The following is a 143671-nucleotide window of genomic DNA, read 5'->3' as shown; positions in this document are numbered from 1 at the left end:
AGGACTTCAGACACAGTCACAATTACAAAAACATGAACATACAAATACTAATAGAAAACTCATCTGTCTGTTTCTCATCCAAGTTTTACATAACAGGACGTTTCATGGAGCCAATAATGTGATGTGATTTTCAAAGGATACAAACGCTTAAACAAAACGTCAAAGAGTTATTGCTGACCATTTAAGTCACCATGTTTATCAGAGTTGGCAGTTGCATTTTCTGTGAGGTGGTTTTCTTGTGGACATTATAGTCCCTTTCATACACCACACCTTGGATTACTTTTGAGAAAGGATGCCATCTCATGGATGTCAATGGCAGTGGAGGCACACCAGTTGCCAATCATCTGCCTGAGAACCTGAAGCCTTGTCATCTAAGAGTAGTCTCTAAGTACTTCTAGAGTAAGCACAGTCCTGTGGCTGGGAAACTGCCGTTACATAGTCATTGAGCAATCAAAGTAATTTAAATTCCAGACAAATTTACAAGAAGAACCACCTGACCCCACAGAAGAAAATAATGTTGAGAAAATATGGATGATCCTTTAGTGGGAATAATTCTAATTTGTCAGTGTCGCATAAAGTAATTGTTGGATAATGTGAAGATTATGTAATGTGAATAACATGCTGAATCCACTTTTTTGTTTGATCATGTTAGCTTTCTCTCCTTGTCACGTTGACAAACTGATATGTTTTTCTTATATAAATGTTACTCAATATAGTATGAAAAGTAAGGTGGATTATCTTCTCCTGAGAGCCTTTAGAGTTGTGATAGACTTCAAATTGTTGTTCTATAGCATGCAAATATGTTATCACTTTACCTAATCCCACGCATCCATGCAATGTTAGTGTTCATCCAGAAGATGTCAGTAGTGTCTAAACGTGTAGCAGTCTATGTACTTAGAATTCATCTCAGATGTGCTTGTTATATAACGAAAATGTGTGTTGTTCATTATACCATTATCTTGTCAGTATTTGTTCAATTAACCATAAGATTTATGTGGTGGCATTTTTGCATGCTGTTGTGCACTTTACATGCATGTGATAAAGACAATACTTCAAAATGTTGTATCACTTCAAAATTCAACAATTCAACAAAGTAATGCCACTGAAAAGGTAGATGTAACATGTCCTTTTAAGTTATAGTAAATGTTTCTCCCCACACAGGGATCAGTCAGGGCTTTGGGAAGCTTGAAGGGATCGATCAGCAAGGCTTTGTGGTGCTTGGCATTTATCTACCATTCATCAAAGTCCAAAGGCAACTCTCAAGGACACAGAAACTGGCTGTCAATACTGTATGCATGAATCAGCATTTTGGCTCCAGACATTGTGTATCGCTGTCATCTGGGTCCTATCATGACCACTAGTAAGGTGACATCCATTACTGTATTTGACTAGCCACAGAATGTCAAGATTGAATATTTACTGAGGCATTATAACTGATCTCATAGATGTGATAGTCTGCATTTGTATCATAGGTTATTCATAAACCAGTGACTCAAATTCTTATGGAAATCAATAAAACACACACATGGTCAATCTTCAGCTAGTATGGTACATGGCACAAGTTCCTGTCAGTGAACACATCTGGGCCACTGGTAGAGGAGAATGTAAACCAGTAGGAGGCCGTGCAGCTGGGCAGCACACAGAGTATGTCTCTGTGGATGCTGAGAGGGACTGCAGCTGGCAGCTTCCGAGCACCACTAACTACACAACTGTGCATCATTCACATGGGACTGTTTTCTGCATGTGAGTGTCAACAAAGAAACAAAGCAATTGCTCCTAGAACTGAATACTCATGATACACTCAGCTGAAGCTGAGTAGGTATATATCAGAAGGTATATTAGACATTGACAATGATAAATCAAAGCCTCCACTGCAAAATATCCCTTACGTCTCATGTGATAACTCAGCTGTTAAATCAACACGACTTTGCACATCTGTGTTGATACCATCAGTTACCTAGTTTTGATATTTGATACTGGATATTTGTATTTATAGTTCTGACAGCATGCAGTGTCCAATAATTTCACAGAGGGATGCATTTGTTTGTATTTGTGGTAGATAGTAGTTCTGGTGGCAGCACCCTGCATGGAGCTGATAAGATGCACAGTGTCGCCAAGTCAGTAACTATGGAATACAGATTAGTCTTTACTATCACAAGAGGAAGAGAGAGGGGGAGAAAAACAGAGAGTACTGAGTGGGTGTTTCTTTGTGCGCAGTTACGGTCTGTGAAGGTACTTTATGTACAAACTGTATACCTGTGGTGTCCCATTGGGCTGTGGGGGCTGTACTGTGGCAAGGAGAGGGGTTAACCTTTAGCGAATCCACCACGTTCTCTTTAAACTGGTTTGCTGGAATGAACCGGTTCTGGTCATCAATGACAGGATTTGGGAGCTCATCAAACAGAGCACATGTTTGTCAGTCCTACCTCACTCCGAGAATTACGTTGCTGTGATGCTGTACAAACGGCTTGTCAAGTGGCTGGGTGAAAAATGCACATTCCACATTATACTTGCTAATTTTCACAATTCCTCTGTTCTGTTTACAGTAAAGCAGACCCATTAATATTTATATGTATATTTGCATTCTTCTTACCCAGGAGGCTTGCCATGTTTAACTAGGTAGTAGAAACCAATGCTTTCACTCTTTAAATATTGATGGGCCAGTAATTATTACTGTATAGACAGTCAATAAAGTCCACCTCATGACATTTCTGCGAGTTACTTACAGACATTCGTTGAAATATCCTAGAATAATATAGGGTCATTAATTTAATGCAGTACCGCCTGATGTTAAAAACACAAGCTGGTGAAAAGCTTTAAAAGCAAAGTGTCACCAACTACCATATTAACTATTCACTGGATACTACCAAGCAAGTATTCACTAGATGAGCTGGGGGTATATTCAGTTATGAGTTGTTGACTCAGACTCCCATTAACACAATTGTACCTTTATTGCCCTCGGCCTCTTCTTGATATTTCTGACAAATATTCATCTTCTTTGTAGTTCTCACACCTAATTTCTGCCTTGTCATGTAGGAGGGAATTGGGAAGAATAGCAATCTCACACCATGTTCAATTTGGACCTGAGAGTGTTTTTGGCATGGCCATTGGGGATACAAGCAAAATGACAAGACTGCTTGTCCTGAAGGCAGAACTTGTAAATAATAAATGTGCGTGTGTGTATGCATGTGTGTGTGACCACACTAGACCTCAAGGTGCTATTACAGCACATTACACCTCATGCAGCTACTGTGCCAAGAATCAATTGAGATTTTCCACTTCAGTGGCTTTTTCCAAGAATTTTGTAGTTCGACAGGGAACTACAAGACATAGTAAAATACATGGTTTTAGTTTAAATTAAATCTTCATCAATTGGGCCTTTTGACAATTTTCAGTGTTCTTATTGTTCTATTGGTGACTGACCAGGGCTTTCTTATAGCTTCCCTGGGTATTTGCCATGTCACTAGTAATGTCCAGAAAGGTTGTCCACAAATGAGTTTCTTGATGATAACGTTTATGTGGATTCATTCCAGTTAATATGTGGAATATACCGTACGTCTTCCTTTACTGGCCACACTGCCCCTTCCATGTGCTGCACAATTATAGAGATTCAAACACAATCTCTATTTCAATCTCGCTTTTGTAATGCAGTCGTTGTTTGAGACCTGTTTTGTTTAGCTTGAGTCGATCTGTCAGGCACCGGACGTTCAGTTAAAAAGGCATCATAACACTTTAAAGGTCCACAAAGACATAACTGACTCTTGAAGGAAGAAGAAATCACTGTTCACTAAGGGATGCTGAGGCCCACTGATGCTGACAGGTTTGGGTCAACAGCGTTTGTCTAATCTCAATAAACAAAACAAAACAAAACCAAACAACAAAACAAAAAGACAATTCTGACTGCTATTGGGGAATTTCAGAATGGTTGTGGATGCATTCTGAATGGTTGTTAGGTTTGGTTTGTTGTGTGACAGAGCAGTAAGTGTGGATCAGGTTTAGTGCACTTTCCAGGACCAGCGAAAATATTTCCTATGTAAATATCCTGTCTGAATGCATAATGAAGATCGTCATTCATGCACTGTAAAAAGAACATAGACCTTTGAGATTCAATAGATGTCTCTTGTTAAGTAAAGTACTTCTGGTAAGTAGAACAAGACAAACTGAAGTGAACATACATATACCTACTTATTCTTTAGAAAATTATGTGTGTTATATTCTTACTCAGAATGCATTCATTTAAATGTTGATTCTCCTAAGGTTGTCATAAAAGAAAGAAAACTGTATTTGTTGCTTTATCCTAGAATGCAGCGTCCAACACAGTAAATAGAGATGTCATGGGGTATGGCAATGTAATGAGTTATATCTGCCTTGTATGCATACTAACTGGCTAACCTATTGTGTGTGATGCTGTTTGTCCTCATCTGGTTTGAGTCATGCTGCCCACCCATTAGGCCACTGAAATGTAGAAGGCCAAAGCACCAGACCTGACACGTCATTTGTCTAAGTAAAAAACATAGACAAGAATCAATCTCCAACATGAAACAAGAAATTCAAACCATCACTCTCTCACTCTTCCCATCACTGTTTGCCACTTCTTCATGTCTCTCTCTGCCCCTCTCTCTTTCTTATACACACACTCATGCTTTGACACACACACACACACACACACACACACACACACACACACACACACACACACACACACACACACACACACACACACACACACACCTCCTGTAGACATTCCAGGTATTCCCACCTTGTCTGCATCACGGTATCACCTAAAGGTATTCTTGTTCCCCTGCTGACAGCTTATCCAATTACTACTTCAGCAACAAAGACTGCAATGAAGTCAACTCTGAAATTGCCTTGTGTGATTTCAGATTGTGTTCCCAAGAAATGTCCTCCCAAAGGACATTGCTGTTTATCTACATGAAGTTGCCTGAATGTGATGTGTACTATATACATGGTTTTCACTCACATACAGCATGCTGTAGGTATCAAGCAAGATTAGTAATAGTCTGCAGCAATTTTTAAGTATGATATAATTGTTTACTAATGTTGCTAATGTCAGTGGCATTTGTTTTCCCATCATACAAGTGATGAATGACTTGCATGTGACAGAGTGTGCAAGAGAGGACAGCACTGTTCCATCTTTGCCTTGGAGATATAGACTTCCTTCATCATTTGAATATCATGTTGTCAGTTTGAAGACAGAAGACATCCAGTGATGAGTGTTACCTGTAAGGACATGGAGGATCACTCTGAAGATAGATTCTCCCTCTGAGTCGCTCCCACATACTGTTGTATGATTTGCTGTTCTACAGGGCTCACATCCCTGTCTTTTATGGTAATAGCGGAGGTGCTTACCTGTGAAGTCGTTGACATGCAGCGGGGAACAGCTTACTTGAAAAGGCACAATTTCAGCTTTGTCAAAGTTTGAGTTGCCACATGGAATACTCATCACAGGGCGGCAGAGCGGAGGCTGACGCCCCTTTTGATGCGCTTGAAGCTTACACTGATTCACCGTGAACAAGTTCTGCTCATTAGAATTTTGAAACGTACTGCCACAAATCGCATTAACAGAGCATAACAGGATCCCTGGTGATGCAGGCCACACGGTTACTTTAGCTGACGTATAGAAGAGGTATGGAGCAGAGTATCTGTCAAATAATACCCTGGAGGATCCACATGGTGAAGTGGCTTTCATCTATTTATAGAAAGTTGTTTTGGTGATGCCCTTTCACAGTCAAGAGACACATGAGTTGGACACACATGCATATTGATGTGGGGACGATAACCAATTCCATGTCTCTGAATTGCCCTCAAGCCAGTGGGAATCAACACTGTTGTGAAAAGCAAATTAGCTTGACAAAATGTTAACTTGTTCAACACAATGGCTAACGTTTTGTTTAACTTAGACACTCAGCATTACTGAAACTAGCAAGCAAGAACTTCCCAAGGCCCGACCGCAGACTGCCAGTCCCCAAGCACAAACATTGTAAGAAATGCAAGCCTAATATCTGCAGGCACTTGACATTACTGCTTCCTTTTGTTGCACCGACAACAACAACAACAACAACTTCAGTGTTGTTCCATCTTGCTCAAGTCAATAATGCATGGGAGACAATTAATAATTGATCGTTCATTTTATATAATTGCTGTTATTGTGTGGTGAATTATTGAGAGTGAGGGGAGGTCTAACCCTTCTTCGTGCCTAAGGTGTTTCTCCTGCAGATGACAATAACTACAGGCTTAACTCTCTGAGAGGTGTTTGCTGTGTAAAGGTGACCTCCAAAGTATGGGTATCTGCTGAGGCAGCAGTCATGAAACTCCCGAAATAATGATTCACAATTTTGAAGTATACAAAAGGTTAACCATGATGAAAACCTTCCATCCACTTAATCTAACGATGATGAGGACCTTTTGGACATACATGCTGATTATAGAATGAACTGGTGGTGGATTATTGTTGTTTATTCAATAATTTATGAAACCACAAGGAAACAAATATCCTGCTGCTTAAACCATAAAGTAACTCTTTCAATTATCTGTTCCTTTCTTATATGAAACATGGGCAATCTAACCTTCCACTAGTCATTTATTGGACTCTCTCCAACATTGATGTGCAGGCCAGTGGATTTATAAGACTCCCAAGGAGTGAATTCATTTTTCCAAACAAATGAAACAGACTGTCACACTCTGAATTATTAAGTGTGTGATATCTCAGCAGAGACATAACAACGCACATTCTGGAAGACTGACTCAATGACATCATATTCATATGGATGGGAATCTCACAGGCCCAAATGACCTCAAGACAATTGGCACACCAGAGAAAAGGGCTCATCAAAGCAATTAACAAGATGATGCTGCTTCAGTATTTAAGGGATGATTGGAGTGTTGAGGGTGAAATAGCAGTGGTAATAGTGAAGGAACTTCACAAGAAAACTACACAGATTAAGGTTGTTTCAGAGAGAAACAAGTGGTAAAGTGGCTGTGGATGGCATTGAGACACTGTAGGGATGTTTCCAGATCTTCATATTCAACCTCACTGATCCATATATGCTTATGCAGTAGATTTTTGAACAGTGGCTTTATAGAGCTCACCCTCATATCTATGGCATATCCAGTCTGAGCTGCAATTCCAACTCATAGTCCCCATCCTAACTTTGTTTCCTGGGTAATTTCTCAGTACAGCCAAACCAGGCGAGACCATTCCCACTCAATCCACTCTTTAATGTAAGCCTCTTATAATGCATGTCTTCAAGTACTGCTGTGCAGCAGTCTGGCAGAATTTAGGACCTCCTTCCTGTCATCTCCAAACACACAGAGGATGTCTCCTGTCTGACATTCTCTACAGAGCTTGCAGGGCACTGTGAAGATAAAACAATCCTGTACGAGAAATACTTCCAAAAGCACTGTACATGCAATGACATTTACTGATATTCCATACATTGACATTTATAATGTGTATTTGTTTACACTGTCATTGTATTCCTCTTTGCAGAGCGGTGAAACTGATTTAACAAGGTGTACTGTGGCCTTTTGGCTTGATCGAAATAGATTGATGAGGGGGTGAAGGTCAGATAAGTGCCAGATGTAGGAAAGAGCAAACACAGGATTGTTCTGTCAGAAATTTTAGCATTTCTTCTGTTGTGGTTACGAGAAGTCAGCTCTCCTCAGAAGGATAAAAAATAGAGTCGGAGACGGAATATCTTTCAAACTCAAGGTGGCTTGATGGTTTCTTCAGCACGGCAATACAGGATACACGAAAGATACAAAAAGCTATCACATTTCCTTGGACATCTCATTATATAGACAGATATGAGGCACAATCCTCCGCCCTGCCTGAGACTATTTCACAACCTTCTAGAAAGTTCTAGAAGGTTTTTAACCTGTTCATAACAACCCCAAACCTGCATGGCAGGTTTTTAAAGTGTTGATGAACCCTTTTCTCCTCAAAAGCCCCCACTCTATATGTCCTCGTTTCATCTCAACTCCAGTTCACCCCAGTTCTCAGTCTCCATCCTCTCCATGCTTAAACAGTTCCTCTTTCTTCCATCACTCCTTCTCCGGCTTCTGCTCTATAGGTTTTACCTTCTAAACTTTGGCAAGACCCCTATTGTTCTGCTATTGAGACACTCGCACACACCACAGTCTCCCCTAACGCTGACTCCCCCTGGCCCCCCTTTCTCCGATTCTCCATCTTAGGCCCATGACCTGTCCTCTGCGTACCCCACTGGTCACTACTTGCCCAATAATAAAGAATCCACCACACTTCTTTGCTTCTTAGACGGCTAGTGATGTGAATTGGACTGTAAAGTACAGAATAGGGCTAAAGAACAAAATTATGAACCTCTGTAGATGCCTTACCGAGGATGGCCTAATCATGTACAAGGTCAATTCTGAACAGTGCTTTGTATACATTATCTTGTTGACAGTTTACCATAGTGATAAAGTAATACGTTTAAACAGTTTCAGCTAAAGGTCAAATGTGGGCCATTCTTGGGTATGTGGACAATTTTGAGGAGGAATCTGCCATTACTACTTGCAGCTATAATTATTATTGTTCTGCTTGTATATACTGGCTTTGCAGGAATCCCTTTCAGGCAGCAGAAGGCTGCAAATGTTCTTAAGCTGCTTGAGTTCCAACTGTTCATAACAAATCTGTCATGAATACTTCCGAAGTATGAAACTCATACACAGAGAAATGCATCAAATATAGAGTATAACCAAGACTGTGTAAGACTGTGAATGTGTAATAGAACAGCTTCCACTGACAACTGCTGCCTGCAGAAACTGACATTGTTCTTAAAGTTTTTGCGCATTTCCAGTTTAGCACAGTCATCTATTTTTAGAGGAAGCCACTGTGCTTTTGGGTTCTTCTGATGCTGGTTCAGGTGTCACCTCTATCACAGTTGTTTTGCTATTTTGAAGCCTTTAATTCTGTTTTTTGGGACACCTAGTTGAAGATTACATTTTCAAAGGCCTGACAAAAGCCAACAGCCTATATTAACCGATGCTTTTCTGTCTGAAGTTTGCTTTTACAACTAATCACACCACCTTGTCCTTTACTCTGTTTTCTGAAGGAGAGGGAGTTGAGATGTGTATACTATCTAACATTTTACAAGTTTCTGTTTGCACAGTCCAGGCAGGACCTCATGTCCATGGTAAATTTCTTAAATGGGTAAAACAGTTTAAAATGAACCTGCACAACTGAGACAGGTCCTCATCTCTACACTTTCAGTGAGGTCAGCTCATATCACCTACCCCCTCAGTGCCATTATTCTTAGTCTGAAAAACATTGTATTGAAATGTGGATTACGGCATTCTCAGTGTATCCAGGGTAGGTGTAAAATTACAAACAACAAAAAGTAACTTGAAATGACACTTAAGTCACCCGCAGTTATGCATGTCTGAAATATTACACCATGTAGCAGTAGACGACAGCTTTCAGCCAGAGCCATTAGGAGCTAATTAGCCATCACTAATGTGAATCTGCTTCCATTTATACTTTCTTTGATTTACTGGTCTTCCAATGCCACATCTCCATGATGACAGTATTCTGTTTTATAGAGCATCTCAGTTTTCAGTGCAGTATATGGCGCCATAAAAAAAAGCTTTTATTGCTGCTTAGCACCACTCATGGGACAGCCTTCATATGCTGCTGCTCTCATTCCTGTCTAGTTGGCCATCACCATGTTTTCACTCTTCTGGTGACAGGAAGACAACTTATATGTGGTTTGTCACTAAGAACAATTCAGGGTTCACCTCCGCTCTATTACCATTCACAGTTTGAACATTCATTTCACTTCAAACATTTCCCTTAAATGAAAACTAAAATACACAATGTGGACCATACATTTTGTGTGCATTACATTAGCCAAGCCTGTTAGGTTTACTGTGATCTCGCCCTATAAAAGATGACATTTGCTTAGAGTGGGGACCTCTGTTAAATCTAGTATGCTAGGTGGATTAAGAGCTTCCTGACGAAGCACTCTCTGTGTCCATGACTGTCCTGACCCGTCCCCAATTGCATCTGCCATTCATTGGCAATGGCAAGGGCTAGTTTTTAAACAGTGATTCACTCTAATGCGTGCAAAGACCTCTGCTTCACACTGGCCCATGGATCTCTCTCCCTCCCTCTCTCTATCGGTCTCTTTCCCTCTCTTCCTTCCTCCATCCAGTTAGGGGAATCAATCTGCATGCCAGGGCCAACCGGGCCAGAGAGAAAGATGACACAGACCCCATGGCCCACACACTGCTCTGCACTGCTAAGCCTGTGAAGGATGGAGGGAGTGTGACAAGGGAAAGAGGAGGAATGATTGGGTCCCTTGATCACATGCAGGACTCTAATGCTCATCTCAAGCACTTTTCAGAAGATCATGTGGGTTAAGATAGCTTAAATACTCAATATGCCTTTGCCTTTATGAGGCTAAAACAATATATGGGTTATGGGTACTGAATGGGTTTATGGACACTAAAACACTTTTCCAGAGTGCAAATTAATATTTGAATTAGGCAAAAATAAATTTGAAAGAAAAATAGAAATCATATTTGATCTCCAGTTTGCCATTGCAGAGTTCTTGTTTAAATTAGGAAAAGTGTTGACAGTTGTCAGTTGACTCCAAAATCTCATTTGTTGTGTAAGGCTGGGTGTCAACCTGCCCCCACCTCTCATATACTAAAATCTGGAGTTACTCGACAGGGTCTCAACTTGATGGCTCTTACACCCCAGTAACGTACTGTAGCCTTGCTAGTCATATGTTGATAAGTAATGATCAAGATTTGGTCTGATTGATTGTTTTTGTCTATAAAAGGAATTGTGATGCATTGTTCTGTGGATTCTTGATCTCCTGAAACCTTCTCCTCAGCTCTGGCTTGTCCTTGTACTCGTTCTCCTTCCTCACATCTTGCTTTCTGTATCTCTGGTTTCCAATAATCATGGTTGTCTAGGTAAGACGTCACCTTCATTTTGTAACATGTTTGCCTTGTAATTGATTTCATTCATTGGCAATGTTATTAAACGTTTATTTCATTTTAACTTTACGTTGACCATTCTTGCTCTGATTTAACCCATAGAGTCAAATAACTATAATTGTATTTGTATTGGCATTATTTGGTTCATGTTAATACACTGTTCAATTTCCCATCTTCCTTTAAACCATAGGGGAATTAGTTTAGGTTGTTTGGCCAATATTAAACCCCCTACAGTTGTTTATTTCAAAACCAATTTTTATTGGATCAATGTGGACTGTCATCTGGTGAGCATAGCATTCTGGGTCCATCTGGGAAGCCTTAATAATCAAGTGTGAAGCATCTCTTTCCACGACAGTCAAAGAAAAGGCAAAATGAAACTTGCAGGAAAATTCTCAAAAGCTTATAATTTCCCTCAAAATAATTTATATTTGAAGTAGAAATTGACCTTAACTTCATGATACTAGGAGGATATGGTAAGGGGCCACCCCAGTAGCTCACTGGGTAGGGCGTGTACCATGTGGGCTGCGGCCCAAATGCAGCAGCCCAGGTTCTATTCCGGCTTGGGCTGTTTCTGCATGTCTTCCCCACTCTCTCTCCCATACATTTCCTGTCAGTCTCTAACTGTCGCAAACATATATATCTTTGAAAAGGATGACATGATAATAGTAAATTAGCCACTTCCATTGAACATTCAACATGCCCCCAGCCTGCATAAAAGTAAAAAAGATCTTAGTTCTCTCTCTCTCTCTCTCTCTCTCTCTCTCTCTCTCTCTCTCTCTCTCTCTCTCTCTCTCTCTCTCTCCCTCCTTTCCTCCCAAAGCACTTTGTACAGGCTATTCAGCAGGCCTTCTATTAAAGCCCACCTGCTGTTCGTACAGTACAAGTAATCAGGGAGCCGTATTAGAGCTTGTACCCTTCTAGATGTGTTGTTTGTGTGGGCTGCAGTGTAATACACCCCTGCTGAACGCTGTACGCTAATAAAGGCTCAGTTTAAGAGACAGACACAGGGAGCTGCAGGATGGACTATCCAGCCACAGTGTTCCAGCGACTCTCATAACACCCTAGCCTCGAGTAACTCCCTAATCATGGTCCAAAGTGATGAGTGCTCTTAACTCCTTTCCGACCTGCCATTACTCTTCATTGCATCCATGCAGAGACAGCAACGAGCATGTAACCATGTCAACCACACTCAGCCCACGGATCGGCCCCTGTGGTTTATTGGCCAGGACAGTGATCCATCTCTCCCAGAATCAAAGCCACATCAGAGGACCAGGGGGTTAGGCCACAGCATGTACCAGGGCTTAGAATAGAGCTGTGGAATGAATGCAGCCACACACACATAAACACACACAGACAAACATGCAGGGACATCTGTTTATCAAGGATGTTTGGAGGACCAGTGCCTGCCCACAGAATTGATTTCAATATTTATGCCTTTTTTGATTGGGAACATGTTTCATGCTCTAAGCAATGGGGAGTGAGTTTGCATAGATCCCAGAAAAATGCAAAGGTAGAATATGATGTGATATTTATGCTTTTATGATAAGCTACTTGCCTGATTTCAAACGTTTTATAATTTAGAGGGAAAACCTCTGGAAATGAAGCTAACTCCCTGGATTCAAGTCTCCAGGGAAAATATGAGCTCCAGGTCATATCTACCTGAATACCGGGCTCAATTATACCCAACATTCATCTAAAGGTTCCACAGTGGTGCTATCAAAGAAGAATATCTGATAAGGTAATATACCTGCATAATTATATGCAGGTGTTTTAAGCAGTTACCATCAGCTTACGTCAATGAGGTGGACATTCGAAGAGATTTGAGTGTGAAGGTTTGTGGAGCTGACACCCCTGACTGAGAGAGAGAGAGAGAGAGAGAGAGAGAGAGAGAGAGAGAGAGAGAGAGAGAGAGAGAGAGAGAGAGAGAGAGAGAGAGAGAGAGAGAGAGAGAGAGAGAGAGAGAGAGAGAGAGAGAGAGAGAGAGAGAGAGAGACGTGAAACAACAGCGAGACATGGACCTCCCACTGCTCACAGACACTGGAAATCCTATTTGTCACAGAACTCTGTGTGGAGCTTACTTGGTTTAATTAGTGAGGCTTGTTACACTTCAGAATTGAATTCAAAACATTTAAGTAAACAAAGACAGAATTCAATGGATCCATTTTACTTTACCAGCAAAAACATCATCATAAAGAAATCTACAGATTGACAGTTTTCTCAACCAGGGCCATTGTTGCACAGACAGAGTTTCTGTGAACATAATAAGAGTTGTTCTGTACAACATATAAAATATCAAATACACTCTTGACTGACAGGTACATCCTCATCCTGTTAGGGAAATATTTATCAACTTTAACAACTATCTCTAAATATTTTACCCAGTTATTCTCATTTACCTGCTAGATCAATATCATCAGATGTTATCTCCCCTCAAGATTATGTTGTGTCAGTATCTTTTCTTCTCCCTACATCAGCTCACATGTCCTTTCCTCGACCCAGCCTGTGTTGGCTCTGTTATTGTTCTGCTAGCTCAGCTCAAACACATTTTATAGCTCCATGGAGCCAACTCTCCTCTTTTATCCCAATAGCACCATGACCTTCTTTCTCGGCAAACATTCCCACTGCCACGTATTGCAGGGAACTACAGAAATATCTATCTGGATCTGGGAGAAGCATCCTTCTTCCTTTCTGAGATGACATGGCCCACAGGGGGACCCCACCATCACAGTGAGTAATGTGCTGCTGGTTTGTGGTTGGGGAAAACAGTGGCACAGCGCAGTCAGAAATGAGATGTTCTGCAACAAATTAATAAAGTTTATGCAGTGAGTTAGCTGCAGTATTTCTTCCTGAGATCTTCATCAACCACAGTTTCCTCCCTGCCAAACGGTCTGCCTATGTGGTGATGGTCCTCACTGCATGTCTGCTCTTACTATACCTTAGTTTACCGTGCTAACTTATCTTAATTTCTCATACATTGCCTTACTTCATCACCGTGCACCGTACCTTAGCTGACTTTATAATACAATAAATCATCACTTTACCATACCTTATCTTACATCACTTTGCCACATTATCGCATTGAAATGACTTTTGAGTGGCTTTAATGTTTTGTGCATTTATCACTACTGACTCATGGACGTTTTTATTGAATCAGTAACTCCATATTTATGACTATCATTATTGAGGCTCATCAGCACTAAATGTCATGTCACTGTGGCTCCTTTGTATGTAAAGGTTCTTTCAATTGGCATTCTGGAACACTGGGCTCTTTGAAGATTGGAAATTAAATTCCCATCACCATGAGAAGAATTGGTCCCACACAGACCACCATACAATGGGCAGACAGAGGCCCAAGATTGGTCATTTGAATTATGACCAGAAACAATTACTGGAAAAATTACATTTTTCACAGTAATTGTTTTCCTTTCCCTGGCATGGCAGGAAAGGTTAATTGCATTATGAGTGGTCCATGCCACTTTTGTTGTCTGATGAAGGTTACAACAGGCCCCAGATTATCATTACAGTATACTTTCCTTCATTCCGCAGTATAAAACTATTCTCAGGTCAGATTTGAGAATCCTTGCTGCTCTGTTCATTAAGTCAGTATAGGTTTGGGCTCTGTAAGATGGGAGTGATCAAGCTGACTTCCAGTGTCTCACTAGCCCAGACCTCCTGCTGGTGATTAGCATTGTTTGCTTTGCTGAGACTTCTGGTTCGCTTTGAGATGCCTCTTTGTCACCATCCTGCTCCTCCAGCATGGCCATCCATCATTCAGCGGCATGGAGTCATGAAGGGGACATGACGAGGCAGATGTTCTGGAACAGAACCACGTTCCTCCAAAGCCTCAATAAGAGCCTCACTGGAGGCTGGAAGCGCATGCTTTCTCAGCCCTGAAATAATACCATCACACAGAGCCATGGAGTAGCCCAGGCTGGTCCCATTCCCCATCCATACAGCTCAAGGTCAGAGCAAACACGGCAGGGTCAAGGTGGCAGGCAGACAGGCTCTGCCTCATGCATATGGATGCAGCTGCTCCATCTGCTCTGCTGCAGTCTGTGAGCAGGCAGCACTGGTCTCCCTGACTCAGTCTGTGAGCAGGCAGCACTGGTCTCCCTGACTCAGTCTGTGAGCAGGCAGCACTGGTCTCCCTGACTCGGCAGCATTCTCCCTGCAACATGGAAGTCTGCTGACAGTCTACAACAAGTCTGTCACACAGAGACATTTTTTTATCCCGTCATTTTCAACTTGCAGATTTTGAATTTGTACTTGTGATTATCAAGGCTAAACGCAGCAGTCATATCCCCACCGTGTTGCAGGGTGTGTTGTTGAAAGCGACAGAAAGTGTTATTATTATGATCATTGGAATGAAAGAAATAAGAGGGTGCAGTTAATCAAAGAGAGCAGGTTTTCAAGCTTAGTGTGTTAGGGAGCCAATCACTGCCGCCTCGTCTGGTGACCTTGATAAGATCTCAAGCTGTTTGGCATGGGGCTTTAATGCAGCTTTCTGGTTGGTCTCTCTATGTGTGATCCCCATGGGGTCGAGCCTTAAGCTCCTTCTGTCTGAAGTGCCAGTCAGAGGAGGGGGCTGAACATATACTGAATCCCCTTTGCAAATGTCACCCAATGTGTTTAAAAGAGCAGCATTGTGCTCTGCCTACAGAGGTCCAGCAGGTGTAATCATCTCCTTTATATGGCGTTTTCAAGCTGCTTAATGATGCCAGGTTTCTACTATTCATTTCCTACAAAGGCAATCCTCAGACTTCCCTACATGGTCCCCAATATCCTAAATGTCTCTAGGCATTTTTTACAAAGACATTTTGAAAGAGCAAAATGCAAGTCCTGTTGGTTTTCAGTTCTTGTTTGCTGTTTGTCATTTTTATAATTGACTACAAACAAGTTACCAATTGTTGAGAATTATGTTTATACATTTAATTTGGCTCAGTGTTTGGACTACTTTAACATGTTTTTCTACATTGAAGTTCATCCAGCATCATTTATTGTCTATCTGGATCAACTATTCTGACACAATCAGCGAAGCAGAAGAAATTGATAAATGACATGTACTGTGTATGTTTGCTCCAAATCTCTAAACTGGGGTAAAAGAGTCTGTATATTGTAACATTCACAATGCACTGTGCTCCTATTCCCATGTCCTCTGTTGTATTTGCAATGTAGGCTTACTATAGACAGAAAAACCCTGGGGCTGTGGGCAAATGAAGACAGATGACCCGTCCTCTCTGTTCAATTTAGCAGACTTTTTGTTTAGGAAACACTGCATGCAATGATCAGCTCTGTGAACAGAAAAGACAGCTTCACTTTTTTGTAATGTTTTGGAGGGGGATTACATCTGAACGCCATAATGATACTTGTTAAATATTGCCCAATCATGGAACAGCCCAGATTCATTTTTGATTGAAAGTATTTTCAAATATGGAAGAGCCATACTTTTGCTTTCCGTAAAGCAATAATAAAAAATAAGTTCCGGTAAATCCTTCCCCGGAGGCTTGATTTGATGTTCTTTGAACATGGTTGCCAGTCACCGTGACTCGCTACGTCTATCAGACTGGATATGCTCTGTCATAGCGATATACTCCAAATAACATCAAATGGCTAAGTAGACCATTGTTCTTTAAGCCTTTTAGGATACAGGGATTGTTAATTAGATTAATTATCAGATATTTGAGATGCGTAAACTATTCTAAGTATTGCTATCTTATTATTGTTATGAAATAATGAAAACAATAAATAAACTGCAAACATTTTCCTGCATGAGGTTTAAAGTATACAACTGTTATTTTACCATCAAATTATTAAATGACTTGGTGAATGTTTCATAACAGCTCAGAAGAAATGACAGGGAATGAAAAATGCACGTGCCCCAAACAACAACAAAAAACTAAATCCAGACTAACAAAAAGCACAATACAGCTGTACTCCAGACATAATCTTTCATTGATCAGATTACTCGGATTAAAAAGATGTTTACACAACAGTTAATTGCAAAAGAGGATTTCTCGTCGACGTATTTAAAACAATAGCAGTTCTTCCAAATCTCATAAAGATTTATTTAATTGAATAACAATATTGATACACTTTACAGGTTTGGCACGAGCTTGAAAAGGGTATGAGATGATGGTTTTATCTTTCCTCTAAAGCAACGAGTCAAATTCACTGAGCAGTATAAACTGCAATCATTTTGGATGGAAGAAAAGGGAGACAAACCCTTGTGTCATCACTCCTTCATCCTTATTTTGGCAAGACCCATGTCTTTGGGTATTTCTTCAGGGAACTGTTTCCGTGGTTCTATTCCACTGTAGTGTGCCTCTTTCCATGGTGCTGAAATCACCTTGACTAACATGCTGGGATGCACTATTGTGATGTGCAGCGATACCTAGAAGAATGTTCCAAAGAACTACCATCGGCACAGCTGCGGTCTCAACCTCAGCCTGAGGGCCTTGAGATAGCACACTGGAGGAAGGAGATTCGGTACTTATATGAAAAGATAGGGCTTGTAGGAAGAAGCTAGGCCAGAGACGGATTATCGGTTGGCGTTTGATCTCTCCTTCAGGTCCTGTTGGAGTGTTTAACTTTCATGTGCAGTCATCCTTGCACTATATATGCCCTCTTCTCATGCCTACCTACAGCACAACTTGAATTTTTCCTTACTTTTCCTTACCTCTCTTTCTTTCTTTTTTCTGTTTTGTCCTATCTATAGTTCCTATCGATCCTATCTATAGAAAAAAAAGAGTTTCCTGTATGGACAATGCTGGTCTAGCTGCACATAGACGTCTCATATGTGGTTACTAGGCAGAGGATATAAATATTTAAACAGCGCCTTCGTGTGCATGTGCTGAGTAAATCATGTTACCATCTCAACTGATGCAGAGGCGGGATATCTCTCCTGGGAGAGCATGGTGGGGATTCCTGTGAATGGTTCAAACATGCCTCCACTGGCCCCTCCTCACATGAATGACAGCCTACAACAAAAACCTCTTACTGTACATTTGTTTATTCATACACCTATCTTCCAAACCAATAATTCAGATGGGACCTGCCTTAATTGCATTGCATTCCTCATTCTAATTACAATATCTTTACGATTGTGATTACATTTTTCAATGTAATATACTGTGAACATTCAATGTTATTTGTGTGTGCAATACAGAGAGAGACTGAGAGAGAGAGAGAGAGAGAGAGAGAGAGAGAGAGAGAATGGGGGAGAGAAAGTAAGAGTGTGAGAAAGACAGAGAGAGAGAGAGAGAGAGAGAGAGAGAGAGAGAGAGAGAGAGAGAGAGAGAGAGAGAGAGAGAGAGAGGGGAGGGGGGGGGGTTCAAACACCTCTCTAAGCTGTTAAAGTGAGCTAGCTGGCAGGTGATATTCCCTGACTCGGAGACAGCGTAGGCAAAGTTATATCTGCCTGGCAACCACATCCATGTAGGCATTAGCAGTGTGCCTGTAAGATTCACTCTGCCCATGAGACTCCTCCCATATCACTGCCCTACCTCTGAACCTCTTAACCCATCAATGGTGTCCACTGCCTCCAGTGCTTTAAAGACCCACACACAGGACACTTTCTCAAAAACACACATTGGATCACACCGAAGATGGAAATTTATTCCTGTAGCTTAATAAGATGTTTAAGACGATGGACAAAATGACCAATAGCTGTGAAAAGTGAAAAGAGACAGTGTTTCAGTTAAGAAATGTCCAGTATATTGGCAGATTGTTTATGCACCTCGATATAATCCACTGTAAAACCCAATTCATTATACTGTAGATGAAAGGATCATGTAAATCTTTTATTGCCCTGTGGCTTTGAAGCCACAATGTCTGAACGGCCTTAATCCTCCTTTATTGCAGGCTCTGATGGACCACTGTCATGAGATGAAATAAGTCAGCAGCAGTAAAACTATGATGTGCACTCACTCTGCCTCTAGAAACACATTCTGAAGACAAATCAGGCTCAAATCCTTATGTGGCTCATTCTTCTGTCTTGTATACTCAAAAGAAGGGGAAAGAGAGAAAGAGACTAACAAAATGTAAAAGACAGCCATGTGAGCTACATAGAAGACTCAACAGTTGGCATTTAGAAGGATAATTCATGAGGGAAAATATGATAATAAAGACCCTGGGGATCATTCGTGAGGTGCAATGTGACCAACGAAGTGAGCTTTCAGGCAGCTGGAGGTCATTCAATGGGAGGGATGTTTAAATGGTTTAAAGGGGACTGTCTGAGTCTCCTCACAGAGTACACAGAGTATTGTGGTGGCCAAAAATGGATTGATAGTGTAGGGTAGTATTGAGGAGAATGAATGTCTTTAAGTACGTAAGGGGGGCCGTGTGTGACGCACCATTATCTTGAGGGCTGTTATATGTTTTTGCTTCTCAGGAGGAATCGTTAGGAATAAAGGAGTCAACAGTATCTTAGGCAACAGAGATTAGGGGGGGTTGCCAAGGGCTAGCAGCTGAAACCCTTAGGACTGAAGGCCAAGAGATCGGGTTTTCTCCTGTTCTGAGAATCTATGTTCTCCATGGGAGCAAAAGAGAGAATGGAGAGAGCAGGTCGAGCTGACCGTAGACAGATATTGAGTGAGTACACATGAGAAAGTATGGGAAATCATTGAGAAACAGTATTATGAAGGGCGGGGGATTTTCCTCATTTAGACTATATAATGTGTTGTATCCTTTGAATGATTATGCTTTTTGTGTCTTCCAGTACCAACTGAGCATTGCTGAAATAAACCATCAATAGATCTTGATGTTGAAAAAGATCTTCACATCTCCGACTCTCATTTTTGATCGAAATCCTGCTGAAAGAAAAAACCTTACAGTATAATATCTAGCAGAGCTGTCGGCAGCCAGTAGGTAGCCAAATCAGAGGGGGGGAAAGTTGATTCCTGGTCCTGGAGATTAGGTAGGGTGAGGCCCCAGTGATTGTCTCCTTCTGTTCTTGCATCCTCCCAGCAGTATCATCCTGACAGCCTGACCTCCTGGAGGCCTCACAGCCAAATGATGTGTTACTTTGGCCTGGAACGAACCTCACAGGCCACTCGAGTCACCACAGTCACAGCCTTGCCCTTCCACTTGCCACATTGACCTGGAAATGAGCACAGAGACAAACCTAGAAGCCTTTATCACTTCATAACATATAATCCTGCCCTCATCGTGTACAGGACAACAGAGTTGTCATTGCTACTACTTGTACATTCCACACACATTTTTTATGCAGAGCTGTTTTGTTTTCACCTTTCTCTCTGAAGTTTTTATCAAATCTATAGGAGTCATTCAATTGCAGCCGGCAGCTGCGAAGGGATAGCTTTTGGTTTACTTCAGAGTCCCTCCCTTTGTAAGAGATCAAGGGGACACTGAGACACCCAGCACAACTGCGTTGATGGTGCTCCCTTCAGCCTTCTTTGAAGCTGGTTGTGTGATCTGAAGTTTAGTATTCAGAGGGTTGTATCCAAGCTGCAGATGACAAGGCCTGATAAACCACAGTGTTTACTGCACAACTTAATAGGTGGAATCAATAGCAACACTCGATACTGTGAATACGAAATAGTTGTAAAGCAGGGCACGCTAGCTAGAGTATATCACCACCACAGCGACTGTGTGTGTGTCATGTGATATCCCACAGCCAGATAAACACTTTTTGAATGGAATTTCCCTTATGTGAATCAGGCCCAGCAGGCTACTACCGGTACATTAAGTAAAATGTACCAAGACAATGCATGGAGGGAAATCAATAAGATGTGTTCAAACTACTCGTCATTGTCAAGATTTCTGGCGTGACATATCTATCCGGGTTATTTGATAGATCTGAAAAGGTGGATTCAGCTCCCCGCAGCCCATTTCTAGAATCCTCTGTTTGGCAGGAGACAACCAGGTAGGCAGGAAATCTGTTTTCATCCCTGCCTGAATGAGGCGGGGCGGAGGCCCATTCTAGCAGAGAAGATAACAGATATTCTCTCCACCTGCTTCCTCTCCATCCTGGTCTTGCTTCACCTTACTATTGGGGTGTGTTCAGTTATATACAGAACGTCTGCTACCTTTGTGAAAAAGTTAAATATTGATGTTGCATAACTGATCATACTTAGAGAACATTTTCGAAAGCATACACTATGAAGTGTGTTGGTTCTGCTTTCTGAAACAGATGCACTGGGTTATATCTCAAATAAATGTGTCCATCTTCTGGTAACAACTGATTCCTTTGATCTGTCATCTGTCTAACGAGGTCTTTATATTCAAAAGGTTTCAGAAGGATGGTTATCAGTGCATTGAGACTGAGGTGCTTCAAAGACTTGAATCGCATATACTTAGTGAGAGAGAGAGCACAGGCCACTTTACATCTGATCACATCATAGAAAATACAGGATTTTGAGTTCGTATTTTCAGCTGTTTACATGCTTTAGAAGTACCATGCTTCGAAGGGCACTTAAAATGGAAGCAATTATTAAAGGAGGGCTTCCATTTCCAACCTTTTGCATCTTATTTGCCTCTTGTGTGGTTGCCATGCACTTTTAGGCATGGCAACAGAGCTGTGTTCCACAGCCTCTGTACAGGTATAAGTGGGTTCATGTTTTGTTTGACTAAACACAACCCTTGTAAAATAGATCATCATATTATGGGAAACCTGTTTCTCTGAAAAAAATATGCCACTAATGGAACCTCACAAATTTGGCATGATGTTTTAATGTTCTATTATACAAGAGTGATATGATGGGTGGGAGAATGTGAGAGAGTTGGTCGCTATTTTAGACAGGTTTAAAAACTACACAAAATGACAGGACCAACTGATGTCATCAACTTAATAACAAAATGTCTTCAATGTAGGCATTTAATAACAATAGGGAAGAAGTGTATGATCTGATAGATAATTGCTGCAGATAATAAATGAAGCACAGGTCAAAATGAGAGGACAACTTCAATTTGGAAAAACTTATCAACTGAAGAACAAAGTGATAATTTGTCCTATAGAACTACGTCAAGAATTGAGGAGGGGGTGCAGGAGGAAGACTTTCTCATAAGAACATTTTAGGTGCCCCCCCTTAGCGTCTTTCTCCACGCCCCGCGTTGTCCCACTGCGCAGCCTTTGCGCCTGCCTTTGTTCGCACCACAACAAGCCTAGAACAGATGGTGCTCTGCTTGGGTGAAAATGACAGGCACCAGCTATCAACCAATAGCATTTTCAGGAATCAGCTGACTAGTCTGGACAGCACCAGGTGTTATCATTTCTTTCCTTGAAAACGAGAAGTATCGGCGTAGGCTGCAGGTGCTGTGTGGATGTCTATGAATCGCACCATGCTCTTCACAAAGGCTACATGGAAGATCGCAGCATAGTGGATATAGGAACGACAAGTACATAAAAGATTGTTAGAATCGTATGGATTAAATGTATGATACTATCTTTCCTTTTACGCGACAAAAATTAATTCGTTTATTTTTGTGTGGTTATTCACTGATCATACAGACTATGGGTTTTCATTCGAACCCTTTCAGGTGTTAAAAAGGAACTGCGTCTGCCATCATCCTTGCATGCCGACGAGGTGAGAGCATACCTATACTTTTTTTTTTGTCATTTTCGAAATATTGTTTAAGATACAGAATAAGTTCATTTTAATTTAGGCTACTTAATTATTTGATTGAGAACTGAAAACCGCTGGACGGATATCCAAAGAACTCCTTGTAGTACCAACTATGCTAGCCTATGAATTTGGATTTATCTCATGTTTTAAAGGGAAAATAGGGTACAATCAGATTGTTGAAGTCATAATTATAGGCCTATTGATACTTTTAAGTTGTATGAGGTAGCCCTACAATTACCGAGTATTCTTTCAATTCCTACCCATATTTCTGCAAAGACAAGGATGCCAAATCGGACTTACTCTACTTGGGCAAATACATGCATGCATAATTGGTCAAATTAATTTTGAAAACCCGTAGCCAAATATTGATTACGTTGATAGCATTGATACGTGAATAAAACATTTCCATGCTTTTACTATTTTAAACATGCACAGTAGCCTAGGCGAAAGGCAATTAACAATGCGTCAAATATCAGTTCATGGTAACAAACTTTCATCCGTCTGCTGCGGCACCACTGCCGAGGTAGGCTAAAGCGTGGTGTGAGCATCCTTGCTAAAATGTGATTTGCATATCAATGTGAAAGCGTGTGGGCAGATGTCTCGATTTGCTCATAATACCCGACAGAAGTTGAGCAGGCGACGGATATTTGGGGCATTAGGCTACACAATAAGCTCACCACAAGAACTTTAAAGACAACGGAGTTTGGGGGGTTGAATGACAATTGTGATTAGCTGAAGGTCTTTCTTGTTGCAGCTGTTGCCTGTATAACAGCTGAGTAAGAGAATAGCTTTAACCATGCTCACTGCGGGTAGGTCTCGTTACTGGCTAACTGAAGTCAAGCAAGAAAAAAGTTTTTAATGCAGTGTGACAGTGCCTATCATTACTTCACTCTTTTTTCCGATGTCAAATTGATAATGCCGTCTCTCAAAACGGAAAGATCAAACATTCATAAAAACACACATAACTCTGATCTGTGCGAACAACTTGACAAAGGCCTGGTAATAGGGTGCGTGTGTCTCCACAAGGCAGAGTTGGGTGACAATGCTGCAGCGCACCGTTAAGCACCGTGAGGACTGAACCCCATTATGGGCTGGGGCTGGGCAACCGGACGGAGGGGGAGGGGGGTGTTTACTAGAAAGAGTTGCACATGGGTCTTTTGTCTGGGTCATTGAATTGGACATATTGGCTGTTCAACTAAGGAGCTCCAACTCCCTCACTTGGATGCTGAATTCTGAAGAGGTGACCAATGAGCAGTCATCAGTCCTCTGGAGAAAACCACTCGTTGGTGTTTATGTTGCTGAAGATGAAGTGGTGGATTAATCTCATGCATGGTTGATTGCCTTAAAGTTGTTTAAATGCTAGATTCTATTGGGACTATGCAGCTGGAATCAACTGTGACCTTTTGAGATTATATTAGCCCTCTTGAATTTTTAAATGAGAGGTTCCTGTCGACCTTGTTTGTGAAGAGCTTTATGTGGCTTCTCTGTTTCATCAACTGGCAACAATTACTTGAAGAGGCAATTAGACAAGCTCTTTTCTACCACAGATACAATTGCTTTGACTGTACAGGAAACCCTTATATCCCTGTCTCTGCATATGTAGCCTGGACATAAGTCTACCTAATCATGTTTGTACTGTAGAAATAAAAATAGACAGTAAGAGCTCTCCACCAGGGGACACTCATGGTATACTGCTTTTATCAACCAACTGACATTCATTGTTTTGAGGTAACTCGATTGCTGACATACCTAAGGAACTTCATTTCTGCATGAATTTGAAATAAAGCCCAACTCCTTTGCTTATCCCTGAGGGCAAATCTTATTTTGTTTATTTCATTCCGAAATATGTGATAGGATTTCAACTCTGGAAAGATTATTGACATTAACGCACGATTGGAAAAGTAAACACGTAATGGAAAAAGGATTTTCCTCCTTCGTGCATCTGAAAGACCTGATGTCTTTGACAGCAAATCCTAAACAATCAGCATTCCAACAGTTGCTGTTAGTTTGTATCCCGGCAATATTATCACAATATCATCCTACAACTAGAGCTATAGTTAGATTGCTCCACTTTTATTTTGAGGTGCATGGTGAAATTCCAGTAAATCTGTCATTTTAATTTGGACCTTTTGTAAAGTATTCTTCTGTAGATACAATTAAGAAACCTCAAGACTCCTCAACTTTGGTGAATGGGCTGGTTTCTTCTGTGTAATGTTGGTGGGGATGCCATTTTCAGTCAGGTATTCTGTTGTATTTAGTAAATGCAGTTGAATCCAGTGATACGTGCAGGATTAGCTCATTAACAATACGTTTAGTCTATGTCTACATTTAGGCTGGCTACAACATGAAAGTAAATATGAAATGGAAATTGATTTTATTAATTGGAATGTTTGTCTTCTTTTCCTGCTATTTTTTTTGAAAGAGATTGCTCTTATTTAAAAGCGCAGTGATTAGGACACATTTTGAAAACATTATATTTCCTCAGGTATATCTCTACCTGAGCATCTTCGTACACTAAATCCTGACGTGCAAAGTCAATTTGAACCAAACTAACTGCTTTTTCTTTGGGAGAAAATACTGCATTACCCCTGATTCACCTCTGCTTCATCCTGTCCCAGAAGAAATCCCTTGCACAGGACGAGTTCGAACTTATGCTCTGTTGCCAGGCAGTTTGTAGTCAGATTAATTAGTCAGCTCACTCTTTTTAAAGCTTCTTAAGTATAAGTACAGTATTAAGCAAATGTTGTTCACAATGCATTTTGGTTGAGACACCCTTGCAATGCAGTACCTAGGTCTCTCTCTAAAAACTATAATATAATAAATGTAGTGAATTGTGATAATAAGATGTGTAGCTCAGACATTGTTCATGATTTTGCCGATGTTTACTGCATTAGAGGTAAAATACCATGTCCTTTACTTTGTGGAGACAATGCTGCATTCATGAGGAGAATCAAAAATGACTTCATCCAGTGTTTGTACTAGTGGCATATGGGGTAGCAGATGCCCAAGTAACCCCTAATGAGAATCCTCTCCAATCTAGACAGTCAGACCAGGAAGGGGAATGGTGCAGTCAGGTCCTGTCCTTGAAACAATAATAAAAAAAAGATCTTCATAAAGCCCTCACCCTGATACACTTGAAACATAATCGAATAGATTCAATTTCACTTGATTATTGACATTGATGTTCCCTTGGTCACGTAACAATGGCTCAATTTCTCACAAATCTGATAATTTAACATATAATCGATCTACTACACTACATTTATGTTTTCATAACATTGCTGTTAAATTCAGAATGCAGTTTATGTTTTCTTGCTTGGGATACAGCATGCTAAAATATCTCAGTATATTTAACAATTTTCAAGGCACTAATGATCTGGTCCTACTGTGCCTGTTGTGTAGATGAAAGCTCTTAATGAAAGTTGATTTTTCTATTGTATGTGCATTATAATGAGCTGATTTAGGACGCTGATGTTTCAGAATCTCTAAGGGGCATTAAGCTCATGATTTTACAGTTTTATTAAGATTGTTCACATGCAGATTTGTATAATAATTACAGCGTGTTTCTTTTTCAGATTCCCTTTGTTATCTCAAGATCTAGAGAGGCTGCAAGGATCACAGAACATCTAGACATTCAGAAAAAATACACCTGTTATCAGAAGGACCTAAGCTATACTTATCTCAATCATTTAAGAGGAATAAAACCACCAATCAACTAAATCACTGGTTAATGACAATATCACAACTTCCTTCAAATTCATTTATCCCTTGTTCTATCCCACCTTTTGTGGGTAAGGGCAGGTGACCAAAAGCAAACAGAATGGCTGGAGAGAGCTTCAAATACTGTCTTCTAGGCCAGTTGTTTGCTTTCCTGATCCTGGCAACCGTTGGACTGTCCTCTGTCCAGAGCAATGAGTGTCCCCAGCTCTGTGTGTGTGAGATCCGACCCTGGTTCACCCCTCAGTCCACCTACAGAGAGGCCACGACCGTGGACTGCAACGACCTTCGTCTCACACGCATCCCTGGCAACCTCTCCAGCGACACACAGGTCCTCCTCCTGCAGAGTAACTACATTGCAAGGACCAGCGAGGAGTTGGAGCAGCTCTTCAACCTGACTGAGCTGGACCTCTCCCAGAACAACTTCAGCAGCATCCGTGACGTGGGCCTGAGCAACATGTCCCAGCTCACCACCTTGCACCTGGAGGAGAACCAGATCACTGAGATGCCTGACTACTGCCTGCAGGACCTCAGCAACCTGCAGGAGCTCTACATTAACCATAATCAGATCAACATAATTTTCCCCAATGCTTTTTCCGGGCTGCACAACCTGCTTAGGCTCCACCTTAACTCCAACAAGCTGAAGGCCATTGACAGCCGTTGGTTTGAGTCCACACCCAACCTAGAGATTCTCATGATTGGGGAAAACCCTGTGATTGGTGTCCTAGACTTTAACTTCAAGCCTTTAGTCAACTTAAGGAGCTTAGTATTAGCTGGAATGGATTTAACAGATGTACCTGGGAATGCCTTTGTGGGACTTGATAATCTTGAAAGTCTATCTTTCTATGACAATAAACTGGTCAGAATTCCTCAGAAAGCCCTTCAAAAACTGCCAAACCTGAAGTTCTTGGACTTGAACAAAAACCCTGTCATCAAAATCCAAGAGGGGGACTTCAAAAACATGTTGAGACTGAAAGAATTGGGTATTAATAACATGGTGGAGCTGGTGTCTATTGACCGTTACGCCCTTGACAATCTGCCTGAGCTCACCAAGCTGGAGGCTACCAATAACCCCAAGTTCTCCTATGTCCACCACTATGCCTTCCGTGATGTCCCAGCTCTGGAGAGCCTCATGCTGAACAACAATGCCCTAAATTCCCTTTACCAGGCCACAGTGGACTCTCTGCCCAATTTGCGGGAGGTCAGTATCCACAGCAATCCCCTACGCTGTGACTGTGTCATCAAATGGATGAGCTCCAACAAGACCAGCATCCGCTTCATGGAGCCCCTGAGCATGTTCTGTGCTATGCCAGCCGAGGTCAGAGGTCGACATGTGAGGGAGGTTCTACAGCAGGACTCCTCTGACCAGTGTCTACCCATGATCTCCCATGACACCTTCCCCAACCACCTCAACCTGGACATCGGCATGACGGTGGACTTGGACTGCAGAGCCATGTCCCAACCAGAGCCTGAAATCTACTGGGTAACTCCAATGGGAAACAAAGTGATGATGGATACCCTGTCTGATAAGTACTGCCTCAGTAGAGAAGGGACACTACGGATCTCTCACATCCAGGTAGAGGACTCTGGTACGTACACATGTGTGGCACAGAACAAAGAGGGCGCAGATACCAGGGTCATTGCCATGAGAGTGAATGGGACTCTCTTGGATAGTACCCAGCTTATGAAGATATATGTTAAACAAACAGAGTCCCACTCCATCCTGGTCTCCTGGAAGGACAATTCCAATGTCATGACCTCTAATATCAAGTGGTCATCTGCCACGGTGGAAATAGACAATCCCCACATCACATACACAGCCAGGGTGCCAGTAGATGTTCATGAGTATAATCTCACACATTTACAACCTGCAACTGAGTATGAGGTCTGTCTCACAGTCTCTAACATTCACCAGCAAACTCAGAAGTCATGTGTTAATGTCACAACAAAGCATGCTACCTTTGCTGTGGAGATATCTGATCAAGGGACCAATACTGCTCTAGCAGCTGTAATGGGAACAATGTTTGCAATCATCAGCCTGGCCTCTATGACCATATACATTGCCAAGAGGTGGAAAAGGAAAAACTACCATCACTCTCTGAAAAAGTACATGCAGAAAACCTCCTCCATCCCATTAAATGAGCTGTATCCTCCCCTCATCAACCTGTGGGAGGCGGACAGTGAGAAGGACAAAGAGGGCTCCTCAGAGACCAAACCCAGCCAGGTTGACACCACACGGAGCTACTACATGTGGTGAGAGATGCTACCAATGATGAATGCAGAGGCTTTTTTTGAGGAGCACAAACATACACCTTGGGCTTCTTTGTGTGACAGGCAGATCAAGGGCATTTTCTGGCATTGGAGGCTAAGGACAGATTGATATTTCAGACTTCTTAGAAGTGTACTGCCTTTTTTCTTGCCCACTTTTCTGACACTCAGTATGGCAGCTTTGCTTAGCTCCCAGGACTTAGTGGTCACTGTGCTTTATTTTTTAGTAACCATTTGATAGCACAGCATGGATATTGTCATGGATTCACTGAAATCATATACATTTTGATTTGTATGAATGGCAGTATTCTTTATAGATGCAATTTTCTTTAAAAAAACAAAACAGTTTCACTGTTAACTGTTGTGCACTGAAATATATAAACAAAATTGTCTATTGACTTGAATATAAGCTGACAGTAAGTTTAGACTTGATATATTGTCTATTGAATTAAGTTAGCAATTGTTCTGTAATGTTGTATCAACTATGATTTAAACTATACCTACTTTCTGATCATAACAAGCAGTTGATTTAGAACTTAGTTTGCAGATTGAATACTGTAAACCAGCAATAGAAATATGAATGTTTAATAAGTAGTTATTAGACTTAAGGCTTTTTCAATTATCTACTAATTCTTTTTTATTTTGCTAGTATCTATCACTGGTTTTGTTGTGATTTACACACATATTGGTATATTGAACCAAGCTCGAATAAACTAAATTTTTCTCCTATTTTTTACACTATGATCCTCAGAAGTCGTGTTATTATTTGCACAATACACATTTGAACACTAACAGTACATGTAAGGACTGAAATAAGTACTGTACATTGATAACCCTGAAAAAAAAAAAAAACTCTCAAAATAGTCATCAAACTGTATTTTTTAGACAACTTTAAACCCTACTTAAATGTGTAAAAAGAGGATTTGGGTTTTATTTTGACAACTGTGCAAGAAATAGCATGATTTACATGAAGCCATTATTGTATGCATACAGCAAAGCAGGTATAAGATCAGTACACCGTATTCTGAAAAAGGAAATAGATTACAACAAAGTTCTCAGTTCCTCTTTTGGGTAAATAAAATGTACCCATGTTAATAAAAGCATGCATGCCAATGCCCCCCTTTTTCCAGGCCTTGCTATGATATGGGTGTAGGGAGCAGATGAGAAGGAGATGGTGTGTAGATCAAAGAAGGGAGTGATTATGGATAATGGGCACCATTAACCAGCCCAGATTGCTGTATTATCTGACTGTCAGCAGCTCTGCTGTAATGAGCCATATGCTGTTCCACATTCTCCCCACTTCTTCTGTGAGACTTAGTTGTAGTTGGATTGATCTTTGTAATATGTTTTCCCATTAGCTTTTTCCATCAATATGACAGACAAAGGAATGGAAAGAAAGAACTTGGATTTAAATCTAGATTTCTTTTCATGTGACATCATTTCCAAAAAGAATTGTGGATCTTCAATAAAAAGATGCTTCACTGGTTGCTGATTGCTTTAAATGTGTTTGATGTTGACAAAATGCGACTATATCAGTAGGTTCCCCTGACAACGTATTCAATTCATGTACGATCATTGTCTTTCCCCTCTGGTTCAGTGAAGCTCATCTACTTCAAAATAAAGACAACAATGGAGTCATTCATTCTGCTGTCAGATAGCTGTCATTGTACTTGTTTGCTGTGGAAGGTAGCAGTTACCTAGAAGCTATTTTTTGTATTGTTGTACCACTCACCACTGGGGAGCAAGCTGAAAAAATAGCACTGTTGTAGCTGACTGCAGCAACAAACCACAGTATCAATGTTAAACCTTCTTACATTATGCATCTGAACCGAGAGTGGATCTTCCATACATGGCTGTGCCCTGCATTGTGAGATGTCATGGGAGGATCTTAGAAAATGGAATTGAATGTCACCAATCCTTTTGGGAGACGTGTCCTGTGTGCTGAAGTTATGGGCATACAGGGTAAGATAGGACCAAGTTTACAAAACATTGTATGCTGATATTGCACATCCCCATCACACCATCCTTCATGGCAGATCATTCACTTTATTGTATCTGTTGCTGCTTTGGAGACAGGATGGAACTTTTAATTTTGTTGGATGCTTATCAATAGAGTCTTTTTTTTAATGTGTTTGGGAAACAGCGCCATGTCCCAACCGTTGTTTCCATGACAACTCGGCATTGCTCCCACCTGCAGAAACTGGCAGCAGTCTGAAAAAGCCCCTGGGCGCAGAGCCTGAAATACCACTGACAAGGTCATCTCCCCATAGGCACAGAACCACAAAAACACCATGTACCTTTTCAAAGGTGTTGAGAGATGGCAGGGAAGACGGTATTCTGCCTTTGCAGTAAGCCTCTATAAAACCATAGCAACTTTTCATTGTAGACTTCCTGTCTAAATGTTTTATTGTGATTCAACATTTCATTGAACAGAAGTACTGTCTTCTAATATAAATACTGATAAATATTTTAGGGTTATAGTTGTGTTTTTGATTGTGTTTAGGGGTATGGTCAAGGTTAGAGTGGTTCTTTATTGTTAGGGTAGGCATAAACGCTAGGGTCTGGCATACAAAAGAGGAGTTTGGGCAAAAGTTAGTGGAGGAAAAAACCCTTACCTTGGGGGATGTAAAGTGTGGATAAGCAGGCATTCATCCAGGATGCATGGATAACAAATCATATGACAGAATCCCAGTACATTACAAATGTGACTTACTGTACAATAATTACATTTAATCTTGTGCTATTATAGTGGTCTCTGGAAAGCAATGCAAATATCAAATTACGGATAAGCCGCACATAAAGTTACTGTGCTTTCAACATTATTGTATCACCAAGACTTTATTTTAATTATCAGTGACACCTGGTCAATTAGGCCCACCCCAACAATATTGGGAAACATCATGAATACATACATTCTAATACATTAAACCCATAATGGAAGATTATCTATTATAACTAAAACCAGATGAAGAAATCATTGCATCAACTTGCTAATGTCTGTTGGCAGTGGTGTATGTGAACATATCTGTATGTTTGTCATATTCACTTTCCATCCCATAGGCAGGTTCCATTATCCTTGGCTTGTGCCTGAAGGCTGTGTCTCTGCAGCAGGCTGTCCTCTCTCTCCTGCTCTGTGTGTGGGGCTTCCAGAAGCCCAGAACCAGGGTGACCTTCTGTCTCCACCTCCTCCCTTAGGAGAACCCTCAGCCCACTTCCAACAGGTCTATGGCACACAGCACTAGCTGAAAGAAATTAATCAAAAATGTCATCTTTCTGCTCAGCGTGAATGGGGAAGCCTTGTGCCAGTACCTGTCTCTGTCCATTAGGTTGGCTCACCTAAGACTGAGAGTCTCTTCTTTAAAAGGGAGAGAATAATTTAAAGTTGGACTTTATATTCTTCAATAGAATAAGTGAGTCAGGAGCTGGAAGAGAGAAAGAGAGGAAATCACCCATAGCCCATGACACTGTATAAATGCTCTTCCAGCCTCTGCAAAATATTATGGAGATTCAGCAATATGTGACTGACATTATTGTTTTCATGAAACACATATTAATCTCATACATTAAAAAAGTTGTGTTGATAATAATTTAATAGATTATCCACACACACCATCATTTCCCCTCATACTTAAACGATGGAATCTTGAAAGACAGCCCAATTACTCATTCACATCTACTGTGGAGATCTAGCCCTTATTTTTCTCTGTTTGCCATACAAATTTAAATATATACCATAATATCAACCATTAAATAGAGGCTGGCACTTCATGAATCTTATTCATGTTCCATTTGAGGTGAAAGTGACAGGCCCTGTGTAATGAAAAAATGTCAGTCTTCAAACAGTGTCACATTTACCAGTAAAACTGGTGACATCACTTAATATACGTAGGTGGAAGCACATTTCACGAAAAGCTTTTTTTTGGGTCTTCTCCTCCTCCTTAACACAGTTTGTACATTGTTTTGCGCCATGCAGAAGTGTACACGTGTAAGTAAGATAACACTGAGTGACAATATTTTATGCAATATTTCTCATCTGTGATTGGTTTAAATTGACTTCTCACAGACAGGCCATTTCATGCCTGTGTGGTTTCTGATTTCAGTTGACAAGCCCTGAGAAATATGGAGCCATTGTGATTTTAAGATATGGGCATGACTCATCATCATTCCCTAGTTTTGGTCTGCATAGTAGCTGCAACTCAATGGAAAAAAACATGAAAGGTGGGGTTTTAAACCTCTTTCAGTGTTTGCAATCCCCTGTGTGTGTATTGATCCAGCTGACTGCCTCCTTGAGTACCCATAGGTATGTGTGTAAGAAGATGATTTGAGATGTGAAAGAGGTCAGATAGACATGTCATGACCATAAATTCTTCATGATATGTTCCTTTGTCAGCATTTTTAACTTAAACTGCTACAAATGACATTACATTTACATTTAGTCATTTAGCAGATGCTCTTATCCAGAGCGACTTACAGTAAGTACAGGGACATTCCCCCCGAGGCAAGTAGGGTGAAGTGCCTTGCCCAAGGACGCAACGTCATTTGGCACGGCTGGGAATCGAACTGGCAACCTTCAGATTACTAGCCCGACTCCCTCACCGCTCAGCCATCTGTCTCCCATCTCCATCTGACTCATCTGACATAGAATCTTTAGATTAAAATATATTTATATCTGGGAAAACCATTTTTTACTTCCTGACAAAAGACCTGAAAAATGTCACTGTCATTATGCTCCTGAATGACATTATTATTTTACTGTGCTTATAATATTTTTTTGTCTCAACTTTGACTCTCCCGCAGCGCATGTCTACTGTACATCTCACATTGAAGATTTTAAACATTGTCTATAGACTTTTGCACATCAAACCCCTACAAATGAGGCAAAAGCATATTTGGTCTCAACAGAACTCAACAAATGTTGCTTTGTTTAGGAAAGTGCCCTCTCAGAACCAGAGGTTTCGACCTATACCAGGTTAAGTGGAAGTAGACAAAAAGAATCAATTGGATCTACAGAGAGGAGCCTCTTAAGGGAGTTTAGAATGATGCCTGGCATGGCTGCATGCAACTTATTGATTGAATGAGGCCGATAAGAGTGAGGGAGTGATTCCTATTTAGTTTGGCACAAGAGGGTACAGTATGTCTGTTGTACTGCACTCTGAAAATGTAAAAAACAAGAAATAATTCTGACATTTTAGAATACGAGCCATTTTCAGATCTCTTACTTCCTGGTATATAGTAGCTCATAACCATTATATTTCCCTCAACAGATGTATTGGATATCGGCTCTGCTTGATCTGCTGTATCCGTACATCGGTCAGTGCTAACTAGCACACTAACTCTACACACTAAGACTGCTGAGCTATTAGATGACGAGTCCCTGTAGCTCTAGGCTGTGGTCACAGCAGTGTCATCAGAGTCTCCCAGACGTGCTCAGACCTGCAGGCCAAAGCAGGGTTACCATGGCTCTTTGGCCAAGATGACAAGGCAATCCTCTTTAGTGTTCTCTCCCTCACTATGGGATTTAAGTGTATGCCCAATCTGATAACTATAACCATTAGCTTCACACCCAATGTGAGAAAAAGTGAGGTTTATGCTCGCAATCTAACATGATGAGTTAAAAGCATTGCTTCCCTAGGGGGTTGGATGAACAAACCTGATTCCTTTTAATTGCTTCGTAAAATCTTGTCATGTGAGTAAATCATGCTGCCACTGCAGTTGCCTAGCAGCAGAGGAAGTCACCCTGCCAGTCTCATGGGAAGCCTGCTTCAGGGCGTGCAAACAAGCTGAAGTCATTCAAGCATGGCTCTCTCACTTCACCAGAGAGGGTGGGATAAGTTTGTGAATGTTGTATTTCTGTAGCTCTTGACAGTCTTGTGACTTGTTTTCTTTATAAAACATGTCTTTGTCTTGCTATTGTGCCAACTTCTATATATGTTTGTCCTGGCAACCATGTTACACTTGTTTCACATGCCCTTTGAAAAGCCCTTGGACTTAACACAGGACAAGTCACAGCAATTAAGCCCACCCACGCTAAAAAAAGAGACTAAGAGAATCATCTTTGTTCTCCAAAGTCAAACAAGACAGTCACTGTATCCTCACAAGTAGAGTCCATTAGCAGAGAAGCGGAAGTAATGCTGGAGTGTTGTCCATAACGTCTCCTTAGAGCATTTTCAATTGCACTTTCCGTGCCTTTGATTCATTGGCTCTTCAACTGATTAACACCATGCTCAAAGTTCAGTTATTTTGTGTTACTGTATGTTCTCATTAAATCCCAAATATTTGACAAGAACACACATTAAGAAACCTCCAATTACCTGTCTCATCAGAAAAGAAGAGGTTGGTGGGAAGACAAACTTCATCCTATTGTCAAACATTAAAAGAGAAACAAAGATTGTCAATTCATATCAGTCAAGGGATGGTTTACTGAAAGTGCAGCCACTTGAGCTTGTACTTGTTTTTTTGTTTTCCACATTAAATCTATTTTTACTAAAGTATGTGTCTCCAAATTTAAAGATGCCGTATTTTTCTTTTAGATTCACATTTAGGGGAATGCCAAACAATATGACATTTTTTGACAAAGTCGGAAGAAGATAATGGAGGATTGGGCACGTTTTTTTTCTAAAATACCAGCTGACAATGTGACCTTCTCGCATCTGCTTCACTTGGCCCCTAGGGAATCAACCTTTGGACATCAATTATACATCACAACAACATGGAAGTAACATCATTGCAAAGTTGAGCCCAAGACGGCTATTTAAAAATAACTTGCCAGAGAGTAAATGTAATTATTCTAACAGTTTTTACTATAATATAGTTTACAGTGTTGCAAAAAAAGAGAAAAGTCTTGTGCATTTTTTAAACAAGTGAAACTCAACCTTCAGTTACAAAACATGATTAGAAAAGTATCTTTTGATTCTTACACGACTTTCAACTTCTATTTGAAGGAACTTCACCAAATCTTCTACATTCCAAACATCATCCTCATTCCTTTCATAATTGATTGCTGAAGTGATTTCCTCAGGGATGATTTTCAGAAAGATTGGACATGCCGTGGGTGTTTTAAACTACTCCAAATTAATCTAGACTTCTACTCTGGATTTCACAAAATATCATAGAGTTGTGTAAGTTTGCATGACATTTTACGTTTTTCTCTAGCTTTTAAAAAAATGTGTGCTTTTGGATTTATTATGACAATGAGGAAACTCTGTTGTGTCATGTTATGCTGTGGAAACCAAGACATCACTACTAGCATTTTGTATTAAGACAGACAGACAGACAGACAGACGCACGCAGGCACACACACACACACACACACACACACACACACACACACACACACACACACACACACGCACACACACACTCTCTCTAAATTGCATTTATGGCTTCGATCTAGATTCTAGAAGGTCATGGATTAGAGAACTCCAACATTAGTATCATACCGCCACCTACTGCAAAAACTTTATAAATTCGCTTGAAAAATGTAGATTTACACCTAATAAATCTCTCAAGATTTTCAGAATTTGAACCTTCGTTTTTTTCTGGTTTATGATTAAGACCTACTTAACACGTAGTGTATTTCTGCTAATGTGACAATAATTCATGTCCACGTGTTTTTAGCATGTGCTACTTTTATTCTGAAGGATTGCCAATCAGGAAGTCCTTCGTGTTTAGTATTTTAAACGTGAGCAAGGAGGCTAATATGCCTTGTTTAGTATGAGTTTACAGGGACTCTATTATTGGGATATCTGCCAAGGTCTTGAAAACATTCCAGTTATCATAGAGGAAAACGTTACCAAAGGGGAATTTCCTACATTTCAGGTAAAATAGTCTCCTAAATTTCTTGAACGCCAGCTGGTTCTCTTGACACTCATGGTAGTTAAAAAAATAAACGACTCCGTTCCTAATACCTGTCGGTCCTAAATGTCTGCAATGTTCTTTGTGTGACGTTTTGTTGTAGCCATAGAACCAACCCTAATGTCTTAAATTAAACGGGTGGGATATCAAGTTGGGTGCATGTCTAAACTGCTTACTGCCACCTGATGGCAGCACATGATCACTTGGCTGCAAACTATAAGAAGAGGGAAACATTCCAAGATGCTTTACCCCTTTAATGCATTTTAATTGTGTCATGCGTTATTGGATGCTGTTAAAATGTTAATATTATTTCTAAATGTTTGTCCTTTGTTTCAGTATTCTCCAGATAATATTAAAGGGCCAGGATGTATCATAGAGCCCAGTGAGTGTCTTCTTCCTGGATGCTCCTGCCAATCTCACTCCTGCCTGATAGAGAGCTGCTCTTGCCTTCAGAGATATGGGCCGACATATGACAGCCATGGTCGACTCTCCCACCATGAGAGCCCAGACACCGGTTACTGCAGACCTGTGTTTGAATGCAATGCTCTGTGTGGCTGCGGTGAGGCCTGCTATAATCGGGTGGTTCAAAGAGGCCTGGGGATTAGACTGGGGGTCTACCTCACAGAGGACAGGGGCTGGGGGTTGAAAGCCCTGGAAACTATTCCATGTGGGACCTTTGTATGTGAATACGCAGGAGAGGTGATAGACTATGTTGAGGCCAGACACAGACAGCTAGCTCAAAGCCCTGAGGACAACAATTACATTATTACTGTGAGGGAGTATGCAGGACAAGGAACTGTCAGTGAGACGTTTGTGGACCCAGCCATGGTGGGAAATGTAGGCCGCTTTCTGAACCACTCCTGCCAGCCTAACCTGGTCATGGTGCCTGTCCGAGTCCACTCCCCGGTGCCCAGACTAGCCCTATTTGCTGGAAGGGACATTACCCTTCATGAGGAATTGACATTTGACTACTCAGGATGCTTTGGCAACAAGACAGCTGTGGAGAAGATGCTGGTGCAGACTGCCCCTGGCACAGAGGCCAGCTGCACAGCCACAATTGAGAGGAAACCATGCCACTGTGGTGCCTTTAACTGTGCCAGGTTCCTGCCATTGGACATTTCGGTATTCAACAATTAGGAGGCTTAGTTCTTAAACTTCCTTGTGTGTGGGCGTTTGTAACTAAATGATCAGTATTTGTTGGAAGATCAATGTACTAGGACTATGAACATGTATGTATACAAGACAATCAGTTTGTTCTTGCATGGAATTGTGTTTCCTGTGCATATAGTTGTTACTTTCAGAAACATCCCGTTATTATCAATAAAACAATATGAAGCATCTACAAGTCTAGTCATCCCTGCTCCAGTCACAGACGACCCATCTGGCTTACTGATGAACTAAACACATGCTCCATCTGTGTAGAAGACTACACTACAGTAGCTGAAAGTGTATATCTTTGGTGTCTGTCAATTACATTTATCAGAGAGAAAGCTTGTTATGTAGGGCATGTCCCTTCAGACATAGCTATCAACACACTTCAGTCCACAAGTGTCTTCTGACTCTGGCCTATATAAAACCTCTGCCCCACTTTGCATAGAGTACCAGGACCTGGATGGAGGATATCTTTTAACAAACAGACACTAACTTTGTGTACAAGAACATTCAGTTTCATAATGATGTTTATTCTGTACCTTGTTGTTCAAAACTCACATTGACACAGGCTTTACAGCTAATTTGTGTCTTATCAGTCAACTCTACAATTGTATTCTGCATTTCTCTAACATTGTGTCTCATCAAAGGTATCTTAAGATCTTCATGGGACTCAAATCTCTGGAGGTGAGAGCAATTAAAGAAGGCCGGAGGGTATTTTCAAATAGAAACGGGTCTCGTTCCCCTGTTACAGGAGGGGCGAAGGTGGCCCACTTACTGTGACCATTCTTAAATCAGGACCCTCTCCTTTCTAACTGCTCCATTTCCAGTCTAGACCTGTTTTCATCAGTGCTGTTATATTAATATCCACATCTGGGCTAATTAGAAGGGAGTGTTCTGTCCAAAAATGAGACTAGAGCTCCTGTCACGTTGAGCTCCACTGTATTGGAAGTCCTCTGCCAATCACAGTTCTGCATCAAGTTGATTTGTTCTTTCTGTGAGAGAAATAAACTATAAAGGACTGAGTACAGCACTGAGTACAGCATTAACCTACATTTACTTTGCTCTAGTTGTTTAATGATATTGGCAATGATTGATGTGAACATAATTTCTAAGTGCAATCTGCAACAACCTGTATGAACAATGACAGTACAACCTAACCCTAACCTACCAATAAGTTATGATAATGTCACAATCCATTGATCCAAAAAAAAGTACTAGCTAAAACTAGTTTTAGCAAAGGATCAATTACGTTGACATTACCGTTACATTATCCTTGGATCAGCCAGCATACCGTTTATATGATTTGATAATGAACTAGTAAAAACTGTTCTCCAAATTGTTCTTTGATGTTTCTTTTAACCCTTGTGTTATCTTCGGGTCATTCTGACCCATCAGTCATTGTGACCCACCGTCGTATTGCGACAACTTTACCGCATACAAAAACAAAGTGAAGCATTTTCTTTTAACCGTCGGGTTGTCTCAGACCCCCCACATTGCAAAGGTTAAAAGAAAATTATTTTTATTTGTTTTTGTATTGGGTAAAATTGGGTAAACACAACGATGGTTCGTTATGAACCTTTGGGTCATGTGACCCGAAGGCAGCACAAGGGTTAACTGCTGGTAAGGTTGATAGTTCCCCTCAGAAAATGCAACTGTGAGTTGTGAACTGGCAGCAAGTTGCCTGAAACTACATGAAGTGCACTCAAATCTCTATGGCAACAGGATGTGTGTACGGTCGGTAAATGAAGAGACATTGTTCTTAGGTGCAGGAGCCATGTTCTGCTGTTCAGGACTGGAGATGGATTGAATGCCTCATTCCCGGGACAGTCACCTAGCAACCAGCCGTTAATCACAGGAGGTGAACTTCCCCCTGTGATCATCACAATAGTCACAGTGAGACAGGGACAGGATGAACCAGTCACAAGTATACATACTGTTATTGTATTGCCAGATGCTGGACAATTTGCATTTGCTCAGCTTCTTGGCCAAACCCTGTGAAGATGAGCGACAGCTCTGCTCTAATACACTACTGTTTAGTATTCGTTATTCAGCTCCTGCAGAAGATAATTTTGTTTGGCCGAAGTGATTTGATTACAATTCTAAGGTTGATGGCCATTAAAACACAATCTCACTGTGACACCATGTTAACGTTCAGTTAACCAGGTTACTCTAGCTACTTTCCATCCCAATTCACACAGGGCTGTAAACACTATACACTGTAAACACTATCAATTGCATGATGGCAACACAGAGGAAAGGAAATAAGCAGTCTATTTTAGGGTGTGACCAGTGAAGAAATAAGGTTTGGCAGCATGTCATCTGAAGTAGAGCACCTCTCTAATGAGGAAGCAGATGTCACTGCTACCAAAGCAGTGTCCAAAAACAAGCACATATCTCATCAACTGGACTCATCAATCCATCAAAATCTCATTTGAAAATAAGTAATAGTTTTAAACTTGGTGGTGTTGCAGGCTGCTATATTTGTTTACATACTGGATACATATGGATTGACTCATAAGTAGTCTAAACCTTCACTATAGAATTAGTGCTTTAAAAATGTTAGTGGCATGTGGCCTAGTTGACTGATAGCCTAGCTTGTTCCAACCTGTACAAGACACAATACATGAGGTTGTATGTATGTAATAATAAACTGCCTAAATAACTGGACAATGTTGTGCATTATACTAAGCTGCATGAATGAACAAATGACTGAATAAATGCAATTTCAAAACATCAAGTGATGCTGCCCAAAATGATTAATTCATGACCACTGGATGCTCTCCTGCTCGGGGAGTTCTCTGAGCTCTGCTGTGCAGACATGTACACAACTTGTGGGCCATCACGTGATCGCACATCATCATGTCTGTCATGAGACTGAATCAAGGGGAGGGATTGGGAGACAGGATGAGGAGAAGCACTGTTGTCCTATTTAATAAAATGAATGTTTACTTTTATTTAGATTCGAAATGGTCTAGGGATGTACAGTACCTTGGAGAATAACATAATTCAAGATCCCTTACTCAATGAGAACGAGTTTTCACACGCTAACAGCAGCAGTAGAATTTGTACCACAAACCACCAGGCCTAATTAGAATATCTTGGTAGCTAGTTTAATAGGCACATCTCCATTGAGGATACTAAGGCCATTAAACCAGAGTAATTGTCTTTTATTTTAGGGAGGTAGAACTCTACCCTGTAGGGCACAGCACCAGTACATGTCCTCTTGTTTCTCTCCAGATCTCTCCTGGTCACTAAGCTCTGATGACAAACAGGGCAGGTCATCAATATGGTCATGACACAGCTGCTCCTCTGCATGCAGTTGGGAGACTGGATAATTTATAGAGATTAAATGCAAAAGAGAGCCAGAAAGATTGTTGATTTATACAGCATGCACAGACAGTTTTATGATGAAGCAATGGTTCAAAAGTTCAGCAAAGAAAAATACATTGGCTTAATCCAAAAGTCAATTTTGAAAATGTAATATTGGAAATGAATGAACAGGATCCATTTACTGGCACCAAATATTGTTTTTATTAGACATACAGAACCTAAGACGTGCTCATTAGACGTACAGAATCTACACCCACTAATTCCCCTTTACATTGTTAATGCTAATTATGTTTTCTTATTCAATGTAACTACATGTAATGTACTCATGTAAAATGGGGTGTTGTGTGTAGCCAGGTGAGACCACAGGTTTAGAAAAGGCTGTAAAGGAGACTTTCTTAAAGCATTGCATTTCCTCTAGGACATGGTGGAAGTGGCAGTGTATGTCCAGTCCCTCTACTAACAACACAAGAGCATGCTCCTATGCCTGCTGTGGTTTCTTGTCCCAGATTCACACAGCCACTTCCTCCACCCCCTGCTCTTCATCCTCATTTGAAGTATATACAGGGAACGTTTTTTAAATGTACAGAAAAAAACACCTAAATATAAGTAGAAGGATAAGGGATCTTCTGAATGTATCCTTGTTGGATTAAGGAACTTTGCCCAAATAATCATTTTTTTTACTGATGCTAGAATTATGTTAGAGACTGGGCATATAAGAGTTACCATCCTGAAACTGTAAACAATGCCACCGAGTCAGGACAACCATCAGCCATTGCACCCACACAGAACTGGCAGAGAAATGGCATCAGGCTGAGAATGCAGCTAGGGCACATGTACACGCATACACACTCATCCAAATCACACATACATACACCCACACAGATGGTCATTGCATTTTGTACTGATTTTCTGCTAAACAGTCTTAGTTGCTGTATTCTGGATGGAGTATGTGCTGGGCAAGGATCAGAAAACCATGTCAAAAACAAACCTATGTCACAAAGGTAATATTGGACCTTAGGAGAACCCTTTTATGTCCAGCATGTAACAACTTGTCATAGGGATTTTTACATTCAAAAAATCATAGTCTGGTTTCAACCTGTTATGAGCAGGAGGTTTCTTTCAACAGTAAAGCAATATGGTTCAATGAATGGCTTGCCAGTAATACTCTCCAAGGTATTATCAGAAGTAGAATTCATGTCAGTGATATATGATATGAATGATAATAAAACCACTTGAACCTCATTCTGTACACTTAACACTGCACACTGAGTCCATTATGGCCAATGGAGCAGTATTTCATAAACATGTCAATGACTGCTTGCAGTCAACGGTGTCTGCTTTTGAATGGATTTGATTATAAATTCCTTGTACTGTCTCTATGAAAACGGAGAATGAATTGCAAAATTCCAGACTTAAATTAGATAAGAGTGAAAAACATATACAAATACTCCACTACTCCACTGTGATTTAGGGTCAGACACATGAGCATGACTTAGTACAGCTACAGTATGTACCAAGCAGGGTCAGACACATGAGGATGACTTAGTACAGCTACAGTATGTACCAAGCAGGGTCAGACACATGAAGAGGACTTAGTACAGCTACAGTATGTACCAAGCAGGGTCAGACACATGAAGAGGACTTAGTACAGCTACAGTATGTACCAAGCAGGGTCAGACACATGAAGAGGACTTAGTACAGCTACAGTATGTACCAAGCAGGGTCAGACACATGAAGAGGACTTAGTACAGCTACAGTATGTACCAAGCAGGGTCAGACACATGAAGAGGACTTATTACAGCTACAGTATGTACCAAGCAGGGGATGGACCTGGATCTGGGAGACCTTGTCTGTTTTGGTTGTTGAATTAAACAACTTGATTATGTAGAGATCTAAGGGATGCTACGCTACATTACAGAACCACATAGCTTTTTCTGAAATGGGTTTCAAAGCATTAGCAGAAGTGAGTAAAACAGCGCTATTTGCAGATATTTACATATCAATTGGCCCCTGTATTGTGCTTGTAGAGAGAGTATTGCAGGGTGGATGTGAAATGTAGGAGGAGGCAGTACTCCACACACTCTGGCACTCCTACAGAGTCTAGGCCTTACTCATTATTCCTTATAAAACCTGCAACTCATTGTCGTTGTTTGTGTGTGCATGTGCGTTTGTGTGTCTACTCCTGTTGTGGAAATTTAGCCACAACCCCTCTATTGTAAAATATTCCAAAACTGTTAAAAACAATAAACAGGGTTATGACAGTTCTACAGCATTGACATTAAAGAGCCCTAGCTGATTGGGAGGACTGTTCAAATTGGACAAAACTGGTCTACAGCTTTGTTAAAAAATATGGTAAATCTCCAACAGATAATCTTAGATAATCTCATAATCCAATGGGAGATGAAACAGAATCAAATACATTTACTTAACCTGTTGAATAAACAGTATTATTGGGTGAGGTCTATTATCAAAATACAGTTTCCTGATCTTTATTATAATCCTCTGGGATATGTTTTAATGACTTCAAAAAAGTGAGTGGATGCTTTTTTATGTTTTTGAGAAAGGATGCTGATGAGTCTGGGTTCCAATTACAGCCCCAAAGGAAGAAAAAAAATCATTTTAATAGGCCATTATGCAAATGAACTAGATCACTCTTTGGGAGGGTCTTTGTTTCTTTTCTTAATTTCATTTCTTACTATGTAAAATATAGTTTGGATCATAAATAGAGAGTTTAAAGTCAAATTTCCTGAACAGGACTGATTAGGTTTGACATAAGAATGCACATATGTAAGTCATAGGCACTGTAGATGTATCACCAGGGTCAATCTGAGAGTGGGGAACTTCAACCATAGTGTTTCTGACAGCTGAAAGTCCTCTCAGTTACTTGCTTTCACTCATCACTTTTCATTCTGTGACATGCTCAGCATGAGACTGTTCTACAATGGAAGTGTGTTTCTGGTTTTGACATTGCACCCCTTCTCTCCCACCTAAAAAAATACCATGTACTGTAGTGTACATAAAGAAACAACTTGCACATTCTGGTCACATTTTATAGAAATAAGCATATTATAGACCTACAGCATCTGTTATTCTTGCTGTTTTGTGTTGTGTTATATTGTATCTTGTATTTTTCATTCTTGTGTGCGTGCTGTATCAGACATTTGACACACTGAGCATCAGCTTTATGCTTTAAAACTGCCTTTCCCAGAAACCACTGCTGCAGTATATATATATTGCCAAAGGGGCGTTCCTTTAAAGAGCATGTGGAGGATGTAAAAAGAAGCGGATTGCAAGTACCACTGAGGACAAAATCATCTGTCAGAAATACGCCGCTTCTTCTAGCTGGAGTTTCGGTATTATGGAATTAATCGAGGGAAGGCTGGTGGAAATTCACGTTTGCTGACCCATTCAATATAGATTCTGTTTTCGCTGCCTTTTTCATTCTGGAAAGGTAAAGTTGATCTCAGTCCGTAGTTTTTAGCGAAGCATCTTCTCTGTCATTGCATTTAACGATACGATAGCTATATCAAACAGAATATTGGTCAAGGAAGTAGCCCACGCGCTTACCGACACTGGCTTTATTAGTATAGAATTTGCTGCATAGTTTGTAATAGCGCTCATGTCAAAATGGGCCTCAAATCTTTACCCATAACCATAAACTTCCTCTTGACTGACATGTATTGGGGACACCAGCACAATTTTCTTTTCGTTACAAGGACAGGTGAGAGATTCCAGGTCTTTGGACAATGTAACAATGTTGTCATCATGCGCGCTTCCCGCTGCTGCACGGTACTTGATCAATTTTAACATTCTAAGCCTGTCCATTTTTAGTCATTTGTCATAATAGCCTTGATAAAATCCAAGAATAAAAGGTTTACAATTTACAAAACACTATTGACGATTTTGATAGTAGACCTGGAATTGCAGTATTAGGTTGATCACTAGATTAGTTAGCTAACTAGGTCACTGCGGTCATATCAATGTATCTGTTTAGTAAGATGGTTATCATTGACTTTCCAGATATTTTTAGGGATTCAATATCATTTTTTGAATATAGGAGCAGAACGTATTACATGTAGTGCTTTGTCTCAGATGTATTGACATCTGACTCGTTTTATTCACAATGAGCAGGTCTTTAGAGATGTTAAATAGGTTGTATGTCTTTAGGTCGGACTGTAGATCTTTTTCCATAAAGTGCACAGTAATTTGAATGTTAAACTAAGCATATATGCAAATACAGTTTAAATTGGTAGATAATAATATCAGTTAGTTGTGCTTTGCATGGTTTGGAACAGGGACCTTCTCTGTTGAGCATCAGAGGTGAGTTCTGAGGTATAGTTTCTCAGGAATTCAGTATCATCTCTTTTTCTCCAGTAAGGTCAAGAGCTCATTGTGTCTTGGTGTCTTATATTTTCTGCACTGCACTGTATTGAATGCTGTCATCTGTTGATACTTCTAAATGTGTGTAATACAGTACACCATGCACACCCAACGAGGAGATCTGTGTTGTAGAAATGTTCCTGCATGTCACATAGTTCCAACAGCCAACACTCTCTATTCTGATATACTCACTGTCAGAAAGAGCATTTCAGTCTACTTCAGTTGATCCAGTTAGCTGCCAAACACATCTTTATCTATGAATTCAGTGCTAACAAATTACAAATGTGTCATGTTATAATGTAATTGCTGAAGTGTAATGTTTGTGGTATAAATATGAAATCGATATGTTATGATTTAGTCTTCCACCAGTCCATCACCAATTTGCTACATATGTGAGTGAGATTTGTATTTGTTTACTGACAGTCAGCTACAGTATACAGCAAGGTTTTCAGTCAGGTTTCTGCATCAAATCTAAGTTAACTATTCAATATTCCACAGATACAGTCAAGCGTGAGGAATCATGTCGGACAAGATGTCCAGTTTCCTGCATCATGGGGATGTTTGTTCCCTTTATGCGGAGGGCTCCACTAGTGGATTTATCAGCACTTTAGGGTGAGTACTGTATGATTGCTTCTGATGAAATAACTCATTCTTAACTTTATTTAAACTTGGATATTAGCACACACTTAACCCTGTTCCACAGATCCAGATATAAAGTGCAGAATTCACTATACTGACTGTTGTATTGTGGGATCAGTACATCTGCTGGAACCATTGAAAAGATGATCAAGCATAATGATGGATGAATTTTGAGTTTTTAATTCAAAAGTCTAGATAGTGTGTGTTCTCTTATATTTTAAGATTTTTAAACCAGTTGCTCTTGCTATAGATACAGTTATAGTTTAAACACCAACACTGATATCAAACTAGTTTTAACTGAACTGGAGTAGTACAATGGGAGAGTCAAGAGATATACTTGACATGGGGGCAGAAGTTTGCATCATCCAAATCTCAGAAATACATTTTGAGAAACTGTCATTTCAGTCAGTGGTCAGAAGGAATAGGTGACATGGAAGGGTCACAAGCCATTTTTGAGAACAGCTTTGGACTGATAGCCAGATAGGGGAGCAGACGAGGAAACCAAAAACGTGATGGGTAGAGTGGAATGGATTTGGGGAAATACTGTGTGGCTGTATTGTGATACAGATTTTAGGATGGATAGCAATTTTGTTTCTCATTACAAGTATTCACTCAGAGAGGAGGAAGTCGGGGTGCATCTTTTCGGGTTCTCTCCAGAGCTGTAGATTTATACAGCTATTATTGTTCTCACCCATTATCAGTGGATACACAGAGGCTGATAGGCCTGGACAACACACCTGAGTTTATAGCAAGTGTTTGTGGCAGGCTGGCATCAGAGCTGCGTGTCACTTCCCTGTCTCCCTTCTATTTTATGCTCCCATCTTTTTCCTCTGGTGTTTACGTCTCTGACAAAGAAACTGAAGACAGCATCTGTGTCGGCCTCTCCTCCTGTCTCCATGTTTGGCTTGGCAAACTGTGCATCTTAATCATGCCTCTTCACCACAGTGTATGACACTCACAATCTCTTCAAAAACCATGGCTTTTCACAAATAGGTCACCATGGTAGTGGTAGTAAACGCATTCATGGCTTTGAGGACTGGCACCTTGACAGAACTCATTTGTCAAGATGCCTGCCTGGCACTGTTGTCTAGTAATAATTTTTCCTCCTCCCTACACTGTTAAGAGGTAAGCTAACAGTGTGCACGAGGGAGGGAAAGAGGGAGGGAGAGGAGGAGGGAGGGAGCTATATTTAGCAACAGCATTGAGGAGGTGCTACTGTTGTTTCTGTTTATGTGAACCCTGAGAGACAGCTGTATAATGAGCCACCTGGACTGCAACTGGTTGAGAGAGGACTGGACACTACCGTAGGTCTAGGGCTGGCGTGAGTAGCGGATAACCATGGCAATAATTGGTGACAAAAATTGGACGTGGAGAGGGATAGAAGGAGGTTGGGATGGAAGAAAATAAGAAAATAATTCATTAAACGCTAGAAAGAGGAGGAACTGCAAGTGTTACAACAATGCTTTTCACATCCAAATATTGAAAGAAATCTGTCACCTCAGACCTGTCTAAAAATACTAACAAAATGAATGACAATATGCACATGATTGTAGATATAATCATTTCCACGGTAGTCTTGATTGCCTCCTGGGATGGTCTACAGAGAAAGAAGGACGGCCCATAGCATGCTTTATACTTTTGTCTGTTTAGGCTGCAAGCAGATTGGGGGAAGTGAAATTGTGTACTTTCTCTTTAAACAGATCATGCTACTGTGATAGGCTCTGCTTGTATCATATTCTGTGAACAGCATCTCTGTATCCTTCGAGTACCACACTGCATGAGCTAGCCTATAAAAAGAATCTGCTGACTTGCCTGACTCAAGAACCCCACTGAGGTGCCAAGTTTGCCCAACCAACTCTTTTTCTATTGCTCTATTTAGCAAGGGATGGATTAATTGTTGATGACTGTGTACTGTAAATATAATATATAATATATAACCCACGGTCTGTGTCCAGGTAGTAAATACAATGAATACAAAAATAGTGAGGCTGACGGATTTGCTCCGTAAACCAGAGGAACAGCTTCTGTAGCTGCTGTATAAAGCGACTGTATGTAGCCTAGCAACCACACGTGTTATCAACTGACCTTCCACCTCAAAGGGCTCATCTTTGACAGACTTTCCCAACCAAATGTTTACTTATCATAATGCCCAACAAATACAGCGAGCACCATACAGTAATGCATGGTTTTGGTTTGGTCTTCCAGCACTATGAAGATGAAATGATACACTGACTACAAGGTCGAAGTGAAGCCAGTCAGCGTTCATTTGAATCATGTCTTCCATATCATCCAAACCAGATGAGCCACTTAAAAAATACAGTTGCTCTTGCACATACTGTAGGGTACTTTAGGGTACTACAAGTATTTACATTTACATTTAGTCATTTAGCAGACGCTCTTATCCAGAGCGACTTACAGTAAGTACAGGGACATTCCCCCGAGGCAAGTAGGGTGAAGTGCCTTGCCCAAGGACACAACGTCAGTTGGCATGGCCGGGAATCGAACTGGCAACCTTCGGATTACTAGCCCGATTCCCTCACCGCTCAGCCACCTGACTCCCGTATTTGTTGATTTGAATCCGCAGCTGTGTTTCATTTTTCAAGTCTATTTGTGTGGTGCTGGTGCATGCATCAGAGAGCAGATGTCTGGTTTTGATTCAATAAATTGGATTTGCCATTGGAGACTGTTGTAGAGATTTGACAACATGAAGAAAAACAGCGGTGTCAATTGAATCAAAACTCAAAATAAATTCACTAGGGACAAAATCAAGGACAAACCAAAAGCAACAGTTTGGTTCCACCACAAGAGAACAAAAAAGCCATGAACTCAGATATTGAAAATATCTCAGTAGACTGAGAAAGACCATAGTGGTTGACTGAGGAATACTCGCCGCTGTGTAGTAACACAAGCAGGAGATGGGAAAGCTGCAGTGTTGTCCTGGCTAGGCATCACCAGCGAAGTACCCAGCATCTGTTGTTGTTTAGTCAATGTGAAGTTTCAGACTTCAGTGGTTGCATGGAAAGGATATGTGTGACTGTGTACGTAATCTTAAAAGGTCAAAAAACTAGATTCTCTAAAATAGGGGAACTGTACCATCATTTTAAAATAATGTATCTGATGTATAAAAATGCCTTCAAAATAAAGCTGACAATCTTCGCTTTAACCTCATTACACTTTCTACTTCAGTGAACTTTCCACTTTTGTTCACTGAACAAAAAGATTACTTTTGGGCTCACTGTATATACACACGTTTCAGGCAGGAATGTAGAGGAAATCTGGGCAGAAGCTGTTCTTGCTCCATTTCTTCCTGGCCTCAGCCTTAGTCCATGACTTTGCACCAGGCAGAGGAGATGAAATGGAGATCAGTCACTGTTTAGACTGCATGTTTTTAGACCTGTAGTACTGTTGGCGGAAAGACTGCTCTTATAGAGATTTGTGAATCTTCTGCCAAAATTAGAACTCCTGAATATAGTGTGTGATAAATGTTCCCCATTGTAGATTCTACTCTAGCCTACATTACAAGCATAATTACGTCCCATTTACGAAGTATTGTCAAATATACCTTATAGAAAATGTACGTTTTCTCTTTCATGGAAGCATGTTATTACAATTTCAAGAAAAGAGTTATCCTTTCATCAGGGTCATCTTCTGTCTTTTTTAAGATCGCTTTCAACTTAGATTTCTTTGCTTTTTGCTTCATCCATTTCCCCTTCTGTCGTGACAGGTGTCCCCATGCTGATGAAAAACATTCCCATAGCATTGTTCTGTCACCACTGTGTTCTGTCACCACTGTGCCACAGAGTAGGAATGTTGTTCTTTTTGCATGTGATGTCATCATACACCCAAAGGTCTTCAGAATTTCTCTGGTGTTTTTGTTGCAAACCTTTTAAATGGACTATTTGGCAATCATTCCAAATTTGCATCCAATACAATCCAATTTCATTAGCAAGGACCGGGGCACCTGTCAAGATATCAGTGATGACGGATGAACTGGAGCAAATTTACCTTATTTTACAGATTAAAATGATTTACTAGACATAGGCAGTAGTACACAATGATGACACTCTCACATTCAGATTTCTAAAATGTCATCACTTGTGAGAAGGCCTGGCCTGTGATGTCATATTTATTTCACCACGTCTAAAATTATTGTTTTATTGAGTATTTTATTTACAGGCATCTCTTTTTTTTTGTTCCTAGGCTTGTGGATGACCGCTGTGTGGTACAACCAGACACAGGGGACCTTAACAACCCGCCCAAGAAGTTCAGAGGTAAGGAAGGAATCTGTCACCTCTCACTATAGTTCCAGCAACCACTCTGTCTCACGAGAGATGAGATGAGAACTGCATTCAGAGCTGTGAAATAGCTTTAGATTTCCGCATTAAATGCCATAACAGTGTACAAAAAGTTAGGTTATGAGACCCACAGAGGTGATCTTTGGTGCTTGTGATGTCACTGTTCTTTGTCTAATGCGCCCTTTGTCGCCCACGTTTGCCAGAGTCGCAGTCTTTCAAATGTCCCAGTGTTCCGTGAGGTCATTGTTCTTCGTGATGTCACAATGCTCTGTGATATCAAAATCCTCAGAGGTGTCCCAGTGATATGTGATTTCATAGGCCTTTGAGATGTAACTTTCCTCTGTGACGTCATATTCACACTACCAAGTGGATATCATAATGAAGCCATTTGGAATGTTACTGTTTCTAGGTTATCATGAGGGTTATTTATTTAATTTCACCATGTTTTTCTGAAGTGCCAGGACCCAGTGCCTTACATCGCTACATGTGTTCTTTTGAGAATACTCTAGACTAGCTGGGGTTGAAAGATTCTGTTCAGCACTTTCAGATATTGATCAATTGCCTTTTATGCTCCATTCCTTTGAACCCAAAATGGGAATTCACACAATTCATCTTTAATCATCAAGTCCCTAAATATAAATATTTTGTTATTACGCCATATATTTTGAAAAGGTAATATGTTCAAATATGGCCCCTTCAGACTGTGAAATGTGTGAAGCCTACTGATGGCAGACTGCCATGTTTCTTTAGCCAATGAAGCTGACATGTAGAACTATGCTGTCTATTTCCTGCCAGTGTAAGCAGTTGGGATTACACCAGGTTTTCTCCATGAGCTAAGCTAGCGAAAACGGAACAGGTTTGTGGGTCAGAGACAAATTGTCTGCCTAATGCTACTACACAACATCTAAAAGTCCAGTTAGGCCACCTGAACAACAAGGACTACTACCATGACCATTGCCAATATCTACCCTACAGTGAAGTGAATGTCTATTCCATATCTCCAACCAGCTCCTGTCTTTCTTGTTTCAGTGTGGTTTTGTTATAGGAATACGCTTCCTAATGATTGACATCAGACAGAGTCTCTTATGGTTGATGTGTTTTAGGCCAGTAGTCTTTGAACCACACTCTCACTTAACCAGCCTTAGATGGTATTTTAAAACACTTCTTAATTCACAATCAACATGCTTCATGTAGATGGGGGTAGTTTAAGATGTTAATTCTATGTGTTTTTCAGTCATTTGACACCAATTTGTCTTGGCAATTACCATCATTAAAGGACTAGACTTCTTTTTCTGTGAGGGTTAACCAGTGGTCGTTTAGTGAAGAACTGCCACTGGGTCAGTCTGGTTGCCACAGTAACAGTATACCGATTTTCTGATGTAGAATTCTAACCAAGACTAGCCTACATGGTGACGTTTGTCTCTCAATAATGCTCTTTTTAGCTCTAAGATTAAGATTATATTGGATGGATTCATTGTCAGTGGGTTTGTTTGATTTGATTATGTTACACTAGGCCTATATCATTAAAATGTTGACTTAACTACCTTGTCACAACTTTGTGGTAACCCTATAGTTCCAAAACACCAACAACACAAAACTCATAACGAACAAAACATCTTATCTTATTCGATACCACAACAATATGTGGTGTATGTTTATGGTGGATTTTCCTGCTTTCTGGTACATCAAGGTTAGTGTAAACTTGGCACCAGTTTGCTCAGCACTCAGGGAGTGTGTGTCAGAGGCTAACTGATGGGATCCAGGAGGTGCTGGAAGCTAGGCTGTTGTCATGGAGATCTCTCTAAATTGGTACTTGGCAGGCCTCCAGAGCAAGCTTTTGTAAATTAATTCTTGAAGCAATTGCCAATATGGGTTTCATTGACTCATTCATTGGGTTTGAAGGTTGTGGAAATTAAATTGTCAAGGTGTTGCTGTCCAAATTTGACTTTATTTGATCTTGCTGGACAATCATCAGAAAGTACCATCCTTGGTCATTGTTATCATTTTACATTCACACAAGGTCTTCTTACCTCTCATTAGAGTAATCCAGATCGGTCGATCTCTATCTGAGGAAGAAGTCAATAGCCTGAAGAAAATGGTCTAATTGATTCCCAGTCCATTCTGAGAACTGAGGCTTGTCGATAGTCATTCCTGACTGTTTTAGTCTTGTAGAAGGCCGAGCCTTGTCTGTCATGAGTGTCTGGTTTGAACACCTGTCGTGGTAGTGTCAGTGACTTTTGGTCCAGTGGCATAATTGTTTGTTTTGGGTCGCAGGAAAGCAGATTTCTATAGCGCTTCCACCCAGACCACCCTCCTATATTCGGAAATATTTACATGATTGAAGAAGAAATGAAAATAATTAAGGAATGTGCTGTTGCAAAACCGGAACAAAAACAAGGTTTCAGACCCTCTTTGCACAAGGTCTCCTGTCGACAAAAAGGGCCCCTTGAGTCGGTTTTCTCGCTTCTAGCCTGCATGTTGCAGGACTAAACAACTTCTCCAGACACATTTCATTATGTTCGCTCCTATTCCACTTTCCTAGGAACAGGGTACTTGGTCGTTGCCTAGGAAAAACTCACTGCAGGGAATTTAATGATGACTGCCCACTGGCTATCAACAGTTGGTACAGTGGATTCAGTACTGTAATAACAGGGTATGATGCATAGTACGGGTTGTTCCTCTACCTTTATCTCCTGTAACGTAAGCAGGCCTAACATCTGTCAGATATTTAGGGCTGTGCTCGCTCACAAAGGAACAAACTGAGCCTGGCTGGAGTGTAATCAATACTAGACTAACATGCTGAGAGAAAGGTGATTCTGCAATTTGTTTTTGTTTTTACAGTGTTATAGTTTGATGATACAATTCTGTTGGTTTTCTGCCGAAAAAAAGGATTCCAGTTTGAAGGAGTAGAAGAACAAGGGGATTATCCTATCTCTAACTGACCTAAGCAAATTCTATGCAAAACCGCATTCTGTGCTATAGCGTCATCAGCTATACACTTCCATCAGCGGTGTTTTACATTCCTTGGACAACTACATAATATGTGGAAACTGTTCATGGCTGTCAAGCTAGAGGAATTTTGGAGCTCTGAGTTTAAAGAAGTTTAGATTAAATATAGCTTCCAACAAAAAGTGCACTCTTTTGTTGAGTAACCAAAGACATACTGCAGACCATAGTAAATAATGAGTTCTAATCATTCACTTTTGTGGGCCATCAGTTCCAAAGCCAGGTCTTCAACATGACGGCCACCCCAGGCTCTCTGGAGACCTCAGCATCCCCCCAGGCCTTATGAATATGAGGAGGTTTTCTTGAACCAGCCTAGCCGCCCTGCCTTCTTTCCAGGCAGCCAAGGCCCTGCCGCAGCCTGCTTGAGACTCACCACTACAATGCTTCATCACCGCCTCAGTAGAGGGAACGTTAACCAGTCTAAATCCTAAGACGCCTGACAAGTATTAATAGCCTGTTTAAGCTGTTTAAAAGGCCTGCTTTCCAAGGAGCTTGAACACATTTGAAACCTTTGCTTCCTCCTCTCTGATCTGCTGTGGAACAGGAATTGCTTTGGTGTAATGCTTGACACAAAGGTGTGTTGGCTTGAGGAGATGTTTGTTTGTTTGTAGAGACATTGAGAGATCATGTAGGCCGGACAATTGCATGGTTTCCTGCAGCACTTTTCAGTTAAGGCGGCCGCCTAAGCAACACACGCCTGTCGTCAAAAAAACACACAAAAAAAGTCCTCTTTTCTCCCTTCCTTTCCAAACCGTGACCAACCGTCTCCCTTCTCTACAGAATGCATTAGTCCCCCCCGCATTAGTCTATCGCACAAACTAGCCCCCCGGTCTGACGGCAAACCCCACCCTACCAGCTTAACTAACACATTTTCTGCGGGAAACCCTGTATTGCATTCACAAACACCTCTCAGGGATCCTTTAGAATGTTGTCAGCCCTTTGTCCTCCTGTCCTATTCTCCTTCACCCCATTTCTCTTTCCTCTTCACTCCAGAAACCCACTTTCTTTCCCTTCACTCATTTATTCATCTTGGCCTCCCACTGACCCATTTTCTCCTCCAGTATTCAGCCCCCCCCCCCCATGAAAGCCCATCTTTTCTGTACTCTTTCTGTCTCTCAAGACAGCTCAACCCTGGACGCTGTGGCATTGACCGCCTTTTCCACAGCGCTCACCAGAATGGTTATTTTTAACTCTGTCACAGATAATCAGGTCCCCCTCTGGTAGCTCTCAGATAGCCTTGGAGCCTGTGGCGGAGGACTCCCATCATGCTCGTGTCACGGACCTCATTAATCATTGTCATGCCGTCCCCTGCAGTGTGTGGTGCGGACCTCAATCGTTCCAGATCAATATATTAACCTACTGGAGAATCTTAAGGGTTCGTCATCACCCCAACTCTGTTGTGTGTTGGCTGTGGCCTGAGCTGTAAATTGTGCCATCTATGATCGCATTGCCAAACCTGTCATCATTCCTTACACTTAAAATCGACCCAACGATTCATTCATCATTCCCCAAGGTTGTCTCCTTTAGGGAGTGTGCAGAATGCCTGCACCACATGCTGATGGACAAGTTAAGAATAGAAGCCAGGAGCAGGGAGGGGACTGGCTCAGTCAGATTAGGAACACTGTCACTAGTGATACGTAATTGGTTTCCAATCCATGTCCTGTTTTTTTCCCCCGTTCCCTCTCCAGACTGCCTGTTCAAGCTGTGCCCCATGAACAGGTACTCTGCACAGAAACAGTTCTGGAAGGCAGCGAAGCCCGGAGGGAACAGCACCACTGACACGGTTCTCCTCAACAAGCTCCACGTGCGTGTCCTCACTTCTCCACCCTCACCCCCTGCATCTGTCCTGCAACGGTTGCCAAGCACACCTAGACGCTAGTAAAGCCTTCTGCATTGATCCAAGGACACCAGGGCACCAGTGCACATTCTGTCCCTTTAAACCGGCCTCCCTGAAATCAATTATGTGGGGATTTTAGACACTTGCAATGTCTGACTGTACTTTTGTCTTTAAAAAAAAAAAGTGTTTGACATTCGTACCTCCTGTCTGTGTTTCAGCATGCTGCTGACTTGGAGAAGAAGCAAAATGAATCCGAGAATCGAAAGCTGCTAGGAACTGTTATCCAGTATGGAAATGTCATTCAGGTATGACAGGGGGGAGGCCCTGGTCATTAGCTTTCCAGGAGATGTATGAGTGTGACTGGCACACTGAGGCACTCGGTGCATAATGCTGGATCTGAACAGCAACAGACCTGGGATTAACATTGACGACGGATACAGTATGGACTATACTGTGTGAGTTGGTGTCAGGTGGTAAACTTCAATGCAAGTACACATGGTGCCACAAAACGTTGAGGCTGGAGGGTTGTGAAGGCTTGTGGGTGGGAAGGGTATTTAGGGCACCAGGGCTGTCATGCTGTGCAACTCTCCCGGTGGTGGAGGATCAAGGCTGTCAGGATGTGGGTAGAGCACCTGGAAGTAGAGCACACTGAAAACACATTTGACACCATTCATATTTTTAAAAACGTCCTCTAAAAAATGTAATTTTGTTACTTCTTTAAGTCCCTGCTCTCTCCCCCAAAACCAGCTTTATGTCGTTCTTAAGAAATGAACCGTGCAGTGGGTAATTTAGACACAAAAATCTGTGTGATTCCTCTGGGCAAAATCTTTAGCAGTGAAGGTCATGAGAACCATATCTGAACCAAGTATTCAAAAATTCCTGTGTGTATGTGGGGGGGGGGGGGGGGGGGTGCAAAGAAGTATTTCTGCCCTGATACTTGATGTCTCATTCCTGTGGGATATCAAAAAATGTGGACTGTGCCAGTCTTTAACTTCTATTCACCTCAGTCTGTTCATTCAGATTTGTTATTCTATTGACACAATGAACACACAGATGGGGTCTTCCAAGTGTTAAAACACAGCTGAAACATGACTTTAATTTCTTATAATCTATTTCAAATCATCCAGAGTCTTGTGAACAACATATGTCTGTAAACCAGGTGGTACCTTTATAACATTTACTCTAAATGACTTCTCTTCTTCATGTTCCAGCTGCTGCACCTGAAGAGTAACAAGTACCTGACGGTGAACAAGCGTCTGCCGGCCCTGCTGGAGAAGAACGCCATGAGGGTGACTCTGGACTCAGCCGGCAACGAGGGCTCCTGGTTCTACATCCACCCCTTCTACAAGCTGCGCTCCCTGGGAGACAGTGTGAGTGTCCACTAGGCTTGGGAACCGAAACTCGGTTCCAAATTCAAACCGATAAGAAAAATTCCCGGTTCTGAGTATCGCCCCCAAAATTTTAATTTGAGTTCGGCGGTTCCTACGCTACATAGCTGCAAGGACATGTGTGGACGTGTATCTGCCAGGATCTGTTGTAGGGGGAGTACGTCATACATCAACACACACCAGCTGGCATGCTTTACGTACTGTCACAACAACAGTGTGAAAGATAGACAGTGTTAGAAAGTGGGCTTTCAATGTAACTCGTAAATGACAATAATTGCTGCACCAACTTGACACATCGAGCTGACAAGACAGCTGACATTAATTGTTACAGTAGTTGTTTTGGTCAATGGAAGTCTGCCTCAGCCCAAATGACGGTATTAAAAGAAAGTTCATGCACCTTTATTTCACATGGTGTTACTCTCTTGACTTACATCTGTTCACTCATTTTTCGAACAAGTGAGTCAGCTATTTATTCAACGCAGAACTTCCCAACTGCCTTGGAGAATTGTTTTACTGTGGGCTACTTCAGTGTGGCCAAGAAGAATGTCATAGCTACAGAGATTAGGTATCGTTTGAATTTTATCAATTCCGAATGCAAAGAGTGAATTACTGGTTAATTCCTAATCAGGGGGCGTTCTGAGGCGGACTGCGAGAGTGGGGAGTTTAACAAGGCCACATGCAAATGAACGTGCTGATGCTGCACTGTTGTATTGGCCATAGAGCTGAACATATGCTTCATATCTAGACAGCGGGTCTAGGAAGTGTTGAACAGGAGCTTTGTAGGTGTGTTAAAGTCTATGTATATGGCCTACTGAGTGCATCTCAGGTTTGATCTATTCGAAAGGAAACGTCAACCACTAACAACTGAGAGGAACCACAAACATGGAAAGGTGCTTTAAAACAGGATCCGTGGTCCCAGCTGCCATTCCTTCGTGCTGGAGGGGCCCAGCTTTCTAAGCAGAGATGAACTGTATTCAGCTTTTGCATATCCTCTGTTGTTGACGTTTTCGTTTTGCTTTTTGGTTTGGTTACAGTCAGGTGTTGTGCACTGCACTAAATGCACTAGAGTTTGCATATTGCTTCCATTGCCGCTTGGTCATTCTGAATGTTCAGAATAAATATATTTTTTGTTACCTAAACATTTTTCCTCCTTTTTTCACCTTTTTGGGATTGAAACGAGGAATCGATAAGAACCGTTACCCCGCTCCTCATCTCTCTCCACTGGCTACCTATCATGGCCCGTATCAGATTCAAGACCCTGGTATTGACCTTCCGAGCAGTGAACGGGACTGCACCCGTCTACATCAAGTCTCTCCTGCAGCCCTACACCCCCACCCGTCACCTACGGTCTTCTTCAGACAACCGCCTGGTGGTCCCACCGCTCAAGACCGCCCGGTCCCAACACAAGCTCTTCTCCTGTCTGGCCCCCCAGTGGTGGAATCAACTCCCCACTTCCATCAGAGACACTGACTGTCTCTCCACCTTCAAGAAAAGGCTCAAGACGCACTTGTTCCGGGAGTACAACGGTACTTAGGAATGGTTCGCTTGACCCGATGTTAGTTTCCTCAAGGATCACAATGACTCTTGCTTAGAGACTTGTTGCTCTTGTGGTTAGTGGTAACTGACTTAAATTTTTGTACTCGCTGTTTGTACTCGCTGTGATATATTGTTTTATTATTGTTGCTTGCTTTTTTTCCACAGGTACACTTGCACTTATAGCAGTTCATGTTGTTTAATTGTAACTTGTTTAACTACATGCTCTTATGGTTCTTCCCTTTGGCACTTATTTTGGTTGTTCACAATGTGTGCTTCATGTTTTGGCTACTCGCAATGTTTTGTGGCTATCTCGTTGTTATGATCAGTGACCTATGCACTTTGTAAAGCTCTCTCTTGGAAGTCGCTTTGGATAAAAGCGTCTGCTAAATGAATAAATGTAAATGTAAACCGGAACTGATAAGCAGAACCATTATCGGAATCGATTCAATTCAAACGATACCCAACCCTAGTGTCCACCTAGCTGTGGTGGAGGTCAGAGGTCAATGGTCTCGAACCCCAGACATCATGCTGTGCTTTTCACACTTGCACCATGGGTGTATAGGCGTATTGCAAAATTGATGAGCGGATCATGATAGATACATTCTATAAGGTGTCCTGTATTAGTATCATGTTACCGGATATTGTGTTGGTCTATCATTGTTTGACTGCTAAGGTCAAATCCTTTTTGCTCTCAGACATGGAGTGAGGAAATGTGATTAGAAGAAGAACAGATACAGATCTCAGTGAGTTCATTTAAAGCTCCTGGCTTCAATGATCTCTGCAAAGACCATTAACTAAGTGATCTCAGGGACAGGACACTAAGCCTTTTGGACTGAAATAGAATCAGTTGGGAGTTGCATATATCTGGCATGTCAAGCAAGCGTTGCTAAAAAATACAATTAAAATGTATAATGCGTGTTAGCCCTGGAGAAGTGCTACTTTTTTAATCAAAAAGCATTATTTGGGATCGCAACTGATACATCTCAAGTTAGAAATGGGCAATGTCTAAAATGCCCCCTAGTGCTTGAAGGCTGTTATAGTAGCTGACAAATACACCACCTTCTATGATTCCATCACAACATGTACGTATGACACAGAAATAAATGCCCAGAACTGCCGGTATTCATTTGGAGAACTGACTGTGTTTATTGTGGAGCTGCAACTTCCACCTTGTTATCCTGCCACAGCTGTTCTCTCAAGCTAATGTTGGGACTAGTGCCAAAGGTTGAGGTGATGTTTTGAATAGTTTATCTTGAAGGGCACTTTACCTCTGCTGCAGACTGTACTGACGCATCACTTCCTGTCCAGGACTGTGTAACCGCTCCCCTGGGTCCAGTGTGACTGTTAGATATCACCCTCTGGATGACACTAATGGAAAGTATGTGTTTGTGGTTTGTGGGTTTCTTTAGGTGGTGATAGGGGACAAAGTGGTCCTTAACCCTGTGAATGCTGGACAGCCCCTGCATGCCAGCAGCCACCAGCTGGTTGACAACCCAGGATGCAATGAGGTACGTGAACGGTGGATTTTCAGGAGACTGCGTGTCGATTTGCATGTGTAGCAGAAGGCATCTCCGTTTTTTAACACCAACACCTGCGTACTTCACTTCCTTTCTTAACCGTTACCGTTCCTTTCTTAAGGTTCACTTGAGGTTCACTTGAATACACTCGCACTGTACATTATTACCATCGTGCCTCACATTCAATATCCTCGTTCTCATGGTGATGAAATTAAATTGCCACATTTACTTGGCTGTGACCTTGCTCATAATCTAATGTACTAGGAGTTTATTTACTTTGGCTTCATGCTCAGCATGAATAAAAAAAATATTACTCGAAACCTTTCATCTCTTGTGATACACAGACATTATCACTTGAAGTAAATCCCAAATCTACCGGACTAGAAACGTAATGAGAGTCCCTGTGTCTACGTATCACACCCCCTCCTCCTCCTCTCTCCAGGTGAACTCTGTAAACTGCAACACCAGCTGGAAGGTTGTTCTGTTCATGAAATGGAGTGACAACAAGGAGACCATCCTGAAAGGGGTAGGCGCTCTACAGATAAGCAGGACTTCCATGCCAGAACGCAGCATGTCCCATGGATGGATGTGGATAGCAGTGTCTTTTCTCTTTGCGTTCAGGGCGACGTGGTGAGGCTGTTCCACGCTGAGCAGGAGAAGTTCCTCACGTGTGACGACCACAGGAAGAAGCAGTATGTCTTCCTCAGGACCACCGGGCGCCAGTCGGCCACCTCCGCCACCAGCAGCAAAGCACTGTGGGAAATTGAGGTCAGCAAAGGAGTTGGAAAGCAGAAGTTTTCCTCCATATGTGTTTTACTAGCATGGTTAGTCCAGATAAGGAGAAGTGTTTTCTATGGCTCTGCTACTGTAGGTGGTGCACCATGACCCTTGTCGAGGAGGCGCTGGTTACTGGAACAGCCTGTTCAGGTTCAAACACCTGGCCACAGGATCGTACCTGGCTGCTGAGGTGAGTGAGGTGTGTGTGCCTCCCGTGGGTGGACCTCTCCCTTCTCTTCTCCATCTGCATCCATATCCCAGGAGCACCCAATCCCAACGTAGCTGTTCTACTGGTGGCCAATAGAAATGCCTCCTCCTCACAGTGCGTCCCTAACAGTGAAGAAGCCCACTTTAAAATGTGTGTCTGCCAACAGGTGAATCCAGACTATGAAGAGGAGAGCAGAGAGCAGCGGTCCTCAGTAAGTCAGCCTCCCTCTCCCCCCTCTCCCTCTCTCCCCCCTCTCCCTTCCCCCTCCCCCCTCTACCCTGCTGTTTTAGTGGGGTACATACAGTTAGCAGTGTCTGTCGCTAACCTTTGGCTGAACTTCTAAACTCTGGTGGATCTTGTCTCCCTGTCTAGGTGGTGGACTTTGTTCCCTTTAACTTCCAGGTACTGTCTCTGAGTACTCTGTGTGTATTTGTCCTTCATCATCTCCAGTGTTCTTTGTTTGATGGATAACGGAGGTTTGAGGGGATCTGAGCTTGGAGAAAAAGAAAACTGCCTTTGTTTTCTTCCTCTGATTTTAAACAAATGGTAGTTAGAAACAACATTTAAATATCACCACTGGGTGTCATCATACCATCTTTATAGTGCATGTGATACTGAATTTCACCTACAGATGCCAGTGTCGTTCAATTTATTGCTGGTCGAGCTATGTACTTCACTTTTCTGAGTGGAATATAGGGTGGTCTATTTGCATTATTTAATGCAACAGTCTTTTGAGCATTACACAGCTGACTTAGGTGAACTCAGTGACCATATAGTTCATTGTCACATCAATTAAAAAGTTACAGTCCTGTTGTGCCGTCGATCAAAGTGTACGATCACATCGGCGGAAATAGGCACACTGTATGTACTACTAAGCAATACATACAAGTCACACTGTGCCAATCCGGGCCGTCAAATGCACCAATTGATTTTTCCACCATTCACTGTGTCTTCTCTCTCCCCAGCTGGACTCAGAACACGAGGCGCTGCGAGGGCGTCTGCGGACCCCACAGGAGAGGGTCATGTACACACTGGTCTCTGTCCCCGACGGCATGGACATCTCCTCCATCTTTGAGCTAGACCCTACCACCCTGCGAGGGGGGGACGCCCTAGTGCCCAGGTACAGTCTCCATATGGGGATTTCTGGCCTGTGTTTACTAAGGGCACCCGCATATGAGTCAGGGTTTCCCCTCAGTAGTTAATGGTTCCCTCCCAGTCCCCGTCATGTCATAATGTGGGCTCCTGGGTCAGGCTGGCTCAGGGGAAGCTGTTGGAGCTTCTGTCCTGCTGACTGGCTGCTGGGAAAACATGTTGTTGATGGGCAGCTGCGAAATGACAAGCTGCTGTTCACTGATGAGATCACCCTTGACACCTTCCATTGATTTCCTGTCTGGTAATGAAATGGCCCTCTGTTGGCATGCCAGGGGACAGCTAGAGGTTGTCAGGCAGAGCGAGTCAAGGCCCCCAGGGTGTCTCCATGGAGGGTTAGCAGAGACAATTCTGCATTTTATGCGTTTTTTGTTGTTGTTTCTTTCTCAGTCAGAGAAGATCATAATCTCACTGAGTCAATCGGAAGAAAACTCTTTCAGCATTTGTGTGGGTGTAGTTTACCACTTAAAATACCTTTTGTGTATGCGATCTGACGACAGCAATCTGATGGCATTATGGTTGAACCAAGAAACCATGGAGACCATGGTGTGTTTTTACTGGATGGGTTGCAATAGAGGCGAGATGTTGCGTAAGGGCCCGCCCCCACGCATCATCATCCCCTGCCAGTCATTCTGGGGGATTCAAGGGGACGATTCTGAGCTGTGGCTACGTTTTTGTCAGGAAACAATGTACTCTGTATGAGTATTCTACTGTACAACAATAACTGCAAATAACAATATTTAAACTTTTTGATATTAGGGACCAGCTAGGCTAGACCCTTTTCCTCATGGCCAAGTATATAAAAACAGGTGTTCGTTTTGAAGTGACCATGGCTAACGACTGGGTTCTCATTTCAGTCTGTACCAGTACACTTTTTTCTTAATTGTTAGCAAAAAAAAGTGGATCCCCGAAGCTGGGGTTCAGAGTGTGCTACATGGAAATAGCGTTTAGGATTAGGCAGTTATCTTGATTGTTTGGCCATATTTAAATTTTAGGTATATGTTTATTGTATGCACCTTCCTGCCAAAGCAAATTCCTTGTCTGTGCAAACTTTCATGGCGAATAAATCCCATTCTGATTGTTTGATCTAGAACTTCCTAGTGTGTATAAAGGTGAATGTGTCATGTGAGAAAAGCTCTCATGCCAGGCTAAATGTATCTGTCACGCCTGTTCGTATTTGATCTCATCTGCTCTCATGTCATCCCTGCTTGGTGGTGGAGAGGGAATGTTGTTTAATAATTACAGGGCTGCGATTGTCTCTGACACCACCATCAGATAAGACCTCCCTGTAGTGTCAAAGCCTGTATTGAGTCACAACCTCAGGTGCGTGCCTGCTCTTGCTGAGAGCCCAACGCCCCCCCCCCCCCCTACACACACACACACACCACACCCACACACCACTCACACCTGAAATAACCTTTGGTTCCCGGGACACTGACAGGCTTGAGGTGTCAGAGTAATCAGTGCTTCTGGTGAGCGTTGAGAATACAAAGCTAAGCTTGTTATACCCAGTGGCTGATTATGTAACCCTGCCAATAATACAGCGTGTCCAGAGTCTATGCCATCTACTACAGTAGATGTAAACACACACACACACTTGTGGTTAGAGAGTAACTTTGGGTGGCGGAGGGAGGGCTTTGATCGGGCCTATCTTTGCTCCTCCATAATGGCAGCAAGGGTGCTTGACTGGGAACAGGACGTGTGTGACTGTGCAGGGCCAGGTGTCTTGTTGTTGGCCCAGATGCAGGTCATGTTTCCAAGCCTCTTGTAAAACATCACCGTTTTTTGCTTGTCACACAAGAATCCGGTCACGTTGCCGATAATAACATTGTGTAGAAGTGAATACCGAGGCCTTCCCTGTTCACACTAAAACACCACTGCCAACAGTATGAACATAAGCCAGAGTTGCCATTCAAGTTAGTGGGAAGTTCTTGTGACGCTCCCCTGAGGGTCTTTTCTTCTGCGTTCTCTCAGGAGCTCCTTTGTGAGGCTCAGACACCTGTGCACCAACACATGGGTCCACAGCACCAACAACCCCATCGACAAGGAGGAGGAGAAGCCGGTCATGTTACGGGTAAGTGGCTGAGCAGGACTTCCTGGGGCTGTTGTTTACATGCAGTCACACACAAACAGGCTCATATACCGTAAGTATGTGAACTATCATGTGAATGGGGAACTCGATTTATTGAAGAATGTTTCCTTTTCTTTTTAGATTGGCACATCAGCAGTTAAGGAAGATAAAGAGGCCTTTGCCATTGTGCCAGTCCCCCCGGCTGAAGTCCGAGATTTAGACTTTGCCAACGATGCTAGTAAAGTGTTGGCATCTATAGCTGGCAAGCTGGAGAAGGGCACTATCACCCAGAACGAGAGGAGGTATGAATGAAAGAAAGAAAGCCAGCTGTTGGCCTCACGTACTGTACTGTAACGTCCACATGCCTTTTACTGTAGGCAAACCGGTTTCTTTGCAGTAGAAAATAGGAAAAGATCTCCAAACGTTTTTAAGTAGATATGTTTGGGAGTTCTTCCTGACTCGTCACAGAGGCCGTCAGTAGGCCTGGCGGGCAGTCTGATCTTGGTAGAGCTAGGCTAACGGCCCCGTGTTCTCCAGGTATCTTGGTAGAGCTAGGCTAACGGCCCTGTGTTCTCCAGGTATCTTGGTAGAGCTAGGCTAACGGCCCTGTGTTCTCCAGGTATCTTGGTAGAGCTAGGCTAACGGCCCCGTGTTCTCCAGGTATCTTGGTAGAGCTAGGCTAACGGCCCTGTGTTCTCCAGGTATCTTGGTAGAGCTATGCTAACGGCCCTGTGTTCTCCAGGTATCTTGGTAGAGCTAGGCTAACGGCCCTGTGTTCTCCAGGTATCTTGGTAGAGCTATGCTAACGGCCCCGTGTTCTCCAGGTATCTTGGTAGAGCTAGGCTAACGGCCCTGTTTTCTCCTGGTATCTTGGTAGAGCTAGGCTAACGGCCCTGTGTTCTCCAGGTATCTTGGTAGAGCTATGCTAACGGCCCCGTGTTCTCCAGGTATCTTGGTAGAGCTAGGCTAACGGCCCCGTGTTCTCCAGGTATCTTGGTAGAGCTAGGCTAACGGCTCTGTGTTCTCCAGGTATCTTGGTAGAGCTATGCTAACGGCCCTGTGTTCTCCAGGTATCTTGGTAGAGCTAGGCTAACGGCCCTGTGTTCTCCAGGTATCTTGGTAGAGCTAGGCTAACGGCCCTGTGTTCTCCAGGTTTGTGACCAAGCTGCTGGAGGACCTGGTGTTCTTCGTGGTGGACATCCCCAACAGCGGCCAGGATGTTCTGGAGATCATGGTGAACAAGCCCAACAGGGAGAGACAGAAACTGATGAGGGAGCAGAACATCCTGAAACAGGTACAGCCGTCCTCACAGACAGACAGAACACAGCGCACCCTTGGAGACTCTTGGACTATCATGCACATATACATAGTACTGTATATACCATCTGGTTCAATTCTAACTGTCCCCTGCAGATCTTCAAACTGCTGCAGGCTCCCTTCACAGACAGTGGGGACGGTCCTATGCTGCGTCTGGAGGAGCTGGGCGACCAGCGCCACGCCCCCTTCAGGCACATCTGCAGGCTGTGCTACCGGGTGCTACGGCACTCCCAGCAGGACTACAGGAAGAACCAGGTACCCGGTTCTTCTCCAGTTTCACCAATGCCCCTACTGGACCTTCTGGCCCTGCGAGCTCGTATTGACCCGTACCTCCCCGCTCTCCCCTGCAGGAGTACATAGCCAAGCAGTTCCGTTTCATGCAGAAGCAGATAGGCTACGACGTGCTGGCTGAGGACACCATCACAGCCCTGCTCCACAACAACCGCAAGCTGCTGGAGAAACACATCACCGCTGCCGAGATCGACACCTTCGTCAGCCTGGTCAGGAAGAACCGAGAGCCCAGGTGAGCCTTGGAGGAGGTGGAGATTGGTTCGCAGCCTGGTACCATAGACATGGCACAGTGACAGGGTCGTTTGTGGGCAGTTTGGGTACCGATTTGTTTGTCTAACAGAAGCCAGGGAATGTTTGCAGATGTAGATTTATTCAGATATATGTGTGGGAGTATCAGTGGAGGTGTTTGTGTAGGACTCTGGCTCGAGAGGGAATAGTGTGTGCTGGTATTGAACTTCTACCTTGTCTAGTGTTGTTGATGATATGGAAGCCATGCTGACCCAGAGACCTGAATAAAGAGGGCCTTTACAGATTGATGGCATTTCAGACCTGGCATGGGAATATACCTGGGCCTTGGTCCACCAGTTTCCAGTAGGACACAGTACAGGCCTCAGGCACAAGCAGGCCACAAGCAGCGATGCAGTAATTGAGGAGACCCTCATTTGGTCATTCACTACTCACAGTTTGCTCAGCATGTGACTCATAAAGATCGCCCTGTTTTCCCCATCCCATGTCCCCAGGTTTCTGGACTACCTGTCAGACCTGTGTGTGTCCATGAACAAGTCCATACCTGTGACTCAGGAACTCATCTGTAATGCAGTTCTGGACCCCAGCAACGCCGACATCCTCATTGAGACCAAGTTAGCCCTGATAAAATGACTACCCTTTAGTCTGATTCGCTCTTTGTTTTTCTTTTAAAATAAAGTTACAAAACAATTCAACCATCTCAGTACTGTAATTTTACGTGTGGATTGTTTCTATTTGTGTCCCCCCAGGCTTGTCTTATCAAGGTTTGAGATTGAGGCAGTGACTGGGGGGGAGGCCCCGGTGGAGGCCGAGGAGGACGAGGAGGAGGTGTGGCTCTTCTGGAAGGACAACCTCAAGGAGATCCGCAGCAAGAGCGTCAGGGAGCTGGCCCAGGACGCCAAGGAGGGCCAGAAGGAGGACCAGGAGGTGGTCAGCTACTACAGGTCTGCAGAGAAGAGATGCTCTTCAGTGAGGGACTCTTAGAAGTTTTGTCCAAGTGTTTATCTTGTTCCTCTCCCCCTCCAGGTACCAGTTGAACCTGTTTGCCAGGATGTGTCTGGACCGCCAGTACCTGGCCATCAACAAGATCTCTGGCCAGCTGGACGTGGACCTGATCCTGCGCTGCATGTCTGACGAGGACCTGCCCTTTGACCTGCGTGCGTCCTTCTGCCGCATGATGCTGCACATGCACGTGGATCGCGACCCACAAGAGCAGGTTACGCCCGTCAAGTACGCCCGCCTCTGGTCCGAGATCCCCTCCAAGATAGCCATAGATGAGTGAGTTTGTCTCAATTGCTCCTCATTTCAATGATTAGCAATTTACTATAATACTGAAAACGTAACTCAAATGGTCTTGTCTAATCCTGTCAGTTATGACAATGATGGAACCACTAGAAATGAAATCAAGGAGCGATTCTTCCTCACCATGGATTTTGTGGAGAACTACCTCAGAGAAGTTGTATCTCAGAACATCCCCTTCTCAGATAAAGAGAAAAACAAGCTCACCTTTGAGGTAGGCTGCACTGGACAGTGCATGAAAAAATGTCTGCTGTCCATAATACCCATGTAAGACCTCACCCCTGTTCTCCACGCTCTCTGTTCAAAGGTAGTGAACTTGGCGAGGAACCTCATATACTTTGGCTTCTACAACTTTAGCGACCTCTTGAGACTGACAAAGATCTTACTGAATATTCTGGACTGTGTTCATGTCAGCACCATCTACCCCATCAATAAGATGGAGAAGGGCGAGGAAAACAAAGGTAACATTATCAACCTCACATCTGAAATTGTATATCGTAAACTCTTTAAGCAGATACAGTTGGCAGTATCAAAATAATAACATGTATCTTCTGTGGAAAGAGGTGTCTTCAGCTCACTAGATTGTGTTTCTTCACAGGCAGTAATGTGATGAAGTCTATCCATGGGGTGGGGGAGCTGATGACCCAGGTGGTCTTAAGGGGAGGGGGCTTCCTGCCTGTCACACCCAATCACCAGCCAGAGGGAGATGTGGTCAAGGCCCAGACCGAGCCAGAGAAGGAGGACATTCTGGTCATGGACACGAAGCTCAAGATCATTGAGATCCTTCAGGTGAGCGGGCCTGGCTTTCATGAGCGGATACACTAAGCTCAGTGACACAGTACCTTTGAGTATCTGTGTTTCCCCCCTGCAGTTCATCCTGAATGTGCGGCTGGACTACAGGATCTCCTGTCTGCTCTGCATCTTCAAAAGGGAGTTTGACGAGAGCAACCCTCAAACTGAAACCCCGACTGGTAGTCAGGATGGACCCAACAATGTCACAGGTCCGATGCTTCGTTTCCTTGTGGTTCGCCTCAAACTGGCTGTATAGGAATAATCTATCATGGGATACTGTATGAACGTTCAAGCCAACATTGTCTATTTTGGTTCATCAGGAACTCTAGACTTTGAGAACATTGAGGAACAGGCAGAAGGAATATTTGGAGGAAGGTAAATCATTGCATTATACCATGAAGGTGGAATTGGGAAAAAGTATTGTGAAAATGGTCCTGGTTGGTTACTTGTTCTGCTCTCACCTAGTGAGGAGAACACACCCCTGGACCTGGATGACCACGGAGGTCGCACCTTCCTGAGGGTCCTGCTCCATCTGACCATGCATGACTACCCTCCTCTGGTGTCTGGAGCCCTGCACCTTCTCTTCAGACACTTCAGCCAGAGGCAGGAGGTCCTCATGGCCTTCAAACAGGTACTGGAGGCTCCTTAGTAGACATCCTGAGGTCCACTCCAGTGACCAATAAAGCATGGTCGTATTGATAACATGTTACACATGTCATTGTCATGAAGGAACTATTTGATCGGATTTCGGCCAGTCCAGGTCAGACCAGGTGTGTCCATGCTTTACTCCCAGGTCAGACCAGGTGTGTCCATGCTTTACTCCCAGGTCAGACCAGGCGTGTCCATGCTTTACTCCCAGGTCAGACCAGGTGTGTCCATGCTTTACTCCCAGGTCAGACCAGGCGTGTCCATGCTTTACTCCCAGGTCAGACCAGGTGTGTCCATGCTTTACTCCCAGGTCAGACCAGGCGTGTCCATGCTTTACTCCCAGGTCAGACCAGGCGTGTCCATGCTTTACTCCCAGGTCAGACCAGGCGTGTCCATGCTTTACTCCCAGGTCAGACCAGGTGTGTCCATGCTTTACTTCCAGGTCAGACCAGGTGTGTCCATGCTTTACTCCCAGGTCAGACCAGGTGTGTCCATGCTTTACTCCCAGGTCAGACCAGGCGTGTCCATGCTTTACTCCCAGGTCAGACCAGGTGTGTCCATGCTTTACTCCCAGGTCAGACCAGGCGTGTCCATGCTTTACTCCCAGGTCAGACCAGGCGTGTCCATGCTTTACTCCCAGGTCAGACCAGGTGTGTCCATGCTTTACTCCCAGGTCAGACCAGGCGTGTCCATGCTTTACTCCCAGGTCAGACCAGGCGTGTCCATGCTTTACTCCCAGGTCAGACCAGGTGTGTCCATGCTTTACTCCCAGGTCAGACCAGGCGTGTCCATGCTTTACTCCCAGGTCAGACCAGGTGTGTCCATGCTTTACTCCCAGGTCAGACCAGGTGTGTCCATGCTTTACTCCCAGGTCCAGCTGTTGGTGACCAGCCAGGATGTGGACAACTACAAGCAGATCAAGTCGGACTTGGATCAGCTGCGCTCCATCGTGGAGAAGTCAGAGCTGTGGGTTTACAAGAGACAGGGAGAAGATGGGATGGATGGAGGGGACGGAGGGGACGGAAATCAAGAGTCCGACAACAAGAAGAAGGTGCCTCGTACTCTGCCTGCTCAGATTGTGTCTCCTAGCTGCATGCTCAGTGTCGAGTCTTTATGGTCCAGAAGCGACCCTCTCTAATACACTGCTGTTCTTTCTGGTTCCCTCCCAGGGAGACTCAGACAAGAAGAAGACAGAAAGCACCAGCAGTTACAACTACAGAGTCGTCAAAGAGGTGCTGTTCATTTTCTGCTCGATTCGGAGCAATACGATCTTTTCTAACGTGCCAGAGTGAGGTCATGTGGTTGTCATGACCGCGGTGCCTGTATGTGTGTGTGTGTTCAGATCCTCCTGCGCCTCAGTAAGCTGTGTGTCCAGGAGGGAGCCTCAGGCAAGAAGAGTAAGAAGCAGCAGCAGAGACTGCTCCGGAACATGGGGGCCCACAGTGTGGTCCTGGAGCTGCTGCAGATCCCCTATGAGAAGGTCCGTTCCTGGAGTCTGGTCATCTGTTTCTCCAATCCCATCGTAAACCAAATTCATCGTAACCCAATGTGTTTTTTGTGTGTTACGTCTGAACACACCAGGGTGAGGATGTCCGTATGCAGGAGATCATGAAGCTGGCTCATGAGTTCCTGCAGAACTTCTGTGCGGGGAACCAGCAGAACCAGGCCCTCCTCCACAAACACATCAACCTCTTCCTCAACCCAGGGGTGAGTAGGCCTCACTCTGGCTCATCCTGAAGCCGGGCTGGGTAGGTCCAGTCACGCAGACCGCTCCTGCGTGACTGAGCTGGATGGTTAGATGCTCCTCTGCTCTCAGATCCTGGAGGCGGTCACCATGCAGCACATCTTCATGAACAACTTCCAGCTGTGCAGCGAGATCAACGAGCGAGTGGTGCAGCACTTTGTCCACTGCATCGAGACGCACGGACGCCACGTCCAGTACCTCAAGTTCCTCCAGACCATCGTCAAGGCCGAGAACAAGTTCATCAAGAAGTGTCAGGACATCGTCATGGCAGAGGTGGGACCCCACTGACAATCTTCTCTCGTTTGTGACTTTCTAGTGTAAACATCATTACATGCTTTTGAAATGGACTGGCACATCAACACAGATACTCCTTATTAACGAAGCACTCGGACATGTACGTCGGTATTTAGTGACATGCGCATGTATGTATTTAGCATGTTTCCAAGCGTCGGAAGAAACCCCCCAGCGTGTCTCTCTCGCACCTAGATGGTGAATTCAGGCGAGGACGTCCTGGTCTTCTACAACGACCGCGCCTCCTTCCAGACCCTGATCCAGATGATGAGGTCAGAGCGCGACCGCATGGACGAGAACAGCCACCTGATGTACCACATCCACCTGGTGGAGCTGCTGGCGGTCTGCACCGAGGGCAAGAACGTCTACACCGAGATCAAGTGCAACTCTCTGCTGCCCCTGGACGACATCGTACGAGTGGTCACTCACGAGGACTGTATACCTGAGGTAAGGGGGGAATGAGAAAGGGAGATAGCCGGAAGAATATCCTACCATAAGGCTGGAATATGTAGGTGAATGTTGCAGATATGTTTACCGATGACTTGTAATATCTGAATGACAGCGTCTTTATTACCAGACATGCTTATTTGGTGCAAGTTGTCCTTGTCTTTACCATTCGATCCTGATAGTGTGGATGAGCTTTACAGGTAGCATGTCTTGCGTTATTCTTCAGGTGAAGATCGCCTACATCAACTTCCTGAACCACTGCTATGTGGACACAGAGGTGGAGATGAAGGAGATCTACACCAGCAACCACATGTGGAAGCTGTTTGAGAACTTCCTGGTTGACATATGCAGGGTAAACTTCCAATATCCAAACAACTCTGATTTCTCACATGTTCATTCATCACCCAACATCAGATATGTATCTACTTACATCCAGAGTGTTACTAAACACACTTCAGGATAATGGCGTGCATTACTGCCAGTACTGGCCAATCGTTGGAGGACTTATTGGGAATGTATCCAGTGTGCATGTGGAGTCCAGATTTGGAGTATTGAGACACTGTCCATCCATGTCCAGATATGCAACAACACCAGCGACAGGAAGCATGCAGACTCTGTCTTGGAGGGTTACGTTACAGAGACGGTCATGAGCATCGTGACCACCTTCTTCAGCTCGCCCTTCTCTGACCAGAGCACCAGTCTGCAGGTAAACACACGCACAGGAATCGACCACAACTGACCAAAACTGGACGAAAACACATAATATATGCAGTATACACCTATGTCATCTGCAGTCAGCCTCCTTTTTGAATTTGATTATTGTTTTATAATCCTTGATTATACTTGATTTGTGGATTTGTCTTTGCAAAGGATTGATAATGTTCCGTATGATGAAAGTAACGCACATTGAAATATAACACATGTCCCGTTTATGTAGGCAGCCCGACACATGTATGTAAGTATGGCTTAAACTCCCATGTTGTTGGTTTCCTCTCACTGAGTGTGTTCTCTTATCGGCAGTTGAAACACATTTCTAAAGGGTTTCTCATTCTCTTGTTATCCCTTGTTTAGCATTGAGTCAGTGCTTCTTTCGTAGAATCCTTCACCGATGACTTAACCCTAACCCTGTTTCATAGAATCCTCCCCTTGCCAAATACCCCCCAAAAAACGGCAGTTTTGACGCAGACACAGCCTACTGTGTTTTGGGTCTGCCAAATACTGTGGTCTGCTCTGTAGATGTGTGTTGTTACACGTAAGGCTACACCACATCAGCTTGTGGTACTAGTGCTAGGTCACAATGTTCCCCAGTAGGCAGCTATCTTGCTGTCAATGCCAATGTCGCTGTCAATGTATTCATTTAGCAGACAATTTTATCCTGTGATCTCTTGATCTGCCGACATGCTCTAACCACTGAGCTATACACTCCAGCCAGTTTAGGTCCTGTGGAATGACAGCAATGTCCTTCTCTCTCTTGTGACAGGCAATCATTCTTGGAAAGGTAACCGAGGTATTTGTCATCTCGTAGGTTGTTCTGCTGTTGACACACAGGGTGTCGTTTGATCGGTGTGGTCGTGGTGAGATGGTAGTGATTTGTGTTAGAGAGTGGGCTATTGAACCTGGTTGGGACCAATGTGCACTAAACCTGAGTTTAGACCCCCCCCCCCCACACACACACAAGTTTGGTGATAGGCCAGCTCCCTCCAAGTGGCTTCCAGATAAATCATGTGACCAACAACCCTTTCTTCTTTTTACTACTGCGTCTGTCTGTTCCTCTCCTGTAGACTCGCCAGCCTGTGTTTGTCCAGCTACTGCAGGGCGTGTTCAGGGTTTACCACTGCAGCTGGCTCTCTCCCACACAGAAGGCCTCTGTGGAGGCCTGTATCAAGGTGCTGTCTGACGTGGGTAAGACACTCACTGGACAAACTTACCTTTCTACCTTTTAAGCCGTCAACTGTATAAGAGCCACTGCTATCAATTCAAGTTTTGCCACATGAGCCATAAAGTTGACCTCCTTCTGGTGTCCACAACCCAGCCAAGAGCAGGGCCATAGCCATCCCTGTGGACCTGGACAGCCAGGTCAACAACCTGTTTGTCAAGTCCAACAACGTGGTGCAGAAGACCATCACAAGCTGGAGGCTCTCTGCCAAGAACACGTCCAGACGAGACTCCGGCATGACCAGCTCAAAGGACTACAGGAACATCATCGAGAGGCTCCAGGTAAAACCGAGCCCTCACCCTGACCTGAGCCAGGCTCCTTTCACGAGCAATAAGATGTTCAAAGTTTCGAAGAGAATATGTTGAAATCCACAAGACCTAGACATTGAGTCGTGTTGCTGTGAACCTAATCTGCATCTGTTGTAACATGGTTCCCAGAAACTCAAGAAAACATGCCAGTCTAATTCATCCGGGTGGCTTTTTAATGCCTAACCGTAAAAAAAAACAGAAACTGTAATGATGCCAGAATGGAGTTGGAATGTAGTTCCAAAGAAAGTGCAGTTGTTTTCGTGCACTCTTCCCTTGAAATGTTTTTGTGCTGTGTTGCAATGCTGTACAGTCACTGTAAACGTACAGTGACTGTGACTTCCCTTCTTCCGCCCCACGTTCACGCCCGCAGTGTCAACATCAGCAGATAGATGTGGTGCAACCATGCCGATTTAGAATTGTTCAATGTTATTAGGAGTGTGGGTGAGGTGGCTTTACATCACACATTTGTCACCTTTGTTTTTAGACTGAGTTAACAGTCCGGCCCCCTCGCACAGGCTGCTTCTGCTTTTTACCCACTAGCCTGACGAACTGTCGGAGACGACACGCTAACAGTTCACCACACCTATCCCCACTCGAGCCAACTACTCTAGGCTCTGCTGTCCAAACAAAATGGCGGAGAGTCAGGCTCCAAACCAGAGTTCCCATAGAGCACCCTCATTTACCCTTGGGCAACACATCACGATAAGATCGAGATTGAATGTCGGACCGTGTGTTTCCCTTCAGCCCCTCTGTGAGCGTGCTTGTGTTCTGTGCCCCCCCCCCCCCCCCTGCAGGACATCGTGTCGGCCCTGGAGGACCGCCTGCGGCCCCTGGTCCAGGCTGAGCTGTCTGTCCTGGTGGACGTGCTGCACCGGCCGGAGCTGCTCTTCCCGGAGAACACAGACGCCCGCAGGAAGTGCGAGAGCGGAGGCTTCATCTCCAAGTAAGGGCCGCCCACGCCGCCTCCTCCGCTCCCGGGAACGCGCTCGGGCGGAGCATGTCGCCTCTGTCCTCTAGTCGTCGTTCCAGCGTAGCGTTCTCCCCTCTCCCGTGAGCGCGCAGTCACTCAATTAAGCAGGTGTGTCCCCTCAGTGTGGGCCGAGCGATGACCCCGGGGCTTTGTTTTCACATGTCCTGCTCTGAGCACGGCTCTCACACACAGCCTGGGGTGCGTTGGGTTTGAGAAGGTCTGAGATAGGATTACATGGGCTGCGTCTGGGCTCTTTGAACAGGTGCCCGCTCGGGGATTAGCCTACTCTAGAGTACTGGGCGGATTAGAGTGTGGAGTAGCATGTGAGCGTGCACCACTTCTCGCTCTTTCGGAACAGCGGTGAAATAGAATGGGCTCTTTGTGGAGGCACATGCACTCCTGAGGAAACAGGAAGGGCCCGTCGGTTCTCTTTGAAAACCCAGTTGTTTGACTGTGACAGTGGTGACACTTGACTTGATCGAGAATCAGCCGACGCAAGTTAGCTCAGCGATAAAAAGAAGGAAAAACAATAATAATCATGTTCCGTGAAAAAAGGCTCGAAGTTCTCGATCCGTTTTGACAGTAGAAATGATTTTAACCCTTTTAATCAAATTGTGAATGAGGATCTGTCCCTTGGCCTGACCGTCCTGTAAAGTTAGGTGAACCTGTCTTTGACTAGACTGATCAAGCACACCAAGCAGCTGCTGGAGGAGAACGAGGAGCGCCTGTGCATCAAGGTCCTGCAGACCCTCAGAGAGATGATGACCAAAGACCGTGGCTATGGGGAGAAGGTATCTTCACTGTTTGCCGTCAACATACACCGTACATGCACAACCGCAACCCTGCAGCATTCACACACACACACACACACACACACACAATCAAATAAAGACGCAGGCCCGCGCCTACACGGACAGTCGTGGCTGCGTACGCACACTGCCCCTGGCCCTATCAGGAAGTAGAACAGAGAGAGAGGAGGTTCTGGGATCTGGACAGTTACTGTAGTGTCAGGAATATAAAGCAAACAGGGCTGAAGGTACGTCGAGTCCTAGATGAAGGGATGCAGTCACTACTAAGGACTATGGTTACTGTACTTCTACTGGTATTGATAATCACAAAGTCTGTCTCATGAAAACCAGATTCCCTCATGTAGTAGACTCCTGGTGGGTGGTAAGAAACAGACAACAATGTATTAACAGCACCAGCATGCTAATCACCCAACACTAACACACCATGTGAACACCCTACATCCTTTACCAACGGGCAGTGACCCACAATACTAATCTGTAGAGGAAGACCTCGCCTATCTGCTTATGTTTTCGGTTGAAAACCAGTGTGTGACGTACTAACTGACATGGCGTGTGAATTCTCCTGTGTGTTTCCAGCTCACCCCTCCACACATGGCTCTACTAACTCTGCCTCTATACTCTTCTCTTCCAGCTGATTGCCTTTGATGATGAAATGGATGTGGCTGAGGTTGATCATTTTCCTTACTCCTTTTGTGGCCCGCCTGTAGATTGTTCTTGTTTCTCACCAGTGGTGTAGATGTGCTCATGCTGGTCGAGTGTGTCAACTGTCATTAGCCGTCTGTAGCAGCCTCCTGTGTCCATAGTCTTCCTGCTAGCGTGTGCTAGTGTCCCACTCATCACAGTACAGTACTGCTAGCACACCAGGCCTCGGTCTTGCCATGCTGTGTTGTACTGTGCCTACACGCTGTAGCCATTTGCTTGGTAGTTTCGCTGCTTATGTACGTACGTGAGAAAATGGCAGTTTGTTAGTTCAAGTGTTCAATCGCACATGCTGTGTTGTGGCATCAACAAAGTTAGCACAGCACACGCTGCAGCCTGTCCGTGGTTGCTTTTCATGGTGGTTCTACTGAACTACTCACCACCTCGACCACAGCAGGTGTGAGTGTATATATAGCTGGAGCTATCTCATACATGTAGCACTGGAAACCAGATCTGCCTCCTGATCCCCACACCCCAGTGTGTGCATGTGTCTGCATGCACGTGTGTGTGTGTGGTCTACAGATAGCACTGAAGCCACTGAATCCTCTGTCTGTTTGTGAATGTTACGCGGCTCTCAGTATCGTGTGGGAGGGGCCAATGTGGCACCACTTTGTGACAGATGACTAATGCCACCAGACACCTCTCTTCCGCAGAAGGGCTTCACAGTTCCAGGAGGTTCCCTGAACTTCTGTGAAAAAACGCGAAGCTCCACCGGTTCTCACTCTTCATTCTTCACTATCATATATGGAATGGCATGCAGCTTAGTGTGCCTCATACTTGACTGATTAGACCTTCCCGGAGTGCTTTCAATATCACTGGGAACATTTTCAGTGCACATGTGTACAAACAAATCACCCTGATGGGAAAGGAAATACCCAGATGGATTCAGACAATGCGAGTGGGAGGGGGCGATAAAATAGAGTATTTCGAGACCGTTGGAGAGCCTCAGAGACCTGTTGCTAATAGGTCACATGCTTTGAGTGTCTTCCCTCTCTCCCTCTGTCTCGTGCGCCCTCCCTTTTCCCACTCTTTGTCTGTGGTATTCCAGCCATCAAAATTCCCAGCTGCACCCCCTTCCCGAGAGAGAGAGAGAGAGAGAGAGAGAGAGAGAGAGAGAGAGAGAGAGAGAGAGAGAGAGAGAGAGAGAGAGAGAGAGAGAGAGAGAGAGAGAGAGAGAGAGAGAGAGAGAGAGAGAGAGAGAGAGAGAGAGAGAGAGAGAGAGAGAGAGAGAGAGAGAGAGAGAGAGAGAGAGAGAGAGAGAGAGAGAGAGAGAGAGAGAGAGAGAGAGAGAGAGAGAGAGAGAGAGAGAGAGAGAGAGAGAGAGAGAGTGTATTGCCCTGACAGCCCCTCCCTTTTGACAAAATAAAAATGTACTCAGACGAGCACCCCACCCATGACTGCTACACGTGCAGGAACCCTGGAGGGCCCCCCTGTCGGTACACAGTGTCCCTGCCCCCAGGCACACCCGCAGCAGTCCTCATTTCCCCCCAGAAGCAGCAGCAGTGTTAGCGGTGGCAGTGCGTAGCGGTAATGCTTACACTGCTCTTCTCAGCCCGCTGCTCCTCTCTGGACTCAGCAGCAGGGAGCCGACACACTGCAGACACACCAGCTCTTCTCTGGGCAGAGACTGAGAAAACAACGTGATCGGCAGGTTAAAGGGAGAAGCTGTTTAGACTGCGTGCTAGTCTTCCAAGTGTGCTCAATGCATGTGTGTCTTAGCAGCAGTGGGGATAAGGGAGTGGTTATCAACAGGGGATAAGGTAGCAGATGTGATGTAACACAGGCCTACAGAGATAGTATAGGTTTAGGTTGCGAATATCTGTTCTGTGCCAGGTTATGTAACAGATGATTTATATGCAGGAGTGCACGGTTTTCGGTGTGTGTGTGTGTCTCTCTTTCTCACTCCTTCTCAGGATACATCCATACCAACTGATTCCAATCCCCTGATTATTCCGAACAAAACACTTGGTGAACTATCTCTCTCTCTCTCTCTCTTTTTTTCTCTGTACCTTTCTCTCTCTTTCCTCCTCTTGCTTTTTCACTCTCTCACTCTTGCTCTTTCACTCTCTAACAGCTGTTGTGCCATTTCCTCCCTCCTCTCTTGCCTCCTGCCCGTCCTCTCCTCTCCTCTGCCCTCCCCTCCCAGTGTTGTTGTCCTGTGCCTCTGTCTGCCCACCGTGCAAAAGAGCTTGTCCTTGTGTATCCTTTGTGGTTGGGCGAGAGCTACGTAGGTGGAGGCAGATCTCTGGCCAACTCCTCCCATCCTCCCCAACAGGGGGAGCTGTGATCATTTCTCTGGTCCGCGTGGCACTGGCCCGTTTTTTCCCCCCACCTCGGTGATGCACGATTCGTGGGCCGGGGCCAGAATTCAGGCAGCAGTTACGTAAGAACGAGGGGTTCTCTTTTCTTTTTCTTTGTTGCCTGGATTTCTGACTCTCCACCGAAGTGTGACCTTCAGCGGTAATTGCCAAGAAAAGTGTGGTGAAACTTGTAACTGAGAAACACTGGCAGATCAACGTCTTGTCTGGAAGCCGGGGGATTCAGAAGAGCCAGGCCTGAGGATCGCTGCCAGCCCTCACAGCCCTCACCTCACGCTTTAAAGATGGCTGCCGGCACGGCTGAGTGCTGATGTCATGGTGCGAGATGAGGGCACGACAAATCAGTACTCCTCCTCCACCCCCCTTTATCTCTCCACTTTGTCCCCCACCCCTGTCCCCCTCTGTGTCCTCCGTGTCTCCTCCTGTACTCTGTTGGCTTGAACACGTCCAGAACGAGGGTGGATAAGGGCTTTCTGGGTTTGGAAGGGAACGAAGAGGAGAGGTGCTGATGACAGATGCTGTCGGCCAACGCGGGGCCGGGTTATGTAACTACACGGGAGGGAGGGAGGGCTGAATCAAACGCCCCGGGAGAAGGCCCAGCTGTAAAACAAGACCAGAGACGACAGGTGGACATTCCACAGACAAATCATCTTATCTCCTCACGGGGTGAAATGGGGGTTCCCTTCATGAGGTGACCAGACGTTTGGTCCTGAATCTCCAAATCACAAGGTCCAGTCCCGCTCCGGTCAATACCACTGGGAAATGGAAGAGGCACTGGTGGCCTGGCCCCAGACAGATGTGCCCTGCTCTCATGCCAGCTGCCCTGGTCCCAGCTGCTCTGGTGCCAGCTGGTCTGTGTGGGCTATGTGTGAAAAGCACGGGCGAATCGGGACGTTGAATCAGTTAGGTAGCAACAAACTGGGTCAGATAAGGAGCAAGATAATAGTCACGCAGTGCCACTGAACAACAACATGAAAGGACCCTGGTGACGTTGAACTGTCTAACTGAATTAGAGGATGAACTAAACCCTGAAGAGCTTGTTTGCATGCATCATCCCCTTTACAGTGGAAATCAATGTGTTTACGTCAAGAGTTGGTCTGCCCTGTTAAGGGATTCTTGTCTAGTCTCATTATTACTCAAACACAGCTTGACTGGGTTACTGAGCTATTGTGAACCCCGCTGTGGTCTCCATCTGCCTTTTCACTTTGAATCAAATCCGTCATATCCGTCCCCTCAACAAACAAAAAAAAAAACAATTGGCAAGTTGTTCATTTCAACAATTCCCAGAACGTGAAATGTTTTTCCAGTCTTTTTCCTGTTTGCTATATGACTTCAATGAATGATCTCAGCAAGTCTGGATGTCAGCTTCACGTTTGTGTTATGAATCTAGAAATGAATCCAACATCGGTTTTGTTTGCATTTGTATGCACTGCAGCACATGCATGTACTGACTGCCTCTTTGCTATCCTGCTGCTACTATACTAAGCCCCTTCATCTTGTCTGCTTTGCTTTTGACAAATCAATTTTCCTTCTTCATTGCGTCCTGCAGTGCTTAGCCCTAAGTATAGTTTTCTAGATTCTACTAATTATACAGATCTTACACACATTATCATGCTTCTAAGATGAATGACTGGATCATTTGATAGGAGTCCATGTTCCCTGCTATGGTTTCATTTAATGATGTCCATGAATACCCTAAAATAGAACTGTAACTGTCCTGTTGCTATGCAAGCATAAAATAACACAACAGTAGTGTTCTCGTTCAGTAGCCTTGTTTGGCCCAGACCAGTGCTCGAGCCTGAGCAGGGTCCGACAGCATAGAGACGTCCTTAAAGGACAGGCTTGTTGTTCTCTTTGTCACCCTGCCGCTAGCTTTGAATCATGTGCTTGTGTTTCGGCTGGGCACATGGATGAGTCACCCCATCAGCTGGAGCCAGACAGGCCCTCAGAGTAGCTGGAGCGGCCCTTCTCTGTTGGCTCCCACTGGGAGGGGCCCCGGGAGAGGTCTCGACTGGAGTCCACGTGGACCGGGAAGGGAGCCGCTCTTTGGGGGTTTTGAACGGCAACAACATGACTAACTCTGCGTGTAAATGTTTGACTAACCCCTAACCTTTTATCTCCACTCAGCTGGCCCCTCCACCTGAGCCGGAAGTCCCTGCCGAGGTGTGTTCAACATTCATATTGGCACTGCGAGCTCCAATATGGGTCATTGCAGATCGTAGATAGTCTGTGGTGTAGACGCACCAGTGTTTCCCCTAGGTTTACAGTTTGGGGGGGGGCGGATTCCTCAGGGGGAATGTCCCTGTACCTATTTTAAGTCGCTCTGGATAAGAGTGTCTGCTAAATGACTAAATGTAAATGACACGCCGTCGTGTAAATAAGATAAATAACATAAGGCCATTTAGTTTGTTTAATAAAAGAGCAAGCTATAGACCTGTTTTATAGGAAAGGTAACCTTAAATGACTAAAAAAAAAAAAAAAACCACGTTTTTTATTTTTTTATTATTAACTTGCTAATATAATGGTAGGGGAAACACTGCGCGCTGTACTACTTGTGTTCGAGTCATCTCCCTTCCACGGAAGCGTTCCGATCCTTTCCCACGCTTTTTCCATTTTTACCCACAACATGTTTCCCCGTTCGGACCCTCAGTTAGGCTGAGACCTGGCCCTCATTCTCCCTCTGTCGTGGAAGTTTTTGAGAGAATCAATCGTTTAAGCTGAAGTCGGGTGAAGTACAGAGTTAATGTTTATTTGACGTAGATTTGAACATAATAACGTTATCAACATAACATCATCGACACACAAACATAAGACAATAACACAAAGACAATTCTATACAGCTCCATCTAGCATTCTAAAATGGAACCGGGAGAATCCAGCCCACCAGCACTACCCAGCTGATGGCCCTGAACCCCCCAGAACATTCTTCAACAGACCATTTTATAGATACGACAGTTCTCAAAAGCCATTGGTCCATCCTACAGACATGCAGCTATACCAAATATCTTCTGTCATTGGTTAAATCCTTAGAACAATACAGTTGAATCCACATTGTCTTCAGACCAACTGTCTCTTCCCCCCAGGTGACAAGAACTCTCTCAGGTCACCCAGACTTCCCGTCTCTTAGACTTCACGTCTCCTAGCTAGGTGTCATAAAACTACAGGTGGCATCTCTACCAAATGGAGTTTAATCAACATACATTGTATCAAGCTTCTTAACCAACTGTAAACTTATCCTAAAACACATTCATTGTACATAGGCCCAAAATTTCTTTCACACCTCCCCCCTCCTCCCTCCTCCCATTCATTCATCCTCCCCTCTCTCCATTCATCCCTACATACATTACACCCTTCGGTTTGTGAGTGGAATCCAGTTCCCTGACCTTCTTCCTGTGGGTTTTTTGGAGTAGTAGGCAGAGTTTTTTGCCATGGCAGATGGGACCATGAGCTGATACTGTGTCAGTAGCGCACTAGCTCCATTATGTAACCTGGATAGGACTCTGTTTCTCCCCTCTGGCAGCCTGTCGTCCTGTTATGTCATTAACATGGTTTAATTTGCACTGGGACTGCAAGGCAAAGAGGGAGTTAACGGCGTGCCCAACTGCTTTATTTACCAATGTCATTATTTATATTGATCTAAATGTCACAAGGGGGCAGGACGTCGTCGCTCATTTTCATTTAAATTTGGTCAAATATACCGGATGTTGAAAAGCAGTCTTATATTTCTTGCATGCTAGTGTCCCTGCCCTGCATCCCCCCCCCCCCCCCCCAACACCACACCTCCCTCTGGTAACCGCATGATGTTGTTTGCTCCAGCTCCCTGCCTGCTAGGAAAGTGACTCATTTGCACAGTATTAACACCCCTATTTCTTTTCCTTTTTGTATGATTTGCTTTCTGCTAACTCACCTCCCCCTCAGGAGCTTGATCCCAACCACCCCCAGAAGCAGCTGGAGGATCAGACCAGGGTAGGTACTGTCACGTGTGTTGGGCCCAGTTTAATAGAAACTGGCCTGGGGTCCAAACACTCCCTCTCCTTCCTGCCCACCACTGGCTGCCCGTATGCACCGAGGCACTCCCTCCCTGGCACACAGCATGAGGCCTGCCCCCCAGGGTCCCTCCCCTACTAGCTGGCCACTGGAAGGTCCAGATGGAGAACATGAGATCCTCCAGCCTATGATGCAGGGTGCGGTACAGACTTGCCTCCGGCATGAGGCCGGAGAGTCCACTCAGTGTCAAAATGTGAAGGGGTGTGAGTTAGAGCAAGGCTCAGAAGAACATGTCTTCAAGCTCCAGAGGCCGTCTGAATACAGTCTGAATATAGAGGGCAAAGTTCAGCATTGATGATACACTTCCTTTTACCAACACAAAGACGAGTTTTGAGTCGCAAAAGGAGCAGAGTGTGTTTGGTGCGAGCCCGCCACCCAGTTTAGCATTCCAATTACATGTTTAAGTCGCTACATATGTCATGATTTGTCACAAATACTTACAATCTAACAAACACACTGCCCGTGTCACAATAACACGGATGGTTGAAGTCGTGTAAGTGTGATGGGGAATGTTTGGACGCTGGACTGACACCTGTTATTCCTGTCAGGGAGAAGCCCTTCGCCAGATCCTAGTAAACCGATACTACGGGAACATTAAACCTGGAGGGAGGAGAGATAGCGTTCCCACTTTCAGCAATGGTCCCCTCAACACCGGAGGACAGGGCAAGGCTGCAACAGGTGTGTATCTATGCATGTGTGTGTGCGCGCACGCGTGTGCGCACGTGTGCGTGCGCTTGTTTGTGTTCCGTGTGTTTGTGTTTGCCTGTCTCTCTGCCTGTCGGATTGGACTCTGGTGATAAAGACTGACAGACAAAAGGAGAATCTCAAAGGCATTAAACCTTGCAATCTCATCTGAAACGGTGTAATCACAGTGTTGAGTCACGGCTCGTTCCCAGCCGCCCTGTTCACGACCCTGCACATGTCCTCCTTTGAGCCCCTGGTTACCTGCTCTGCCTCTCAGCACGCCAGCACTTCCCTCCGGCTAAAGCAGGCCGTGCTGTTGCCTGGCGACCAGAAGGAGCTCTAGATTAGAGAGGACTGTGGATGCACCGTCTCCCCAGCTCTGAGCTCCCTCTGGGAGCTGTTCTGCCTGCCTAGGTGGCTGGGATCGGGATCAGTGCAGGAATGGAGGCGGGAGCAGGCTGCAACGAGCAAGCAGGCAGCAAATGCATTTTCACGATCCTGAATTAGGGATATGCTTTCTGTACGGACGCCGCATACTGCATGTTGTTGTCAAGCTTTTGATGGACAGAGGTAAATCGTGAAATGACTCTGTGACTGCCCCCCCCCCTCCCCCCCCCCTTCCCCCTCACACACCACCTAGTGGTCAGCCTGGCAGCTGCCGGCCGTGCTGAGTTGAGCCTGGCGGAGGTCCAGTGCCATCTGGACAGGGAGGGGGCGTCCGACCTGGTCATTGACCTCATCATGAACGCCACCAGCGATCGCATCTTCCAGGAGAGCATCCTATTGGCCATCGCCCTGCTGGAGGGCGGGAACACGGTCATACAGGTGAGGCAGCGCACAGGGCAGGCTCGGGGTCAGGTCAGTCTCCGCTCTACGGACTCTCTATCATGATGATTGGGGATAGAGAAAGTGTACCTGTTGGTTGTTGAACAAACATCATCATTAAAGCGCTGAATGTACTGTATTCGAGACCAATAAAATGACTGAGGCTTGAGAAAGAACGTTTTACATCTGAGCTCAGTTTGAACCCAGAAACACAGTCATAATAGCTTTGTGTGAACTCCCATGCCTGTTCTTTTGTCTGGATAATTGGAAATGAGAGGGGGAGGGGAGAGGGAAACTGGGAACCCACGAGCAGAACAGGAAGAGGAGGCGGAGCCGAGGCGAGGCGAGAGCTTCAGGAACTAGTCATTTGTCTGCTTGGGAGAGGTCCAAGCTCTGCAGCCTAACACGTCACCACATCCCCACAGCCAGCCCGGGGGTTGCCATGACGACAAAGCACATTGCTAACCTCACAGCAAGTTCGAGAGCATGAACTGGGGCTTGAGGGTTGGGCCGGGGCATAGGCTGATTCTACGGCTATCACAAATCAAAGCTTGGTGTGTGCATGCATTCATTGTGTGTGTGTGTGCGTGTGTGTTACATGACGGCTTGATATCTGTAAAGTCGTTCTACCTGCTGAGCCCTGGCTTCCCACAGTTCAGGCATACACAAAGGCACTCACATGACTGTCGTTACATAAGAGTTTGCCCGGGGAGGATTTTTTTTTCATCAGTCCTCCAAGCATTCCTACTGGGCTCTCGAACTAGATCCCACTGGGCCGGGCCAGAGAGGGGAAGGCTGGGCCCCGTAGGGAAAATACAGACTCTTCTAGTTGCACTGCAATCACCTGTAGAGCCTACAGCTTTCTCCTCAGTTCTACAGTTTGTCAAGACACGTTCTGCAGTGCTGGAGGTGGCATAAAAACTGTGTGTATGGGTGTGACTTTTTATTTGCGTCCTGGACCGAAAGTTAGTGCAGCTTCTCGCTGAGAGCGTGAAAGAGCGTGTGTTTAACTGGAGCTTTTACCTCTATTAGTCATAGGGATTTTTCTCTTGCACTTTAAAGGGATTGTTATGGCTATTACATGCCTTTCTATTTAAGGAAACCTTACTATCCAAGCCCCGTATTGCTCTTACACGACTGATCCCATTTCATCCCCCTTCTTAACATCATGCCAGTCTGTGTCCTTACCGGGGTCACTGTACAAGTCTCCTGGGCAACCTCGCCGTTAGCTATAATCAGCACATTGAATGGGTATAATTGTGTGCGCACTGCTAGCTCCACGCTAACAACATGTTGTTTTTTGAAGGAGGACAAGCGAGCCTTGTTGTAGCATCACTCACGGTGCTGAGAGACTCGACAGCACCAGCAGACGCCGCACATTTCTCCCTCTCACGTAACGCAGAGACTGCTGGTCCTCTTCTGTCACAGAGAGGCTGTTGTTGTCCCAATGAAAAGCTCCCCTTGCACTTTGTTTGTTTGTTTTTGGGGTAATCCATGACCGTAGCCATGCCAACAGGATTCAGTAAACGGGAGGGAAAGCGAGGGGTAAAAGAGCCGGCTGTGCCCTCCAACTCTTCTCTAATGTGCTCTTACCTGCTCTTCTCTAATGTGCTCTCACCTGCTCTTCTCTAATGTGCTCTCTACTGTACTCTCCTCAACTGTACTCTCCTGTACTGTACTCTCCTCTCCTCAACTGTACTCTCCTCTCCCTGTAGGCTTTTAGCCGACCTCTCCTCCTAGCTGGCCAGCTTCCTCTCCCTCCGCCCGCAGGATAGTGCTCTGCTAACCACTCTAATTAGGGACTTTCCAAAAGTCTCTTGGTTGAATATTACACCCAGTTGTGAAAAGACAGTCATTGAGGATGTGGAGCTGGGCTCTGGGCCCTGCTTTGAAGACAACAGGTCCCAAATTGATACTGTAGATGTCCATTTGTCCTCTGCCTATAGAACTACAGTGGCCCTGTCAGGAATCTGGGTTTAGCTCACTGGTAGAGCATTTGAATGCAGATCTAAAGGTGGCAGGTTCAAATCCTTCCCTGTATGTCAGTTTGGATAAACACGTGAGCTTAATAGACACGTCATCATTATTATTATATAATTCTGGTGAACATTTGTGAAAATTCTACAGTAATCTCTGGAAGCTGAACCTGAGCCAGCATCCAGTTTGGAACAATGGATATGGACAGATACTCAAATGTGATATGATCTCAAACGTGATACGATCTCTTATGTGCTTCAGGCTGCGGATGTGCTTTGTTTCTTAAGAACAGGAGGCCTCCTGTACAGACCCAGATGCGTCCACCTCGCCCTGTGGCCACGCTGGGCACCTGTTGCCATGTCTGCCGAGCATGCCGCTTTGTTAACCATTTGCTCTTGACCTACATAACTTAACAGAAATAAGCGCGTGTCCGGTGTGTCTTCATTGAATGCATCACGTACGACTCGAACCCATTCTCACACTTGACACGAGCATGCACACACGCATACAGCACACGTGCACGTACACATATGGCTCCTCAAAATGACGTGACAAAATGTAATGAAAGCCACAGGGGAGTGCTTGTTGTATTATGCAACAGTGGAGGCGGTCGTGACAGCTCCACTTTCCCCACAGCCCCAGCCTCCTGGCCTCTTTCCATGTGACCCCTGACTGGATCCTATCGTGGAGAGGAACAGGTGTCACCCCTTTTACTCAATAGGCATGCTGCAGCACGATGTCATTCCGTCTTGATTTATCCCCCTGCTGCTGCCTCAGGTTTGCTTTCAGCCACTTCCTTGGAAAGCCCATAAACGCTGTTTCTCAACTGTAGCTTGATTTCAAGGGCCCCATCTAACACACTCGCTCCACCTTGACATTTGCGTTATGGATGACTGCTTTTGGCCTGTTGTACAGGTTGATTTCCATGTGAGTTACAATCTTTTCTGAATTGCCATTAGCATCCCATGCCATCCTACTGCTGTAACTCAGTGGTGCAAGCTGTCCTTATCGCTCCATGATTTGGCGCCATCAATAGCAGTGACAAGGTGTGTGCCTGGTTAGGTGGTGGTCCCACTACAGCGAGGTGTTACCACTCTCCCCCAGAGAGCCCATCTGTGTCTGCTGCGACTGCCGAGAGAGCGGGTCTCCGTGGTTACCGACACGGTGGGCACGACTCAGCCACTCGGTGATAACTGTGATGGCTCTGTCACTCACTGAGGCGTCAGGAGAGAGGGAGAGAGGGAGGGAGAGAGGGAGGGAGGGAGGGAGGGAGGGAGAGAGGGAGGGAGGGAGGGAGGGAGGGAGGGAGAGAGGGAGGGAGGGAGGGAGGGAGGGAGGGAGAGAGGGAGGGAGGGAGGGAGGGAGGGAGAGAGGGAGGGAGAGAGGGAGGGAGGGAGGGAGGGAGGGAGGGAGGGAGAGAGGGAGGGAGGGAGGGAGGGAGGGAGAGAGGGGGAGGGCCGGCAGTATAAATAGATCTTGCATAACCCGCCCTTGTTCATGTTCATGCCAAGAGCCGAGATAGTGGCTAAGGGGCGGTCTGGGGGGAGAGAGGGGCTTTGGGGGGGGGGGGGGGGGGAGGGGGAGAGAGACGGGAGGTGGGTGGAGGTTTGTACCTTGTTTTGCTAGACCGGCCCTCCTTCCCACCATGTTGATCCCCTGGAGGGAGGCCCAGGCTGGGCTGCAGCCTGGTGTACATAGCCCCCACAGCCAGGCACACTGCTGTACATAGCCCCCACAGCCAGGCACACTGCTGTACATAGCTACCACAGCCAGGCACAACTCTGGGCTCTGTCTCCCCAGTGGGCTCTGTCTCCCAGTGGGCTCTGTCTCCCAGTGGGCTCTGTCTCCCCAGTGGGCTCTGTCTCCCCAGTGGGCTCTGTCTCCCAGTGGGCTCTGTCTCCCCAGTGGGCTCTGTCTCCCCAGTGGGCTCTGTCTCCCCAGTGGGCTCTGTCTCCCCAGTGGGCTCTGTCTCCTCAGTGGGCTCTGTCTCCCAGTGGGCTCTGTCTCCCAGTGGGCTCTGTCTCCCCAGTGGGCTCTGTCTCCCCAGTGGGCTCTGTCTCCCCAGTGGGCTCTGTCTCCCAGTGGGCTCTGTCTCCCCAGTGGGCTCTGTCTCCCCAGTGGGCTCTGTCTCCCCAGTGGGCTCTGTCTCCCCAGTGGGCTCTGTCTCCCCAGTGGGCTCTGTCTCCTCAGTGGGCTCTGTCTCCTCAGTGGGCTCTGTCTCCCAGTGGGCTCTGTCTCCCCAGTGGGCTCTGTCTCCCCAGTGGGCTCTGTCTCCCCAGTGGGCTCTGCAGAGGCTAAGCTGCCTCACCAGAACAAGCTCATCTTTTCCTAGAATGAATGAATCAGCATGTTGGTGCATATAGTAGTCATAGATAAGCTCACCAAAGCCACTGTGAGGGCCAATGCAACCGTTTTGTGTAACATTGCAGCGCTTGGCTTAAGGTATGTTTTTTTTCCATTAAAGCCCATGATGGTGCTGCATGAGATGGTCTGAGCTAACAACCCACAGCTCTCTGGCAGCAGAAATGTTGAAAACCAACACAAAGTGACTGAAGCTGTGTTGGCTTTTCCAAACAGCAGGCACACTTCCTGCGTTTTGTTTGGACTATAAACCCAAACTCATCTTCTGGCCTGCCGCTACTCTGCTGATGTTGTTTTGTCCACATTGTCATATGGCAGTCAGGTGTTGATGCAATTATGGTCATCTAACTGATTGGAGATGGAATGACTTGGTTAGGGCCACAGTCATGAGGGTTGCTCAATGGAACCTACTAATGTTATAAACTGGCTTTCCTGGAGTCGGTGACTGCCTGGGGCTGTCTGCCTGCTTGCATAATCTCTCCTGACTCCTGATCTGATTGCTATCAAGGAGGGTTGTTGTCAACAAGGTTGCATTAGCTGGATGTTTTCTTGTTTATACTCCCTGCTGCCCTGTGTAACGTTTTATAGATGAAGTATGACAACAGCTTGGATTTCACCCACCACATTCAGAGTTTGGACTTGAGATCAACGGGTCATCTGTGATCTTCATGCATGAACGTTCTGGAGAGTCAGTGTGCTTTGATCCTCCTTAGTTGGATATGGATTCAGTGCTGTACCGCTGGACTGTGTTTGAACCCGTGTTTGAGGCCCGGCCTTGAAAGAAGGCTGTTTATGTAAGAGGCTTTCAAAACCGCCCCAGAATGTATGCGGTAACCCTGGTCACACTACTGTACACACTCACTCGGTGCTGCTCTGGGGCTGAAAAGTGGGGCAGGATTTTCCCTCTCCCCTCTCCCTCCTACCCCCCCTCCCCTTCCTGGGGTGATGTAACGGTGTTTCAGCGGAGGTACTCTGCCCTCCGTTTAAACACTCAGCTCATTACAGGTCTTATGTAAGAAGGGATTGTCAAGGGAGAAATGGGACAGGATATGGCAGCCCTGAAAAAAAACGACAACTCCACATCCAGCCCCCACCTCGTGTGAGAGAGTTCGCTGGCGATCGAGCTCTCGAGAACCAGCTCTCAAGTCTCACGGTCCTACTGCTCCGGAGACACAAACGAAACAGTTAAAAGGCCACGTTGTGTTTTATCATGGAAACATGACGTCAACACACCGTGCTCACCTCACCAGAAATGTCCACTCATTGACTCAACGTTTAGTTTAAAAGATGTGTGAGGACACTATTTGTGTGGGTGTGTGAGTTCTTGCATGGGTATGTTTATATATACAGCGCAGACTGCAGCTTGCTGCTATGGGGGCAAAAAGCGGATGATGTGAAAATAGGTAAGGCTGGAAAGGGAACTGGGAGGTGTTATCAGAGAGCCGTGATACGCAACTATAGAGGAGAAACTCGCTGGAACTGAGCGCTGATCCGGGACCGAAGGGCACAGACAGATGTAGCGAAACCAAATGACTAAATGCAAAACTGCCTCCAACTACTAAAAAACAAATCAAGTATAAACACTGCTGCTCCCACGACTTGGTTCCCTGCCATGCTAATCCAACCAAAATCCCCGCATGAATTAGATCCGTAAATCTCGGTGAGATCCAACGTCAGGCCTGTTTCTGTGTTTCCCCCATCCATCTCCAGCGGTCGTTCTTCTGCCGTCTGACGGGAGACAACAAGTCGGAGAAGTTCTTCAAGGTGTTCTACGAGAGGATGAAGCTGGCCCAGCAGGAGATCAAGGCCACGGTGACGGTCAACACCAGCGACCTGGGCAGCAAGAAGAAAGAGGAGGAGCCTCCTGATAAAGACGCCCCCTCCCGCAAGAAAGGTTAGACCAGCGGGCCTCCAGACAGCTGGCCAGAGAGGGTAGGGCTAGCCCCCCAGGTGGAGTGCTGCTCAGAGCACATCGCTAAATAGAAACAATGACAAACTAGACAGTCGAACACAATGGCCTGCTAAAAATGCTTTCAAGGTTTTGGAAACGACAGCCAAGCCAATCGCGGTCCTCTCTCTCCATGCATACAATGTGTGTCTTCCTAATAGGAATTGTATGAACTCGTGTTTCCTTTAGTCATTTTCTGCATGGTCTCTCCCCCCCCCCCCCGTCTCTCCAGCTAAAGAGATCCCAGCGGTGGCTGCAGCCGTGGTGACCGAGGAGGTCAAAGAGCAGCTGGTGGAAGCGTCCACGGTAACCAAGAGGGCCTTCAACACCTACCGTCGCGAGGCGGAGTCCGAGGAGCACCTGGGGGCGGCCGAGGGCCCCGCCGCCATCGCGGCAGACAAGGGCCAGGAGGAGGGCGAGATGAGCGTCATCATCACCATCATGCAGCCCATCCTGCGCCTCATGCAGCTGCTCTGTGAGAACCACAACCGGGAGCTCCAGGTCAGCCACTATACCAGGGGGCGCACTAGCACACGTTCAAACCCAGAGCTTTTTCTTTTTTTTCTTCTTCTAGGGTGTGGATAGTTGCCTAATTCGCCACGCTGGCCCCATTCTGACATTGATACAGAAATGAAACCGGAGGGTTTGAAAATAGGCCTCATCAGTTAAACATTGTGATGCTTGTGTTTCCATTTGGGGTGTTACTGGGTCTAGTTTCACTATGAAGAGTGAAATGGCGTTTTGGAAAAGGCGAGTTCTGGCGTCTCAGTCGACTTCCCCCTAAACGTTTCCTTCAGAAGCCAAGAGAACGTGAAGATGGGCAGTGGATCCCCGTGTCCTCGGTCTTAAGTGTTAAGGCTTGTTTTTGTTGATCGTAATCCAACCACACAGCAAGATAAGCATGCGCTAATCTTGTCGAGATGTTTAGAAACATTCCTGAAGATCTAGCACGTCAGCATGTAATCCAAACACACTCGCAGTCTGAGTTTAAGCCTTTGGCAGGGCTACGTTAGGATTTTGAAGATCCATCCCATTTTGTTGTCTTGCTCTCTCTCATAATGTGCCCAGGTCATCTTGCCCTTCGTCTAGTACACAGGAGTATCACTGATCCTGTGTGAAATGGCAGTCTCTCTCTCACACATAACACATCTCACTGACAGACCTCGACTCACTTTGTGTCTTTCACAAATGTAAACGTTTGACCTTCTTTCGGGCCCTCTGCTGCTACCCCAGTGTTCGGGACGACGGGGGTTACAATAACGGTCCGGTCTTCCCTCTCCATCCCGTTTAGAACTTCCTGCGCTGTCAGAACAACAAGAACAGCTACAACCTGGTGTGTGAGACGCTGCAGTTCCTGGACTGCATCTGTGGCAGCACCACCGGGGGCCTGGGGCTGCTGGGGCTCTACATCAACGAGAAGAACGTGGGCCTCATCAACCAGACTGTGGAGAGCCTGACGGAGTACTGCCAGGGGCCCTGCCACGAGAACCAGGTAGGGAGACACAGCGACACTCATCCAGAATGGGATCGTCTCTTCAAGACCAAGATTCCTTTTAGGATGCCATACAATGGAATGTTCTATCGTAATTGTTATTTTTGGGTTGTTGCACAAAGCGCACATGTAAAGCGCAGGGTGGGCTTTTTTTGGACACTATACGCTGTACTTCTGACGCTGTAATTTGACTCGTTCATGTTCATTACATGTGTGTGTGTGTGTGTGTACAGTAAGTACCAGTGTTTACAGAGTGTCCGGACTGACTGCTTGTTTGGCGCAGCCCGGCTCCTCCACTACTCCACCACTCCTCAGGGCACTCTGCCCATGGTTGTTCTTCTGGAGGATAAGCGTTGTTTGGTTTCACTATCTCATGATGGCGGCACCCTCTGTTCCTGTTGCAGTGTTGCAGAGGGGTCAGGTGTGAGGCCTGTGTGCCAGACAGGCTCTGACTCTGCAGCTCTCCATGAACAACACGCTCCGTCAAAGCTATGGAGAGGAAGCCACACAAACACTTTGTGCGGCTAAATCCTAGAAGTGGGAGCTCTCTCACAAACTAAATCCCAACACGGTTCTGACCATTTGTGTTTCCTGCAGAACTGTATTGCCACTCACGAATGCAACGGTATCGACATCATCATTGCTCTAATTCTCAATGACATCAACCCTTTGGGGAAGAAGAGGATGGACCTAGTCCTGGAGCTCAAGGTGATGTTAAAGCCTTTGGTCAGGTCAAGATACTTAGAGTTGTATTACTCTCTTCATTTCAGTGTGGCCTTCCTATCCTGTCTAGAACCTCTTGTTCTCTGCTTCTAGAACAATGCCTCCAAACTGCTGCTGGCCATCATGGAGAGTCGCCATGACAGTGAGAACGCTGAGAGGATCCTGTACAACATGAGGCCCAAAGAGCTGGTGAGTGGCTGGCAGGGGCATTCCAGTAACCACCCTGACGACCAGTCACAACACCACACTCATGACCGTTGTGGGACAGATTTTTGATGTATTATTTGTCTATGTTTAATCACAATCATCCCTGTCTGTACCTCAGTATACCTAGGTTAATTCCTTGATGGTTGATCATTGACAAGAGACCAACTGCCGATGACTGCTGATAAACAACACGTATTATAGTTTTTTTGTGTACTGTACTGTACCATCCTGAGGATGGTACAGTACAGATGGATTCTCCGCCCCCGTGTGCTGTGTGACAGGTGGAGGTGATCAAGAAGGCCTACATGCAGGGAGAAGTGGAGGTCCTGGAGCCTGACGATGAGGAAGGGGGAGAGGAAGAGCACTCAGCCTCTCCGCGCAACGTCGGCCACAATATCTACATCCTGGCCCATCAGGTGAGTCGCCGAGGGAACCGTCACTATAGGAGCAGCCGCACCCACCTGTGTCAACACCTACACGCCCGCAAGATTGGGCTGTTACATCTGAGCCCCCCCCCCCTCCTCCTCCGCCCCCGAGCACCTCAGGAAAGTTTCATTGTTGATGCAGAGACATGCCATGTTCCAGGATGAGCGGTGTGCATCCTGCTATCAGTACACACAGATAACCGGAGACACGTGCTTTGCTGTGCTGGACTGCAGCTGAAGGCTTGAAGTGCTCTGCTGCCAGACTCCTATCTCCTTATCTAGTCTACCTCTACCTCCTACCAGCTCACCACAGTCAACCAGTAGGAGATTGTAGGACGGTGGGCGCCATAAACGAGACCAATCAGCTGCTCTGAAAAGGGGTGTGTGGCGGTCCCCATTGGCCGGCTGACCGCTGCTCATCAGAGAACGTGTGTGTGTGTGTTTCAGTTGGCCCGCCATAACAAGGAGCTGCAGGCCATGCTGAGGCCTGGAGGGATCTACGGAGAGGGAGAGGAGGCCCTCCAGTTCTATGCGAAGCACACGGCCCAGATCGAGGTCAGTCTCCCAGTTGTCTCAGTTCACCCAGCCATCTGAGCTGGGCTTCCTCCAGTCCCCTCTGCCGTCACTGGACTGGAACTGGGACCAGCTTGAGTTTCACTCTAAACCAATTCCCTTTGAGTTCACTCTGGATGCACTGTAACATGTTGTTCAGTTGGTGGCTTACTCTAAGCATGTGACAGTCATACTGTTTTTCTTGGCCTGCTTCATGAGACTCCTTGTTTTGTTAGCATTTGAAAATGACAAGCGCCCTTGGCATGTTTGCACGGGTTCTGATGTGTGCTCAGGCGACCAAGAATGCTGTTAGTTTACAATGCTGAAAACCTCAAAGCAGGAAGAGTTGATCAAATAAGCAAACCATGTGCTGCAGAGAACCAACAGAGAACAAGCAAACTCACCCCGTACCACTGTTTACACTCCTCATGATTAAGAAGGGTGAGAGGAAACTGTAGTCCGTACACACAATGGTGTTTGGCTACAGCTTCACCCAGCCAAGCAGCAATAACTGACTGTAAAGCATTGGGTGTAGTCGGCCCAGGTCCTAGAGCTGCGAGAGAGTAGAGAGAGAGAGACACGGGGGTCTGTGACGGGCAGTGCTGTGGTTGTGTCCAGATTGTGCGGCTGGATCGCACCATGGAGCAGATAGTCTTCCCCGTGCCAAACATCTGCGAGTTCCTCACCAACGAGTCCAAGCTGCGCGTGTACTACACCACGGAGCGCGACGAGCAGGGCAGCAAGATCAATGACTTCTTCCTGCGCTCCGAGGACCTCTTCAACGAGATGAACTGGCAGAAGAAGCTGCGAGGTACTCAAGAGGCTACTGGCAACGCAAACACGGTTCCCTGTGCGTCCCTCTCCTTACCTCTCTATATGTAGTACCTGATTTACATGCCCTCCCCCCTTCACCCTCCCTGCTCCCCCAGACCCCCTCCCCCAGCCCTCCCAGGCCCCTCAGTTCAAAGGTCCTGGCCTGGGAGAGTCTACCCTACCCCAACTCTGAAGGGAGGGCAGGGGAGAGGACATGTAATCTGGATGCATTACAATGTATAACATAACCTTTAGGGCTAAGAGACTGTATATAGCATGAAGATATGTTGGAAAGAATTAGTGAGATATCGGGAATGTTTGTTTTTATCCTGACCATGATGGTATGTTTGAATGGCAGGCTCAATACCACGCATAAGCCTTACTTCCGAACCTGTCTACTGCAGGAGATCTGACACCTGTTCTGTCTGTCCGCCTGTCACACACACACACACACACTCTGCCAACGATAGGGAGAGTTGTTGACTTGTTTACTTCTCGGAGCTGACCCTGCGTCCATGTGCAACCTGTTTGCAGACTTGCTCAGGGGGACTAGGAGAGACTGAGGGAATGTTTGGTAGGGGTGGGAAGAGGTATATATAGATGGATGACAGGCTGAGCTGTCTGAGAGTAGGGCCTGTGGTGATGAACCTGTCCCTGGCTCTTATGGGATTGGAAGTCCCTCGTGGCTCCCAGGTTGAATGCCAGGAACTCAATAGGAGGGACAGGTTAGTTCAAGTATTGTTGGCAGCAGAGTGGTGATCTACATGGGATAAGGCAAGGCAAAGTAGTTCATGGGAACATTAGGGGACGCGACATTGATGGATGTCAGAGTAGGAGGAGCCTATTCTGAAATCTGAGGAAGATTTTTTGAAAGCCACATTTGAAACCCTGGCCTCGTGTTCCTGCATCATGAGGGAGGCCATCGTTTCAGCACTCCACCTGTATCATCCCCCTGTCATTAAGGCGTGTCATTGGACACTCCCTAGATTCCTCCCCCCCTCCAGCAGCCCATGGAGTGCAGTGAGACCCACGTCTTTGTTCCTTCTGTTGACTTTATGTTTTGGCCTGTCTCTGTGTCGGCCCTGCCGGAGGTAGTCATGTCACTCTGTCCACACGTGACAGCCCTCCTCTTATCTGAATGAATAAGCACTGTGCAGGCGTTGTTCCGTTGGTGCTAACCTCAAGTCATGAGTGGCTTGTGTTACTGAAAGTCCCCACCCTCAGTTCCCCTTTTTCAAAAATAACCTAACATGACCTCCCCTCCCCCACACACACAAACACACACCTCCCCTGACCAGTAGCCACGTGGGTAGCACGTGTGCTCGTTTGCCATTGGACTGGACAGTTCCGATCACTCACCGTAATCTTCTCACAGGACAGATGTATGCCAATTTACGCGAGCATGATGTGTTCTTATGCAATAGGTCGAGTTTCTGCTTTGTTGATTGGCCTGAATTTGAACCCTCTGAATGGACTGCCATACTCTTGTCTTTGGACAGATTGTAGTCTTTTCATTTGAATGCTTTTCAGTTTTATCAGTCTGAAACTGAATTGGCAAGTACAAAACCTTGTTAATAGACTGTACATGCATGTGCATTGGGTGTAGTCTGGCAGTGGCTTAAACGAGGTCTGAATAAAAATACAAATACAAAACAAGGCAAAAGCTCCATCTCCAGCTCCATGAAGTCACAGGCGTAGATATGGACCACCAGGCTGCACCACTCTACACACCACAGAGATAAATAGTCTGAGTTATGAATCATACTCAAACCAAATACATTTGTAACTTTCAATTTCAACTGAATTTGTCCCCAGAGGCCAACTGGTATAGCTACAGTATCTAAGACATTTTCCACACGCCTGGTGGTTTATAACTGTTGTCAGTGTTAGAACACAATATGATATACACTGTTTTAAACCTGTGCATGTTGTATTCATTGGAAAACCCCTCTTTGAATGTTTGAGTTGTGGTATGGATATTAGTCAGTAGCTGTGCTGTACGTGCATATCCTGGGACGTGCTCTTTGGCCCCCTGGTTCCAGTTTGAGGAATGCAGTGTTTCCAGATGCTGTGCCACAGTGGTTGTGAATGCATGCTTTGATGTGTGTGAACATGCGTGCTGTTCGTGGGTTGGTTGGACTGTTACTTCACTGTTGTTGTCCTGGTAACCCCCCCGTGCAGCTCAGCCCGTCCTGTACTGGTGCTCCAGGAACATGTCCTTCTGGAGCAGCATCTCCTTCAACCTGGCCGTGCTCATGAACCTGCTGGTGGCCTTCTTCTACCCCCTGGAGGGCATCCATGGAGGTCAGTCTCACAGCCCCCCCCACACACACCACACACACACACACACACACACACTCTCTGTGTTGCAGGCTGTCTGTGCCCCCTATGTCTCTGTTCCTCCAGCCCTCATCCCCAGCTGACTGAGCTGTGGGGAGTCTTGGCAGGTTGGAGGCTGTGTACTGTGTACTGTGTACGTGCCCTGTGTTTGTTGCTGTGAGTGGGATGACACAACAGGAAACTGGAGCATATGACACCAACTGGAACCTTAAAGCCAGGGATTGCTGCAATATGCAAGGCACATTACACACACACACACACACACACAACAATGGACCATTTGGATAGTTGAAATATGGTTTGTATTGAATGGGTCATGGTAGTTAGGAAGGTCTTGTGATTTACTGGGTGCTTCTGTGTAGTACTTCATACCTTTTAACTCAACCTTGTTCTACATTACTAAACCTAAAGTGTGTTTGTACAGGAGAGCTACTGTATTTTCTCAAGAGCTAAACTGGTTGAGAGTGTATACTGTATTTAACTCCCAAGTATAAAGATTTTTAGTAGATTCTTCCTATACACTTCCATCTTGGGTGGAGCTTCCCTCCCTCACACAATGAATAGTTTACAGTTAATCTGCATCACACCTAGAACACCATTATAAGGAAACACAATATATTTCCTCAGATCACTCAGTGATGTCACGCCAGATTGAATGTTTGCTCAATGAGGCCATGACCCAATTGTTGATACGGTGTGTGAGTGAGACTGACACGGACACCTGACTCAACATCCGACTAGACTTACAAAATTACCTTCAAATTTTACCATGCCCTGTCTTTGTGATCATCACCCCGGTCATTGAGGCGAGAGAGGGGTGTGTTGGTGTGTACGTGTTCATTTCTGTGATAAGGCTAAGTACCGCAGGAAACACAACACCCGACTGCTGGCCTGAATGTACGGCTACCCTGAGTACTGACACCTAGCCGGTAACAAGCCGGCAGAGCTGGCTCCCTCGATGCCCTCGATGCCCTCTGCTACATGACATCATTCCAACACTTTTCACTTTAATTGGTGATTATTACAAAAACAAAGTATGCTAGATGAGAATCCATTTGCATTCAGTACATATGCTTTGCGAGGATTCGTACACTTCACCATCACATGTGACCTGGCCTCAGTCACCCTGGTCATCAATCATAAGGCTCCACCTTTACTGCCTTGGGAACAGCTGTCTTGTGTACATCACAAGACACAGCACAAAGCAGCCCTGGTCCATGATTGTTTAGAGCTCAAAGTGTAATATACTGAATAGTTTAGCAAACTTGTATCACAAAGGGGGGTAGAAGGTTTGCTTAACTAAGTCATGTTCAAATCTCATTTGTTTTTGAAGAGACTGTCCACTAAAACAGTTTTCTGTTGTCTGATACCCTTGTTTCTGTTTTCTGCTTGAGGGAAGTGTTGTGCAAAGCCACAGCCATTAAGGCCCCTATTGTTCTTCTGCAGAGTAGCAGAGAGAAGACCACATTGTGACAAGCATACACTTTCTATTGTTCTGGCTGGGGTCAAGCGGTGCAGTCCCTTTTGTTTGAACTTCCTCAGAGCTGGAAAGAGAAAAGAAGACAAATGGTTGTTAGCTTACTGCTAGAAACGTTTATGTGGTTTCTAGTGTCAAAGGTCTCCAGAAAACCTAACTGCCTCAGTGGGTTCACTCCAGGACGTGTGTGTGTGCGCGCGTGTGTGTGTGCGCGCGTGTGTGTGTGTGTAAGGGATGGGGCGTGGTAGGGGGGTCTAATGATGTATCCAGCCAGCCATAGTTTACATAGCTGTAAAACTTCACACCCAAATACAATAACTCTTTTGTACTTATGTTGTTTATCAGCAGTCATTGGCAGTTGGCCTCTTGTTAATTATTAAACCATCAAGGAATTAACCTAGGTATATTGAGTTAGACACATACCCCTATTTTGACGATCTGAAACGCAAGTATCAAAACGCAAAGCGCAAGTAACTTTGTGGGCGGGACTCCGGCTCGGTTGCTATTTTGCCGGCGGGATAAATGACTTTGCGCCTGGCGCAAATTTAAAATGGGTAGGTCCGAAGTAGCTACATTACTAATGGGTGTGGTTTGGGCGTAACGTGCAATAAACCAATCAGAGCGTCATCTCACATTCCCTTTAAGAGCAGCTCTTGTTCCATGGCGGATTGCTATTATAACGGCGGATTTGCCAGGCGCACGCCAGGAGCGGTTCACAGCCAAGGAGACCGACGTTCTAGTCAGGGCCGTAACAGATAGATAAGTGACATTGTATGGGAAAGGCAGAGCAGTTTTCTCATTGCACGAAATTGCCCGCTCATGCTGCTCATTCAAATTCTTATTCTTATTTTTATATAGCCTACCCTATATTTTATTTTTTAAATTGTTTAGTTCTTGGAATTAGTTTAACTATTGTACTTTTTTTACTTAATTTAAGACCCGTATATGTTTATTGTTTGCACCTTCCTGCCACAGTAAATTCCGTGTTTGTGTAACATAGGCTACATGGCGAATCAACCGAATTCTGATTCTGATGGAGATGGGAGAAGAAACCCACCCAAATTAGCTTCGGTTAAACAGGCGTGGGAGAACATTGCCACAATTGTTACAAATCATGTTCACATACATAGAGATTTCTCATGAAAATCTTTTTATAATCATTGAAGAAATGTAACACGCCATAAATCAAAACAATGTAACGTAGCTTTGCAGAAAGAAGACCCTGGCCTCGCCAGCAGTGTGCAAGGACCAAGCTTGCGCCCTTAAAATAGCATCTGAATAATGCGCCATTGACTTTAGACCACGTTTTTTTTTGGTCAGTGGCGGAATTGTTTTTCGGAAACTGCAAAATAGCACCAGGGAACGTTTGCGCCGGAACACGCCTCCTTTTTCGCTGAACCGCCCACGGGAGCGCAAGGTCATTTCGACGTGCGTCTGTGGAGGGAAAAGTCCGCTTTGCGTCGAGTGCAAACTAGGAATGATACTTGCGTCGTTGACAAAGTCAATTGCGCTGGGTGCAAGATCGGGCCCACAGTCTTATAAAAGGCTGTTTCAGTGCAGCACAGAAGTATTTTTGATTTATTGATGTAGGCTATGCAAGGCATTAAATTGACACATTGTGTAAATAATCTATTTTCCCAGGTATAATTGAAGCTGCCTTTAAATCCTATAGGATGAGTTATTATAGACTGGCTAGCATTGTTATACCAAACGTTACAGTAAAGTCCTCCTTTCTGACTAAATCCTCTCTGAGAAATCTTACAAAATATGTATTAGAAGACTATACATTGTCTATCTGTACAAAACCAGGGAATGATTCCTGTGTGTGAAGGAAGAGTGAGAAGGTGCTTAGTTGTGTCCTGTTGTTACCTTGCTGTGCTGGTTGGCTTGTGGAATCTTCTGGAGAGATGAATGGGTTAGAGGATTGAGGTTTTGACGTCCAGTCTGACGCGTGCGGAGTGCAGTCAGCCAACAGACCTGAGATCACTCCCAGACCAGCTCTCATGAATTTATCAGGAGTCTGGAGTATTTTTGGCAGCCGGGGTTATGTAACAAGCACCTGTGATTCCTCCCTCCTCTCTACGCAGAGAGGAGGGAGGAATTAGGGGCCTTTGGGGGAGGGGGTGCTGGGAGGTGTCCGAGATGTCTTCTTTGCCTTGTTTTCACCTTGACAAATGCACGCTCGCAAGGAACCCACAGAAACTCGAAAGCAAGCTGTTGCTGTTGACCTAAGTGAAGTGAAAGGTATGGAATGATGTGGTGTCTCTCCCCTCCCTCAGGCACCCTGGAGCCCCACCTCTCTGCCCTGCTGTGGGGGGCCATGCTGGTGTCCCTGGTCATAGTCCTCATTCTGCCCCAGCCTCACGGCATCAGGGCCCTGATCGCCTCCACCATCCTGCGCCTCATCTTCTCTGTGGGTCTGGAGCCCACTCTCTTCCTGTTAGGAGCTTTCAATGTGAGTCTAAGATTCTGTGTGTGTGTGTGTGTGTGTGGGGGGGGGGGTTCAACCTGGTTATGACGGGGGTCTTTCAGAGGGTTGAAAGAGTCGTTAACTGCCGTTTCATGCTGTTGGCCCGGAAGTGACATTGCACCATTTTGTCCTACGTGTTGAAAGCGGAGCGACCAAACCCGGGAACCCAGCAGGGGGTGACTGTGTTGCCTGTGCGTGTCTGTGTCTCAGGTGTGTAATAAGATCATCTTCCTCATGAGTTTCGTGGGGAACCGAGGGACGTTCACGCGGGGCTACAAGGCTATGATCATGGACGTGGAGTTCCTCTACCACCTGCTCTACCTCATCATCTGCAGCCTCGGGGTCTTTGTCCATGTCTTCTTCTACAGCCTGCTGGTGAGACACACACACACACACACACACACACACTGGTGCGCTCATGCACAAACCTTGCAAGTCACACAGACAGGGATTTTTTTTTTATGCACTCAAGCTTATCTTATCTTAAACGTACTCTTTCACTTCTGTCATGCAGCTCTTTGACCTGATATACAGAGAGGAGACGCTGCTGAATGTCATCAAGAGTGTGACCCGTAATGGCCGCTCGATCGTGCTGACTGCCGTGCTGGCCCTGATCCTGGTCTACCTCTTCTCTATTGTCGGGTACATCTTCTTTAAAGATGACTTCATCCTGGCTGTGGACAGGATACCAAACAAAACTCTAGGTAAGGTGCCACCGTCCTAAACAACACACAGCAAGCTAAACGATATATTGTTATGAGTTCCAGCTTTTTGTGGAATGTCCAACAGTATAAAAACCCTCTTTTAGTTTATAAGACGACATATTTTTTGCTGTCAATATGCCTCAGTGATTGATGTACACTCCCCCAAACCTATCAACCACATAAAACTTATTTTTGTATCAAAGTCTCTGCAAAGGTGTCCACACAGTGTCCACTTACTCATTCCACAGTTGTCCAATTACTATATGAAGCCAGGCTAGCAAATTCCTTTCTCAAGGACCAAGATTGGCCCTGCTGACCTCTTGTTTTCTCTCCTGGCAGAGACTGCAGCCAGCATGGTGGGGGAGTTCTTCTCTGCTGGCGTTTGTAGGAAGGAGAGTGGAGAGAACTGCTCTGCAGAGCCTATGGTGGAAGGTATGGGCTGGCTGGAGGCTGTTCATCAGTGTGTGTCAAAGGGTCTCTTTGTGTCCTGACAGACCCCAGAGTCAGCAGCCCTCCTCCGGACGGAGAGATGTTCCATGAGGTTGTAAATCTATGCATGCTGGGCGGCTCTGTGGCCCTGAAATTCCACCTGACTGGCTGTCCAGGCTGGGGAGGGGAGCCACATAGCATGCATGCATGTCAGCTGGAGTGGTGATGGGGAGAGGTCATAGTTTAATGACAGTCAGGCCCTGGTAGGTCAGAGGGTGCACTCTGGGAGGGCGTACAGAGCATCACCCCAGCATCCTGGAGTCGTAACAACCCCCCACTGACCTCGTTGAACCTCCCCAATCCAAGTGGAACCCGACCACTGGTTTAATGGGATCAGCCAGCCCTGTCATGTTCCACAGGCGTCTGGGCCCGAAGCCTCACGCAGTCTTCCTCATCCACCATCATCATCCTCCATGTTAATAGTTGCACTTTCGTGGACTGTTTCTATGGGAATGGGAACGGAAGAAGCATGTTGGTGTTGTCAATGTTTGCCTCTCCTGGGGATCAACTAAGATTTAATTTATATATTGTTTTATTTGATTTTGACATTTTGAAGCTTGTTACAGTGATCCTTCTCATTGAGAACCTTGCCAAGCAAAGACTTGTTAGTTTGTAAACATTTACACAGTGTATATCATAATGATACAACATGTACACAGGGATTGTTGACACATTGCAGCCCAAGATATATTCTTGACTCTTGAGCACTTTAGAACAAGTTAACACGCCACATACCTAAACAGAACAGGGATTGTAAAACAGAGTACGGGGGGAAATGGCTCCAAGTTTTCTGTTGTAAAGGTCCACTCTGGCTTGTGTCCCTTCACAGCCACCATAGCCACCCAGCCGTCGGCAGTAGTGATAGAGGATAAGGAGCGGGCGTGTGACTCTCTGCTCATGTGCATCGTCACCGTGCTGAGTCACGGGCTGCGGAGTGGAGGGGGTGTCGGGGATGTCCTGAGGAAGCCATCCAAAGAGGTCTGGATACTGGACATTGCTCGGGAATTAGTCCAACCAAAACCCAATTCAGTTATAGTTCTGACAACGGAAAAACAAACACATCGTAACCATTAACGCCTTTTAACGAGTTTTACCAAACATTAAGATATTGGAATTCCCTGCTCTATACCCATAGATTGCTGGATTCAGTTAATCTTAGCTGTGCATATAATTATATGGTCAAATGATGTGTGTTACCCCCCCCCCCCCCTCCCCCTCCCCCCCTCTCGTGGGCAGGAGCCGCTGTTTGCAGCTAGGGTCATCTACGACCTGCTGTTCTTCTTCATGGTCATCATCATTGTTCTCAACCTCATCTTCGGAGTCATCATCGACACCTTTGCTGACCTGAGGAGTGAGAAGCAGAAGAAGGAGGAGGTGCTGAAGACGACCTGCTTCATCTGCGGTGAGGCCTCCTGACCCCCCGCGCTGCTTCACCTGCGCCCCCCCCCGGGCTCAGCACAGCTGGAGTACCTCAGAGGTCCTGTGCTCCGCAACACTGGGTGACGAGACAACGAAAAAGGAGCACATGGTTACTTTTAGCCACGTCAAAACAGTCAGAACGAAACCTAGAATACAGTCGATGCGGAGACAGCAGAAAGCATTGTTGCGTCTCGCCTGCTCTGCAAAGTGTTTGGGGATGATGAAGCGATGCAGATGGGGGGGGGGGTCTGAACCTGACTCGGCTGTTGTGTCACAGGCCTTACATTCTCTTTTCTGCAAGTGGGGGGTGGGGGGGGTTGCGATTCTATCTAGAGTAAACACCGCCTCCTCTTCCCTGAAATGCAGGTTAGTCACGGCTTGTGCTGCATTGCGGAGGAGGCCTTCCTGTTACTGTACCATTCTGGACCTTGTCCATGTTGGAGTGTTCGCTCGCTCACAAAGTTGGTGTAGTCAGGCTCACAAATCAGATGCACAGTGCACAGCTTTAGAACATAATGCTATTAATTGGATGTCTTTGTGAGACATTGACACCATGAAGGGATTCAAGGCCAAAATTGCACTGGACTTTCATGACATCCTGGTGATGTTCAGGAGGAAAGGATGGTAGTAATGAGAATAGATGCTGTCCCACGTTATTGGTTCACAGTTTATCCCAAGTGATGAGAGGTGAATGGTGACGAGTAGAACCAATGAGGCCTGCATTTATTCAATTTCATTCAATGTGACTGTGTGTTCATTTACAGGCTTGGAACGGGACAAGTTTGACAACAAGACTGTAACGTTTGAGGAGCATATCAAGGTTGAACACAACATGTGGCACTACCTGTTCTTCATCGTGTTGGTGAAGGTGAAGGACTCCACCGAGTACACAGGACCTGAGAGCTACGTAGCTGAGATGATACGGGTAGGAGCACAAATGTTGTCTTCACTCACTTTTCCTTGACATGCAAATAAGGGGATGTGGTTATTAATAGGTTTCAGTCTGCGGGGTTGACAGCCACGCAGTCATCACAGGCTGACTTCAAGTCTCAGCTTCAACTATGACTTTTGAGAATACAGTTCTACACCCTCGCGCACTCCATGACAAGGAAGAATGTTGACATTTTCCTTCCGAAAAGAATACCTTTTTTATCGTCCTTAACCCGAGCATTTTACAGCTTACAGCTGAATAGGCCAGTCTAGATTTCACTAATCTTTATAACCTCTGTAATGAGTTTGTGGGTCAAGGAACGTTGACTATTATAGTGGGGGTTTTCTCCCAACTCTTTGGGAGTAAATCTTTTACTGAGCGGGCCCACAGCCCTATGTAATCCCTGCCTTTGTGACCTTGAATCCCTCCTAAAGTATTATCACATCTGTCAGCTATGTGAAAGGAGACTTAAGATTCAGACAGACAATGGCAAATTGGCATGGAATGTGTTAATCTCCAAAATCAGTCTGGTCTTGCCTTACTCATTCTCTCTCTCTCCACACACGCACGCACACACACACACACACATACACACGCATGCACAGACCGGGAGACACAATTGGCTCCCCCTGCACCATGCTGTCTGTCTAATGACTGCCAGACCAGGAGGGAGACTCATGATGGCTGTTGAGCAGTGTGGGAAACCACACCCATGTCTGTTCTGGGAGCTGCTCCGTTCTGTTTTGCCTCTTTTCCGAGGGCCTGGTGCTTTCTCGTAGACATGCATGATTGTGTCTGTGTGTGTTCCTGTGGGTGTCACTACTGCACGATAAATATACATTTCTTCTTCTTCTTCTCCTTCCTAGCAGTAGACAGGACATCCTGCGTAATATCTTTATCGCTCTACGAGTCAATATGGGTTTCATAATTATGACTACTGGGCGTTTTAAATGTTGGTATCCATTGCTTTTGACTGATTGGGTTGAAATTCGTAACCTAACGAGAAAGCCCTGCTTCTAATGTTTAACTGTGGCCCAGTGAAGCTGTCGACACACTTTCTGATGGGCTATGAGACCCAGCTGTAGCCCTAGTCTGTCCTGTGTTGCTGCAACCTCGGAGTCTTGTGAGGAACCACCTGATTTAGGATTAACACCCCGCCTCTCCCCCACGTATTTAACCCTTGACGCTACTGAGGCAAACAGAGCTTGTCGGGAACACGTTGTGGTCAGTGTGTTTGAGATGACCCCCCCGCCAAAGACGTAGCTTAAAAGGCATCGCTGACCCATCACTAACCCGGTGGCCCCGAACGCCTCTGCGTCACATGCAAAGACCAAATGTTGAGCCTCCAAGTCGCCACATCCTCAACCTCCACCTCAGTTTATTCTGGGAGCTGCCGCTCGTGTCTGAGAGGATAGGAGAGACGTCCTAACTGCTGTCACACAAATTGGTTCATGGCTAGTGACTAATGATTTAACATTTTAAAATCCACAACCGAAGGAATTTGGGGATTTTTTTTCCTCCTTTTGAGAGCATAATCCTATTATCATCTTCATAGCTGCCAACACGACATGCTCTAAAACAATTCCAAAATGTTTCTTTGGACATTGAAAAGGTACTGTAGGCAAAGGTAGGAAGTCAGGTGGCTGAGCGGTTAGGGAAGCGGGCTAGTAATCTGAAGGTTGCCAGTTCGATTCCCGGCTGTGCAAAATGACGTTGTGTCCTTGGGCAAGGCACTTCACCCTACTTGCCTCGGGGGGAATGTCCCTGTACTTACTGTAAGTCGCTCTGGATAAGAGCGTCTGCTAAATGACTAAATGTAAAGGGAAACAACAATCCAGTTGTCCAGTTGTCTTTTTATAAATAGTACAAAGGTATATTGTTTTACATTATAAACAAAGTATTACTTTGTTTAACTACTTACTATTAGTTTTTGCTAAACAACTTGGCTTTTCTGTTGATCTTCTCAGTATAGTACTATTTGATGCTATATTTGAGGTTTCATGTTAAGTAAAAAAAAAAAAAGGTGACTGGAGAGAGGTGGGGGAGTCAGACTACTTGAATAATGACTAGGACTGACGTCAGTGACAGCAGACTTCAACCATCATGTTTTTTTACACCCTCATCCTGACTCAAGTCCATCAGTCTCTGTTGACCTCATTATTGCTGCAGCCAATGCTCACAGATTCATGTTGCCCACAACTTTTGATTTGAGTTTGATAATGAGTTGATCCGAGTGCAATTGGAAAAGGGAAAGGGGTGTACTGCCTTGTTTTGTGTTTGGAAAGAAAGGTTTCCTTTTGGCTTTGGGTCTATTTTGAAGTGTGATGTTTCATTAGCATACATTGAAGTGGTGTAGTCATTAGGATGCATGCGTTACAGAAGTGGTGGGCTGTTAGAATGTCAGGTGGCTTGTGGTCTTACTGACGTTTGTGTTTGCTGTTCAAACCACACTGCATCCTGTTACTCAGTTATGGACCTTGTGGTTTTAATAATGAAAAATGCACTTCCGTCATTTCCATTGAACCAGTATAGGCTCTTCAAACTGACAAAAACAAACGCTGCCATTTTGGAGTTGTACAATTCCTCTTCCTATAACATATCCTTTTTTCAGGGGTGATCTGCATTTCAAGCTTTGAAGAATCCAAAACTATACATATCATATCATGAAACAGAAAGTGTTGAACTGTATAGCTTATGACCAGCATCCGAATAACCTGTATCGACTCGCAGTGATCAGTGATGCAAGATGGGGAGTCAGGTGGCTGAGCGGTTAGGGAAGCGGGCTAGTAATCAGAAGGTTGCCAGTTCGATTCCCGGCCGTGCCAAATGACCTTGTGTCCTTGGGCAAGACACTTCACCCTACTTGCCTCGGGGAGAATGTCCCTGTACTTACTGTAAGTCGCTCTGGATAAGAGCATCTGCTAAATGACTAAATGTAAATGTAATGTAAATGTAAGATATTTGGAAAGGCAGGAGAGCATATTGGTGTCTGAGGGGGTTGCGGGGGAGGTTTGTTGTGTGTGTTGAAGACGGGAGGCGCGCACACACAGCAGCATCCTCTCCTTTTCAGAATCTCCCCATCAGAGAGCTGTGTGATTCCCCTGCCCTGCTGTCAGAGCCGGCGCCAGGCCGTGTCCCGCCACGCCGCAGCCCTCACCCCCCATCACACTACACCACTGAAACCCAGGGGCTTTTTCAGCTGTGCTGACATCAGTCACAGGCTGCGTGCGCTGAGGCACCTTCCTCACCGCTCATGCTTCTTCAAACCCTTCCGAGTCTGTCCAATACTGTTAGAGGAACAATGCTATTGTACTGCACATGAATGCGAGTGAAGGAGTGCATTTTAGAGGGACTGTTAACGTAATGGTATGTGTTTGTGTGTATGTGCTTGAGTGTGGACAGACCCATTCACACTGACATGGCCTTCGTCAGGGCAGGTTCAGTAAGGGCACAATAACTTTGGTATGTGGTGGTCCAGTGCTGGACGAGATGGAGTGGAAAAAGAATGCTGTAAACAGACTGCTCCGTGGCAACCGTTTACCTGCTGATTGCTTTGAAGCCATTGTCAGTGTTCCCGTGTACAAATGAGTTGATAAAAAAATAAAAAAAGACATTGTCTTTATTATGATACAGAAAAAGTCACATAGCCCCTAAGTACAGTTTAATTAGTTTAATAAGCAGCAATTATGTAACCTTATCCACCAAGATCTATTTTGTTCTATGAGGCTAATAGTTCTTCTATAAGGCTAATAGCATTGTGATCTATTGTGACCCATTGGTTATGGACAGATTTAGTTATACAACTGTTTATTTAGGAACTGTTAACAGTAACAAGTAATCTGCTGTTCAAATGTCTTAAAATATCTTAAACAATGATAATGGCAGGGTTTGCTACGTGTAGAATGAGCTTGTAAAGAACTAAACACATGATGAAAATAGGCACTTTCTTTAGTCTGAGTCTATGCCCTCTTTAACCCTGCAGCGTTCATGAGGGATGCTAAGTCTAGGCCAATTATGTCTCAGTAAATAATAAAACTACTCACTAAATATATTTTAGCCATGTCATTGAGATGACCCCTTGTGATTAGTCCATGTGATTTTCCAAAAAAATAGTTGTATTTCACTCATAGGATCGTTTTCATTTTGTTTTGTTCCTTATCAGAAGACACGTACACTACGAAACAAAAACTGGTTTATTTGTCAGAAACACTAGTCAAAGAGGCTTTGAGCTGTCGGATAGGGTAGTAGCTAACACACTGATGTCATTCTGAGGTAAAGTTATGTGTAATGCATTGTGCTTTGATTTCTAAAATGTTAACATTTTAACATTAACAACGGAAAAGTGTATTTATACAATGCCAGACTCAAGACAAAACAAAGCTAAAACAAAAAATGCCATCACAATGAAGCAAATAGTTTTAAGGAAAAACATGAACCGAGTTTGCGAGTACTCAGGTATTGATGACTATAAGCAAAGTAGGCCTACTAATTGTTGACCAACAAACATATGTTCATTACGTTTTTTTCTGCCGATCACCAGGAGCACAATCTGGACTGGTTCCCACGGATGCGAGCTATGTCCCTGGTGAGCAGCGATGCAGATGGGGAGCAGAACGAGATCAGGAGCCTGCAGGAGAAACTGGAGTGCACCATGAAGCTGGTGTCCAACCTCTCCGGTCAGCTGACAGAGCTTAAGGAGCAGGTGATGCAAACGTTTTCTCTGCAGACGTGCCCGTGTGGGGTGTAGGAAGTTCATTATCGCTGGAATGCTTTAAGACAATGAATTAGAGAACGGGGCTTCTTCATGTCTTAGTTTGTCTCTGTTGGTGTGCAGCTCCTTGCCCTTTAGATGCAGAGCTTACTGAAAGCAGAAGTCAGTGAGTCATAGTTCACAACATAGCTCATGTGGTCCTAAACCTGATCTTATTTGCGTCATTAAAAAAGGATTTGTTCCACAATGAGTTTGCTTGGGCTTATTTGTTGACACTTAGTTCAGAACTGGTGCACTGGTTTCAGAATATAGTTTTACCTTTGATGTGGCAAATTGGTTATTTGTCAAATAGTATTCAAATTAAGATGATAATGATGTCTGGATGGTTATGATGTACCAGAGTACATAAGTATTAAGTTATATAAAGTACGCCTAGTTTATGAAGGCATTATTAAGAAATCATATGAATTTCCTTATTTACTTTTTCAGACATACTATGTGCTATGAAAGTATGTATTTTAATTGTTATCGCACATTTTGTTAAACTACTATAGGCTACAGTTATTTTTCAGACACTGTACATGGTGTCTAAATAGGGTTGTAAAACATGTAGATAAAATGAGAAGTGTCTATGAGGAAGTGGTTGTTATCTATAGGCTTTGCCCCAGACAGAAGGAAATGGTTGTTGTGTGGCCAAAAGGTTTAGGGGAGGACACAGTAGTAGGACCAACCGCATCTATTTAGTAATATGCACGTACAGTAGTTTACTTTACTATTGATGAAGAGTTTTTATTCTGAAGCCTGTTAGATACAAACTTTTTGAGGTAGAAATATTTTAAGTATTTTGTACAGGCTTTTAGGATAGGGCATGCAGTTATTAATGTGAATGCAGACCTAACGAATGTCCTTTGCCACCTATGGGGAGTGTGGGCAGTCCCCGTTTGTGTCCTCTGTAAGGGTGTCGTATATAGCTGCTATATGACAATCAACAGCAAAGCCCAAACATCAAATTAGTTTGACAAACAACTTGGGTCAAACAAGAATCCTTTTTGTTAAATAATTCCAAAGATAATTGACTTCATTATTTTGAAGGTACACAACCAAGCCAACTGGAACTGAGTTAAATCAGTGTCTACCGACTGTGTTTGCATAATGTTCTTTTGCATAATTGTTTCTGTATACTGTATAGGTAAGTATACTGTAAGTGTACATGATGACACAAGCTTCTTTCATAAAGGCTTGTGTATTGGGCTTGATAATTGATATTTCTTTGATTAAGTTTCATTATTCGTTTTTTGTACACTGTGGCTTGTGCGAAAGGAGATGGCATTCTTGATGAGTAGGAGGGCTCATATCAGAAGAAACCCTCTGTCCCAGTCTCTATTCTCAGTTCAGTATAGCTGTGGCTGGCTGTGGCTGGCTGTGATGAAGTGAGAAGTACGCTACCAACTGACAAGGCCCTGTGTTTGTCCTCAGATGACTGAGCAGAGGAAGCAGAAACAGCGTATTGGACTCCTGGCTCACCCTCAGCACATGAACGTCAACCCCCAGCAACCTGCATAAGACTCGACCTCATGCAAGCCTCCCAAAGGTCCTGAAAGCCACCTTAGCACCAACCTTGTTTGCATAGGTAACAGATTGCAGAGTATTCACTTAGAGGTCCCGCATATTGTAGCCACTGAGTGCGAGTGTGAAATGTTGAAGTAGCGAATACTCTGAAATAGCTAGTCATTCTGTATAATTGTGATACTTTGTAGGATTGCCCAAAAGGTATAACTTAAAATGAAAACACAACCCACCCCATTTTTTCCTCTCCAGTTGGGATTGGTGCCAAATGTTTTTTATGTTGAAATGAAAGTGAATTCTTGTCACATGGCCTTTTCTGGGTGAACTTGAAACAGTGGCACTGTTCTGGACATGAAGATCTCACAGAAGGCACTAACAGACATGAAGCATCTTTTTTGTACTACTGGTATAGCAAGCAGTATTTCATGTCTTATTTTTGTATCTTGTGCAATATCAATACTTAAATATGCAACATCATTGATGTGTGGATTTAAGTTATAAACGTACTGTAGGATAATGTCTTACTTCAAATTAGTCAAAATAAGACCTTTTTTTTCTTTTTTGCTTCAAGTTAAATAGTGATGCACCAGTTGGTCATTTTAATATAAGGCAATGTAGGATAGGACTTGGACAGATTAACTTACATGTCTCAGCCTTATATGACTTTTATTTGTATGGAAATGCTGTGTTCAGTTTTTAAACAAGCTTAATAGAGAAGTATATTGTTTGAGAGAAAGTCTGATCTTGTCTTTTCCCGCAGTACAAATATACTTGTGTCATATCTTGATGTAAACTTGTTTTAATATTTGCTCTCTTAAATAGTTGGTACAGTATCTAAAATACCTTTTAGTACATTTGCATTTCATGCAAAAACATGTTTACTGTAATGGTTATGTTATCATTATTCAGGATTAATTTTAACAAATTGCTTTGGAATCATTATATTTATATATAATCAGTCATATATTTAATGTATATTTTTACAGTATGTGTACTGTATTTTGTATATATATATATACAAATATATATATATCCATTTACCTGATTTCTTGACACTATAATGTGCCTGTAAGCATTTTTGTCCTATAAGACTAAGACCATTTTTCTGTTTTCCAGTTCAGCACTTGTGTTGTTTCTCATTTTCTTTGTTCAAAAATTACATTTTTACCATGTCCCTTCCCTTTTGTAATGTGTAAATAAGGCATGTGGCTTCTATACTTGTGTCTGTATAGGAGCCGGCATTTTCATAAAGACTGTAGGAATTAAACTTTTTTTCTGAAACAAAATGTTAAAATTAATGATTTCAAGATTTAAGCACTGTCAGAATTGTAAATTCATGTAGAATTATTAAAATATATGTAATTCTCCTTTACATGTATTTAATTGTCTCTTTGCAAACTGTAATTAAGTACTGATGGTTCAGTTTGACTTGACTGTTACTGTTCATACAGGTTGTTTGCATTATTCTGTTAGTTCACCTCTTATGCTACATGCTAGAAGTAGGTATAGTCTTCAAAATATTTTCCAGCCAAGGAATCAAGCAGGTGTTTAGCAGACATATCCTAGCAGTGCAAGTCAAGTTATAAATACAAAATCTACGCCAGGACTGTGCGACAGATGCGGCTTAATAGGCTTTTAAGGATAAAGTGTTAACTTAACAGTGCCGACCACAAATATTAAGCAACTTTGGCAAAAAGACATAGGCCTACGTGATACAGACAGAGGCAAATAACAATTTTAATCGGTATAGATATGCCGCATTCGCAACTTTATTTCAAATAGATAAATATAATGCAGGTTACTGTGTATGTGCTGTTTAAAATTAGCGGGGAAATCTGCGTGTCCAGACACTGTACAAGTGGAGTTGATGACGTCAGTGGCAGGGATGTGCTCCTTGGTTCTCGCTGCCATGAGGGGATCAACGTGACAGCTAAGTGCAACCGACAACAACGAACCGATCTGCTACATCAACAGACTCATCCCTTGCAGGTGCACGTGTTACGGCAAATGCGGGCTCGGTATGAAATAACGTTGTCCATTTTGAGCCCTTAACACATGTGAGTGAGCACTCCACACAGAGTGGAAAAAGAGCGCTATTAGGCCTAATTACTAAAACAATAAAGCCCGTTTTGTCGAGCTTCATACGTGCGATTGAAAAAGTTATGTGTTCTTGAGGATCATTTCATGTTTTATGCGTCTCACTGTCTGTCTTAAAATTAAAATAAATTATTATTAAGTAGCCTAATTTACTGTCATAGCTTCACTCTAAACTTAGCCTAATCATTTCAGGTTCACTCACAAAAGACTGTAATTCATTTTTATGATTAGATTGCAAATTATTACATTCCAGCATAGGTATTGCATTATTATTATAATATTATTTTAAGTATGTATATTATTGTTGATGTTGTTATTGTGTTATCCTGTAGGCCTAATAGATAAGTTGACTACTATAATATCAGATCGTGATAGTGTATGGAAGCGCCTCGAAGAGGTCGTATTTTTGTGTCAAGAAACTATCATGCAACATGTGAATAGTAATCCAGCTCTATTTTCTGACTCGTAAACATGGTGGACGTGCACGTTCCGGCTAGAGTTCTTTTAAGTGCTTGTAGCTGGAGCATGGTGGTACACGGGACACAATCCGTTAGAGAGGGAGGGCCATTCTCGTGCAGATCCTCCTCAGCCACACAGAAAATGGGTTGTACTCGGGTTGGAAGCACCGTTCAACACGTGAGGCTCAAGTGACGGAGGTAGGTCAGTCTCCAACTGAGAGACGTGTCTGTAGTCACAGGGTTTATTTAACACGTAGACAATTCCACCCCTCTCACACACATTTACTCGGCAGTGGAGCTACCAACCCACTGCAGTTCTTGGATCGCTTGCTGACAACACTATTCGACTGGACTGAGAGAATAACAGCCTACTATATTCGACTGGACTGAGAGAATAACATAGCCTACCGAAAGAAAAAAGAAAGCAAGAACATTTATGAAAGAAATCTATATTCAGAGGACAACTGCAGCTGAATATTTCCGCACAACTATATACAAATAGAAACCTATTTTCAAGATTGCATTTCACGGAATTTCTTTCTGAATTCAAAAAGAGGCTGAATGGAGAGGATTACAAGTGCGCAACCTCCTCCTTGTATGGCAAAACACCCGTCTTTTGACATAGCTGACAACCAAGGGTAAGTTGACATAAGCAATAAATAAAAACATTGTATGGCTTTAGAGAAAAACGTGTTATTACTTCTGCATGGCGAAATGTTTCATTTTATCTTATCTACATTTTTTACTTTATCTACAGAGTGGATTTCTCTATGTACATGTTCAAATCCAGAAGGGGCATAAAGCGCCGAGATGACAGTAAGGTACGGTGTATTTTTTAAATTATTTTTTCCATCATTATTAAATGGTCCCTTGGATACATCATTACAAGTTTAAAGAATTGTTTTTTTCATTTAAAAATGTTTTTGGTGGTGTCGTTTATTACACACTAATATGTTTATTTATCCCTCAGGAGACTTACAAGTTACCTCACCGGCTAATCGAAAAGAAAAGACGCGACAGAATCAACGAATGCATCGCCCAGTTGAAGGATTTATTGCCTGAACATCTGAAACTCACAGTGAGTATTTATGTGTAATATAAAATATGGTACAGTAATATTGAAAGGGTCTTACGCGCCACCTGCTTGTTAGTTTGTTTAACAGCCAACCATACATATGGCTGGTAAAGTTTGTTAAATTAACAATGTCTTACTTCTAAAAAAAATAAATACAAATAAAAAACTTTTCGGACCTGTTATATTTTCAGATTTTATTCAAACTGTTATACAGTAGGCATTTTATTTAATTGTTGGTGTATGTTGTTGGTCTGGTTTTCTTGGCGTGCCATGAGGCTTGTCCCCTGTTCAGCTGCTGCACATGTTACATAATAAAGATCAACATGCTTATCAGAGGTCTTCCTGTTTTAGACTCTGGGGCATTTGGAGAAAGCCGTGGTGTTGGAACTCACCCTCAAGCATGTTAAGACTCTGGGCAGTCTTCTGGAACAGCAGCAACAGAAAATCATCGCATTGCAGAATGGCATGCAAATTAGTGAGTTTCATACTATGATTTTCACGTTTTTATGCACACAGAACCACCCCTGTCATTGTATTGTATTGCATGTTTATTATCAGTAGACTAAGCCATAACAGCCATAAATTCAAATTATTATTATAGTGTAAATAAATCCAATAATAGCCACAGTTTAACTGAACACAATCTCCTTTGTATCATTGCAGACGACCAGAGCAGTGTTAGCTCAGAGAGCAGTGAGGAGATGTTCCGCACAGGCTTTCATGTATGTGCCAAGGAGGTCCTTCAGTATCTTGCCACACAGGAGAGCAACAGAGACCTGACCCCCTCCCATATGATCAGCCACATCCACAAGGTAGCATCCGAAGTGCTGCAGTGTCCAGCCAACCCACGTGTCGAGGAGCCTGCCCACAACCTTTCGGAGAAGTTGGAGAAGCCTACTGGGCCACCCCCTAAGGCCTCTGAGGGTCATGCCAGGAACTGTGTGCCAGTCATTCAAAGGACTTACCCCCACGGCACTGGGGAGCAGAGTGGCAGTGACACAGACACTGACAGTGGCTATGGAGGGGAGCATGAGAAGCGGGACCCCAAAGCCCAGCACGCCAGTTACTATAGCAAAGAGGCGGAGCTCAAGTACGGTCTTGCAGACAGGATGGCAGGTGCCATCAAGCAGGAGGGTGATGAACCCCAGGCCAAAAGGTTAAGATCAGACTCCTCAGAGGATGAGTCCTTCTCTGGGCATGGGGCTGGTAACCATGGCAAATACATGAACTTCTCCCCCCACCAACCCCAAGTCTGCATGCCCTTCTACCTCCTACCCCCTTCAGCTGCGGCTGCTGCAGCTTACCTGCCCATTCTGGAGAAGTGCTGGTACCCTGGGGGTATGTCTATCATGTACCCAGGTATGAGTAGATCCGCTGCCAGCATGTCTCCGGAAAAGCTACCCCAATCCTTGTTTGTATCTTCAAGGGAAAGCTCACCAGTTCCCCACCAGACCCCCATGGACTCACCAGCCCTTCTCCAAGCTTTAAAGCAAGTCCCGCCTTTGAACCTGGAAACCAAAGAGTGAGGAACATTAGTGTTCACACCCTGACCTGTAAATGTTTGGTGTTGAGAGAAGAGCAGAAGAGAAGAGCAGCAGCATATTTCCTTCCTCGGCAGCTCTTGAGTTCCCACAGCCGCGTTCTCCCTGTGAGAAGATACGGCTACTCACACACAAAAACCCAGTGTTCACCATCCTCCATTGTCAGCTCACATACACTGAGAGTACATTGTGAGGAGAACATGTCAACCCTTTCGTCCTGTCCGTATGGAAGGTCACAGATGACCTATCGCACAGTTCTGAAACACTGTTCGGTCAAATTGGTCAATACTTGTAAAAAAGTTTTTTTTTTTTTTTTTATATATATATATATATATATATATACATACTGGATATCAGTGATTGAGGGTGGAATTTAACTGGGGAGGGCTTTTGTGTGCTGAATGTCAGAGATCAACACAGAATGTGAGGCACAGAAAGCCACCATTAGGACCTGCCATTTGCACACACACCTGTCTGTAATGAATGTAAAGACTAAATGAAACCCTTTAGATGCTGCTTAAGTTGCTGTTGCTGTAGACCTGTGACTAAAAAGACCTATATTTTCTGCATCTGTAGCTCCTAAATCTGCAAGAGACTGTCCTTTAGACTAGTATGCAACCAAATAAGTGTCCGGTTTACGTTGACCAGAGTTGACATAAAATCCATTACTCCTTTACCTACCAACCTGGCAGCTTAATAGACTCCACAAATCTTGTTTTAGCAGTCAGGGTGGTGTCACCTCAATAGATTTGAGTTTGTGACTTGTTTCCGTGTTGAGCAAGTACTTTTGAGTTCCTGTGACTTGTAATTATTTTGTTTACGACTTGTACATCTTTATTTTTGATACATGACCCACTGAGTGTATTTGCATTGCAACAAGAGGGAGTTTTAGATGGTCCTTTGCTGTATGCCAAGAGAACGTGTACATAGGAGTGTGCTAGACCTGATGTGCATCATGCTTTTTAATCATTTCTGTTCAAATTAAGCCTGATCGTAGTTCATCCTGTTGCCTTTACTAGTTTAAAGCAGAAACAATGATGACAGATGTTTAAATGTATGTATTTGTAATAATTATTGATGGCAAAGCAAGGAAAGTGAATGTAATGTTTGAAACAAAGTAGTTTTATATAGGACGAGGTACTTGGGATTTTTATTGTGGGACCTAACAGAAGGTTGCTTGTTGTACATATTTTGTCAATAAAGTATTGATACATTCACAGTTGTAAAAGTTGTTTTTTCCATTGGAAATGATGTGCTTGTTTTTTTGTGCTATACAGCTTTAGCAAATGATGTGCCAAGGCCAGGACACCTGACTTGTCCTCATAACAACACGTCATTACGTCAACGCTTACACAACCCATAAAGCAGCAGTGGCCCCTAAATGAAGAGGGTGTCTGGGATTTCAAGACAGTAAATCATTTTTTAAAACACACATTTGACACATGCTTTGAATTTGAGTCCTGGAAAAAAAACTTTAAACATGTTGCATCGTATTGCAGTCGTTTTACAGACATCCAGATCATATTTTTATACACATATTTATAATTTAATATTATTTGTACCATACATCAACTTATTACATAGATTGTATGCTTTTGTAATCGTCCTTCTTGGCCTGCATTTGTCTAAATGATTTAAATGTAGTTTTTAGACATTACTTTTTGCACAGATTTATTTTTGAATTTTCTATTTTGGGGATTGTTTATAGATATAGCTTGTATAGGCCTCTTCACGTTTCAACATATACTGCTAACATACAGTATATCACAAGTGAATGCAGTAGGTTCACTATTTAACCACTTTAAGCAGCAGAAAGCATTTCCGTTTCATATAGTGCACCACAGTGGATGGATGTTGAGTAGAATTTTATATTGTAGACAACCAAATGATTTTAAAGAAAGAAAAAAAATAATATATATTTTGTTTTCAATTTTTACTTTTCAATCCGTTCTGATTTACCGACCATTAATATTTAAATTGAAGTGTAATTGTCCCTAGAAATGTTCAAAGTTTATGACATGTGAGCGCCACCTTGTGGGAAAATTATTGTTTAGTTGGTCAAATAGATTGTCTCCATTTTTTTTAACACTTTATCTTACGTTAAGTCCCCACTGTAATTTAAAATCATCACCTACTAACTCTACCAAGGTGATAGAGCGAAGGACCATGGCTGCCCTGAGGAGGTGGAGCATTGCAGAACAGGGGACCATGGTTGTCTTGAGGTTGAAGAGCAGGACAAGGGTCAAGGCCATTTTAAAGAGGTGAAGTAAAGCAGGGCAGGAGGAGGCCATGTTAAAGAGTTGTGGGCTTTCCTCCCTAGAGTCACGCCCTCTCTAAAGCATCCTTTCCATATGTTACAGCATGATGGCAGTTGCATGGTTTAGTCTCTTCTGAATCTTCCTGGCTCATGTCCATTTGAAGAAGCCTCCTCATAGCTTCAAATGGGAAAATAGGGATCACCAGAAGCAAATTGTCCCTGGATAAATACAACCTAAATACCTGACCAAAGAAGACAACATCAACAGGAACCCATCTGAACTTGTACAAAATGAGTGATTTTGTGATTAACCAGAAAGCTGGATTGTTAAATAGTCTGCGCAACTCTGATTGACTCACTGTCTTGAATTTAGGCATCAATCATTCCACTCAGAAGTGTTTTTCCAACTTGAGTAAATCACCCAGTTAAAACAGCTAGTCAGGCTAAATATTGTGTCTGCTGTGATATAACCCATTGGCTGGTCATTTTCTTTACAGTTTTGATGGCTGCCTGGTATGTGGGGTTTCAATGGGTGGATTTCTAAAGACCCCATCATAGTTGTCAGTGCTTGAACACAATTAAAGGGAGTCAGGTGGCTGAGCGGTGAGGGAATCGGCTAGTAATCCGAAGGTTGCCTGTTCGATTCCCGGTCATGCCAACTGACGTTGGCATGACCGGGGGGAAGGCACTTCACCCTACTTGCCTCGGGGGAATGTCCCTGTACTTACTGTAACTCGCTCTGGATAAGAGCGTCTGCTAAATGACTAAATGTAAATTAGACACATTGTTTTCGTTAGCTTCGAAACATTGTAACACAGTCAACAGTGTAAATATAGTCAACAAATACATTTTGTTTATCGACTGAAGAGTGTTGCATTGCAGACAGACACAATAAATAGCGACGGTCGTTTCAAAGTAATTCATTTTGTAAAGTTCATATATTGGTAGATATATCTAGCTGATATATTGAGGGGACAATTTCAGTTCAACGAAAACATTCCTACACTGAATGTCTTGTGCAATGCACCCTTTCCCAGTTCCTTTTTGCAACGTTCGCCTCCCTCTTTACATCCGAAAATATATTATAGTCTATAAAGAAGAGCAGCAAAAACGTATTTAAAAACAACCTATCAATTGATAAAGTAGCATAACAGTTTGTTTGGGACGCAAATGGATCAAGAGAATTGGGTCGGACTTGATCAGCTGATCTGTTTTCTTTTTCTTTTTTTTACCTTCACAAAAACAACGGAAGTTGCTGCGTAAAGGGAAGTTAAATGATTACTGTTATAGGCTACCCCGTGTCTGACTCTTGCAGTGACGGTAGGAATGATGTTTAGTGCACTGCTTCTCCTCAGTCTAGTGTTAAGTACCTCATGCTTTTATCCACCTGTGGTCAACATTAGCTTGGATGACCCCCCAGAAGTGCGATGGGCGCCACTATTGAAAGTGTTTGACGTGACCGAACTGAATAAAGCAGCTGCTGAGGTTATTGAGTAAGTGTCAGTTTCACTCTCAGTTTTGGCTCCACTTAATGTTAGTTATGTCAGGTTGTTATACTCCTGAAAGTACTGATTGAGTTTTCGCTCTAACTTCTTCATGATTAATTATTGAAGCGATGTAATTAATGTAAAAAAATTGTTTTCTATATTATAGCATGATAAGAATGATTACATGACGTGAACAAAGTTAAAAAGCACCTTAAGAGATAGCCTATGACTGATTTTCTTTCTTCAAAAATGTGTTTACCTAATACTGCTCTGTGCATTTCTGATTACATGTACAGTACATATACTCAGCGTGTTGGCCTAGAAATGATTGGACTTTGTATTTTTTTTACAGTTCTACTGTTCCAAAATGGGTGCATCAAGCGTTGGCTCCAGTTGTGGTGGCTTTGGACAAGTACATTCCTTCACCATACGCCGGAGAGATCCGTGGAATGGCATCACACTTCGGAGCAACCCTTTCAGATATCATAATTCTCAACTTTGCTTATGAAATATCTGCGTATGTACACAATTCAACCCCCCCCCCCCCTCCATTTTTATATATATGAATTTGTTAGAATACAATCATATTTTATATTATTTTATTTATAATATACTAAAACCTTAATTGTTTACTTTGAATCCTAATCATCTGGACAACTCAAATAACTGTCAATTACATGTTTTGGTATGTTCATTTTGTGTTGGACTTGTTCTAGATTCTGCACTAGTATTGTGGCTCAGGACACAAGTGGTCATGTGTACCATGGCAGGAATCTTGATTACCCACATGATGTTCTCAGGAATCTAACCATTAACATTATCTTTCTAAAGAATGGAGAGGTATGTTACACAGCACAACCATCACATCTGTGGACAAAAAGCAACACTTTTAAAAACGAGAACAAGCATAGGTCGAGATTTCAACGAGAAAAATCTAAATATTCATTGATTTACAGGTGGCATTATATAAAGAGAAACAGCAATATAGTAGATCCATTCAGCACAGTATAATTCAATAAGATTAGTGATTTGATATAATAAGGGTTAATGAGTGGTACATTACAAGTGCTTTTTGTATGCATCTTTAGGTGGCTTACCGAGGAACCTCTTTTGCGGGTTATGTTGGTCTGTGGACTGGACAAAGTCCTAACAAGTTCACAGTCTCTGGAGACCAGCGCGGTAAGGAGACTATAAGTACAGTTCCTGTGGACTACTTAGTGTGTCAGTAATTAATTGATGTATGTCATTGCATCATTGTGTGTTCCAACATCAGGTAAGGAGCATTGGTGGGAGTGGTGGAAGAACATAGTTTCTGCTTTCCTGTTAAAAAGATCTCCAGTCAGCTGGTTGGTAAGAGAGGTGGGTATCACAGGGTTGTCTGGACTGTTTTACTATCCACAATGTATACTAAAATAAATCCATGACCTAACCATATTATCTGCCTTAGACATTGGAGGAAGCAACAGACTTTCAGGATGCAGTCATGCGAATGTCCAAAATCCCTATTATCACGGGTGTTTACTACATAGTTGCTGGTGTTCGGGGTGGTGAAGGGGTGGTCATCACCAGGGACAGGCAAGGCCCAGCTGATATTTGGCCTTTGGATCCTTTAAATGGACGGTACGCCTTGGATGAGATATCTTTCCTGTTTAGTACCTGATGTATTGATGTGTAATTGATTTATTCTTTCTGTCGAAGGGGTGTGTTTGCTCATGTTATCTATACTGAGATTCCAATATTTACTGGCTAATAATATTGGATACTTAAGTATGTAATGTCCTACTGTAGATGGTACAGAGTGGAAACCAACTTTGACCACTGGCTTCCACCCCCCTCAAGGGATCATCGAAGGTAAGTTAATCAAACTCAGGTAACTCAAGTAACTTCAGCCTAAGAAAGTACTTTAACATGGTACTTGAAGCAGCTGTAAATATACTGCAAGGGATCCACATGCACTGTATTTGGCTAAAACTGATTAAAATGAATACAACTAACCCTCATTTTTCCAGAGATATTGCCAATAAGGCATTAAATGCCACGGGTCAAGAAAATATCAACATAGACACACTTTTTCAGGTATGACAAGATGATATATAAGGATCAGTATATAAGAAATATATATAGATATATATCCATTGTTTTAAAATAATCTTAAATTATTTGTTTTTACAGGTTTTGTCTGTGTATCCAGTATGTAATGGGTAAGAAGGAAGTTTGGATAATATACCATAACTGTCTTTTAGTATTTGTCCCCCTTTCTCGAATAGATAATCACATCTGTCTGTCTTGCTGAGTTAGGGATCTTGCGGAAGAAATTCTGCTTTCACTTCACTGAGCCAATACACAGCAATTATGTCAATAGGCATGTGCCTTTTCAAATGAGTTAGTAGGGAAATGCGTAATAGAATGGCATTCAACCATTGTATACATGTACAGGTCTTATAGCACTATACATGTTTCTAGAAAATCATGTGTGTGACATATTGTGCACGTTTCACAGAATTACAGTATATACAACAACAATGAGTGCAGCCTTCCCTGATAACTACACGTCAGTTATTAGACCACAGGTAATGAAACTTCTGCAAATTTGTATATCACTGTCATTGTATCTTGGTGTGTTATGGGTACTTGATGAATGAATCACTAAGAATATAACTATCAATTGAATCTCTCTCACACTGTAATGTTCATTTTTAGGGTTGCCACAAGACTGATTAAATTGCTTGACCTTCCAGGTGGTTCTCATCTTGTTAGTACTGTAGTGTACATCATACTGATGCATAAAGCTGATGTGTTGGTGGCTCTGATAATACACATTGGTATGTGATGTAAAGGGAGATTTACAGACATGTGAGCCATTCATAAATGTTAATTAAAATCATCTGCTTACCTGTGTGACAGACTTCTTCAACCGCATAAACTGACTTGATGTGATATTATGTGTAGTTTATTTGGGTCTATTGATGCTATGATCAATGATAATGAATGATTTATGTGCTATGATAATTAATATCAACCTACATTTTGGGAGGGAAACAATATAACCATTGTTGATCCTTCTGTAGCTTTATGTGTGTTTTGGGCTCCACGGTCATGTGACTGGAATGGCAATCCGTAAGTACTTCCTGTGCACACGGGTGGACTTCAAGGCAAGAGAGGGGAGCTGAGCTCAGGAGTACACCAACAACCCACTACTGTGATACAAGCAGCAACTGAGCTTGACTTCAGTGTCGCCCAAGATGTTAGCGTTTGTTAATCGGCTTTTGGAATGGTTCAAATCTCTTTTTTGGAAAGAGGAGATGGAACTTACATTAGTAGGACTACAATATTCTGGAAAAACCACATTCGTTAACGTGATAGCGGTAAGTAAGTCAGCTACATTAGTGTAGCTAGTAAACGTCAACCTAGCTTGCTAGACAGCTAACATTGGCAAGTCTTCAACTTGTCTGGATTTTAGTTCATGTTTGCAGTCACACAGGCAACACACTGCTTTCATAAATATTAAAGAAATATAATTGGCACATTCACTAACAAAGTGTTAGCTAACCGGTATTTTGTGTGCTTCCATCTTCCTTGCCCAGATGGGAGTTACTTGTGGTGACAAATCAGTTAATTAGCTACATTACGTCATACATGTAATTATCATACTTGGAAAGATGTCTGAAAGTTCATAGCCATTTGGCAATAAAGATTTGAACAACCAAATAAACTGCTTCTGACCATTTTAGACAGTATAGCATGAAATAGCATTAGTGGCCTAATTATGCAGGTTTGCTCATAATAGTAGTCTTAAGTCTGTCAAGATACCCAGTATGTGATTACTTTGTCAATCCCGTGAATGACTTAACAGCAATTAAAATGTAGATTGTGTTGAAGAGCAGCCCTGAATTGATTTCAGTAGTGAGTCAACAGTTTTGTAGCTAGCTAAGGTAGGTTTGGTCAGGTGAAATGTGTTCGAACAAAGCTTCCCTTTAAATGTAAATTTAAAGTAATTGGAAGGCCTTAAAAGTTGTGAAATACTAAATTAGTAACCTAATATATTTTTATGTGACCTGCATTGTACTATGAATAAAGTATTTGTTGGTCCTATCTGAGCCATCACATCAGCTGGCCTATACTTACTTTTAATGGGTTTGTGTGCATCCATATATTATACTGTACATGTAACACACATGGCATTTATAGAGAGCATTTACATACATTATCCTGCTTTTATTTCTTAGTCAGGCCAGTTCAATGAAGACATGATTCCCACCGTTGGTTTCAACATGCGGAAGGTTGCCAAAGGCAACGTGACAATAAAGGTAGGCATTGGACACACAATCTCTTGTACTCATAGACATATACTTCTATGCTTTAGAATAGTGGAGTCAGGTGGCTGAGCGGTGAGGGAGTCGGGCTAGTAACCTGAAGGTTGCCAGTTCGATTCCCAGCCGTGCCAAATGACGTTGTGTCCTTGGGCAAGGCACTTCACCCTACTTGCTTCGGGGAGAATGTCCCTGTACTTACTGTAAGTCGCTCTGGATAAGAGCGTCTGCTAAATGACTAAATGTAATGTAATGTAGTGAAGCAACACCAGTGTAGGAGCCAAATCATAGGAAAATGCTTTGTTAATATTCGCATTTGAACATTTAATTTACAATATTTAATTTAATTAAGAATTTATTCTGAGTGAACATCTGACAGTTAATGATGTAAAGTCTGTAATTAATGGTAAATGTTGATGGTGAATTGCTATTGGATAATGTAGATCCTGTGCTGTACATGTGAGTAAGTGATTAGAGAATGTGTGACTAGATCAGAGAGACATGTGGGTAGCTGGGAAGCATACAGCTTTTTGACCATCATCCGTCAGCGAATATTGAAGTTTTGCAATTATTAGTTTAGTTTGACATTGTGTATATTTACAACTACTGCAAGCGTGGAGATTCTGTTCTTTGGTGAAGAAGAAGAAAATAAAAGACATCTAAAGTCAGTCATCTGGGTCTTGTGAGTAGGAACTGTGGATTAACCCTTGTGTTATCTTCGGGTCATTCTGACCCATCAGTCATTGTGACCCACCGTCGTATTGCGACAGATTTACCGCATACAAAGACAAAGTGAAGCATTTTCTTTTAACCGTTGGGCTGTCTCAGACCCCCCACATTGCAAAGGTTAAAAGAAAATTATTTTAATTTGTTTTTGTATTGGGTAAAATTGGGTAAACACAACGATGGTTCGTTATGAACCTTTGGGTCATGTGACCCGAAGGCAGCACGAGGGTTAAGAGCCACGATGGAAATTGCAAGCTAGCCACGGATATGAGTCAGAACAACCTTTCATCCTGCACACATGAATAAGTGGCAAAATGAACAACGGAAATGTAAACCCGAAATGTTGTCACTACAACCAGTATATACAGTATTTCTAGTGAGGAAACCCAATAACCTTGGTGTTGCTGTGTTGTCTCTGTCTAGATTTGGGACATTGGTGGACAGCCTCGGTTCAGAAGCATGTGGGAGCGATACTGTCGAGGAGTCAATGCTATTGTGTAAGCACACTCCAGACTGTTAAACCAGATCCTCGAAAAATAATAATTGAAGACTTGTTTTTGGTACACTTTTATGAATATCAGCATCCTCCAGTTGGGCAAATTGTAAGTAAGATATTTGGTTCTGATTGTATTTTCAGTTACATGGTGGATGCTGCAGACCCAGAAAAGATAGAAGCCTCAAAAAATGAACTCCATAATCTACTAGATAAACCTCAACTTCAAGGAATCCCAGTAAGACAACACTTCTGTGGGACATGCCAGTTTATTCTGAATGGCAGAACATGTAAAATGGTTTTCCTAATGCTAGAGAAACAGCAGTAATACCAATCTTATAGATTAACTGTGTTGGGTATATCTTCAATGTCTAGATATATTTTCTTACATTTTTGACTGGGAGTTTGTATAAATAGTTCTGAGAGATCTAAGTCACCACAATGATAAACTTCTCTTTTTGGCTTTCTCTTTTTCCACAGGTTCTAGTTTTGGGCAATAAAAGAGATCTTTCGAACGCTCTTGATGAGAAGCAGCTTATAAAACAAATGTAATATCTTCATTTTTTTCCCTCACATGGAAATACAATTCTGGATTTTAATTTTTAATGAGAACATTGTACAATGGAGACAGAAGCTCACTGTTTAGTTATGTGGATCACGAGGGCAATCACATTAACCAAAAATTAAATTAAGTGCCTTTATTGCATAGGCATGTGGCATTGACAAATGTCACTGTCATTTTAAATGTAACTTCTGTGGTTCATTTATACCAGACCACTTGCATTGGTTTTAAGGCACTAACTCTTCTGTCTTTGCAGGAACTTGTCCTCCATTCAGGACAGAGAGATCTGTTGTTACTCAGTCTCATGCAAAGAGCAAGACAACATAGGTTAGGAAATTTAAAGCTGTTTCCTATCCAAGTAATCTATGTCACTATTTCTGTTTCAGGAAAAAAAAGCAATACACTTTAATACCTCAATATATATGTTCTGCTCTTCAGATATCACACTCCAGTGGCTAATCCAGCACTCTAAGTCTCGGAGGAGCTAAAAGTCCAACCAAGTCCCCAGTCTAGCTCCAGCCTTCACGTCAGTGTCGTCAGTCCTCCATGCTGCCTCGGTTACGTCATTCTCCATTGATCTGTCTGCCCTTCCTTTCTATTTTTCCTATTCCCAATTCAGTGTTGCCAATGCACTATAAAAGTCTTTCCATAAGTACTTCAACCGCCATCTCGCTGTACGACATAATGTGAACTACACCTTCACGTTGTGAAACATCTACACATCATTCCTTACTGCCTGCTCAGATGTGTTGTGCTCTAAGTCTTTGTCCTACCTTTTGGATTTGAGGCTTCAAATATAGACAAATTCCAATGCCTGAAACAAGACTGTTATTAAATGAAACAATCTCAATATCACTACTTCTACCATATTCTTACCCGCGTATATGTCGTACAGTAGCCCAGAAGCTATTCATTAATGACATAGTCCTGATGCCTCAGCTTTTTTTAAGTGCCTTCAAATTAGATTTTTTTTTATAGAGCATGGATAACAATGTGTTGGTATTTAGATGTATGTAAACTCTTTGGTATGCTTTTGACCTGGTTTCACCATCTCTCTCTCTGGACCAGTCATTATTTGATACATTTGTGTTTCAATAATGGAAAATGCACAGAAGGTCTAGTTAGGGGGGTGCCGGTTCCATCACCACTGCAATCCACAACGGCTTCAGAGTATCTCGGAAGAATGTCATGAAGTCCCTAATGACTGGTGTGTGCCTTTTGAATGTTTTGGTTTGTCTTCCTGAATATTGCTTTCATTGTGCAAGATCAGTCAAATGATCATAGAATGTGCAAGTTTTAATGATTGGAGAAGGCATTTCTAATAATGACTTGCCAGTATGTAAGGATGTACAGTATGGAGAAGTGACTTGTCATCTCTAAACTTTGTCTTGGAAGTATGTCTGTGTTGTAATTCCTAATCTGAGTAGAAGACATTGTGATTATGCATTGGGGTGCCAATTAACCAGGCATCCATTCTTATCATTGAGGACAATCATTTCTAATTGTGCAATTTATGCTGTCAAAATCTAGAATTGTGTAAGTTATTTCCCCCAGATCAAGCATTTTCTTTGACCTTTTTTGGTACTGTGGGTAAGGATACTGTTGATCATTTTACATTCATGTTTTGTACCTCACTGGGGTTACTTATGAATAATATTGCTTCTGTCACCAGATGGAAAGCTGGCTTTGAACTTTCTATAATCTACACACTAGTCTCTGCCACTGACAGTGTTTCTACTGCAAGTTAGAACTATGAGTGGTTTAAGTGTTAAGTGGTTAAATGCTGTTACTTCCTAGTCTGTAATATTTGTTGAGCTTTATTGGAAGTACATTTTCCTCTGAATTTGTCTTATGCTAAACAGATTCATATAATGCAGAACTTGTAAATAATAATTTTTATTCAGACAAGTGTTGTATTGTCTCTTGTATCTCCTGTGACTGCTAATAAATGTTTTTATTTAAACAGTTGATAAAGTATTATATGCATTTTGTTTTATAGTGTGGTTATATATATAAGTGTAAGATGTGTATATTCTAAAGCATGTTGATGTGGCTAAGACAAAACTATTCTCACTGCTGGGATAAAGCAATCAGACAAGTAAAGCAACACAAATTTGTAGTATTGGCTGTGTAGTTCATATTCTACATTTTGTTTTTGGAACATCAAAATGAGCACATACCTCAAAATCCTTTCGAAGATATTTGCCTGATCAAGCTGGATGTGATAAGTGGCCACAAGGTGGGGGTAGAGGGCTGTGAAAGCTCAAGTCTGGTTGCAACGTGCAGTGATATCACCGCTCTGTCTGAATACTTCAAAGTATTTTTAAGTCAAGAGCAAGCAGGTGAGCCCAACTTTTACATCTGTCTTAACATATTTTTGAAGTTTGTGTTTCATGTTTGTGGTGGTTATTAAGTGTCTTCTAAGCACCTTCATTAATTTTAACGTTATTACAGCATATTCTGTTCAGACAGAATACATAGGCTGATACCATAAGGTATTTGTCCAAGGTCACAGCAACTTGTGAAGCCAGTACTGTACCTTTTTCTTTTTTAGTTCCTTCCTAAAAAAATAGCCAATGGCTACAGTTAGCCAATGGATACAAGAACTGAGAGTTGACCTGAATAAAAAGAAACTAGAGGCCAGTAAACCAAGTTTCACAGCTGGAAAAATATAAGGCCCTTAGAGAAAGGATATGCCAGTTAAACAAAACCAAAAATTCCTAATTAATCTAATTACTTAAACACAAGTTTTAATGAACAGCTGGTGGGTTTTATTTTATGGCTGTGCAGTAGTTGATGTGTGTGTGGATCCAGGTGTTTTTGGTGTACTACATGAGTGTTGTAGTCTCTCTCCCTGTCTCTCTCTTTCTGTTTGTGTCTGTGTGTGCGTACAATTACGATGGACACAGTAGATTAAGTGGGGTTTATGGCTTTGTTTTAAGGGTTTAACATTTTAATAACAGAGAAGGTCATGGACTTCACCTTTAGGTGTCACATGCTAACAATTTGCTCCTTTTGCCTCCACTGGTGTGTTGTGTAACGTGTCATATTCAGCGTTGGTCACCTGGTACCGCAAGTACATTGCTTAGCTTGCGGTTTCCTTTCAAACGTTCCGGTAAACAAAGTGCAAGTGCAGTCCCACTCTTAGTTAGGTTACGGGGGTTCTCTGTAATGCTTCTCAATCACAACTTGGTTTCCCCACTATGTGCTTCCCGCATCCAATGGTACTGTGCCTAACAGTTTGGAGAGTTATTTTGGTTAGAGGGAGCGAAGCTGCATAGCAGCTAGGTGCTTTATCACAGGTGCTCTGTTTCGTCAGATAGTAGTGATGCTGGGAAGGACCTTGACTGATGGTGTTTGTGATAATGAGAGAAAGGATATGGTATAAATCAGCTCTCCATGGGGCTGCCATGGCACTTATGTCCCCAGATAATTAGAAAACAGGAACAATTCATCATGCAGGGCATTTGGATGAGGAAGCTTTGCAAATGGAGAGGCCTCATTACTAAACTTGTTCAACTTCACCAGTTCCAGTGTGTCATGTTTCAGATTAGGCCTAGCTGATGGCCTCTGTCATGTCTGGTGTTGACCTCTGAGGAGAGATCCAGAACAGTCTGTCATACAGAGCACATTAGAGCCTTTAGAAACCTTTGGTTCCAGTATGAGACTGCTGCTCCTTTCTCTCCATGTCTTTCAACACTTGTAGGCAGTGCACCTGATTTGGGAAGTTTGTTTTTTGAGAGAAAAAGCGAATACTTCTCTCCAGCTCCAAATTGAACAGTGTAACAAGTGTCTATTTTACACCTTGTAATCAATTCCACATAGCCAGTCACTACAACACTGTGAAAAGAAGTGGTCATACTTCTACACAACCCACTGTAAGTGCATATGTTTCCTGCCAAAAAATACCCAGCTTTTTCTGTGAGAAATGCTTATATAAAGCATTTTTGATGGTCAGGCTGACACAATGTTCCAATTTGATGCACTTAGGAAGTGCAGCTGAATTCTCCCATGTGACTTTGTGTAGAGCACATAACATTGTACCCCCAGGTCTCTCTGAAGCATTAGCACCAGCAGTGCCAGTCGATATTTCTCCTTCCCCGCTCTCTTACACTCTAGCCCTCCTCCTCTCTTACTCTTTCACTTCTATTACTTTCTGCTCCATCTAGACAGTTGTTTTGTGGATGAATAACTGAAATTATCTACAGGATATAGGAGTCTATGGTTTATTTTTCAGACAGAACTGTTGAGCCATCTAGTTTCACTCTGGCATGGCACTTCTTTTACCAGACTTTGTTACACTGTTTGAGCAGTTGTGTTCAGCTTTGTAGACTACAGCAAGTTCAGCCGGAGACAGTTTTGAAGTAACACTTTAAATGCAGCAGGAGTGGAAACAGTGTGACTTTACCTGTTTTTTATTCATATGGAAAAACATCAAGCTCATGATTTCTCTCCAAAGTTCAGTTTAGCTGAAGTCCAGAGATCCAGGGAACTCTCCCAAGGGAGAACATTACAGTTTTACACCTGATGACAAGTTCAGTCAGAGTACCCTTGTGCAAAGTTGGTGGTGCATGGAACTAGGAAATTAGTACGTTTTTCTTTTGACCAACTGCCAAATTCTTTTAAAATAATGTGCATAAGGATGAGTAAACATTTGCCATACTTTATCTGGAGTGGAAAAAAGAGCAAACATTTTAAGCAATTTGGTTCATATTTAGTCAATGCTTCATTGGCTGTTATGCCACCACACACAGGCTTGGTGTTTATTCACACTGTTATTGTTACTGGCAACTATTCACTCTCATACTTCAGTACTTTGACAGAAATGAGATCAGAATACCTCTGTTTTAGGCTGCTCTAATTGTGGAGTCATTTGTGCCAGAATCCAAAAGGCAGTGATTGCCTGTTTTACGACTAGCAAATAACTTGTTCCAAAGTTGTTAAATTATAGTTTTGTGATTAGAGGTTTAAAACCCTAACATTGACAGGCATCTGCAAACACCTTACTCGTGTCCCAACATGGATGCTAATCACTCTGTGTGGAATGTCACCTGATTAAGATGGAGTGGCATGGTACCATCCTTGACTGTGCCACACACCCTATGAAATACATACACAGTTACCATATATCTGGAAAGTTTAATAGGGTTCCTTAACAGCTGATTTGCATATAGGTGAATACATTCATGACTTTGTTAATTTAACCCTTGTGTGATGTTTGGGTCTGTGGGCTCCATTTTGAATGTTTACTTCAAGAAGTCCATTTATACAATTGAACATTTTTTTCAATCTGAGACTCATTGGCCTTATTTTCTGGGATGAACATGTAAAAGAACAAATTCAGTGCCCAGTGAGCACCCCCCCCCCCTACACATTAATATGACATGTGGAGTTTCATATCCACTGGTATTTTAATAAGAATTGTGAAGTTTGTGAAGCACAAATGAAGCAACATGGTTTGCTGTGTTCTTTTCCTCTGTCCTCCTCCTCCCTGGGGCTGCTGTATGAACACCAAGAGCCTCTGTCTCCTGGATGTCTGAATGCCTCCTGCTTTTTTGCAGTCTTTTCCTCTTTGTAGTGTGTGAAACTACAAAATGGCTTGTGGTAACCTGCACAATGTTATTACAATTTGAAACATTACTTCAATACAATGTAGCAAAAATAATAATCCACACACTTTACCCCAGCCAGGTGCAAATTGATGGTTTGTTTACCGAAATTAAGGATGTATTATTTCAAAACCTTAATGAAATTGTGGGTCCATCACACCCTTGAAGAGCTACGAACACCATGCAAGGGTTATGTGAGGCATGTATTGAAAGTACAAACTGTGAAGGGAAACATAGTTTGGAAGAATGAAAGAGCTGACCACTCAACTTCAAGGTAAATCAACATTTTTACATTTTGAGTTAGGAGAAAAGCTGCTGAGGGCTCCAAATGCAATAATTCCATTTTAACTTAGAGAACATAATCTTTACAGGGCCATTCTGTTATCCAGCATCATTTCAGATAGCCAGCTCCCCTGTGAATGCTCTCTGCCTCCACCTACTCTACCTAGGAGACCGGCTGGTCCTCAGATTCCATTAAAAGTCGTTACTTTAGCTCCAGGGGCTCTGATCAAATAGGAAAGGTAATGCATTTTCTCCTTTCTTGATATTCCCCATGTACTCCTTATTTACATATAGATTGAGTATTTATCAGAGAGTCTGCGTTTAAAGCAGATTCACTATAGTCTATTCTATTGGACCATGTTGGATTTATGAATATTTATTTAATGAAAAAGAAGGAAAAAAAAACATGTAGGAAGTGTAATACTTTGAACACTAGTGTATACATGCAGTGTGGGCAGAATAGTAATTTTGGGGTCATGGATGTCTATACTTCTGAAGTTAAAATCCAACTGTTGAGTGTTTTTTAGTTAGTGTTAGATGTGTACAACACCACTGTTTCAGAAGAAACAGGAGACGAGTGCAATCAGAGAAAATGATGAAAGTGACACCCTAAATCAGGCTTTGTAATTGACCTTCACAATGACAGGTCCTGCGGCCTGGAATCCCCTTCTACTGTACACTGGCCACAGAATGATTCCCACCTCTATGATGTCACCCACCAGCATCTCTGGAGGTTGTGTGTCTTGTTCAATGGTACCTCGTAATGAGGATTGTGAAAAGAAAAAGCCCTGGAGATAGAAATAAAACCCTTGGCCTGAAAAAAGATTATCTTCCATTGCAGAGGGTTGGTTAGGTAAGCAGTCAGCCATTCTGAGGACAGCCTGGCAGAGCAGTCCTGATCAGACTTGATTTATTTCCTTCAGATATCAGCAGTCCCAGATCCTGCGCTAGGTATGATCTCTCCCTTTTCTCACACCTTGTTGGTAGGAGACAGCCTCTAAAACAGTCCCCCTCTCCACACATTCAACCTTCTACTAATATTTTATTCCGGGGACACAGTTGAACTGAACAACGAGGCAAATTTGAAAAGGAACAATACTGTCACCAAGCGAACTATAGAATTTCTTGCCCTGTGATGAAATTCCTTATTCTGGTAGAGAACTATGGATTCTGTTCGTCATTGTTTGGGTGCTGCATCAGGTAAGAATGTGTGAGAAGGGGCCATATGCATTCTTTATTCCCCAGTCGCCGTGGCTACAGGTTGACAATGGCTGATTTCCCTGAGGGCCGTGAATAGGGAAGCTGACAGCACAACTGGTGCACTCGAGGATGGAATGTTGGGAACATGATTTACAATGAGGGGAGGCCTGTGAGAAGATGTGCAAAATAATGTACTGCAAAGAATGAGACAACCCACAGGCATACAATGCATCTTGAGCTTTAAAGTGCTGAGAGCTTCTATTGTCTGATGCAAACCATTGTCATTGTTTTGTAGATATGCAAGTTGTTCCGTTTTTTAGCTTCAAGCTGATCTTGCTCATCAATGATATTGGTGTTCAGCATTCAAAGTTACTTGAGGAGAGTTTGGAACCATGCAGAATTTGACTTCTATAAAAAGTGTTCAAGCTACTTCTCGCTGGGTCGTTGCCGTTGTCTCGGTGGTGGTTCCCAACTCCCAGGGAGGGTTAAGCCACTCGTCTCCCTGTGAGTGAGCGCTTGATGAAGGGCTGGAAAAAGTTCAATAAAACTGAGAAACGTTCCCTGGGGCAGAGCTGGAAACCTGGCTCTCTCAGCCACAGCGACAGCCTTTGATTTTTCTACCGCTCCGTGAAGTATCTGTAATTCAGTTGCTCTCCAAGCCGATCGCCTCATATTCTAGTGATTCCAAAGGCCTCCCCGGCCAGGTCACATGTCGTGACAATGCTACAGTCTGCTCAGAGACGGATCTGATACAGTACATTGACACCCAGCATGTGCTGTCAAGTTAGAGTTCTGACTGCTCCACACAAAATGGGGTTGATCTATCATGAGGCATTAAACAGAAAAAATGCAGATAACACCTTTGCTGAACAGATATGTGGTTGTTCTAATCGATGGCAGTAACTTCAAATGTGGACTTAAATGTACCTTTTGAATTTATATTTTCATCAAGAGAGCAGCATTTGTTCCTGGAAACATTATAGCAATGTTTAGCATTATAGCATTATAGTTTTTTAATTTCATTAAAAAGAGCTGTTCATCAGTCTAACGTCCTGTTTTTGGTGGCATTTTTCTCATCCAAAGCTTCAAGCACCTGTCTGTTTAAAACATTCTGCTAGGCACAGAGGTTTTCTTCGTAACGATGAACTCATGGCTCTTATGAATACAAAGCTATTGAGTTTCACTCAGTGTACATTTCTTTTTTCCAAGTCACATCCGCGCTTGCTGTAGTGTTTAGGTTTAATGGGCCGTTCAGTTAAGTTGACCATGTTGATGGCAAGCAGAAGTTTTTCTCTGGCTCGCTGCAGTCGAGGCGTTTCCAAAGCACACTTTCCAGTCATTAATTGTGTTCAACATTTTTATATGAGAGATCACCTTTTCAACTGCCTCCATTAGTCTAAGTAGGATCAACATGCATGGGTATAGCACACACCGATGGCAAGTTGCTGTATGTGAATGCCAGGCCACGGAGGGCAGATGTGTGCCCCATGGAGCCACAGTGTTTGATGGGTAAACACTGTGGGCCTAGTGAAACAGGCCAGATACCAGGGACAGGGCAGCAATGCAACACACATCACCAGCTCACATGTGGCTCTGTGTGGGAGAGGAAATGTTCAGCAGCCCTTGTAAACATATTAAGGTGATAAGAACATTGCCTGAAGTCCAAGGCAAACAGTGAGCTCATTTGCGATTGGCGAACATAAAGATGATGTTAGCTTAAAACATTAGTCTGTTTACTACCTTACAGCCTTACAGTGCAATGATATTACAGAACTAAATGCAGCTAAACTGCTTTAGGTAAGTGATTCATCAGATTTTTAAGTAAATGCACATACCAAAAAATATAACCAGGTAGTCTTTGTCTGTTATTTCACAGGCTTGACATAGATTGTGGGATTGATTTGACTTGACTTATCATATTCTAACACCATGTCGTTGACTAGTGTTTGCATGCTGTCTGCACTGGTGGTGGTCTCTAGATGGGTGCCTGTTGTTCCTCTGTCATTGTCAAGCCTCAGCCTCACCCTTCACCCCCAGACATGGCGTCTTTCCTCTTTGTCCACTTGACATGACAGGGTTCATCTCTCACACACTGTGCCCTCTGTGAGATTCTCCTGAGAGTGTGCAGCCATCTTTGTTCCCCCCTTGCTGCCTCTTGACAGGGAGAAGTTCTGTGCATTCCTGGAGTGGCTGCCCATTGAATCTGTCCATTGAGGGAGGCGGGGCGGGTCCAGGTCTCCCCGGCCGACCTGATGGATGGCCTGTCTGGGTTTATCTGAGCAGGACGGACGCTGTGCTGTGGGGCCCGGAGATTGTCACTCTTGACTGGTTTATCAGGGTCTGACTTACAAAGCTGTCATCCTCCTAGACCAGTGTTCCCATGCCCACCTCCCTCCCCCCACCTTTTACCCTCCCCAAGCCTTGGCCTGTTCTCCTGTCTGACGACCCTACTGCCTCACCAGGGTCAAATACATGAACACACCATCTGTATTGTCTATCTTAATCCTCTCCTGTCAGGTAAACTGGTCAGTTGAAGCTCTCAGTGACCATGTTGTATCAGTGTCATCATATACTATGGCACAGTCAGATACTGAGCATAGAGGCCTATATCCTGTGTGTGGACCACATTGGATTAGGATTAGGGTTACCCCAATATAGGGTTGGACTATAGTGTGGAGAACTATTCATCCCCATTGAGGACACTTTAACTGAGCTGGATTACCTCCTTCCACCTCTTTGAAACGTCTTTTTGACTTAACCAGTTTGGATACTGTTTCCCAGATGAAAAAATATGGTGCTAGTTTTAAAACAACTCCCCAAGGCTGGGTCTGTGTTACAGCTTGCCATGAAATCACAGCAGAGTTCTTTACTTGGGTTTACTTTGATGAGCCAGTGGGAGAGCTGGGGAACAGCCAAGAAAATTCTAGGGCCTCTCTCACACATTTTTTTGTTTTGTTTAGAACAGTTTTACTTTTGTGCAACTGTCAGATATGGAGCATTTCAGCAAGTGTGTCTCGTAGCCACAGATATTCAGCTTTCCAATGTTTATTTTTCCAATTGCATTTTGACTGAATACAAAGTTGACAAGTTGTTATTCTCTTTTCACAAACTACATTCTTTACATCTGAAGTTATTGCTCACACACCATTCCCCTTCACCATCCTTCCCTACATTACATTCCCTTCCCCCTATCTTAACATGATTATTAATGTGCTCTTTTGGATAGATGCATGTTTGCATATGTGTGTTTGCCCACATGCTCATTAATGTGTGAGTGAGAAAGAGATACATAAAGAGATAGATTGTAAGGACAGCCTTGCCTATGTTATCAGGAGCACATGGGTCAGATAAGGAGAGTTACTCACCTCTGACCTGATTATGTTTAAGATCTACTGAGGAATGACCCCTCGCACTGTTGGTAAACTTTCTCATCTCCTCAGCATCTACCTTTGAATTTTCTTTGTCGCAATGTTTTCTTTTTCTTAAAAATACATTTATTATGTTCTGAAAACTCAGTGGTTCTATATTGAAATCAGATCTAATTGTATAGTCACATGTGCTTGTCAAAATGAGGCAGTGGTTGTTGAGTGTCTGGTGGTCGCTGACACAAATTGGGTCTAAAATAATCTCAATAGAGACTTGTTATCAACCCCACACACTCCAGACCCATATTTACCTACAAGCTGCTCATCAGTGTGTTTTCATAATTCTATCCTTGAGTGGGCAGTTTATCTAAAATGCAAATTAAGGCATAGATGAGTTGGCTGGAGATTTAAAGATCTTGATGACTCTAGTTCTTCATTCCTAAATAACAATAATTGTTCCAGTAATCACGCATCCAGGTGTTTTTTATGAGCCTGTTTAGTTCAGTGGATCTCCACAGGGGATGACAGCGCTTATTCAGATGGAGCCAAGAGCATCTCTCGACTAGGTCATTCTTTCTTCCTACAACATAATCATTCAGAGACACCTGCATTCGTATTGTCTCATTGTTCATTGTAATCTACAATTATGTTAATATGTTGAGGAAATAGGAAGAAAATATTGTTATGTTGAGATGTGTTGAGATGTAATTGTTGCACTGTGCTTGATAAAACATAGACAGTTTCTTGGCTCTAACCACCAAAAAACTATATATTTGAACTATGCAACTCTAATCCTTGATTTTCTGCTGTACTTTTTTATAAGCAGTATTTGCATGTTGCTTTAGATAGAAGCAACTGCTAAATAAATACAATTTACAGTATTCTTTCAAATCTTTATAAGATGCAAAAATCAGTCTATTCTGCCTGACTACAGTGTTATGCTACTGTGTCACAGCTTTTTAGCTTGATCTGCAACTACTACAGAATAACTATAAAACGTAACAAACTTGTCAGTTTAAGACACGTGTGACTGTAAGATCCTGTCCAGGACAGTTTGAATCAACTATTTCCCTTCTCTGTATCTGATTTCTAACTTGATTCATGTGCTTTTAATAGTGTGCAATCTTTGAAAGGGGGGTAGATGTATGGGCCTTTCCTGAAGGCTTTCTGAACCCAAGACCAGAGGAAGATGGAGAGAGTGAGCAGAGGCTGAGGCCAGAGGGAATTATCTACTTCCTGTAATCATCACTGGGGGAAGGAATGGGCGATGTTAAACTGAACACCAGTTGACTCTGCATCTTTCTTATAGGTTGTCTTTTCATGCTTCTGGAGAGGACTAATGGTAATTTACTGCTGGCCCGTAACCTCCCTAACCCTCAGAGCTCAGATGTTAGATCATTGTGTGTTGTGCTTTTATGCTGACTTCCATCTTTCTACTCGGCTGCTAAGGTCTGTTTCCCCGCATGTCCAGAGCTATCTTTTTGCAGGCAACAGATGTGGAGACTGAAGGGCATATTGCTTTTGTAAGCATCCTCAACAGGTATTGTGCAATATTACAAATATACTGGTCACTGTAATGAATAAGACTGTGCAGTTTCAAAACTATTGCATTTGTTTAGAAACACAATGTGTCCGTTAAACTTATGAACATCCAGTATTCTCTGCACACTGTACTGTATGTCCAATGTCACTCCGCAGGTGGTCAGACTCACTGTCAATTCTGAGTCATTCTGTATCGTTGTTCTGAGTCACTGCTGTGAACAGTGTCAGGGGGGCTGCTCTACAGTATAGTATAGTACAATATACAGTTAAGGCTACAACACAATTTCACAGTACTTCAGTCCATTAAGACTAGGAGACATGTTACCTGCCAGTGAGTTAAGCGCATTATGAAAGAAAGGGCTCAGTAATGAAAACATAGTTGTTTTATAATTGCCTTTCGAACTCAATGTGCTGTACCCTATTTGTGTTCTAGAATATTCCATAACACGTAGCACTAATAACAACTGATAAGCTTTCTCTGTCTGTTCTGGAAATGTAGTCAGTCCTGCGGATCACGATTGTGAGGGAACAAGTCGAAAGATAAACTTATCTAGCAGAAGTTTTTCTGAGGCGGTGTCTCATGCTTTGTTGCTTTCTGAACAACTCAAGGGGAATGATCATTCATCAAATGGGGTGTTGTGTTTATTTGGCTTGTTTTAGAAGGAATTAGCAGGACGGAGCTCCTCCTCCTTGTTAGGAGTTTGGGTTCCTAGGGTCTCAGAGGTGTGCGGGTGAGGGTGGGAGCCTTCTACACATCTGAGCAGGGTGGGATTCAGAAGACGCTACGGTGGACACCTGCCTTGAAGATAATGTACCGTTATGACCTGCTGGGAGCTTTGATAATACACAAACCCACTCTGATACTCTCAGGGATCAGTTCTATAAAAATAACTACATTTTATCTGCATATCTCTGCAGGATACACGCTTGCCAGCAAAACAGTACGATGCTGGCCTATTGAAATATTTTCTTTATTAGGACGTGGGGGATCAAAGGGTTGCTTTATTTTGCCTCTGGATCTTTTATGTGTTTGTGCTTGAAGCTGTCTGCTTTCATTTGACTGAACTTGGGTTTAATCTCAATGTAAATGGGCTGAGATAAGATCCTTTTGCTTTTGATTCATACTACTTCAATCATAATAAAAAATCTCAACCTTGGAGAATCAGTGATCAAAGTACATACTTTTTTACCTGCTAAGTTTTTGAAAAGCCTCAAAGGAAAGAAAAATATAATAACAACCACAAGCAATAATGCTGTCATAGTTGTGACAGGTGTGGCAGCTGTATGTTTGGATGCTGGTCATTTGAATGGTCTTTAATTACAACACATTTGAATGTTTGGTGTTCTATATGTGTACGGTCATATGACAAAGAGCAACATAAAAAAAACTTTCAAAAAGTCGTTAAGTCACTAGCATGCTGCCATTATTTGAAATCCATTCAACCATGGCCTTAATTATAAAATTGTCCAGAGAGTTTTGAATGAAGGCCATGGTTTCAATGGATCTCTGGCAGAAACATACAGATACCGATACAACCCACCTGTCGCCATCTTCTCTCCAGCAGCATCTTGAGACTGTGTTTGTGTCAGGATGCGTCTGTCCACAGAAGGCTCTTGTGTGACCTGGCAGACCGCCCTGGCTGGGAGTGCCACCCTCTGCCAAGGTGACCTGTCACCACCAGATTTTACACTGGACCTGAAATGGCCTAATGTTGCCCAGGGGAGCTGTAAATATGTTAACACCATGCTTACTGGACACAACGACTACGTGCTAGGGCCTGATTACGGGCTTGGCCACCTGTTGCTCTAGTTTCGGCTCACCGGCCTGCCTCTGTTCCCGTGGTGACGGCTGGGATGACTGTGCAGGGAAGAACCACTTTACAGTCCAATTAAATAGTCCAACAATACCTTGACAAATATACTGTGACAACTGACTCAGCCATCTACGTAAATATGCTCCTTCTCTTTGGAGATAAAGAGTTGCATAACACATACACACGTGCACAAACACACACACAGACACGCACATGCATTCTCGATTTTCTACTACAATCTACATTTTCTGCTGTTTGATTGTTGCTGAGATGAGACAGGTAGTGATGATTTCAAGACAAAAAGTTAAATGTTTCCATCTACAATCAAATCAAAGTGCATGACCTCTGGTTTGTTGTCAGGCATGGCGACTAATTACGCCTAATAAATGAGTGAGTAATGTATATTTAGAAAAATTACGACGCTCTGACTTCATGCCAAAACGGGATTTCCTGAATAGTTTGTGTGTTTTTCATAATCAACGAGTAAATGAACTACGTCATTCTGCTTGATGTCAGTTTAAATTATTTTTATTGATGGTTAGTGGTTCAATTTATTTTAATTTTTTTACTCGGGTTCAAAGGGTTCTGTAATGAGAAATTAATATGTTTGCAATGAACACAAAGCCTCTCATTTTTCTCTTATCAGAGTTGTTTTTATTGTATGGGTGTTACAGAATATGTCATCAAGGAAGAAATTTGAGATTTAGCTTGCAGGCTGCACACGCACACACACACACACACATACACACACATACTTTGTGTGTTTGCACTCAGGTCTTCACATGCTTGTTCGATTCTGTAGTGTTATTATCAATCATATCCTGACAATATTACGCTTCAGTCATGGTGCTTTTCCCCAGCCTGCATGCTGGCTCTGTCTAGCTGTGAAGGAACTGGCTGCCGAGAGGAGAAGAAGAGTCTGAAGTCCTTTTTTGGTCCTGGCCTGTTGTTGCAATACTGAGGTCCAGTGCTGAGACAGCTGTTGCGGGTGCAATCAACGTGAGCCATCCAGCCCGGCAGGCTGTCCGTTATAGCCTCTTACCTCACAGTAGCTGGGTTATGAAAATATCAGCGCCGTTTCTGAATTCACACAAGGAGCGAGGGTGGAGCTTCATGCAGAGCTAAATTGAGAGCGCTGACGGGTCTTCATAGTCACAAATATCTATTACAGAAGTCTAATTTTCTCCCAAACTAAACAGAAAATTTGAACAAAATGTGTTTGCCTAGTCAGGAGTCTGTCCTAGCCATTTATCTCATCACATCTCATCATGAATGTCTGCTCACCTGAGATTGATTCTCAGAATGTCCTTTCATGATTCCTCAGTTTGATGAAGGGACACATTGCAATGACATGCAAGTCATTCAGAGAAGGCAGGGTTTGTGACTCGTGTTGTTGAGTTTTAACATCACTGTTGATCCCCACAGGCCTTCTATGCACTATTCACTTAAATAACATGGACTGGCACGTGGCCTCACAACATGGCCAACCATAAATTACCCAGGGGTTGTGCTCTGGGCCTCAGTCCTGTCAGACAAGAGGGAGAATCTGGCTAGTCGGAAAGGTGAGTAACGTTCAGGGGTGGGAGGGGGGTCATAGGGGCTGAAGGGGGGTCAAGCAGGGGGACTGTGGACAACAATAGCCTCACTTCTCCACAGGCTTCTATGAGGGGACATGTAACAAGACCAGAGTAGTGAGACAAAGTGAGCCCAAGGGGGTTTAATAGCATATCCATAATGTTGAATGCCTAAGCTGCTTGCCTTTCACTGTGTCCCACTGCTCTTGGGCTCAGGAATGTGTGTGTGTATATGCGTAGATGTGTGTGTGTTTGTGAAGCTACATATGAGCCAGAGAAAAAGTACTATGTCTGTTAGGCAGACAAAGGCCACTAACCCTTACTCAGAACAGTCATGAGGGGCCAGTCTGATCCCAGGTTATGAAAAACTCCCTACGACCTCTTTCCTGTTTATTCTAGTCACTTTGACTGGGCTCCATCCTGGACATTATGCCTTTTCAAATCAGCTTACATAACAGTTGCACAATACCATTTCTCACAGTGATTGCAGTCATGCCAGTGCTGTTCAGTGAAGAGTGTTCACGAGACTAAGACTGAATACCACAATGAAACTGATATATACCTCTTACATACTAAAGTATTAGTATGGATTCAGGATATTCATGTTGTTGTTTTTGTGTACAGAAATTGTAATAATGCTGATTGTGTCCTTATAATGTACGACTCATGAGAAATCGATTGGGCCTCCGATTGCTGTGCAGTGGCCTCCAGGCAGACCAAAGCACCATGGTGTTGTTAGTGAGTCAGATACAGTAAGATATATGGTACCATGGTGACTCAAACTTCACAGTAATAAAATCCAATGATGATATATTTGAAACTGAAAACCGCAATATATCTCAAAGTACTGAAAGGTAGCGCAGTATTCCATGCTGACAACAAAGGGCAGGTATTTCACTTGTCGGGAGTGAGTGGGTGGGTGATATAACCCTGGGCTACACTCTACCCTGCTCAGTTGAGGGTATGGGCCACCCATGGCCATCCACTGGTGTGTCCTGTTTCTCCAGAGGCCCCTGGTCCCTCAGAGCTGCGTTACAGAACAGAGGCTGCTGGGGCTTTGTTTGTGACAGGGTTCAAGTGAGCCTATGTGCCAGCAGGCCAGTTGTTGACTTGTATGTCATGTGGAGTAACCTGAGCAGGCTTTCCTCAGCCTCAGTCGTGTTTGCATCCTGCCTGAGTCAATAGCAGCTCACACCAGTTCAGGCACCTCTGAGCTTCATCGCTGAAACTCAATATAGTATGTGATGTGATGCTGTGTAGAGAGAACACCCATCACAATATTAGATGGGTGACCTTTTTGGGGCATAACACAGATGTTATCATCCACAATATCATAATCTTAGATTTAACTATTTATCTGTGTATTTGTCTGTAAGAAATTAGATTTGTTTTAAAAATACAGGACAGTAAAACTAAATCAAGAAAGTCCCATTCATTTTTAGATTTTTGCTGGAGATGGATAGCTTCTAGGTTTACTGACACATTTCATTTATGGGCTAGAGAAATAAAAATACTCTGTTACTTTAAGAGATATGGGGATATCTCTTGACAGATTGGAGCTGAAATAGACTCTCACCAGTGTCTGCAGTTTGAATAATGCAGGTCTATCTCTTCTCTTTGTTTATTCAGTATGTGTTACATGACCACCAAGGGTCAAGTGCTCTGGGTATGGAACCAGCTGTGACATTGTGTTACAGTTTAAGGACTTCTTTACACTACCACCCAACCACACATTACCCTGTCTAAATCTATCAGAATCATAGAAAATCTGATAACTAAGATGGACATGGTGTTGTTACACTTATCCACAGATTGGAGGTAAAGGCTTCCATAATAGACAACTATCAGGATAAGTTATACTCCGCTCCAAATGGGGCACTTTGGTTTTATGCAGTCCATCATTTTTCCAATGTATTGAATGATGTTTGTAATAAATTCAAATGGGGGTACATTATTTCTTTCCACAGACCATGAAGAGAGCCCCACAAGTAACACAGTATACTGGGCACAGACTGGATAAATAATGTCCAACAGTTAACCAGGCATCTGGGTATCGTTGTAGCTATTAATGTTTGAAATATTTGGTGTTTTCACCCCTGTAATAGACCTTGATCAGGACCTGTTTTTACAGAGATTTTTTCATAGAGGGATACTGCAATTTTCCTTGATTAAGGCTGAAATTCAAACCATAAAAGGACTGGATTTATTTCAAATTTATGAACCTGTGCCAAGCATGACTAATAATGGACTTTGTCTGTCTGAATGTCAAGGAATTTGCTTGGTTTCATCCTGCTGTATTCAGGCAACATGTAACTTTAGTAATGACCGAGCCAAACCAAGGGATGAACTCTCATTGTAAATGATGTTTCTACTGTCAGGAACAGGGACTATCAATCGATTGCTTTCATGCCCTGAATGATGCAATAAGAAGTCCCTCCCAAGTGCATTCAGCATCATTGTCTCATTGGGAAGAAAGGTGTGGCCCCTCACTAACACAGGGCCACAAGTTCAAACCCTTCATTTGGACTCATTCCTGTATTTATTCCTCTTCACTGATTCCTCTTCATTTTGGAAAATAACCACAATCTGAGTATGTCAGTCAATGTCTGATGGAGCCCCTCCATTCTGCCCAGGGTGCTAATGCTAATGTTCCCAACCCAGATGTGAAGCACATTTGGGATCCAGATGTTTTCAGGGTGGCTAAGCAAGTGGATGTCATCACTGACGTATGTGTTCACAAACAGACAACAACAGACAACTGCCCAACCTAGTATGACCCTGCAGTGACAGATTCATGTAAAAGCTCAATTTGAGCATTACTACTCCCAAAGTCCCCAAGGAAGGGACACTTGGATAGAGTCCTTGCTTTTGGGACACCTCTAACCCTTAAAATATTCTGTACAATATGGCTTAAGGGCAATACATAAAGCTGCTTTTGTATTGTACAAGAATTTGATCCAGCCCACTGTGTGTGTGTTTGTGTGTGTTTGTGTGCGAGCGTGTGTTTGTGCATGTGTGTTTGTGCGCCAGGCCTTTCAGGGATTGTGGGTGTGGTGAAGTGATTTGGAAGGCTGGTGGTCACAGAGTGTGCAGGCTCATGAGCATTCACACTCTGTAGGATCCCAGAGCTCCTGCTGATTCCAGAGCTCAATCCCATGAATTGGATAAGTACAGGGTGCCCAGCTGGTATTTACATGTGGTGACCCACAAGTTTGTTTTGCCACCAACTGAGGGTTCTGGATGCGAAAGTGTCTGAGTTTGGTTACGTTCAGAGGAGAGGAACTGATCCTTGAAACTAGAAAGTTAGAAAGGAG

General features: G+C 43.6%; 6 protein-coding genes and 1 long non-coding RNA gene across 16 annotated transcripts; 6 read left to right on the top strand and 1 right to left on the bottom strand.

Moving 5' to 3' along the window:
* The first annotated feature begins 22120 nt into the window (after positions 1-22120).
* On the top strand, positions 22121-28946 carry lrrn1 (leucine rich repeat neuronal 1). Its single transcript, XM_062463351.1, has 2 exons — positions 22121-22526; positions 26141-28946. Exon 2 carries the CDS (start codon positions 26386-26388, stop codon positions 28537-28539), a length of 2154 nt encoding a protein of 717 aa, XP_062319335.1. The 5' UTR covers positions 22121-22526; positions 26141-26385; the 3' UTR covers positions 28540-28946.
* A 7260-nt stretch (positions 28947-36206) lies between these two features.
* Positions 36207-38693, top strand: setmar (SET domain and mariner transposase fusion gene). The gene is made up of 2 exons (XM_062472677.1): positions 36207-36368; positions 36741-38693. The coding sequence occupies exons 1-2, from the start codon at positions 36264-36266 to the stop codon at positions 37539-37541; spliced, it is 906 nt and encodes a 301-aa protein (XP_062328661.1). The 5' UTR covers positions 36207-36263; the 3' UTR covers positions 37542-38693.
* Positions 38694-44184: 5491 nt separating this feature from the next.
* Positions 44185-111325, top strand: itpr1b (inositol 1,4,5-trisphosphate receptor, type 1b). 10 transcript variants are annotated; one of them, XM_062463255.1, is made up of 64 exons: positions 44185-44337; positions 45765-45878; positions 50106-50176; positions 54895-55010; positions 55262-55348; positions 56255-56413; positions 59377-59475; positions 59927-60010; positions 60106-60252; positions 60356-60451; positions 60636-60680; positions 60842-60871; positions 61435-61589; positions 63593-63692; positions 63831-63991; positions 64842-64983; positions 65103-65261; positions 65357-65529; positions 66038-66157; positions 66293-66487; positions 66570-66821; positions 66915-67056; positions 67150-67303; positions 67441-67631; positions 67714-67843; positions 67955-68009; positions 68100-68265; positions 69154-69333; positions 69452-69514; positions 69625-69762; positions 69864-69989; positions 70099-70299; positions 70513-70764; positions 70991-71116; positions 71342-71470; positions 71702-71719; positions 72245-72271; positions 72546-72666; positions 72797-72981; positions 73803-73951; positions 74658-74769; positions 75419-75454; positions 79932-79967; positions 81723-81770; positions 82400-82529; positions 83176-83360; positions 89409-89592; positions 89879-90147; positions 90938-91138; positions 91736-91846; positions 91955-92050; positions 92350-92484; positions 92941-93048; positions 93664-93856; positions 96040-96162; positions 99955-100130; positions 100356-100520; positions 100660-100849; positions 101189-101281; positions 102168-102316; positions 102575-102740; positions 103522-103682; positions 108229-108390; positions 109876-111325. In XM_062463255.1, exons 2-64 carry the CDS (start codon positions 45787-45789, stop codon positions 109960-109962), a joined length of 8352 nt encoding a protein of 2783 aa, XP_062319239.1. In that variant the 5' UTR covers positions 44185-44337; positions 45765-45786; the 3' UTR covers positions 109963-111325. The 10 variants fall into 10 exon arrangements, with proteins under 10 accessions (XP_062319239.1, XP_062319222.1, XP_062319302.1 ...); XM_062463238.1 differs by having other exon boundaries at positions 93664-93895; XM_062463318.1 differs by lacking the exon at positions 60842-60871.
* On the bottom strand, positions 60421-77537 carry LOC134022101 (uncharacterized). The gene is made up of 3 exons (XR_009930619.1): positions 77496-77537; positions 77025-77113; positions 60421-60591 (listed from the first exon to the last, which is right to left on the bottom strand). It is a non-coding gene; the product is annotated as an uncharacterized LOC134022101 (long non-coding RNA).
* Positions 111326-112705: 1380 nt separating the features above from the next.
* Positions 112706-116353, top strand: bhlhe40 (basic helix-loop-helix family, member e40). The gene is made up of 5 exons (XM_062463331.1): positions 112706-113158; positions 113278-113341; positions 113491-113598; positions 113947-114070; positions 114259-116353. The coding sequence occupies exons 1-5, from the start codon at positions 113082-113084 to the stop codon at positions 115119-115121; spliced, it is 1236 nt and encodes a 411-aa protein (XP_062319315.1). The 5' UTR covers positions 112706-113081; the 3' UTR covers positions 115122-116353.
* A 2312-nt stretch (positions 116354-118665) lies between these two features.
* On the top strand, positions 118666-121772 carry LOC134022039 (N-acylethanolamine-hydrolyzing acid amidase-like). Its single transcript, XM_062463212.1, has 11 exons — positions 118666-118886; positions 119233-119397; positions 119597-119720; positions 119969-120059; positions 120154-120239; positions 120328-120500; positions 120669-120731; positions 120890-120956; positions 121053-121081; positions 121381-121450; positions 121581-121772. The coding sequence occupies exons 1-11, from the start codon at positions 118720-118722 to the stop codon at positions 121599-121601; spliced, it is 1056 nt and encodes a 351-aa protein (XP_062319196.1). The 5' UTR covers positions 118666-118719; the 3' UTR covers positions 121602-121772.
* Positions 121773-121976: 204 nt separating this feature from the next.
* Positions 121977-126957, top strand: LOC134022046 (ADP-ribosylation factor-like protein 8B-A). The gene is made up of 7 exons (XM_062463225.1): positions 121977-122245; positions 123107-123187; positions 124340-124413; positions 124554-124647; positions 124890-124957; positions 125228-125298; positions 125410-126957. Exons 1-7 carry the CDS (start codon positions 122123-122125, stop codon positions 125457-125459), a joined length of 561 nt encoding a protein of 186 aa, XP_062319209.1. The 5' UTR covers positions 121977-122122; the 3' UTR covers positions 125460-126957.
* The last annotated feature ends 16714 nt before the right edge of the window (positions 126958-143671 follow it).

This window comes from Osmerus eperlanus, chromosome 1 (genome assembly GCF_963692335.1).
Source record: "Osmerus eperlanus chromosome 1, fOsmEpe2.1, whole genome shotgun sequence".
NCBI classification, from domain to species: Eukaryota; Metazoa; Chordata; class Actinopteri; order Osmeriformes; family Osmeridae; genus Osmerus; species Osmerus eperlanus.
The sequence above is the reverse complement of the archived record's forward strand: the minus strand, read 5'-3'. Positions and strand labels throughout refer to the sequence as shown.

Excerpts from the sequence above, each read along its gene's own strand:
- lrrn1 (XM_062463351.1), top strand. The coding sequence starts at position 26,386 with ATGGCTGGAGAGAGCTTCAAATACTGTCTTCTAGGCCAGTTGTTTGCT.
- setmar (XM_062472677.1), top strand. The coding sequence starts at position 36,264 with ATGAGTTTACAGGGACTCTATTATTGGGATATCTGCCAAGGTCTTGAA. Across the intron at positions 36,369-36,740 it reads GGGAATTTCCTACATTTCAG|TATTCTCCAGATAATATTAA; the intron begins GTAAAATAGTCT and ends CCTTTGTTTCAG.
- LOC134022039 (XM_062463212.1), top strand. The coding sequence starts at position 118,720 with ATGATGTTTAGTGCACTGCTTCTCCTCAGTCTAGTGTTAAGTACCTCA. Across the intron at positions 120,060-120,153 it reads AGTCTCTGGAGACCAGCGCG|GTAAGGAGCATTGGTGGGAG; the intron begins GTAAGGAGACTA and ends TTCCAACATCAG. Across the intron at positions 121,451-121,580 it reads CGTCAGTTATTAGACCACAG|GGTTGCCACAAGACTGATTA; the intron begins GTAATGAAACTT and ends GTTCATTTTTAG.
- itpr1b (XM_062463238.1), top strand. The coding sequence starts at position 45,787 with ATGTCGGACAAGATGTCCAGTTTCCTGCATCATGGGGATGTTTGTTCC. Across the intron at positions 92,051-92,349 it reads ACATGAGGCCCAAAGAGCTG|GTGGAGGTGATCAAGAAGGC; the intron begins GTGAGTGGCTGG and ends GCTGTGTGACAG. Across the intron at positions 93,049-93,663 it reads AGCACACGGCCCAGATCGAG|ATTGTGCGGCTGGATCGCAC; the intron begins GTCAGTCTCCCA and ends GGTTGTGTCCAG.
- LOC134022046 (XM_062463225.1), top strand. The coding sequence starts at position 122,123 with ATGTTAGCGTTTGTTAATCGGCTTTTGGAATGGTTCAAATCTCTTTTT. Across the intron at positions 122,246-123,106 it reads CATTCGTTAACGTGATAGCG|TCAGGCCAGTTCAATGAAGA; the intron begins GTAAGTAAGTCA and ends TTTATTTCTTAG. Across the intron at positions 123,188-124,339 it reads AAGGCAACGTGACAATAAAG|ATTTGGGACATTGGTGGACA; the intron begins GTAGGCATTGGA and ends GTCTCTGTCTAG.
- bhlhe40 (XM_062463331.1), top strand. The coding sequence starts at position 113,082 with ATGGAGAGGATTACAAGTGCGCAACCTCCTCCTTGTATGGCAAAACAC. Across the intron at positions 113,159-113,277 it reads GACATAGCTGACAACCAAGG|AGTGGATTTCTCTATGTACA; the intron begins GTAAGTTGACAT and ends CTTTATCTACAG. Across the intron at positions 114,071-114,258 it reads GCAGAATGGCATGCAAATTA|ACGACCAGAGCAGTGTTAGC; the intron begins GTGAGTTTCATA and ends GTATCATTGCAG.